The 144179-nt window shown below is 42.0% G+C and overlaps 2 protein-coding genes and 1 long non-coding RNA gene across 6 annotated transcripts; all 3 read left to right on the top strand.

Moving 5' to 3' along the window:
• The first annotated feature begins 61665 nt into the window (after positions 1 to 61665).
• On the top strand, positions 61666 to 116347 carry CPEB4 (cytoplasmic polyadenylation element binding protein 4). 3 transcript variants are annotated; one of them, XM_083593956.1, is made up of 11 exons: positions 61698 to 62191; positions 62549 to 62907; positions 63453 to 64604; positions 77816 to 77897; positions 97570 to 97593; positions 101241 to 101414; positions 103311 to 103400; positions 104763 to 104881; positions 105942 to 106056; positions 106306 to 106487; positions 111812 to 116347. In XM_083593956.1, exons 3-11 carry the CDS (start codon positions 63480 to 63482, stop codon positions 112037 to 112039), a joined length of 2139 nt encoding a protein of 712 aa, XP_083450082.1. In that variant the 5' UTR covers positions 61698 to 62191; positions 62549 to 62907; positions 63453 to 63479; the 3' UTR covers positions 112040 to 116347. The 3 variants fall into 3 exon arrangements, with proteins under 3 accessions (XP_083450084.1, XP_083450082.1, XP_083450083.1); XM_083593958.1 differs by lacking the exon at positions 97570 to 97593 and having other exon boundaries at positions 61666 to 62191; XM_083593957.1 differs by having other exon boundaries at positions 61710 to 61971; positions 62549 to 64604.
• LOC310753288 lies at positions 64615 to 76075 on the top strand. The gene is made up of 2 exons (XR_014543318.1): positions 64615 to 73827; positions 73868 to 76075. It is a non-coding gene; the product is annotated as an uncharacterized lncRNA (long non-coding RNA).
• A 12809-nt stretch (positions 116348 to 129156) lies between the features above and the next one.
• On the top strand, positions 129157 to 141339 carry LOC310752986 (uncharacterized protein C5orf47). Of its 2 annotated transcripts, none has more exons than XM_083594189.1 (5): positions 129157 to 129830; positions 132818 to 132906; positions 135982 to 136084; positions 139463 to 139512; positions 140954 to 141339. In XM_083594189.1, exons 1-5 carry the CDS (start codon positions 129371 to 129373, stop codon positions 140978 to 140980), a joined length of 729 nt encoding a protein of 242 aa, XP_083450315.1. In that variant the 5' UTR covers positions 129157 to 129370; the 3' UTR covers positions 140981 to 141339. The 2 variants fall into 2 exon arrangements, with proteins under 2 accessions (XP_083450315.1, XP_083450316.1); XM_083594190.1 differs by having other exon boundaries at positions 129179 to 129788.
• Positions 141340 to 144179: the final 2840 nt, after the last annotated feature.

Genomic DNA, 144179 nt, shown 5'->3' with positions numbered 1-144179 from the left:
CTGAAATAATGCACATGGCTGCCTTCAATAGCAAGCCGGCTAGCCTGATGTGAGAAGAGGTTCACGCCATAATGCAATATCCTGCTAATGAAAAGCAGAGCGCTAGAATGGACAACCGCAGCTTTTGGTGTTTGCTCCCTACGAAGAGCCGGCTAATGTGCTCAGTAAAATAAGATGTGACATGTTTTCACTCTGCTTCTGTGAAACAGGTTTTCTCCCCCTCACTTCTGCCCACACAACAACGCAGTGCCCAACCAGAGGAGATAAAATAGATCTCTGCATCCTCGTATCGATTGAAACCATAAGCATTAAAAGACAATAAGTTACAAGTTCAGGCTAAAATTGATTGAATAAAAGCAACATTAAGCATGATTAATACATAATCTGTGAATTTGCAAGTTCTACAGGAAGGCGAAATGTTGAGACTGCTTTAATAATTGTACCATTCATACTCAGAGATGGATGGACTGGTCTTAATCTGCTTCATGTCCCTTGCACATAAGTAGACCAGGAAATACTGTTCTGTCAAATGTCCATGTAACATTCTTTAAGGGGATTAATGAAAAATTGGCATCATTTTTAAACAGTTTAAAAATTATAAAGAGGGGGCTTCTCTGGCTGCTTTATTTTTATTTTTATCATTTATTTATTGCATTTATATCCCACCTTTTTCTCCAAGAAGCTCAAGGTGACCTACATGGTTCTCCCCTTCCTCATTTCACAATATCCCTATGAGGTAGCTAAGGCAGAGAGGCAGTGACTTGCCCAAGGCCACCCAGTAAATCTCATGGCCAAATTGAGATTTGCACTGTGCTCTCCCAAATCCTAGTCTGACACTAATGGCCACACCACACTGGCTTGAAAAAAACATTTATAGCCAAGCAGCTAGAAGGTGGGTGTATTTACTGCATTTGTTGAAAACATTTTATTAAAAAGCCCCTGGAAGCAAGAGGTAAATTATAGCATGCCACCCCTTCCTGGGTAATTGTACCGGGGTGGTGGGGGTGGCATGACAGGCAGCAGACAAGAGATCTCTGGGGTTTCAGACAGGAGACTTTCCCTGAAGATGCCAGGGTTTGAAATCGGGGCCTTTTGCATTAAAGAAATGTGATCTGCCACTGAGCTACAGCCCTTCTTTCAAAGGCACTCTTGACCCTATCCTGCTTAGAAAGGAAAGGCACTCTGCATGGGCTAAGATGTCCTTTGCTTTTGCTTTAAAGTATTTTCCATTCTGTACATGCTCAGAGATATACCACCTGTGGTGCCAGATTATGTTTTAAAAGTTGACAGTCCCGCAAGTCGTTGACTGGTGAATTCACGTTTTGTTACACCCTTGACAGAATCTTCCATTACCTCGCACACTGTGATAATTCTTTGTTTGTGTAGCATTCTGCAATGTCTCCTCTCAGCCCAGGCAATTGCTAACCAGTCTTACAGGACAATTGGAATGGGGAGTGACTTAATGCTATAGGCAACCCAATGCATGATTGCGAACTTGATATAGCAATTACCTATCCTTATGGGGAGAGATGGGATGCTCCTGAGGAGAGAGGTCATAATAACAGAGATCAACATCCACATATTGTTTATATATGCTGATTACAGTTTTATTGCTAGTTATTTGAGATATGGGAGCAAAAGACATCATGAGGTTGCCATAATTATAGGTATCTATGCTCTTATTGTAATTGGATTTCCTACAGTAACACAGTAATGTTTGGGAGCATATCTGCTTTTCGCCCAGGTATTACATTTAGGGTAGCATGCTGCCTCTCGTCTAATAAGAAACTCTCTTTGATGGAAATGAGGACTGGGAACCTTTTATTGGCTCAGGAATTTAATTAGACTTCGTTAACAACCTACCTGAAACCTGGAAATAAGAGAACCAAAGGACAAGAATATTTCCGCTCTCTTTTATTTAATTCCACATAAGGTGAAAGATTGATCTGCTGAGATGCTAGCTGCTGTTTCTTCTTCCAGTAGGGTAAGATTAATAACATACTTTAAAGCTTTCTACCCTGGTGAGAAATTAATTGCATCCTATCATTTCATATACACTCAGGTGCCCCTCAGAATAAATGATGGGAGTTGACACTAAACTTCTCCAGAAAGTTTATACAGGGTCAGTTTACAATCAACAATTCATATGGAACCGCATTAGAAAAGCTGTGCCTGGCAAAGGGAAAAGAACCCACACAAATCTTTTCTGGTTTACTGAGAAAGAAGTGACTATTTCAGATTTGTAATTTTCCCCTTGGTTTGAAAGCTTCTCTTTGTCCATATACTAATAATCTGAAAGTGGAAAACAGAAGGCCTCTGGTGATCCACATGCTGCAGGGATAATCCGGCAGTCGTAAGTGCTGTAAAGGTTTGTTTAGGTTCAGTTTCTTATCGCTGATTCACTGCTGCTGGTACAGCCAAGTTAATCAATACAAACAGTTTATTTTTAGAGGCTGTGACCCTGAGTCAACGCAGGGAGATGAAGGCACAGCTTCCTCCAAGTGGTGGGGAGCAAGAGGGAAGGAGAGGAAAGGGAGACTAAGAAGTCATGCCCTTTCCGCCACAGTCTTCAGTCCATGACCACACTTTGTGGTCAGCTGATTTTGGAAAGGGAGCTGTAGGCAAGTGGGAATATGGTTCTATTATCGCAGGCACAGAGGACACTCTGATAACACCACTGCAAACCACCATGCTTTCAAACTGAGTTGAACTGAATGTAACCTGTACTTGGGACTGAATGGTTTGGATTGCTGGGTTGCTCCAAGCTCAGCAGCTGGCAAGCCCTCCAAGTGCCCCTATTTTCTAGGGACAGTACTGGATTTACAGAAGCCATCCCGGTTTCTGATTTGATTCCAGATGGTCCCGCTTTTCCTTAAGGTAAAGGTAAAGGGACCCCTGACCATTAGGTCCAGTCGTTACTGACTCTGGGGTTGCGGCGCTCATCTCGCTTTATTGGCCGAGGGAGCCGGCGTACAGCTTCTGGGTCATGTGGCCAGCATGACTAAGCTGCTTCTGGTGAACCAGAGCAGCACACGGAAACGCCATTTACCTTCCCGCCGGAGCGCTACCTATTTATCTACTTGCACTTTGACGTGCTTTCGAACTGCTAGGTTGGCAGGAGCAGGGACCGAACAACGGGAGCTCACTCCGTTGTGGGGATTTGAACCGCCGACCTTCTGATCAGCAAGTCCTCTGTGGTTTAACCCACAGCGCCACCCGCGTCCCCCGCCTTTCCTTAGGACGTTCCTATTTTCATCGGGGGAAATGTTGGCGGGTATGAGCCTACTGGCTTTGCAAAAAGAAAGCTAGAGCAGGAAGCCCTACACGTAGCTGCTGCGGCCCTCGAGTCTCCCTGAAGGGAACGGGAACTTAGGTCCATCACATGCATATTGGGGTTGTAGCCACATGTATGATGTGTTCAGCAATGTTATGTTATCACTTCATAGCTCCTAAACGTTCTTCTAAGAGGCCTCACCTTTAAGGAAGGCAGCCTGAACATGCTTAGGTTGGTTGGCTGTTTCCCCCCAAGCACATGGTACTGGAATGGGAAGGACTGCTTGCTCAGTTATGTCCCGGCTGTCAAACACTGATTTGAAGTTTTTGTTAATGGTTTTCAGGGCAGAACTAGGAGTGAAAGTGAACCGGCAAAGACAGCAGCCCCACCTTTTATTACCCGCTTCAGTGTAAGGGAAATGTAGTCAGCACTCTTCCAATCCCCTTAACAACCTATATTTGGGAAATACATGTTTTGATGGTGTCGTATTACACATTTCCCTTATTAAACGTTACAGGGAGCAAAGACTGAACTTGACATTAGGTTGCTGCTGGTTCTGATGGCAACTCCCTGATCAGCAGCATGTCTTCTTCTGCTTGAAGAAAAAAATGCTGTTTCTATAACCTTTTGTCAAGTGATGAAGTAGTTTCTCTCATCTCTCTTGAATCTGCCACTGCCCGATCTGATCCCTGCACTCTTCCCAAGTCCTTAGTTCTTCTCCCTTCTCCTACAGTTTTCTCCTGACACGTTTGGTGCTGAGCGTGCATGGGTATGCCGTTATGCCTTGGGATACGGCTTGCCTGGTTGGCCTTGACACCGATGTAGCACAATACACTCGAGTGACCCAATCTCTCTCGGCAGTTAGTAGCTTAAAGGGTTACACATTCTGCTATGTAGCTCCTTTTGCTCTCTGACCCCGTCCACCTGCAGAACTGGGATTTGAACAGACCACGGCTGCCCTGCGCTAATTACAGCTTAATAATTACTCAGCATCAAAACCCAACCTTTCCATTGCCTTTTGCTCTGCTCGTTTGCTTGCAAAATAACTCGAGCTTTCCCCAGCAACAGTCGGTGGGGTTGAGGGTCACTAAGCAAGCCCTGTTGAAATGGATGCACAGGCTCTTCTTAACCTTTACACTGATTAACAGATTTATTCCTCTTCTGTTGCTCAGGATTGATTTCACACAAGCGATTGGCCTAGGGATGGGGAACCTGGTGCTCTCCTGATGTTGTATTGCCTATCATTCCTGATGGTTGGCCTCACAGGGTGGGGCTGATGGGAGTTGGGAGTTCAACAATCATCCAGACCAGGCATAGGCAAATTTGGCCTCCAGGTGTTTTGGGACTACAACTCCCATCACCCCCAGCTAACAGGACCAGTGGTCAGGGATGATGGGAATTGTAGTCCCAAAACATCTGGATGGCTGAGTTTGCCTATGCCTGATCCAGACTTCCTTTTGGCCACATTTCTAGGTGCAGGTCCGGGCTTTAAAATGCCCTGTCTGAGTGAGTTTTATTTATTTTTTGTCCCAGTGTTTTCCCTGGGAAAACCCGCATTTTACTGTTGAAGCACAGCAAACAGCAATTGGGTTTTCTGCGGATTTCTGTTTGCTCCAATTCAACGGTAAAATGTGGCTTTTCCCAGGGAAAGCACCAGGACAAAAATAAAAAATGAAACCCACTCAGACACAGAGCTTTAAAGCATGAACCTAAGTCTGGAAAGTACAACACAAGAGGAAGTCTGGATGAGCCCAGGCTCTTTAAAAGTCAGCAAAATTGCTTTTCTTGGAACCAATTGACCTTTCTCAGTAAGAACAAATGAAATCCCTTACCTGCTTCTTTTCAGGAAACAAGTGTTAGCATACTGGATTTCACCACAATGAAAGTGAACAGACATGTCCTGATAGCTACTGTGACCTTTGACTCCAATGTTGTCACGTAGCAAGTTGTTGAATAAACTGAGTTCATATAATTGGCTTCATCAGGCAGTTTGCTTTGGTGTCATTGTGCAAAACAGATTGAAGAGGGATGTGCTGTTGAGTTATATGGTACTTACTGCAGTTGTGTGGTTTTTTGTACGTCACCCATCTGACTGGGTTGCTTCCAACATATACAGTGGTACCTTGGGTTAAGAACTTAATTTGTTCCAGAGGTCCGTTCTTAACCTGAAATGGTTCTTAACCTGAGGCGTGCTTTCGCTAATGGGGCCTCTTGCTGCTGCTGCGCTGCTGGCGCGCAATTTCCGTTCTTATCCTGGGGCAAAGTTCTTAACCTGGAGCAACCACTTACTGGCTAGCGGAGTCTGTAACACGAAGCGTCTGTAACCTGAAGCGTCTGTAACCCGAGGTACCACTGTATAAGAACATAATAAAACATATTAGATGACTAACATTCCCTCTGAAAAACAAAAACTACCCAACAATAATTGATTAATCTATTTAAAGTTGCAAAGAGTTGCATCCAATAGGATGTGGGCAGACTTCCACATGCACAACAGTTAGCAAGGTTAGCAATTCTGCTAATTTTCAAGTCAGGTGATCAAAGCATCAAAACTTTATACTAAACTCTACAAAAATGAAACACTTGTTGCTATGGTGTCTGGTTGCTATCTTCATGTTACTGGGAAACTCTTTGGTAAAGAAAGGGGGGGGGCTGTGTGGTTTATTTCTATCTCATAATGGGAGGAAAGGAACATCCAGCAGAATCAGGTGGTAACTTTTCCTGGAGTGTGCTACTTCAGGCTATAGACATGTAGTTGCCTGCTGCATGTTTCTTCCATCACCGCAAGCTCCTGCTAATACCTGGGTGTCCAGCCCCCACCCTGTATAGAGAAAGTTGGAATCTCGGGGAGAATGTTCAGTTCAGCCCTTCTCCCTAACATGCTCGTTCTGTATGCATTTTAAGTTTATTTTTAAGTGGAGGAGCATTCAGCTGTGTTATTCCGTCCTCCACGCCCTACAAATCGCTGGAAGATCTGGAACAGGGGTCAGCAAACTTTTTCAGCAGGGGCCCGGTCCACCGTCTCTCAGACCTTGTGAGGGGCTGGACTATATTGGGGGGGGGGGAATGAATGAATTCCTATGCCTCACAAATAACCCAGAGATGCATTTTAAATAAAAGCACACATTCTATTTATGTAAATACACCAGGCAGGTCCCACAAATAACCCAGAGATGCATTTTAAATAAAATGACACATTCTGCTCATGGAAAAACACACTGATTCCCGGACCATCCGTGGGCCAGATTTAGAAGGTGATTGGGCCGGATCTGGCCCCTGGGCCTTAGTTTGCCTACCCATGATCTAGAAGCATTGTGCATATTCTGCATAGGGGCTGACAGTAGTAAAGGAAGTGCACTCTGCACATGCTCAGAACCAATCTTTTATTTATTGCTAGTTCACATATTCCATAGCGGTGCTCATAGACTTACAATCTCTGTGGCTAAACCTGGCTCAAATTAAAGCCATCTCCAATAAAAGTTTTGCACTGTCTAAACTCAGCTATTGAGGGCTTCCATTTCAATCTCTGACTACTGATTAATATCTCCAATTTTCATACATCTTTTATTAAATAAAAGGGGGGGACCCTCCTTGCTTCAAAATTCAGTGAATTTAAAAATGCACCTACTTTATCACACAGAATAGCTATTTTCTTGCTTGCTGATCTCCAGTTCAATTTGCAAAAACTTCTGGGTGCTGCTTTAGTATGGACGTTCTGCAATCGTATTGATTTGTTGACTTGTTTTTATTTTTCCTCTGCTGACCGATTGGCAGGAAAGCGGTCTATAAATGGCAATATAATAACACCTGCTCTCCGGTCTCCTGGCTGGCTTCACAACCTGGTAGCATTGCAGGCCTGGCAAAGGGTGGAAGTGGGGTTCTTGGCACATTTGCAAAAGCAAAATGAACCCTTGCAGTTTGCTTCTTGTCCTGCGGCGGAAGGGAGCTGCTTCTGAAAGCTACAGCACAGATAGGGCTTTGGCACTGTGCAGGGGAGCTGTTGTGACTCAATTAATGTGTCCTCTTCGGGATTCCCAAATGTGGAATCCCAACCCGGCGGCATTTGACAGAAAGATACATGACCTTTCCTTGTGGTGCCAGTGCTCCTTGGAGGAATGCAGCGTTCCTCATGCAGACTTCGCCCATGGGTGGGCAGCGATGGCTGTGGTGTTTCTAAAACATCTTTTCCGTAGCGTTGCTCTTGCAATGGCACCAACAAACAGAGACTGACCTTGCCGGTTGCTTTAAATGCCCTGCTACACTGCAAGCATAGGAATGAGAAAGTCACATGGAAAGCACTCCGGCTCACACGGACCGTTCATATGCAAAGAAGGGAGACTAAAATAAACGCAAAGCTCTCACAAATAACAATAATCTCTGCAGGAATCTATTGCTGTCTCCCATGATGAAACCGAGAGGCTAGGTTTTTGGGGGAGGGTGGGGGGTGCTTGCTTTAAGACAGAATCATATCACAGTTTCAGGCCATTTACAAAACTCCCAAACCAGACTATGCTTTTGCAGCCCAACAGGCACTTTAAAAGCCCTGGTCTTTCACATGAAACTCAGATCCCACCAAGGTGAGATAATCAAGACGTCTGGGAATATCCCAACCTTTGCACTGACAAGTCACCCTAATTTTCCTGCCACATAGTTGCGGTCCAAGGCAGTCTTGCTTTAGAGTAAATCCCACTGAAATCAGTCAGAATCAGATTGGGCTGTGAGGATTAAACTATGTGCATGTTTAATTGATGCACATGCTTTCTTTGGGTGCCTAAATTGCTTTGGGGTTTGGCGGAATGCTGGCTTGCTTTTTTGTTCCATCTTCCACAAAGTACTTATCCCAGTGCTTTAAAAAAACACAAAACAACCTCCCCATGCAGGCCCATTCTTGTGTGCCAGAATGGTTGTGCTCCGTGGCGTTGTCAGGACAGGATTTAGAGGCAGAAGTCCAGAGCACCACTCAGTAGATTGAGTAGGAGAGCTCCCAAATGCAGCAGAGCTGGATCATGAATTTTGAGGTAAGTGAAGTCATGCACATAGGGTGGTGTTCAACTTAGTTCCACTCAGAATAGACTAGGGCCATAATCTAAATGGGTCTACTAAGAGTAAGGGACACAGGTGGCTTTGGTCTAAACCACTGAGCCTAGGGCTTGCCGATCAGAAGGTCGGCAGTTCAATTCCCCGTGACGGGGTGAGCTCCCGTTGTTCAGTCCCTGCTCCTGCCAAAAAAGCAGTTCAAAAGCAAGTCAAAGTGCAAGTAGATAAATAGGTACCGCTCCAGCGGGAAGGTAAACGGCGTTTCTGTGCGCTGCTCCGGTTTCGCCGGAAGCGGCTTAGTCATGCTGGCCAAATGACCCTGAAAAATAGTCTGTGGACAAATGTCAGCTCCCTCAGCCAGTAAAGCGAGATGAGCGCCGTAACCCCAGAGTTGTTCGCGACTGGACTTAACTGTCAGGGGTCCTTTACCTTTTTTTTTTACTAAGAGCAAAACAGAGTCACACTATACATTTAAAGCACATTCAATGGGTATGGCACTCCCCCCCCCAATAACCCTAGAAACTGTAGTTTCCTTCTAACACAGCTACAATTCTCAGCCCACTGAACAAACTACAGTTCCCAGAATTCTTGGGGGAAGCCTTGCCCATTGAATGTGCTTTCATTTAATAGTGTCGTTCTGCAATACCACCCAGTATCATATAGAAACAACCTCCTCTCCTCTGAAAGACCCTTCATTCCAGAACTTAAAATTATTTAATTGCATCACTGGATATACCTATATTTCACATTAGTAAAAACAATTTCTGCCTCACTTTTTTCTCTGGGGGAAGCATAGAGCTGATAACAATACCATAAATATTGACATATGTTAGGATAAAAATAGGAAATCCTACTACTAGTATTGTTACACACATTGGGAAACTATTTTGCATTCATCTGATGGCTTCCAACTACTCAACAATGATCAGTTGATGTCTCATCTGTGAGAAATTGCTGTCAAACATAACTACAGTATGCATAAGAGCTAGTTAGAAGGGGTTAAGACCACAGAGTTCTGTTCCTAGACTTAAACTATGTCGCGCTCCCTCTACCCTGTGAGGGAGGAAGTGAAGCTTATTCCTCTCTCCACCATGTAACAAAGGTTGATATGGCTAAGCTTGCTCCAGCAAGCTACCTTGCTGTATATTCTGCTTGTGTTCTCCTTGCTGCTGCATGGAACAATGCATGTATCAGACATCTCAATCTGTAAGTAAAGAATTTTAAACTTACTTACCAGTGTGTGGTCTGTTCAATGCTAAAAGAGGTAGAAAGGGGCCTGCTGTTTCAGCAAATTAAATGGAAATTTTAAACAGGTTTAACAGCCTATTCCCATGCAGTTCTGCTGCACAAGTTATGACTTGATTTTATACTCTGCTGGGGCTTTCTGTGTGCTAGCCCTGCTAAAATGATAAGATGATATGTTCTCTAGATAACTAATAATATATTTCTAGCTTTTAGACTGTAATATCCACCAGAGTTTGCAAGGTGACATCCTTCAGCTAGTGGAAGGGAGCAGAGAAGCAGATTCAAGCAGTTTGAGTTTGAAGAGACAGAGTTGACGGTGAGTTGACTGAAAGTGAAACACGTCAATTAGGGAGGGTCTCATTGAATTCTGATTCAGGGTGAGCAGGTCTAGTGCCTGCTATAGGAGAGGGTCCATTTGCTTCCACTATGCTCTAGTTATGGGCAAGGTTCAGTTAAGTAATTGTGTGCATGGAATGAGGTCCACTTGTGCAATGGGACTCCATCCACCCAGTGTCCCACCCACCCACCCACCCTAAATGTGCTCTGGAGGGATGGAGGAAAACCAGAACATGTTTAGAATGTGTGCAGGGTGCATGCAGGGGGAGAAGAGGGGAAAGCTCCATTGTGCAAGCAGACCTTATTTCAGGCATGCATAATCCACTTAGTGCTGCAATGAATTCCACCCTACATGTTTATAAACAAAAGAAACACCACAAAGACACCCTGGGCTTGACCACTGAAATGAAGCCAACCCCTGTAGCTTTTCTTCTGGAACTTCTCACCTCTCAAAAACGATGAGCACATGACAATATCGTAAGAGGAAGAGATGGTGGAGGTTATAATAATAAACAAAGCTGCAATTTTTATGCCACGCGCACACAAACAAATAGAACACTTTTTTTAAAAGGGGGTTGCCTGGTCCCAAATTATACATACCTACAGATAGTTATCTAGTCTAACACCATGTTATATATTCCTCTGTTGGGTGACCGGTATATTTATTTACAATCCTAATACGGATGCCAAGTGTAATATAATCATGCAAATGTTATAATGTTAGGAAATGTTAGAAACACCATTCTTTAAAGGGTCATTATACAATCCCTGCTAGTTATCACAATACACGAAACAGCCCTTATAGAAAACAGAGCTTCCTGTTTTCCAAACATCTGATTATTTAAGTGTTTTGGGCTGTTTACTAGGCTGCTCTCATAGCCGAGGCTTTCGCAATGTATGCTTTGCAAATAAAGCTTTAAAGGAGAGGTGATGTTTAAAAAATGTCCCCCTTCAAAGAGCACAGCATATGCAAATCAGTCTGTAAAAAGCAGAGGTGTATCATGTAACTACAAAAAAACACACAAACAAACACATAAAAGAAAAGCAAACAAACACAGGAGGAATGAGTTTAGGCAGGCGCAGGGTAGTCCTCACTAAGGGATGAGCTTGCTGACCAGCCAGCAAATTCCTAAATCAAATGCTCTCTCTGACTCAATGTGGAATCCATCTCCTAGGTTTGCTGTAAAGATACAACGCTTGATAGGAGTTCCATTGAGGAAAAGCAAGGTGTGTACAGAAGCAACCAAGCAATCAGTTCTCACCCTGCTAAGAAGGGTAATGAATAGTTTAGGTAACAGTCCTTACATTAATTGCATATTTTTCACATTTAGAAAGTGATTCGTACCCAGAATGGCAATACACTGAGCGCCTGGCTAGCCCTTTTCAAAAACCGATGTGTCCGAATTAGAGCTCCTCTGTGGTGAACGAGAATGGCTGTGGAGCTGGCTGCTGGCCCTGGCTGTCTGCAAGTGCCCCCCCTTTCCCCACAGGCAGGCTTCCATGGCCAGCCTTGATCCTGTCAGTATCAAGTGAGCATCCCTCCACTCTTCAAAGCGCCAGCCAGTTTATTTATTATTTTGCTCGGAACCATTCAAACTTGCTGCTCTGATTTTGTAACAGGGCAAACTCCAATCCCTAGCAGGATAAACAAGATTGCAGGGCTAATGATTTCTGAGCTTGGCCTGGATGCCATTTTGCAGCAGAAATTCCAGCCCGAGAGACTTTGCAACTTGCTAATAAAGCACTTTTGGAGGAAGCTGTGCAAACAGGATTTCACAGTCCCCAAATCTGGGTTTCTAGTACTGGTGCAACCTGCAGTGACAATGACTCTTTTCAGAGTAGCTTAACCCTCCAATAATAAACCAGTTGTAGTTGTGCCAGTTTGTTTCTCTCCTGCCCGCCAATCTCACCCCCCCCCCCGATTAATTTATGTCTTTTTATAGGTAGCGAGAACCCCTGCACGTTTTACACAAGAGCCTTGATCATGTCTCTGCTGAATTTTCTGACAACAGTAAATAGTTTAAACCCTTCCTAGTTAAAAACCATTTTGTTTGTGAATTAAAATAGCCATATTCATCCTTCCACTGGCAAAAGAAGACAGAGGTGGAGATGGGCTGCGGCAGTTCTGTGCTGGCTGCCTTCGCTATCAATGTGAGATAGACTTCAGTTTTTAATTTAGGATTCTGAATGGGCTTGACCTGGCAATTAATTGAAGAGGAAATTTTTCTAGGTGTTGAAAAGGGATTAGACTTTTGATCAAAAATAGGCAAGGAAAGAGGGTGGGTAAGAGAAAACAGATGACCAGTGAGAGAATGAAGTAAAAGATTCACTGGTCACATCCTGCCTCAGTGATCCAATTTGGACATAATGCTAAGCCAAATCATGGCTTAGCACAAATGTGCTACAGCAAAGGGACGCGGGTGGCGCTGTGGTCTAAACCACTGAGCCTCTTGGGCTTGCCTATTGGAAGGTTGGCGGTTCGAATCCCCACCACAGGGTGAGCTCCCATTGCTCTGTCCCAGCTCCTGCCAACCTAACAGTTTGAAAGCACGCCAGTGCAAGCAGATAAATAGGTACCACTGCGGTGGGAAACGGCATTTCCATATGCTTTGGTTTCCACCATGGTGTCCCATTGTGCCAGAAGCAGTTTAGTCATGCTGGCCACATGACCTGGAAAGCTGTCTGTGGACAAACACCGACTCCCTCTGCCTGAAAGCAAGATGAGCCCCACAACCCCATAGTTGCCTTTGACTGGACTGAACCATCCCGGGGTCCTTTACCTTTACCTTTTACAGCGAAAGTTTCTGCCGCTGTGCCCTTGCCTGGTTCTGTTGCTGCTGCGCAGCCCAGGTTTCGCTTAGCAGCATAGGTGAAGTGGTTCAGGGTTGAAAACCCATTCCTGTTTCTTCTATTACTAGGTCTCTGCCTCTAATGAGCTGCCCAAGTAGCATGATTTTAGCCACTGAGAAGAAGCCTTCACACCCTTTGGGCTGATTGGAGCCAATCAGAGTGAAAGGAAGTGAGTAGGCCACTAAGGATTGGCTCCTGGGGTCACTCTGGAGAAGCCGTGCAAGAAGAACACTGAGTGCTCCATAGCTCAGCACTTAGGAACACTGAAAACACATGGTGCTTTGGTTTCAAGAGAATGGCATGCAGCTTCTCTTTTGTACAATGGAACTTCGAGGAAAACAGAACTTCTCCAAAAGGAGATATTGGAGAACTCCAAATAATTTGCCCATGTACATGCACAGAAAATAGCAGACCTAGCTGAATGGTGACACATGGAGAGCAGCATTGATCATTGCAACCCACAGCAAATTATTATTATTCCATAATTATAAGATTATTGTGTAACCTTAGAATGTTGTATAGCTTTGTGTGGTTGTGACTACAGTGGTACCTCGGGTTACATACGTTTCAGGTTAGAGACTCCGCTAACCCAGAAATAGTACCTCAGGTTAAGAACTTTGCTTTAGGATGAGAACAGAAATGGTGCTCCGGCGGCACGGCGGCAGCGGGAGGCCCCATTAGCTAAAGTGGTGCTTCAGGTTAAGAACAGTTTCAGGTTAAGAATGGACCTCCAGAACGAATTAAGTTCTTAACCCGAGGTACCACTGTGTAAAGAAGGGATTCCTTCTAAATCACTTCTGAATCTGCCACTACACTGCTGCTTAGTGGTACATCCAGACATGGGCTTATGGTTTGTCTCCCCCAGAGTGTCATGAAAGGGCAGCTCACCGTTTGTTACCTAATGTGTTGTTACTGTATTTTTACTGCCAGAGAGACAGAGAAGCACTTGTACAATTTTCTGCCTGAGGTGCCTTAAGTATTATGCACCTTGATTTGGGGAGGGAGGAGGTATCATTTACTGCTTCACTCCAGACAGAGAAGTGTCTTGGCCTACTGGCTCTGCTAACATTTATCTAAATCCCCAGTATACGCTGACAGTTTTCCCCTTAAACAAGAAACCCGCAAAATAAAAAGCATAAAGAAAACAAACTAAAGCTCAGATTCTTAGGACCCAGTGGGGAATAAGTACTTTATTCTGCATTAGAAGCTGACCCCTTGCATTAGATGACACAGAAATTCCAGAGTCTTTCATTTTACACTCCTGCTTGTCTGTCGGATGGGTGTCATGGGGCAACAAGGAGTCTGGCTGCTGGTCCCATGATCCAGCTAGCTAAAATGCAACCTTTCGTATTTGGGAGTCTGACATAGTTCTGGGCTACAATCCAACACAGCACTGAATTCTTTGTATTCAGTAGGTTTTGTATTGGTTTGAGGCCCTGATGTTTAGAACTGGCTCTCCGCCCCCCAATGGAAAATGGCTATTTCATTAGAAGGGGCAGTTTCCTGATAAAGGTCAGGTTTTTAGTTTTCTTTTTTTAAAAAAACAAAAACATAATTCCTCTCAGTTTGAAGATGAATTGTTTTCTTCAATTTTTTATTTTATTTATTAAAAAATTAAATCCAACATTTAAGACTATGGTTGAGTCAATAAAATATATCTGACAATCCTATATCCCCGCGCTCTCCTTCTATTTTCTATGTACACCAATATGTATGTTCAATGTATAACACTTTGCTCTTCTATTTGTAAGAACTGTATAATGTGCTTTTACAGATACCTTTTGGTTTTTCTTGTATTTATTTATTTATTTTTGCTTTATTTATTATTTCTATGTTGCCTGGTTTTAAGCAGATGCTCTTTTATATAGGTAAAGGCGTAGTATTTTCTTATTTACAGTTTAGTTGGCATTCTCTTTTTGCCATTGATGGTCTTTACACTCATCAGCTAGTCAGTGTTATTCTGGCTTTTAGCTCTCCAAAGCACAATCGTGTATGATGGCTGAAAGCCTTAAATAGTCTGATTTCATGGGTTCCTCCAGCTTTTTCTCTGATATTATTGTTGCCATTTGTTTCCTTTTCCTTTTTTCTTTTCCACCTGAAGCTGATTGTTGAAAGACTTGCTGTGCTCTGTTTCCATATGTTTAAAGCAGAAGGTGAACACTATAGCAACTTTACTTTTAGAGAAGTAATACGCCAATTAATACCATATGCTGTGATTATAATAACCAGCATTTACAAAGCCTCCTGGCCACTGTTAGGGCTGCCATGCTCCAGCACATTAGCAGAAGTGGCTGAATAGAGCAGACTGAATCCAGAAAATAAGACAAGGCTGACGAAGCCCGGTTGGGCAAAACAAGGAATTATCCTGGAATCCTTGTCTTATTTTCTGCATGTCCCATTCTTCCAAGTTCTTCGTCTGAAACCTGCATATGAGGAACGCTAGAATTCTTAAAAGCATCTTCACACACATACAAAATGCATCTTCACGTGGAACTCTACAACATATTAGAATTCCACACCGTGGATATTGCTGATGTAAGAACTGAATAGATTGTATTTCCTGGTCAACCTGCTGGACTTTAATTTCTCATAATATGTTTTGTTTATATGATAAGTTGGTCTATAGAACCATACATTTTGATACGATATTTTGAATCGCATTTGAAAAAGAATTTATACTGTTACTTTGTTTGTGTTGTTGTCGAAACTAGTAGTGCACAAGCAGGGCTGAAGCAGTCAGACATATTGAAGAGAAGAGTGAACCAGGCAACTAACAGAATGAAACCACTACACATACTGAATAGTGCTATGAGTTTGTGGGTGCCAAACCCCTTTAATCCCTGGATCTAGCAAGTGTTGGAAGCGAATCAAAAGCCAGGCTACCTTCCTGAACCCCTTGATCTAGCAAGTATTAAAATATAAGCCAGGCTAGCTTCCTGTTGAGATGAGCGCCTAGGAGATGGGCCATTAAGAGAACGAAGGAAAGGAGCCTCTTTGCCAAATAACAAATGGGTGGTGCTCCTCCTTCGACTCTTAGATAGTTTGAAGGACAATTCCTGAGCTGCAAGCAGAGTTTTCCTGTGATGCAAACTATCAGTAAAGTGTCAAGCTGGATAGAGAGTCAGAAAGTTATGTTTGATGCCTTTTTCAATCCAAGGCTGTGGCTATGGGAGAAGCAAGACGTTTTTGGGGGTGTTGATTCAGTGAACGCCTCCATCAGAGGTTCAAATTGTAAATATGTGTAAACAAACCATATATCATAAAGACACCATGGTCTCCGCTGTGTCTCATTCCCAAAAGGAAACATGAACCTTGGGTAAGTGCCTCAAACCCCAGGAATCTCACACCACTCAGAGATTGGGGTAGCGTACAAAAAAATGCCAGTCTCTTTCCAGTACACTGGTGTAGTGGTTGGACTAGGGCCTGGGAGAGCAGGGTTCGAATCCTTGCTCAGCCATGAAGCTCACTAGGTGACCTTGGGCCAGTCACTGTCAGCGTAATCTCTCTCATAGCTTTGTTGTGAGGAGAAAATGGACAAAGGAAGAACCATGTATGTCAGCTTGGATTCCTTGAAGGAAAACTGGGAAATAAATGTACGAAATGGAACTAAATGTATAAAAGCACACTGGCCTCTTTACGTTCAAGAAACCCAGGCTGAGGGCAACTTCTTTGGCTCCACCTGGTTGCTAAGCAACACTCCCGATCCCAATTGTGAGCCCAGTTTGCAGCCAGGGCTCTCTGGACGCAGCGAGAGCTGTTAATCAGCTCCGCACCCTGTGTGACTTTTGCTATTACATGTTTAGCACGTGAAAAACAAATTAACCCTTGCACTTTGGGGTGCGAAATCTTGCCATCTCTGTGCCAGTACCACAAATCTCCCTTTTAAAAATACAGTGGTACCTCGGGTTAAGAACTTAATTCGTTCTGGAAGTCCATTCTTAACCTGAAACTGTTCTTAACCTGAGGTACCACTTTAGCTAATGGGGCCTCCCGCTGCTGCCACGCCGCCGCCACATGATTTCTGTTCTCATCCTGAAGCAAAGTTCTTAACCCGAGGTACTATTTCTGGGTTAGCGGAGTCTGTAACCTGAAGCATCTGTAACCTGAAGCGTCTGTAACCCGAGGTACCACTGTAGGCTGATTCAAGGAGACACTGTTTAAATTTCCCATAATGCTCCTGGCATAGCATCGCTATGAGGCACTGTGGGAGATGTGAATAGCCACCAGGGACAGCATAATGCTACTAGGGCGTTAGAGGAGGGAAAAGTTAAGAAATACTTTCCTTACTGTCAGTGGAAAGCCCCCACCCCCTCCAAAAATCAGCTTCCTATATTCCATTGGACTCCTGCCACTGAATGTGTTGGGCACTGGGTGGAGTTGTGCCTCTTGTGATTTGCCTGAGCACTGCAGGGTAGGGTTACACCATTTCATTTCCCAAAAACATTTACACTCTGCCTTTTGGGTTGTTGTTGTTAGCAGTGGCGTAGCGTGGGGGGTGCAGGGGGGGCCGGCCGCACCGGGCGCAACATCTGGGGGTTAGGGTTAGGGGACGCAAATCCACGGGTTAGGGGGCGCAAATTACTTGTCTTGCCCCGGGTGCTGACAACCCACGCTACGCCACTGGTTGTTAGTAGTAGTAATTGCTCATGGTTATCATAGCATCATTTGGCCCTTGCCATACCCTGATTGGTTCGTTCCAGGTATCAGCATGTAACACTGTGATTGATGGAGTGGTGCTGCTATATTGTGTCATTAAAAGTGAGTGGCATAATTTTGCTTGAAAATTTTGTTGCCTGGCTTACATAGCATCTTAAGTTATGCGAACGTAATGCCATCTTAAGCAGCATCTGTAATATTTATTTAGGGCACAGTTAAGGACTATTTAGCTATCTTGCTGAGTTTTTAAGTCTCACTGCTGATGGGTTGGTTATTTGGGGTTTTTTAATGCTTTATTTATGATAAATTAACATAGTTTTATTGGTTTCATTATTTTATGTATTTTTAAACATTTTTAACGTTGATTCAGGGGCTTCTCTGTAGGGTGTGCAATGAATCCACTTCAAAATAAAATAAAGCCAGCACTGGAACATAAGAGAGAATTGTTGTTGTTTTAACATAGTTCCCACCTTGAGCATCAAGCTCCCAGATTGTCTTGGGTTAACATAAATTCTGTGCTGTGGGCAGAATGTCTGGTTTTGAGAAGCGAAATTTAGAATACTCTTCCCTACCCCCCCCCCAAAAAAAATATTGTCTGCCTCAGCCAGACTGTTAAAAGGACAATTGCCAACTGCCCTGGATGTAGCGTTCCAGTAAGTACCTGCTACTGATTCCAAAGAGCTCCATTAGAAGCAGCTCTCATCAGAGGCAGAGAGAACAATAGATAGAATGGAATAGCACACCATTAAAAATTACTGCATACAAAGGTCCTGTCCTGTATTTTCCATTTTGTTGCTCTTTTATTCTATTCATTTTGTTGTTAACTGGGAAATTGCCCTTCAATCACTTCTTAAGCTCTCGCATGAAAGCAGAAACAAGCATAGCATCTAACTAACTGCTGCCAAATTCCTCTGTGCTTGCTCCTATGAAGCAAGGGCTGTTGCTTCTGCTTTCAGCTGTAAGCTTTTCCTCTGGTCTGTTTCCATGCAGGGAAACTTGCCCCTGAAGATAATCCTCATGACCTTTTCCTTTTGGTAAGACAACCGGCAGGTGGTCCTCTTGATCTACTTCAATGAAACATGGCACTTGGTTCAACTTGTACCATACCCCACAACATTTTGGGAGGGCAATTCGGGGCACCATCACCACCACCCTGCTGACCCCATCCCTTGCCCCCTTCCCTGCCGCCAACGCCTCGCTCGCTCACTTGCGCATCCCCCTCCCTCCTTTCTCCAGTCACCCGGCCTGTGCCACCTCGGAAGAAGCAGCGCAGGCTGGGCAGACCTTCTGGCAGGGCCAGCTTACCACATTTTGAAGGAAGTGATATAAATCACGTTACCATCTAAAAGGGGGTTTTGTTGTCAAACTGTTGAGTCCAGAGTCTAAAACTGCCTAACCCCTTGAAGATGTTTGTGGGTTTTTTTTATTTTCAGTCATGAAGTATATAAATATTTTACATAAAATATTTTACATAAAATATTTTACATAAAGTAAAAAATAAAATAGAATGCACCACCGCGTGCCGTTTTCGAAGAGGAATCTGAAGTACAGTGGTACCTCGGGTTAAGTACTTAATTCGTTCCGGAGGTCCGTACTTAACCTGAAACTGTTCTTAACCTGAAAGCACCACTTTAGCTAATTGGGCCTCCTGCTGCTGCCGCGCCGCTGGAGCACGATTTCTGTTCTCATCCTGAAGCAAAGTTCTGAACCTGAAGCACTATTTCTGGGTTAGCGGAGTCTGTAACCTGAAGCGTATGTAACCTGAAGCATATGTAACCCGAGGTACCACTGTAACAGTGTATTTGGTCTCTATACGTTGGCCATGCCAGCTGAGTCTCATGCGAACTGAAGCCCAACCACATCTGGAGGACTATTCCTGGCTACTCTTGGTCTACACTGACTTGCAACCAACCCCCAGGGTTTCAGGGTTAGAGAGGGTGGAGACTGAAGCTGAGACCCTCTGCATGCAAAGAATGTGCTCTAACTCTAAATTTACAACCATTTTCTTTTCTTTTCTTTTTGTTGAAGATTTTATTGATTTTCCATTTTCAAAACAAATATCCAATGTCAATACTAAACATAAGTTTTTCATTCCCCCCCACCCACCACCCACCCCCGGTTGACTTACCTCGGCTTCCATTTCTGGTTTATTACATCAAATGATAAGTTCTGCTGTTTATATACAATACTATGTTATTTTCTAGCTGTTCTTCACTCTGATAACCTGGAAAATGTTTGCTTATATTCTGGAGAGGAATTTCTGTGTCTATTAATAGACACTTTAGCCCCACTTCTTGCACTGGCAGTGTCGTCGTCGCCTGCTCGCTTTCCTCAACACACAAATCTGCAAATGGCAGCCACGTAAAACACTCTTCTAGGATTTTGCACCAAGTGAATGAGTGTCCTTATTCCCCGGAACCACCTTTGCCCTGGTTCCTCAGCCTCAAGCTTGCTCTGCTAAACTATATACCATCTATGAAATTATTTTAACAAGACCATATACGTAAAAGCAAAGTCTCTGTCTGAGTAATGCTTAGGGAGAGTGTGTGTGTGGGGGGAGAATTAAACTCCTCTCTAAACTAATTAAACTGTACTATGTGTCCTTGTGTAGTTCCGGGTGCTTTTCTGGTTCACTCAGTTTCAATAGCTACATAAAAATTGGAGCCAGGGCTCCTGAATGACTAACTCAGAACAAAAGCAGGTCCCCTGAGTATTCTTGAGCAGCCAGCAAACTGAGAGCAAGTTATTTCGGGTTAATCAATGTACTTCAGTTACAATCACATTTAACCCTAACGGTAAAGAGGTCTGCAAACAAGGAATTACTGTTCCAGGCTTGGAAGTGTCACTAACCAGACAGCTCTGCTCAGATGCTTTTAGGCTTCGCGCACATACGTTGCACGAGTTTTCAAGGCATTTTCAGGACAAGGGGGAACTGGTGGCTCAAGATCTAAGGGGGGAAATGCCATGGATATTTGGAAAACCTTTAGCAGGCAGGTTTCACTTTCATGTCCAGAGATCCTACCTGATCACAATGTTTGGGATAAACGAACGAAGAATCAGAGTGCTCAGGAACACAAAGACAATTTAGAAACTATGTAGTACATGTTGATTCAGTACATGGGGAAGGACAGTGTTGCCCCTGTGATACCAGCTATCCGTGGCTTGCTCTGGCACAATCTGTCAAGTCAGAGAAGTAAAAGACACCTAACTGATGCAATCAATTCCAACTATTCACCAAACTTATTGTTTGATTGCATTATTTGCATTAAATACGCATGGAATGTTTGTTAGAGGGAGTATATGAGATGGTTTGTATTTTTAGAAAGTGAAAAGTAAACTGAAGAAGACAAGGAACAGTTAAGTTATTTACATACTTGCATATAGATAGACATCTTTTCGGTGACACACCAAGACACCCTGAAGCAAAACCTTGGTTGCTACACCCCCGCCCTGCCAAACCCAGCTAGAGCCAACACTTTAAAAATCTTGCTGCACCATTCAAACAGCATTCTTTGCCTTTCTGTATTCTTCCTCCGTGATCTATAGCAGGTTGCTTTTATCCTGCTCCATTGTATTTATGCCATTTATATTTTGCCTTTCCTCCAAGGAGCCAACACTGCATATGTCTCACCCCCCCACCCCTCAAAATAGATTTGACAGACGTTCAAGTTACCCAGTGAGTGTTACAGCTGAGTGGGGATGTGAACTTGGGTCTTCCCATTCCAAGTTGAAAACTCTACCGTTACATCATGCTCACACACCCACACACCCCTTTTTGTGTCTGGCTCCAAGTGGACTAATAAGCAGGTTTGGCAGCTGCCCTGGATGACATAGTTCAAAGGGAGCATGCTCTTCTGGTGCTGCTCCTGGTGTAGCTTTCTCCCTATTCCAGAAACAGAAAACCTGTGGTCCTTCAGATGTTGTTGGACTCCAGCTTCTACCAGGCCCAGCCAGCAAGGCCAATGGTCAAGGAATGATGGAAGTTTGTGGCCTGGCAACTTGGGAGGTTCACAGTTTCCCCATCTCTGTGCTGTGCCATCTGCCCCAGAGTCCTCTGCAATACAGGCTCCCAGTTCACAGGAGAAGCTGCCTACTCCAAGAGCGGCCCATGAGTCTGTGTGCAGCTACTGAAGGCGCCTTCTCTGTGATGATACAGTGCTCCCAGCATGTTTCTGAGCACAATTCAAAGTGTTGGTGCTGACCTTTAAAGCCCTAAACGGCCTTGGCCCAGTATACCTGAAGGAGCATCTCCATCCCCGTTGTTCAGCCCAGACACTGAGGTCCAGCTCCAAGGGTCTTCTGGCGGTTCCCTCCCTGCGAGAAGCGAGGTTACAGGGAACCAGGCAGAGGGCCTTCTTGGTAGTGGTGCCCGCCCTGTGGAACGCCCTTCCAGCAGATGTCAAAGCGATAAACAACTACCTGTAGTATTTAATGTTTGATGTTTTATCATCTTTTTAATATTCTGTTGTGGGCCGCCCAGAGTGGCTGGGGAAACCCAGCCAGATAGGCAGTGTATAAATTATTATTATTATTATTATTATTATTATTATTATTATTATTATTCTGCTTGCAGAGGAAACCTGCTGCACAGAGAGGGGGGGAAAGCAACACTGAGTCACCCCTGAGCCGTGAGCTGATAAGTACTGCTAAGGCATTCTAGGCTTATGCTCAAAGAGGAGGCTAGTCCATCCAAAGCTGTCTCCAAAGCAATGATTAATCTGCTTTAATAGATACTTTCCTCTCAGTCAGTATCAGGAGACTCAGTTGTGACTGCAGCTGCTGCTGTTGCAGTGAACCACACCCAACCAAAGGTGCTGAGTCACGACCCTTGAGTCATCAGCAGCTGAACTCTCCCTCACCAGCCTGGTGTCTGCCTCCACTGCCGCTTCTTGGGAGATGCCCTTCCGCAGACCTGATAACAGCTTTGCTGAATACCAGCTTTGCTGTTGAACTTGTCTCTGCCAAACTAGCAAGCTAGCCCAGTTCCATGCCCCACCCGGCCAGCCCACTGTTGCATAGAGTTTCTATCTAGCCATATATCTATTCATTTCCATTCTTGACCTCCTCTCCTTAAATGTAGCTTGTAACTATGCCTGGGCAGCTCTCACAGCCAGGTTGCAGAAGATCGTGGCAAAACATGTGTGTTGTATCTGATAATAATTAAAAAAAACTACACCAACCTAGCCAGACCTGTGGTATGCTGACATGTGTTTTAATCTCATTTTCTTGCTGCTGATTTTTCATTATCTTTTGGATGTTTTAAATATCTGTCTTTTATTGATAATTTTAATGTGGTTTTTGTGTGTAAACTGCTTGGAGAACTGTATTACAATCAAATGGTATATAAATGTTGCAAAATTAATGAAAATGAATAAACTACAGTCAGTAACACTTTGATTCAAATGTTTGTATGCATGCATGTAGCACACCTCCTCTTTGGGTGGGAATCGATGATGAAAACATATTTTAAAAATGAAATGAAATGCACACATTAGTAGACTGAGTAATATATTACCTGGTCGGGGTGGAGAGAGGAATTATTATTATTATTATTATTATTATTATTTATTTATTTATTTATTTATTTATACCCCGCCCATCTGGCTGGGCTTCTGGGTGGCTTCCAACAAAATATTAAAATACAGTAATGCATCAAACATTAAAAGCTTCCCTAAACAGGAAGAGAGAAGAAAACTTTTGGGAAGGAAACATAAAGAACATCTTTCCCACCTCTGCTGCCCAAGAGTGCAAGGACCAAGTCAAACCAGTGATGGGGCAATTGGAGGTCTTCAAACACAGATTGGACAGGCAGCTGTTGTGTATCTTCTGGCCCCAGATTTCCTGCCCTGAGTGGGAAATTGCACAAGACGGCCAACAAGTTTTTCTCCAGCTCCATCACCCCCTTTAATAGCAAACTCAGGTGGGGAGGATTTGCTGCTGCTTTCACTTCACAATACATTGTGCGTTGCATTTTGGATTCATTGTGGAAATATGAGGAGTTGACAATTGTGTCATTAAGGAACTGGCTTCCATGGCTTTTGATTGCACAGCATGCTCCCAGAGATGCTGCAGACATTGCTACATCGTTGTGAGCTGTGCCAGCTGGAGGCTTTTTTCTGGTTTTCTCATAGTAAGAATCTCCACTGACTGTGCCAGCTGGAGGCTTTTTTCTGGTTTTCTCATAGTAAGAATCTCCACTGATTATGGCCGGTGGGGGTGGCATTTGTCAGTGGGAGGGTTAGTTTAACGTCACAAAAGCCCATATACAAGAACACGGCATCCCAGGAAAATATTGGGAGAGGGAAATCTGTGGTTGCTGGTCAAGCTCATTGTGTACAAAGCAGGCTTTGTTCCTCTCTCAGTGAGAATGTTCCTTGGAGGACAATTCTACACTATAAATGTAACCTAGTTTCAAACTTGATCAGTGCTTATGATCCCTGTCCTATGGGAAGCTAGGAACTGTGTTGATAGTATTACTTGCCAGGAATCCCTACAAAATGTGACAAAAGGCAGAATCCTCAAAGGTGGATGACTGGAAAGAGGCGTAACACATGAAACATCAGCTTGTTGGGGGGGTGCCAAGGTTTGCAAAAGTTCAATAAGTTTTTTGAGGGGGGGGGGGCTTCAGAGGAGACCTGGAAAACTGGAGTGGGGAGAGGGAATGAAATAAAGTATCCTAGATGAATTCCAGATTGGCTGGCTGGCTGGAACACCGAACAGGAGCAGGCCACAGTGCAATGCTTTGTTGGAAGCCCCCCTTGTGAACCATTTTGAGAGAGTACTGAGACCATGAAAATATGCAAGGAGCACATTTTCTGCAACCTCTAACCTCATCTGACCCTGCGTGCCATCTTCCTTCTTTGAAAACCCGTATCAGAACAGACAACTATCCAAGCAATTTTGGCAATTGCTTTTGGGGAAGCAATGGAAGCATGGCTGAGCAAGCTCAAATGAAATTCGACAGTGGCGAGCCCAGCTCTGTCCCGGTCACATTTAAATGGCGGGGTGGAGATCAAGAATCCATTTTTAGAGCAAAAGGGCAAGAGTGCAAAAAAGGAAAAGAAAAGTGCTAGAGCACATGATCTGCATACTAAAGCAACCTGAGTTAGATGGACCAGCAGACAGACTTGGTAGCTTGCTCTATTCCTTCTTATATGTGACTTGGTTTGAAACAAGAGGACCTGCTACTGTCCAATGTCGCTTGAGTCCCGGTTAACATATATGATGAGCATGTATTCACACACATTCTAAAGAGGCCGACAGCATTTTCATATTGTTAGCAGTGCATTTCTTTCTTCTCCTGGGCTCCCATGTAACTGAGCTTGATGGTTGTAAGGCTAAACCAAAAGGTAATGTTTCAATGCAGGGTTCACAAACATAGTAATGGATTAAATTTCTGCTCCAAAGTGCTCTGCATCTCAAGTAGTATCAGTGACCAGACAGACCTGTGCTCCCCTCTCCCTGCCCACACTCACTGTTGGTGTGGTCTCCATCCGAGACAGTAAAGATCAGTGTGGAAAGCTTGAAAAAATATGTGTGTCTATTTGTTTCAGGCTTATGCCTTTAAAGAACACAGAATCATAGAATTGTAGAGTAGGAGGGAACCCTGAGGATCATCTATTCCAACTCCCCACAATGCAGGAATATGCAGCTATCCCACACAACAGTGGTTTTTGACAAGGGTGCCCTGGTCAGGGGTGCAACACTGGCCTCTGTCCCTCTTTCTTTCCCTCCCTCCTCTGATGCCCTCTCGCATCACTGCCTCTCAAAAGCTTGCACAGCTGTTTGTTGCAGCAGCCCTGGCTACAGGCTTCTCAGGCAAATGGTGCCTCTGGGGCTGGCCAGGGTGTGCTTCCAGGGGGGCAGTGTGAGGAGGCACCTCTCTTTGGAGCTCAGAAACCAGAGGTGGCAGCTGCAGCCGCCCAGATGACTCTCATGGAAGAAGAGAGGAGGCTGAAGGAACACTCTCCAAGGGAGGGTGTTCGAAAAGGGGTGAGGGGCCACCAGCTCTGCAGGCAAATGGTGACATAACTGGGCTCCTGAGCCCCACAGGGGTGCCGCAGGAAGAATTTAGTTGGCCAAGGGACCCGTAAACCAATAAAGGTTGAAAACCTCTGCCATCCATACAAGGATCGAACCTGCAACCTTGGCCTTATCAACACCACACACTAACCTGCTGAGCTATCAATGACAATTTCTATCAACAAAGTCATCAAATATAAATAAATCATAGGCCCTTTGAGAGTATGTAAACTCCAGGCGTTGTACATTTGACCACTGGCTATGGTTCCTGGAGCCCGGCTTGTTTCAATGCATTAAGGATGTGCGAGTAATGCACAGTTTGTCCTCAGCAATGATGTTGCTGGTAGCAGTATTCAGCTGCAACCTGGACTGGAGGAGAGGAATAGCTGAGCATTTAATAGAATGGCAAATGTTCATCACAGTGCCATAAAAAGTGGTACGCAGGGTTCAACTAGGTGGTGCAAACTCGAAAGGTCTGAATTTTACTGAATTAAATGAATGCTGAATCATGTTCTTCGTGGAACAGGAAGCATAAATTCTACAAACTCTGTAACTGAGAGGCATTGCGTGTGAAAAACAAGTGTGTGGTATCTGTCAGTGCAAGGATTTTTTCATCCACAATGGGCTTCCCCCCTCTCCCCACGCACACCCAGTGCGCTTCCCAAATCTGCTCCAGAGGTGTTGGGAGAACAGATTTAGGAGCCACATGGTGAGAGGGGAGGAGAGAAGTTCTGCTCTGTAAGTGGAGATTCTTGCGCTGATGGACAGTCTGAGTTGGCTACCATTCTCTGTGTATATTAATTTGGAAAACATTTCACATTTAAACCTAACTGAAGTTGCACCAATGTGTATTTTAGTGGTAATGTAAGCTGAATGGTTAATGTATATAACAACTGACCATTGTGCATGTTCACCAGGCTTCATGGAGAATGAGCATATAATCTGTTTAAGAAGGGGAAATTGTACACATTTCTCAGTTAATACACATAATCTCCAACAGGCCTTGGAGAATTTGCATATTGACAGCATTTAGTACATTCTCCAGGCAATATGAACATTCCCTGGTTACTTTTTGTTTTTATCACTGAAATATATCGCAAAGTGATTTCATGCTCTTTATTCAGCTCATAGTGGTGAGGAGGAATGAATGAAAGTCCCCTCAAAGCATCTGCTTTATATACATTATTTACACAATGGGCTGCACATGATTGGCTAATTCCGGAATTCTACTGTAAGCCAATCAGGTTGTGGATTCACTTCTATCTGGAGCATGATTGGGTGGTTCCTGCCAACCAATCATACTGCTGCATTGTTCTAGGACCAATCAGACTGCTGCCTTCTGGATCCTATTGTTCTAGGACCAATCAGATTGCTGCAGTTTGGATCCTATTCAACTCAGTACATAACAATCACATTTCAAACAGGTCGCTTATGCAATGGTCCGGCAATGGGGATGCCTCTTTTTGCTGAAGATGAAGATACAATACAAGAATGCTATGAGGTTTCTAATTTTTAAAAAATCAAAGTCCACAGCAGTGCTTACTTAAAGAAGCTTCCAGGGCATCACAAAGTGCATAATAATAGAATTATCAGGCAACATTTTGGTAATTCAGATCAGGCTTCCCTCTCTTTTTCTTTCTCCCTCTGATTTTTAAAACAATGAGCACTTTATCCCATAATAAGCTCTAATTAGATTAATCTGTTTCTGTAACTGACAGGTCAGATGTCTTCACTGAAATAGATGTCTGCGTTCTTATTGTGTCTTCATTATTGGATTAAATTTTGATCCAGGCAGGGAAATTCTTCCCTGGCTCATGTGTGTGTGGGGGGGGGGGTCACTGTATGTGAATGTGAATTATAGTGCTGGTCCACATTTGAGCATTGTTTAGCTGTTAATCCGCTTCCTCCACAATTGAATTAGACCATGTTGTACATATCCACAGATATTTGTATCTGTATATGAGGAGCAACTTTGGTCTTTTCCATTGATAGTAGTAGGAATTCCCTTTTGTGTTTGTCCCCACCTTCTAATTTGTTGGTTCTATTATGCCAGTTAAGTACCAGCCGGGCATGTGAACAGATAGCTTCGTGTGCATCTTGGTTTTGTTTGTTTGTTTGTTTAATGAATCCCAGCCCAGGAAGTATGCAAAAGCAAAGAGACAACTATAAATTCCCAACACATACTTTTGCAGTCTCCCAGTGTGGACAAGCCCATGGAGTCACTGGCCACATTTACACAACATGCCAACCCAACCCATGGCTTAGCATGAATGTGTGGACATGCTGGCACCCATGGAGGAGATCACAGCTCCCCCCTGGGCTTTCTAGGGCAGTGCAGCAAGGGGTGGTTTAGTGTGACATCTTAATTTGGGATTGTGGTTGAAGTCTCTTCTCTTTAACCATGATCTGTGGCCAAGGTTTGCCTTATGGTTATTATAGTTCTGTGCTGGGCTTGGGGGTTAACCCGAGCAACGCGGTCCAGGTCCGGTCCCAAATCCAAGGGTTCCGTGAGGAGTCAGTCCGACAGGGCCAAGGCAGAACACGAGGCAGGAAACCAGACAAGGTCTGGCACAGGGTCTCAGTCAGGTTCAAGCAAACAGCAATGTTGCTCCCACAACCTGGGGCGGGGTCCAACAGCCTTTTATCTTTGTCGGGCTAACGGCCAGTCCTGATCCCCCGGTGACTCACTTCCCTGTCTCGCTCGAAGGCGAACACTTCCAAGAGTACTCAGATCTCTCCTTCTCTCAGACCTTAGTCTTTGCAGCTCAGGAGTTGTCGGTGGGTTACTAGACCCAGAGGCCGCCCCAGCCTCTCCTGACCCAACTGGTAGTGGAGCAGCTGTAAGTGATTGCCCAGCTGAAGGCAACGAAGTAATCCCCGCATCTGGAGCCAGGGCAGGCTCAGGCCCCTGACTCGGCTCAGCTGGTGCTTGTTGCAGGGGAACCTGTGCAGACTGGGGCTCTTCAAAATCAGGCCCCAGATGCCGCCTGAGGCAAAGGATGTGGACTGAGACTTCTCTGGTTCCAAGTCTGAGTCCAAGCCCAAGTCCCAGGCCATCACAAGTTCATGGTTTAAGAGGAGAAACCTTAACCTTGATCATGGGTTCAGACAACGTGCTAAGCCAAATCTTGGTTTAGCTGCTATCGTGTGCTGACTTGGGGAGGAAGCAAGCACAAAGTGGGCACAAACTCACCAAGAGCCAGCACATCTGCACAGTCACAGCAAGCTATACTCTGGTTTACCATGATGTGCAAACCAGGCCAGTGTGGAATAATGGATAGAGCATGGACTTGATCAGTGGGAAGATGGGGGAATAAATGCAGAATGAATGCTTATGGTCCTATAACCGCCCCACAAACAAATCCGAATGAATGCTCAGTAAAGATCAGGTGTAATCTAACCTCTGCATAAGCCTTGTTGTGCAAGCAAATCAGAATGAATGATCATTAAACAGGTCAGCTGGAGGCACCCTCAAGAGTGCAGTAATTGCAGGAAAAGGGGAATATAAATAAATAAAGCTTGACTGACTTGTTTAGAGACTGTGATGCGTATTTTTTGTGTGCGTTTGTGTGTGCGCGTCCTAGTGCAATGTAAGGAATGTTAGAATATGACCCATAAACTAACGTATACCTGCAAGCATAATTGTTAGCAAACAACCATAACATCATTGTCTGCCAAAATAAGTGCCAGATAGGGATGATTGCTGATCCATCCCGTACAGCAGTTGGTCTAATGACATGTTATTTCTGATTAGAATCCTTAACAAAAAGCTACACTAACTGAACTTTAGCACAATAGAAGGAGAATGAATCACAGCTATTACTGGAAATAAGAGGTTCTATGACTGCAGTCGCAGGGAGAACGCAAATGTAACTTCTCTGTTCAAAACATGAGCAGGAGGCCGACCAGACAGGAGATGTCACTTTTTCCTGCTCATGATTAGAGTTGCCAATGTGCCAGAAAAAAATTAAAAAATACAACCCACAAAAATTGCCTGTTTTTGTTTTTAAATCAGACTAGTTTCCAGAAATGCAAGAGGCAAGGCTGTTTAATACCACCACCACCTGCCCCTGCCCAAACACTTCCCTTGCCCAGGAATGGCTGTTGCATTCTCCACTGGCTCTAAGCGCTAGCTTGCTGCTGCAAACCTGGAGTAAAGACCTACCAATGAATGCTCTAGACCCAAAATAAGGGCCGGGAGCTCCTTTATAAGTTTCCAGGGACAAGCCTCTCAAGGAGCTCCTGTGAAAGAAAAGGTCTGCTCTGCTTCTTCTCACTCACTGTTGTGGCCCTTTGCTCTCCTCTTTCCTCCATTTGTAGGTTTCCCTCTATTTCTCTGCAGCCTTCTGTTATTTCCTGAATTGGTTTCGGTACGTATGTGTGTAAGTGTGCAGGACAGGTATGAAGAATCTGTGCCCTCCTAGTTGTTGGTGGACTCCAGGTTTTTCAAAGTACATTTTCCTACTGCACAAATTTCCCATTGGACACAACACTGCAGCTGAAAGGACACAAAGTGTGCTCTAGTCCAAGCTTACCCCCTGTATCAGCGACAGTAACCATTAATTATGACTCTGCCTTAGCTCAGTTACTAACAGGGACACAAAAAGGGAGTACTTTACGGTTATTTACAAGGCTGTGGCAAAGTGTTACCAGCCTGAAAATGAAGGTATAGAAGAGGAGGTTCCAGGCAAAAAGAAGTAGGAGTCTACGTACTGGGCAGTCTACGTACAGAAACTAAGCACATTCTATCTTTACATAATTTGGGTGCACACTATCCCTGACATTGTCTGACATTTAAGTGCTTAATAGGGGTCGGCAAACTATAGCTCCCAGGCTGGATCAGGCCCGCCGGGGTTCTAAATCTGGCCCGCCCAGCCATTTAAGAACCAGCCACGAAGCCGAGACTCTCGGCAATGGTGATGGGAGGAAGAGGCCGAGCAGTGGCGGCTTTGCCAATCAAACACCTCGCCTGGTTTACCTCAGCATGGGGGCGTCTCTGCCAATCAAACGCCGTGCATGCTTTACCTCAGCGCAGCACGGGGATGACTCTGCCAATCAAACGCTGTGCCGCACTGAGGTAAACCAGGCACAACATTTGATTGGCAAAGACGTCCCCACGCTGTGCTGAGGTAAACCAGGCACGGCGTTTGATTGGCGGAGCCGCCACTGCTCGGCCTCTTCCTCCCGCCTCCCCCGCCCTAGTGCTCCTGTGGCTGTTGCTGCTCTGCGTCCCCATGAGGAGGGTGGCAGCGGCGTTCCTGGAGGAGGACAGCTGGCCTGGGCTAGGACTCGGCGGGGCTGCCGCCGCCGCATTCCCATTGGCGGCCGACATGACGGTGGAGGATGATGAGGCTGGTGATGAAGTGGCCCAGGTAGCGGCCTTCACCTCCAGGGAGCAGGAAGGTGAAGGGGCGGAAACACCCGTCTGGGGCTGCAGCTGCAAGTGAGGCACCAGCTCGTCCTTGCCTCAGTCTCCGTGCTCCTTGAAGAGGATCATTGGACAGTGCGTGCCGCTCTCAGTCAGCTCCTGCAGGCTCCCAGCTTCCGAGGTGCTCCCACAAGCGCACCGACCCACTCTCCAAAACTTCCCATTGGCCCCCGACAGTGTCTGAGGGACAGTGAACCAGTCCCCTGTTTAAAAAGTTTGAAGACCCCTGTGCTTAATCAACATATGCACCTAATATGTCTAATTCCCTTTTTTTCCAAATTAAACAATATCAGCTTTCCAACTGCACTCTCCACTCATATCCACTTTTTGCGTCCAAGGTTGGTGGATATTGATAGATTCCAGCTCCCATCAGCCCTGCCAGCGTGGCCAAAGGTGAGGGAAAATGAGAGCAGGAGTGCAACAGCATGTGGAGGGCTTGCCCAGCCCTGGCACAGGCAGTTCTGGATGAATCACAACTGCACAGCCCTTCACAAGTGCTAATATATATTAGCTAATATACCTTCATTTCTTTTTAGGTTAAAAGGCTGAGGCTATCTCCAGAAAGCTCTGAAGGCAAAAGGTTTGGTGGGAGGAGTTGCTTCTTCTTTCACTTCCCAATACATTGTGCGTTGCATTTTGGATTCACTGTGGACACAATTGTGTCATTAAAGAACTGGCTTCCATGGATTTTGATTGCACGGCCTGATCCTGGGAATGCTGCAGACGTTGCTACATCTTTGTGTGCTGTGCCAACTGGGGGCGTTTTTGTGTTGTGTCATAATAAGGATCACCACTGATTGTGTGTGTGTGTGTCAGTGGGAGGGTTAGTTTAACATCACAAAAGCCTATATACGAGAACATGGCATCCCAGGAAAATATTGGGAGAGGGAAATCTGTGGTCATGCTCACTGTGTACAAAGCAGGCTTTGTTCCTCTTTCAATGACAATGTTTCTTGAGTTGGAGGACAATCCTACGCTATAAATGTAAGCTGGTTTCAAACCTGATCAATGCTTATCACTGTCTTCTGGAAAACTAGTAACTGTAGTTCGTCAATAGGCTAGGGATTTCTAACAAAGAGCATTTGACAAAACGATGGTCCTCAGAGGTGCTTGATTTGAAGGATGCATAACACTCAAAACCGTTTCTTACTAGTTTTGATTTGTAGTGAAAATGCCATGGTTGTAACTGGATGATGAACTGGTGTAATTTTACATTTTTGGTTGTGAACACAATTGAAAAAAAATTGGGGAAGGGAACTCTAGTGTGTATGTATGTGTGTGCGTGTGTATAAAATTCACTTATTTTGGAAAGTTTATAAACTGCCAAACATTACATAAAAAAACGATAAAGCAACAGAAATGCAACAGATAAAAATAGACAAAACATTTCTCAAAAACGAAATCAGATACTTTCTGTGAGTCAACCCATTCTTCTGGGAAAGCCTGTAAAAATAAGAAATAAAGTGCAGAATAAAGGCTTTAAGCTTCCATTGTGCTCCACAATTTCTGGTCCATGCTGAGCTCTAGAGAGCAAAATGAAGTTCACTACTTCTGCCTACTGGTTTTCTGAACTGGCCCTGGGTGAGGTAATGTGGGATGTTTTGCTTATAGGGAAATGTGAGATGCAAGAAAACATGCCACTCTTTGATACAGGCTCTAACATAGGAAATGATACCCTGGTAAAGTTTGCTTTATCTGTAAATAAAATCAAAGCTACGCTGGTGCTGAAAGGGCCTTCATTACCTCAAACGGCTATTCTAGTTAGTTTGGAGCTAATCAGTGTTTTCCTCAAATGGTGAGCACTGTTGTGACTTTGCATAATGATGTCTGGGTCAGTGCTCTGTAATTTTAGCGGCAGCAAAGCAGGATGAGTTCTACCACACCTCAGTCTTTTCCTTGTGTCAACTTGGATGGTTTAAAGATAACCTGCGTTTGCTTCCATGCCTGTCCTGCCACTTTCATGAGCTGAAAAGCCGTCATAACAGAAACTCAAACACGACGTGCCCCCAGCAACCATTCATGTGCCAGGTCCTCTCTCAATGGTTAGAAACCCCCTCGTGATTGGGGACTCTGCACAATCAGGGCTGCTGATTAAAGGAAGGATAACATCTACCAATGAATGGTTAGAACAAGCATAGGCAAACTCGGGCCAACAGATGTTTTGGGACTACAACTCCCATGATCCCTAGCTAACAGGACCAGTGGTCAGGGATGATGGGAATTGTAGTCCCAAAATATCTGGAGGGCCAAGTTTGCCTATGCCTGGGTTAGAACCTCTCTATGGATCTTTACACTGGAATGCAAAGGTCCAAAGAGGAAGGGGTAGGGCATCATGCACATCTACACTGAGAGTTGGGTGAGGGTGGCATGTATATCTTTGCACCTCTTGCCAAGTTTGAGCCCTCATGGGTCTGTTTGACCACTTGAAGCTTCTTACTGAACAAAGCATGTTTGGATCGAGTCAGCATCTGGGTGAGAGATGACTGCAAACGCCATGTTACCCACCTGAGCTTCTTTCTTTTTTTTAATGAAGTGGAGAGCCACAGATAGTTTGGGAATACTTTTCATTAACAGATGCCAACACTACATTTGGTAGACAGGTGCTTGAAATCCTAGACTACATTTTTTTGGAAGCAACTTCCACTGAAATCAAAAGAAATTATTTCCATCTAAAGGTTTTGGACTGGAATGTTTCTCTGTGGTGCTCCTGTTCCAAAATTATTACTCTCACATCTCAAAAATGTGTGTCATCTGTTTCTTTGACAAGTCTGCATATATGAAATACACAGAACAATAACTTTCAGTTTCTTTTCATGTGTTTCCAGCCATTTGATTAGCACTTTGTCAATCACTTTTGAATGTATCTCTGCAGTGATGGAACTTACTGTTGCCTTTGTGGCTTCCATAACCCATATGTCATCCTTTAGAAGATAAAGTCCAGAACTATGTCAATATATAAGACTAAAGGGGGTAGGGTGTTTGCCTCCCACCCCTTTAATTCTATTTTTTTACTAAATAAATGTTGTGCCATTGGTAGGAGCAGAATAGGCCTTTTGCTATCCAGGAAATGAGTGTCAGTTGTCAGCTTGAGGAGAAACAAAGGATCCATTGAAATACTTTGATGGGTCGAAAGAGGTAAAGTATTAGATATGAGGTGTCTGAAGATTTTTTATTAGTTCATTCTGACCCAGCATTTCAAAAGAACCCCCTGTTTAATTAAATGATTGCCCACCTTGTGACAGTCAAGGTCTTCCTGGGAGGACAATGTTGGCATTGTTGCTGTTGTGCTGATTGTGTAGCTGGATTGGCTGTCGTTACGGAAGCCTCCCTTTCTCTAAGACTGAGCAGGTCTTCAAACTGGCTGTGTGCGTGCGACTTTTTAAAAGAATGAGAAAACATGCCTCCTATCACAAGGGGCTTACAATTTAAAATTCAAGAGACGGGGGACAAAAGAAGGGAAAAGAAGTAAACAGGGGAAGAAGATGCTTTTTTTCATCTTCTTTGACTCAGTAGAATAGTGGGTATGGAGTCTAGAGGTGAGTTACTCCAAAGGCTTCAACGAAAAGATGGCATTTAAAGGAAATAACAGAGGTAGCGTCATGCAGTTGTTCCAGGAGACAGCTCCAAGCATAAGGGAAGCAAGGGAGACAAGAGTAGAGTTTTTTTGAGAAACCTGGAGACCTTCAGATGCTTGAGGGTGACAGTACAGGAGATGTACTGGCTCTCACCAAAGGATGCAGTACTCAAAGACTGCTTTAATGCATAGATTACTATGGTACATCGAGGTCTCCATGGCTCTCAGGACAGAAGGAGGGATGGTCATGGCTAGGAATGTATTGGGATTTAAGAGTGGAGTGATTATTTAGTTGTGATTCCTGTAGGGGGTTGGACTCGATGGCCCTTTGGGTCCTTCCAACTCTACAACTATGACTGGCCTATCCCAAAGTCATCACTCTCTGCCCTTCCAACTTCATGGATATGGGTGGGGGAATTTGGGCACAAGTGTCCTCAGTCCTACTCTGACATTCACCATACCGCCTCACACAAAAGGTGCACAGTCACAAATTATACCGAGAGTTTAGCTTCCTTTACACTTTATACCTAGCTTGGTTGGTTTTAAAAATAGAATTTGCACACATTCACAGAAGAGAAGAGACCTATCGTATGGGCAGCTTGTTGCCAGGAAAACTCAAGGGACCGCCCAGCCACAAATTGGGATAACCAGGCAAGTGGGAACCTTAGCCTTGCAGAGGTAATAAAAGCCTCTGCTATTCTTTTCATTGCTGGAAAGGATGAGGGATAGGGGGAAAGCACTCTATTTAATGTAAATCTGTTACATAACAACAAACCCATTTGTTTGCCTAGCCATTGTCAAGCTCAGTTATACTGGGTGAAGACTTAGAATACTGTGATTTCTATTTTATCAAAAATAGCAAAATGCCCTTCTTCATGACGGCTGGTGAGCTTATACCAAGGAAACACAAACAGAAGGGAAGCTGTGTTGCTGCCCTTGCCTCCTACTGCCTGGCCCCATCCCCTTGACATCCATGCATGGAGAATGAGACAAACCTTTAGATCAGGCATAGGCAAACTCGGCCCTCCAGATGTTTTGGGACTACAACTTCCATCATCCCTGACCACTGGTCCTGTTAGCTAGGAATGATGGGAGTTGTAGTCCCAAAACATCTGGAGGGCTGAGTTTGCCTATGCCTGCTTTAGATCTTAACACTTTGCATCCCATCAGTACCAAATACCGTATTTTTTGCTCTATAAGACTCACTTTTTCCCTCCTAAAAAGTAAGGGGAACTGTGTGTGCGTCTTATGGAGCGTATGCAGGCTGTGCAGCTATCCCAGAAGCCAGAACAGCAAGAGGGATCGCTGCTTTCGCTGCGCAGCGATCCCTCTTGCTGTTCTGGCTTCTGGGATTCAGAATATTTTTTTTTCTTGTTTTCTTCCTCCAAAAACTAGGTGCGTCTTGTGGTCTGGTGCGTCTTATAGAGCAAAAAATACGGTAGCTCTCCCTCCAGTGGCCATGCAGGCAGCATAAATGCCTGAAGGGAGGAATTGCACCCAAAGTGATGATAGTTCCACATCAAGTGAAAGATTATGCACACCCTTCAATCAGGGGCGGAGGAAGTGGGTGCAGTGGGGGCGGACCGCCCTGGGTGTCTTTGCTGAGGGAGTGACATATGGTGCGCTGCCCACCCGCGACTCCCAAGCCTACCTCAAGCCATCGGGGGAAGGGGGGAGCTGTGCTGCTTTGCCAGTGGCATTCCCCCTTTGTTTTGACAGCTGAGGGAGGCTTGGGAGTCATGGGCGGACGGTGCGCCGAATGTCCGCCATTGGTGGAAGGGCTTGCACACCGCTTCATGCACCCGAGCAGCTGTCCCACGCTTGGGAGGGCACCCTCTGCACCCTGCCCCTCTCGGGAGCACACTCCGCCCTGGGTTATATGCCCCATATGCCCTGCCGCTGCCTTCAATACTTGTGCTGTATGGCAGGAGGCCAGGAGAGGAGTTGCTGACCAGGAGCAGAATCATCTGATTGGAGCTAAGGCCTGTCAACTATGTTGGCCTGGCATGGGCTAATGAAGCCTGGGGAAAAAATTGCAGACCTGCCTGTCTGCATTTCTGTTAGCAGGCACTTTTCCTCCTGACCTTTCCTTCTTCCTATTCCCACCCCCCACCCCTTTATTTTTAAAAGCATCCTTTAGTTATCGGACTGCGGCTGCAGAAGTTTGAATTTTGCAATAAAGGAAGGCTGAAAAACAAAATGAAACAAGGAAAGCCAGAACTGGAAAAAGGGGGGTTTATAGTTTCTATCTATTTATACTGTTAATGACAAAAGAAGGGGAGGGAACTATGGCAGGTGTTTTTGTTTCAAAAGGTGCTTGCTATTATTTAACTGTCAGTCAGAGGACATATGTAAAATAAAGCCTTTCTTTTTAACTGAAAGCCTGCTAAACCTCCACTGGCCTGTTTCTCCTGCTCTCCCTCCCTCCCCCATTGCAATTGTGCTGAGTCACATCCTGGTTCTTGTTCCCTTATTTCAGTCTCTGTCTTTTCTCTGTGCCTCTGAGTTAGTCTTCCTGCCTGCTTTCCTGACTCTCATGTTAAGTTCCGCTCCTACAGCTACCTTAATCAAAATTAAATTAAATTAGAAAGAACTGCCTGCTCTGATAACACAAAGAAAATGTTGCTGGCTGGATTGGGCTCTCTCCTCTGCCATTCACGTGGTCTGAAGCAGAGAGGAAAGTCACATCCGTGAGGGCAGAGTGAAGTTCTGGGTTGTGAATTCAACTGGCAAGTCTGAATCACTATTTCTTTTTTCCAGTTTCAGCCCACTAATTGCCCAAGCCGTGAATTCAGGAGCGAAGGAGCCATTTTGTAGAAAAATATGATTCCCTGTTTTAACTATAGCCCAGAGGGCACGCTATAAATATTAACTGCAATACTGCATGTAGATGAGAAACTGAATATAGCCTCTCCTTAATAACCACATTTTGATGGGAGGTCATTACTAGCATCATTATGTTTCACTGTTATGTACCCTGTAGAATAATGTGCATGTATGCTATTAACAGCCAAACTCGGATATGATCGTGGCAAACGCATGTGTTTATATATGGATCTGCCCCAGTCATAGAGGCAGGGGTCCATTTTAAGAAGAAAAGTGGATCCATGGTTTAGGAGTGCTAAACTCTGCATCTTAACAAAGACTTCACAACAAAGACCTTTGGTTTCCCCAAAAAGAATTCTCCTTAGCTGAGCCTGGGCTCCAATGCTGGAAGGATGCTTAGCTGGAAAAAATGCTCTTGAAGAGAGGTGTAAGCTATGAGCAGCAGAAGGGTTCTACACTTCTCATCTACACCCCAATTAAAACCAGTCTCCTTCATTTCCTACATATTTGGGGCAGATACACATTTAAACCTCATATGCTACTATCATGTCTTGCTTGGCTTCTAAGCAATATGCCTTCTGCTCTAAGAGGCTGCCTTATACTGAGTCATATCTAAGGCTGGGCAGCTCAGGACCGCAATATCTCAAGGACCGCTTCTTTCCATGTGAACTTACCTAGACCCCGAGATCATCTTCTGAGGCCCTTCTTCATGTGTCTCCTTGAGAGGTCCGGAGGGTGGCAACACGAGAACGGGCCTTCTCTGCAGTGGCTCCCCATCTGTGGAATGCTCTCCCCAGGGAAGTTCACCTGGCGCCTTCATTATACACCTTTAGGTGCCAGGCAAAAATGTTACTTTTTAACCAGGCCTTTGGTTGATCCAATTTACATCCTATGCCCTTTTAAAATGCGTTTTTTCTGGGGGGGGGGGTATAGAGTGGTATATTATTATTATTATTATTATTAATAATAATAATAATAATAATTGGTTTTCAACATTACGATCTATCACCAGCTAAACATCATGATATACCAGTATTTCACCATGTCTGAAATAAGGATGGAGCTATGCATAGGCATTGACTGGCTTCACAGTTTTTCCTGCATTGTGATTATTGCATAGCACTGTCTCTCATGCACATCATAATTCGTGATGCATTGCCAGGTCAAAACTTATGAAACCGATATCGCAGCATGGACTTCAAACCGGTTTTGGACTATATATCTATATATCGCCCAGCCCTAGTCGCATCATTGGTCCATCTAGCTAGCGCCGCTATTGTCCATGCTGTCTTGCAGAGGCTCTCCAGAATTTTCAGGCCTACCTGGACATGTTGAGGCTTGAAGCTGGGACCTTCTGCATGCAAAACAGGTGCTCCCCCCCCCCAACTACTTTATCTGCCCTTGGTTTCCATTCTTTTTCTCTGTTCACTTCTATTCCTACTTCCATTTGCAGAAGACCATGCAGAGGTGAGACAGTTCCACAGCAGGGATAGAAGTGGCAGATAAACAAAGAAATGGGAAGATGGAGAACTGGTTGATGGAAAGGCCAACCTAAATAAGATGTCTGCAGGTCACCTTGACACATACGGCTACAAGTGGGAAAGTGAGAGCCACGTGGAAGCAGCAGGCGATCTGGGAGAAAGCTTCATGAAGGCAGAAAAGGTAGGAAGGGGATAAAATACCCCTACAAAAGGAGTAGGGAGTAAGCAGAAATGCAAAGCAGGAAACAATAAGCAAGTAGTAAGTAGCAGCATTCTAGGTGTATCAAGGAAGGTATTTTATACAGGAAAGGAGGTTGCTGCAGACTAGAGCCTGTGAGTGCTTGTTGATGCTTTGCTTTGCTGCAATTAGCTAGAAGCAGAATTAAAACCTAGGTTTCACATTGCGCTTGATGTAATGCTATATTATCCAGCAATACCTTCCCCCGTGAGCAAAATCTTTCTGTAATATTTAATGTTTTCTATGAAAAATTAACAGAAAAACAGAGAACGAGTGAGAACAGAAACTGGGACTGGAACAATTGAGCTACCGTACTTTTAATCCCCTGCCCCCCCTCCCGTCGCTGCCGCTTAATCAGCAAGAAACAACCAAAAGGGCAGGGCTTATAAACAGGAAACTTTTAATTAAAAGCACAGAAACCCTGAAAAGCCTCAATAATATTTTGTCCATCCATGCTGGATGGACTCGTGTAATTGGATTCTATTGCCGTTTTTAAAAAATTGAAAAACTGTGAGTGGACAACACAGAAAACACAGATTGTAGTACTTTCACAACAGTGCCATCTGATTTCTCCATACACAGTGGGTCATCAAAGGATGGAACGTCAAGGGAAAAGGGCCTGCGTGGCAGCTTCCTTGGTTTGGGATGTACCCAAGCAAAGTCAATTTCCCTTCTCATAGGCAGTAAATAGCTGAAAACAGAAGCTTGGTTTCAAAATCTTATTAATGCCTATGTAAAGCTTATCCATAATAGAATCAATCTTGTAAATGGGTACTTATACTGAAATATAATGGTGACTAATTAAATATTAACTCGGTCAATGTGGTTAGGCTTTGATACTTCCTACAAGTTGGCACATACTTGTGGCCTAATTATAACTTGACACACACAAAAAGAATAAGCACAAACTACAGGATATTTTTTCTTATGGATCCTTTGTAAGCCACAGAGCAACAAAATAAAACAGTTTGCTAAGGACAGAGTGATTTGGATATACAAAAGCTGAGAGGATTGAAATTGCCACCAGGCCTGAAACAAAAAAATGTAGGGTATAAAGGCAGCCCGGAGAGGATATTGTGAAAAAGCACGAGACATTACAATTGTCAGGCACTCCTAGCAAGACTGAAACAACCTTGCCCCTCTTTCTGGATCACAGGCAGCAGGAGGACATCAGTATGTGTTCTGGATCTCAGATCCAGATGTGGTTCCTGCCTCAGATCAGCCACTCCTTTAGGAATGAAAACACCAATATGGCTTCCATATAACCTCTCTTCTCTTGGCTTCATCACTACACAAGCCTCTGTCTGTTTTTGTATTGGCTGCAGAATTTAGGCCACGGCTGCTTTCATGTGTGGCAGCACGGAGGCAGGATGCTCTGCAGCAGATGCAGCAGAATCACAGCCTTTGGGCACATGACGCCTGCAGCATAGAGTAATGGCTCCACAAAACCTTGTGGAACAGCAGCCTTTCCTGGAACAGCATCATATCAGTTCAGTGCCGCTGCTTGGCTCGGGCTGCAGTGTCTCCTTTCCTGGAAAAGCTGTTCCATTATTAATCAGGGTCCTACCGCTGTCACCAGTGGACAATGGAAGATTTTGCTTCCTTTTCTTTACTCCTCTTATTCAGCAGTTCTCCCTCTCTCTCCCCTCTCTTTTTTTACAGCTCAGCAGATTCATCAATGCAGAGGCATCAGCTGATAACACAACACACATGCCACAGAGAGATAAAAGGGAAACATGGCCTCGCCGCTGTGTGCTGAAATACTGAAGTGAAAATGAGTGCACATTTTACTGCTTTCTTTCCGTTCATTCCATCACATCAAGGTTTCCTCTGCTGCTAAAAACAGATTGGGGATTGGCAAGTGGAGCTGCTGCAAAATGCTGTTCCTCAGCTTGCCACCGTATTTGCAGGAGGGGAATTGGGAGCGGGATTTGCATCAGTTTTCTGGGGTGGCCAATTGTGTGTGTTTTTTTCTCTCTCTGTGTGTGTTTACATTAGGTGTATACGGTGTGGCAAGCAGTGGCAGGTGGCAGCTTTCTACTTCCCCAGTGTGGTCCAACGTTACAGAGGGCAGTCCTCTTTTATAGGGCTGTCCAGTCCAAGTCTGAGTTAACGACAAAGAACCCTAAGTAGCAAGACCAGGGGCCTTGGAGTTCTCTGTCAGCAGTTAGCACCTGGGCAGCAGACTGAGAAGGCACACGTTATGTAGTGCCTTCCCCACGATGGTCGGATGTACTGTATTTCTGTTAGTATTATAGTAAGCACATTTTATGCAAATTGGTGTCCTCTTTTATCCTCTTTGGTAATGCAAATCCTTGCTTTAGGCAATCCATGACTCATCACCCAAATCTGCCACCCCGGTTCCTTGTCTTGGCAGAGCGTGGGGAGGTGGCAAAGTGATGTATCTTAGCCAGACAGGAAGAGGAGCAAGAGCTCTTTTGGCTGCCAGCCACCATTTCCCATGCCCAGAAAGCCACTCAACATCAGGCTTAATAGCTGGGACATGGAAACCTCACTCCCTTGCATCTCCTCAGGTGGCATCCTTGTATCCAAGCAGAACAGAAGCAAATGGCTGAATCGGAAGTGATATCAGAAGAACAGCCTTCTGCCACAGAGGCCTATGAAGAAGTCAGAGACTTGGGTCAAAAGTGGATGCTTGTATCCTGAAGCTGTGCATTGTACAGGAGGAGACGAGTGCCATCCTGTAGTGGCTGGTGCCCATTGGTAGGGAGAAAGGCGGGAAGGCCACCAGTAGGTGGCACTGAAGCAAATGGCAGGTGGAACCAACTGCAGTATTCTAGTTTTGTCACCATTGCCCTCCCTGTTGAGTTCTAAAAAGGCAACATTGAGACTGAGGAGGAAGTTGAGAGCTAGGGCCACCCTGTGAACTGGTTGTAAGCAAGAAGGAAGGCAGACATAGGATGGAGGCAGTGCCCAATTCACCCTAACAGACCAGCTTTTGCTGCTGCCACCTCCCAATGTCCTCTGTGACCAGCATTCTCTCATCTATTATATTTATATCCTGCCTTCTCTCCAAGGAACTCAAGCTAGTGCACATGATCCTTGGAATAGTGGAATAGGAACGACTGGATTCCTTGGAAGAAAGCAAATGCTTCCCTAGAACAGTGGCAGATCCTTTGGCACGTAGCTGTCACCAGCCAGCTGATTCCCAGCCCTAGCAAACACGGTTTCTCCTGCCTTGGACAAATCTACTGTAGCCTGAACCAGCCAGATAAAAGTCTTCAGGTGGCTCTTGCTGACAGCCTTCAATGGCTGGCCTCCTGAGCCAAGCCCCACGTGACCAAGGCGCCTAGGCTAGAGCCACACAAGTGGAAGAATGTGTGTCTTTAAGGGATTTGTTTACTATTCAAATAGTAAAGAGAAACACTTTCCCCTTAAGCTGTTGCACCACTTGTAAAGTTGGAGGTAAATAGAAGGTTGCCATTACTACTGGGGTCACGGATGCATAGGCTGTTGCAGGACATTAATGGCACTCGCATTGTGTCCTGGAAGCGGCAACCCCAGAGTGCTGTCACTTTGCCTTTTTGCAATTAGCAACAAGCAAGTGCAAACGCAACCAGGGCCAATTACACGCCAAGTGGTTTCGGAGGTTTGTAGGTAGCAACACCTTTGTTCTGCTTAACGTACTGGCTGTCAAGAAAGAGGAGCAGAAATCCTTCTAGGTTTATGACACGAACTTGGCAAAATCGCCTTCTTCTACGACCCTCAATGAAACTGCAGATTTCATAACAAGCAAGCCTGGTTTTCTTTGTCCTGTGATTTCACTCCTTGGTGGCTTGCACATTCTTAATTTGGCTACTACAAAAATCCATTAAAAGCACATCCCTACCCCACCCCAAAAAAGAAATATATAGTAGAGTAGGACACTCTTGGTCCCAGCATGCTCTTATCAATTGCAATTATATCCTGCCTTCTCTCCAAGGATATCAAGATACTGCACATGGTCCTTCACTGTGATGTATGTTAGATGGAGAGATACTGATCGGTCCATGGTTGCCCCCAGGGAACTACATGGTCAAGTGGGGATCGAAACGTGGGTACCTTCCATCATAGTTTACCATTCTACCACCTGCCCATTAGCTTACTTCATGACTGAGCTGAATTTCCACCCTTCCAGGTATTTGACACCTCACCCTTCAGTATTACCCAACACCACAGAACTCCATATTTTCCCACAAACATTTAGGCTACAATCCTTTGTACACTCATTTGGGAGCTGAAGTCAGTGGGACTTGCTTTTCGGTAAACATGCAATGATCACATAGGTTAACCCCTTAGTTCATTCCTCTTTTCCACAGTGATTTCCACATCTTCTTGATTCTTCTCTTTAGTTCTACCTTTTATTCACAGCCTCAGCTATCTCGAGCTGCATTCCTTCTTGACAGTTCTGGATCCCTGATAACTCCCTCCTGCCTGCCATATCTTTGGTACACAGTTGCTCTATTTCTGGACTTGATGCTCCTGCTGCCTGCTTGCCCTTCTCTGCATGATGACTCCCAGCTATTGTGCCTCTCTGCCCCTGCACCACTCTCCTCACAAATACACACTCCTCCTCATACCACTTTGTTCCTTCCCCCAGGTTTCCCCCCTTAGCTGCCACACCCAGACATGACTCAGATGTTTTGCCCATTCTCACACAATCTGTAAAGTCCTTGACGAGTTACCTGCCCCATGAAGAAGGTTAGGCTGAGACCTATTGGCTTAATTCAGATGCCATAGCCAAGGCTGTCAGAAATTTGCTCTCAGGTCCTCCTCCACCCCTCAGATGTGCCAGTTCCATCCTCTGCTTCTTGGCTACCAAAGTGTGCCTCCATCATAAAATCCAAAGCCATGGTTTTTGAAGTGGATTTCCAATTTGGGCAATTTTTGTTATGAGTTGGGAGGGGGTGTCAGTTTGGATGATGCCCAGAGTCCCTTCCAATTCTTGGCATCCTGTGTCTGTGGTATTAGCAAGCTTGCCAAACCAGTTCCTTAATTAAGAAAATGGCTTTGGCTGGCTCATTAAGTGCCATGATTAGGATAACCCAAAAAGTTGTCCTGTGCCATGGAACAAATGGGTGGGCCTTCAACCCTGTTCACCTGCTAGTTAGGAGAATAACAGCAGAGATGTGTGCATGTGAATTGGAAGCTGAGGACACAGAGACATGTTTAATCTAAAGCTGTGACTATTGGAGGAGCAAGATATGTTGGGCTGTTAATGCTGTGAGCCCCTCCATCCTATGTTCAGGTTGTATTTATGTGTAAATAAAAACTATATATCCTAAAGACACCAAAACCTCCACTCACCTTCATTCTGAGGAAACCAATCTCTGGGTAAGTGCTTGGAACCCCTGGAATCTCTCACTGCTCAGAGATTGGGGTGGCATGTAACAGTATGGTTAGCAATAACCATAGTTTGTGTTTGGATGCCACAGCAAACTATGGTTACAGCAAGCCAGGAAGGGGAGGAGAAATGTAGAGTGGGGAGTCGTGAGTCCATAACACATCCCAAACAACCAAACAACGATTGTCCCCATAACCATCCAGTGTACTTTCATCTGGCTGGTTCAGCCCACAGAGGATTTGTCAGTGACGGCAAGAGCTTCTTTAGAGGACAGGTATAAATGTCATAATATGTAAAGTAAAAAACAGGGCCATGGATACATTTACACCTAAAAGCTTTATGCATTCACCTGGCACTGTAGCTCTAAAGAGGCATAAGCCAGTACCAACCCCTTTCCCTTGAACTCTGATCTCTCCAGATGTATTGACAGAATCCTTTCTTTTAAAGACCATAAGAATGGCATGCAGCATAGGCATAATTCTGATGAAAGCAATTCCCACCAATAATCATCTACAGATAGATGAAGTATGCGTGAAGTCATTTAAAAATGGAAAACCTAGCGTGATATGCTCCAAAGTACGCAGTAATGGCTGCAGGAGAAGACATCAGATTTAGAGCTCTGCTAAAATAGCCACTTCTGGCATTAGTGGAGGTGGTGCTGCAGATAATTGCATATGGCATTCATTACAGATGTGCGTTATTGTTTGCCTGTGCTGCTATGTGTGAGAATATAAAACTGAAGGAAGGGCAAACTTGTGTTTTTTGTGCAAATACAATCACTCTAACAGATAATTTGTTTTTGCTTTTAAATCAGCAGGTTTGGTATTATTGCCCAATAATGCCAAGGAAACTAGATTAATAAACCCAAGGGCTTCCAGGAGTCTGTTAGCCTTTTACGCCGGAAGGTGGCAATTCCCTCATCCTATGTTAAAGCTGTGTAACATGATACTTCCTTGCAAGTAACTCCTGTTGTCAAAATTCTCGTTTTTTATCATTTTAGTTACCATTACATTTATACCCCACTTTTCCTCCAAAGCATACATGGGTCTCCCCCTCTCCCTTTTCACCCCCACAAGAACTCTGTAAAATGTACTTCGGCAAAGGAGAGGTGTAAGGTGTCTTCCTGAAATGGATACACAGTCAAAAGGCTGTGTAGGTTGCATTTGCACAATGGGAGGGTGGAGCTGATACAGTGTGCATGTACCACCACCCCCTTCTGCCATCCTTCTCATTTCCCCCTTAGATCGGGGTGGGGTACCTGGGACCCTCAAAATGTTGCTGGGTGGGTAGGCAGGGGCTGGTGCGAGCTGGAATCCTACAACCAGTTTGTGGGAGGCTGCCCTTTAACAACCGGACAAATTTTCCTTATCTGGAATGGTCAAGACAAGACTGAAGGCTGAGATCTGACAAATCTAGAGGGAAGACACTGAAGAGGAACAACCACCATAGGACTTGTGACATTCTTTGTTGACACATCATGACAGTCACCAGAAACCTTCCTAGTGTTCCTCCTACTCAGTGGCGTAGCGTGGGTTGTCAGCACCCGGGGCAAGGCAAGTAATTTGCGCCCCCTAACCCGTGGATTTGCACCCCCTAACCCGTGGATTTGCGCCCCCTAACCCATGGATTTGCCCTAACCCCAGATGTTGCGCCCGGTGCGGCCCGCCCCCCCTGCACCCCCCACGCTACGCCACTGCTCCTACTCCCCTCTTTTCTTCATAATGTTTTACAGTAAACCAAGTGTAGAGAATATTTGTTTTGTCATTTGAGGAAATGCAGAGCCGAGCTGGATGGAAATGGGCAGTTCTAACTCACCTAATGTAATCTGCTCCATCAGAGATTGGGAAGGCAATGTGTAGGCAGAGTCTGAAAGACATAAGGTTGTGGCAAACCAGCAGGGCAAGCTGATATATTCAACAGGGAAGCTAACACCTACCGGTACTTGCTGCTGTTGCTGCTGTTGTTGTTTCTCCTCACATTGTTTGTAGACTCACACCCATAGATATGCACATTATCTTAATCATTGCAGAAGGGCAAGTAAAGCTGCATTCTGATCGAGTGTAGCAGCTAAGCAACCTCACTGAGTTTGATGTTCAAAACAAGCCTTTTCACACCCGGCCCTTTTCATATGTGTGTAGGAAAATACATCTATGAACATGGCCACCATCATGGAAAAATCATGAATGCTGTCATTACGTGTCTGGTCCCTGTCTTGTGTGGCTTCAGAATAAATGTAACAACTACAGCACAATTACCATTTGCACACCCTTTTCATATTCCCATGGTTCTTTCCCCCTCGGTGAGAGGTGCGTTGCCTCGTTTTTTGTATGGTTAATTTCAAAGGTGGGGTGAGAGATGTGGGAGGAACATTATGGGAATTATATAAAACATCTATTGTTTGCCTCACTAATAAAACAGGATCCAAACCAGTTTCCAGCCTCTGGCAACAGTGCTGTTGGTGTAACAAATAATGTTGCTTTTCAAGTACATCTGGTCTGGTGATTTCAGCAACACTTTGCTTCCCACATCTGACCTGTATACTATTTGCACTTTAAACTGATTTGTTTCTTATACTCATTGAGCATCCGACAGTAGCCTTTTGATCCTTTGACCTCCCAAGACACACAGACTCCCTCAGATTTACTCGACTTCAATTTACTTAAGTATTTTATCACTTTTTCTCTCCCGCCCCCGCTTTTTAAAGAACTTTGTGTTCAAGATAATCAAGGGATGGAAGTAAGGTCTGATTTTAATACATACTAGGCTTGTCTCATTTAAAACTTTTTTTGCCATCCTCAATGCTTTAGCAATAGAGCAGTAAAAAATGTAATTGTTATCACTGACATTTTTGAAAAATATTTCCAAAGGTGGTGTAGCTTATTACTACTTTTGAAAAAGAAAAGCAAGATAGAAATGTTAAAGTAAATGAGGGACCATAGCTCCAGGGCCAGATTAATACCTTTAGAGGCCCTAAGCACTGAAAAAATTATGGTGTCCACCATATATAATTCAAAATAAAAACAATACTAAATGGTAAAATAAATTTATATTTTTCAAAGGACACAAAACTTACACGTATGCTGAAATCTACATGCATGTATCTCATGTGCAACACATTGCAGTACAGGATCTGATTTTCTCAGATTATATTAATCTATGTTAGTAGGATCTTTCCTGGTTTAGGTGAGGATAAGTAACAATAAAAGAACAGAAAAATGGGGGGAATTGTGTAATGGAGTGTAAGGAAGTCTAAGAAAGTTCAGGTCCCCCCCCTAATGTTTGCTTTGATGCTTCAGTGCTTTCTCTGAAATATCAAATGTCAAATTCTTTCCAAAAATTATCTCTTTGTGTGTGTGTGTGTGTGTGTGTGTGTGTGTGTGTGTGTGTGTACCACTGCTTTGCTGGTGCCTAAGCACGTCCTTCATTTGCCTCTTGGGTAATCCAGCACTGCATAACTCAATGGTAAAGAGAGCATTTTTCAAGAAAAAGAAACGCCTCTCTCTAAAACCCTGGACAGCTGCTGCCAAGTTCAGTGTAGAGCAGTGGTCTTTAATTGGTGGGTTGGGACCAACTAGTAGGCTGTGGCATGATCCAAGTTGGGTCACAACAGGATCACGACCACTTTGCAAATATATGGTAAAAGAAGAAAGGGGTCCCCAAATGCTTGGGGGTAAAAGTAGGTCCTGAGTATGAAAAGGTTGAAGATATCTGGTGTAGACAATACTGAGCTAAATTATCTAGCCCAGTGGAAGGCAGCTTCCTGTGTTCCTAAATAAAGGAATGAAACAATGGAGGTGAATGAACGACTTATCATTAAATCCAAAGGCATTGCACCCATGTTACAGGCAAAAGTATCTAAAACCAAGGTGGTGTGCAGGCACACAACCAGGAACTGAGTAGATCCATACCTGCTTAGCTTCATCAAGGAAGGGGCCTCATGTGTCTCTTCACACCATTCCCTGGAATTTTTATATTCCTTATCTGCCTTTCATGATTTGAACAATAATTTCCTTACTCGTCTTTTGGACACTGGAAGAAAACTGGAGAGGGCAGTTAGGATAGTTAAAGAACTAAGAAAATGGTGGTGCAGTGGGAAGAATATTAAAACTCTCTTTCACATGCAAGGACTGTAGTTTGCTTCAAAAATGTCTGTATCTAATAATAAGTAGAAAACACAAGTGTTTTGTTTACTTCAGAAATTATGCATACAGCCCCTGGAAACTGAGCATGGTGTTCAGGCAAGTATTTGCCGTAGTTATTATTAGATGCAGACATTTCTGAAACAAACCAGATTATAAACAGCTTGTATCCTTCCCACCTTCTCCTGTGGGGGAAGACTGGAACTAAGCATCTTGATCTGACTCTATAGGTCCCAAGAAGGGGGTGGAAAATATCATCTAAGGAGTCGAAGATCTGGCCACATCCTCTAATATCCTGAGAGTTCTCCAGTGATGATGCAGTTATTTCTGATACTGAATCAAAGGTTCTCTTAGGACCACGCTTCACCACCCAATGAATCAACAGTATCTCCAGAACTGATCCCAGCCCTTAAGGGCTGCTGAGAACAGGGACCAAATCCTGATTCCTAAAATGATACTTCATAACTCATGTCACTGTTCCACCACATCTGTACGGTCCCTTTAGACAGCTTTGGATGCCCCCTGAAGCCAAAGTGTCTGCTTGGTTGCACTTACGTGTCATGGGTTAGGAGTCAGCCTCACCTGTTGAACAGCAGTCTGAAGGCGGAGAAGGCAGATTGACTCCACCTTCAGCTGTTCAGCCTTCAAGGACTCAGAGGAGAAGGCACTGATGAGAACCAACTGGCTTCATCCTTCTTAAGCAGAGCTTCCAGAAGCAATCAGATGCTGGAAACAGAGCATGTAGTTCCTGGTCCGACCTTCCTGTTTGTCCATTGCTCATTGGATTCCCTGACCCCTGAACCATTTGACCATGTGGATTGCTGTTTGCCTGACCCTAGGACTGGATCTGACTTTGGGTGCTGACTCTGCCTCCAGACACTTCTGGTTGGCTGGCCACCCACTCCACTGAACTCTGCAGGTTGTGGCTCAGCATCGAGACCACAACATTACGCTACTGTTTAAAAAGACTCTGTTACTGAAAATTCTGTGTGTGCCTGCTTTTCTGTGTCCAAGGCAGAGTCCTAGCTTGGGGGGGGGGGCTAGCAAGGTTTTCTGCCCCAGGTGAAGTCTCCAGAGGGGCCTCACTGAGGCTCCCAGCCTCTCTCTCTCTCTCTCTCTCTCTCTCTCTCTCTCTGTGTGTGTGTGTGTGTGTGTGTGTGTGTGTGTGTATGCAAATGTGCATGGGGGTTACCAAGCTGGGTCTTTGACCTGGATGAAATAAAGCCTAGTTTTGCCGCTGTCCAAGGAAGCCTAGTCATGTCTCCAAACATTTAAGAGCTCAAAAGGGTCTGTCCTTCATTGACACAACTACATTGCTGGCCACCCTCTGCCCTAAGTTGCTTCTGTTACCCCGGTGGAGCTTCCTTGAGACTGTCAGTCTTAGATAGGATGCCTCTGCTGTCTTCGTCCTGTGATGCAAGACAGTAACCAAGCCTGATCTAGAAGGACATTGTCCCACTCCTCCAATCCTTTGCTTCTCACATCTTGTGCCCTATCAGGCAACATATATCATTCTAGATACCAAGAACCTCCATCTACCAGTTGGCACACAGGATCTACAACCCCTGTAGACTTGTGATCAGTCAGCAGCTTCAGAGGACATGGACAAGACAGAATTGCACTCATTTCCAAGTTTATTTTCTTATCACAGAGACTGCAGCGGTCTTCCAGTTTGACCAACTTACCTGTTGTCAATAATGTAACTATTATCAGCAATTTTTGTCTGTTTACCAGGCCTAGAATTACTATTTTAATGCCTGGTTTCACGTTTAGCCAGGCACAACTTTCACTCTGGGGGAAAACACACAGAGACATATTTGAACAACCAATTAATGCTGAGTTCCTATGCATGTTTACTTGGGTGTAAGCTCCACTGTAAGCAATGGAGCCTACTCTTCCATAAGCATGTTCAGGATTGCAGCCTAAGGCCCACTGAACTTTGTGATGAAGTAAACCTGAATAGGATCATACTGCAAGAAAATATAACTTTAAGGCCATTATTTCATACATTTAGATAACAATTCTAACCATGGTTCTCTAGGAGTAAGCCCCTTTGGATTCAGTAGGCCTTACTTCTGAATAGATATGGCTAGGATTGCTCTGTTTCTGAAGTTTAAGCACATGCTTAGTTCCCAGTGTTTTGCTGTGAGTTAAGCAAATGTCCTAAATCCATTCATTTATTATGAAAGGCCCTGAAAAAAATGCAGTGTCAGATGAAGGGGTGGCCATCTGCATTACACCTATAGTAAGCAGACTCAGAAGATGATCTCACATATATGCAACCACATGCCACTGACCATTACAAGAGGTCAAGGAAACACTTCCAGTGTTGTTAATGTCCTCCCTTCCCCCCTCCACTAGGTAAGTATGCTGCCTTTACTTCTTTGAATTACTACTGATGTTGTTTTGCAACTGGTACTTAAGGGTTTTTGAGGTGGTTGCATTAAATCTGCCATCCAGCAGAGCTGAAATCCTAGTGGTTAAATAGGTACTTCAAGAGGTACAACTGAGTGTAAGGTTTCTTGCAGCAATCAAACTGGGGGTTGATTATGTAGGTATGAAAGAGTTTACTCATATCTAGAAAAGCTGCTGAAGCTATGATTTCTTCCTTTCTTCTGAAACCTGTGCTATGTGCTGGCACATCTACACAAATGGCTTACACAACATTCTTGCAATAGTTATGTGCCGTGGTGCTACAACTAGACACGCCCAATTCTAAATGTGCATAAACTGGCATAGCAGGTCCTGGGACCAGGCCACAAACCTGATGGTTTATTTGCTAAATAAGGAGGAAGCAGTAATAGAAAGATCTATTGTCAACCAGCTACCAGTACTGTATTCAATGGGCACATTCCTTTCTCTTTGCTACATTGATATTACATTTGCTTCGTGTCTTATTCTGTTTCCAAGCACACTGCTGTTAGTGTATTTCTGCTATGTTTATATTACCGTATAAAAGGAAGAGGATCTGCTTCATTTTACCAGGTTCTAAAAGTAACATTGAATTTAAGCTCAAACAGTAAAGAGGCGTGTGGGGAAGGGGAATCCCATGACACTCTCACTTGTCTCTCTAGATCATTTTGATGCTGGTGTGTTCCATTTAAAAGAATAATCGGCAAATGGCTTATTATCAAGAAAAAGTTATTTGTTTGCACTAATCAAGCCTTAAACTTGGAAGCGTAATGCAGAACTAATTCCTTTTAACTAACTAATCAACATGTTTCATTCATAAGTTGGGATTTATCAATATAGCACATGAAAGGAGAGAACATATTATTATTTCAATTTAGATAATATGCAAAAAGCACTGTGTTTGTAATGACCTGCTTTCACTGAATATAATCAAGCTGCAAAGCTCTATTACAGGCTGGAAATAGCAGCAGCTTACTTTAATGAGATTGCTGGCTCTGGGCCCCAGCTGTTCTGTGCAGGGCTGTCCCCTTGCTCTATGACCTACCAATATGTGCTGTCACCAGTAATGAGACAGACCTGGTTCCCTAACATGGAGGGAGAAAACTACTAAGCATGTGCTCTTTCTACCATCCCAGCAGACACCCCAGATTCTTTTTCTCCCCAATGAAGGGAAAAGTGGAATATTAAACATGCAACCACTCTCTTCCACAAGCCGGCCTTTGTTGCCTGAAATAAACCCTGCAAGCCAGAAGATTCAGAATCTTAAGCCTAAGATTTTCATTTTGCTGCTCCAAAGTGCATTTAAGAATTGCTACTTACTGGGTATTATGTGCCGTTATATGCCAATAGGGCACAGTTCAATATGGCTTTGTCCCCAAAGGCTCCTGAACCCTCTGGCATTTTGCAATGTATGGCAAAACGTGTGATTATACACATTTTAGAGTGGGGTGTGAATTCTATGGATTTTGTGGGTTTATGATAGATCAAAAGCTGCAATGGAAATGTGCCAGGAGTTGAAAAATCTGCACCTGATCTGCATAAAACACAGCAGATTGCAGATGCTCTGGTTGTTAATACAGAGAATACAGCCGAGAGACTACCAGTCCCATCAAACAATTATCCATCTTCATCAGAGAAGCCGCCTCAGTATGATCAAGAGAGAATCTAGGATTTTCAGGCATGTAGCCTCTGAATGCTCCAGCGTTGAAATCTGACATTAGAGACTCTTTAAAGGCTTTGTTGTAAAACACCGAGATAAACAGGCCGTAATGTATATGCAATTCACAAAACCTTCATGCCTATGTTACATTGGGGTGCATTCTGAAAAAAACCTAATGCAACACTATTTTAGTTTGCTGTTTCATTTGCTTTGTATCTGCAGAAAGTTATACCCTCCCACCACACACTTAGCTGCAAGCTTATATCCGCTTACTTGGGAGTAAGTGCCATTCAACTCAACACAGCTTACCTCTGTGAGTAGACATACAGTGCTGGACATCACTGGTTCATAAGATCAAAACAGTATTCTGTAGTTTTATCCCAGATATATTTGCTAAGGCTGATTGAGATGGGAGGCTTCCATGGAATTAATTGCCAGACTTTTATGTACATCGATGTGAGTACCACCACTCTTAAAATGCTACCTATTTCTGGGTCTAAATTATTTATGCATTTGTTATATATTACATGAGCTGTTAAACCTGGGGCATTTTTGCCGCGTCAGGCCATTCTCAAGAAGCACATTACATACAATGAATCTCTTCCACTACATTAAAGAATGGGCAAATACAACTGCATGTGATACCATTCATTAATATTACATAATTACTACATCTGAAATAGTTCTTTGGGCACTGATGTCTTTAAAAGAGAGAAGGGGGAGGGAGGGAGGAAGGGAGAGAAAGAGACTGAAGGCTGCAAGGCAGTGAATTCTATTAAACGCTTGTTTAACATATGAGGGTATATAAATACATAGTACCTTAATGCAATCATAGAAAAATAGCAAAGATGGCTTTATTAAATGATGCTATTAGCACATATAATGTGCCCTATGCAGAATTTAAATGGTTTACTGAGCTTATAGAACAAGTCTTTGCTGTTGCAGTGGATGATCAGGGACACAACATAATGCAGGAATCCAGATCTGCAATTCCAGTTTGCCTCAGACAAAAGGCTGTGAGTGTTTAAGAGAGATCACTTATAGCGTTGCTGTGGTCTAAGGCGGCAATCCTACACACCCATTCATAAACACCCACAGACACTTAGCTAGGAGGTAGATCACCATGAACAAAATGGGATGGCCCCCACTGACCAGCAAGTAAAACATGCATAGGACTGCACTGGAAAATATGCAATTTGGAAACAAAAGATTTTCCTTACATTTGGTCTATTCTATATTAGCTACTGCTTGGTTGCCTGGAGATAACTCAATCAGAGATAGCTGAGGGAGGAGAAAGTGAATGATGCTGAGTCTTTTCTTCTGTCAGATGTCCTTTCTACCATTGTACACAAAGACTACTTGTCATACGTGGCATATTAGAGATGTCACTCAGAAATATGAATGATGAACATAGTGGCCTCCCAGCCCAAGCTGCACTTGACCACCCAAAAAAATGGCTACAGAGTTCCAGCCACCAAATAATGACTACTTCAAGCATTGGAAACTTCAAATATAGAAAACTGATTTGGTCTACAAAAGAAATTGATGCTTAGTTTATACAAACAGTTGCCCCCACTCCAATATGGCACTCCCTTATTTCTAGGCTAAGAAGATTGGATCCTTTCATATTTGTAGAATAGGAGGCTGTATTTTAAAACAAATAAAATGATAAAATCAGCAAAACAAAACACAGTTAAAGAAGCATATGTGGCCACTATCAGCAATTGAGAAGTCATGTGGTTGTTTTATCTGCACTATGCTGACTGACAAGGCCAAGGGCTCGGCTTTCCTCAAGCCAGATGATACTCTGACAGTTGTAATCCACAAAGGTAACTCAAGTCGCCTTCCCCCTGGCTTGAAAGGAAAGGCGCCTTTTGAGAGACCATCTTTATTCAAAGAGTCTCCATCTTGAAGGGAGATGATATTAGAAGTTTATGATGGAAGTGGTATGGCTGTTAACAGAACACTAGCAGACATGGATATTGTAACAGAGGTCTGAGAAAGGCCTAGGTAGCAAATATATCTGCAAGGTAGATTTTTGAGGACATGCTTTATAAATTATTTTGTTTTCAGCCTTCTGAAGCAACATAATCATGGCTGTGTTTGCAAAGAAAAAACCCTTGTCTTGCATTGACACCAGGTGGCTCCTGGCTGTAGCCATGTGTCCTAGTTCCTGAGCCCAAGTCTAGTTCGTCAGGTCAGGGGGTTAAGGTGCTTGGCATTTTTCTGGGGAAATACATTTAATGGCGTGTGCTATGTGACTTCAGTTGTCTTTGTCCATGGAGTTTTCTTGGCAGGGATACTGGAGTGGCTTGCCGGTTCCTGCTCCAGGTGCATCACGTTTGGTCAAAACTTTCCACTATGACCTGTCCATCATGGGTGGCCCTGCACGGCATAGCTCATAGCTTCTCTGAGTTATTCAAGAGTCCCTGGAAAAGACCCTGATGTTGGGAAAGATGGAGGGCACAAGAAGAAGGGGACGACAGAGGACGAGATGGTTGGACAGTGTTCTCAAAGCTACAAACATGAGTTTGACCAAACTGCGGGAGGCAGTGGAAGACAGGAGTGCCTGGCGTGCTCTGGTCCATGGGGTCACGAAGAGTCGGACACGACTAAACGACTAAACAACAACAACATGTGACTTCAGTAAGGAAGGTAGTTGGTGCAGCATAAAATAGGATTCTTACAAAACCTGCTGTTGTGCAACATTCCAAAGAGAACTAAAAAATGATTTTACTCTAAGAAAACCTGCCTGATAGCATGTTAGGCCCAGTTGTGAGGCAACTTCACTGGGCATTGTTGCACTGCAAACAGGTAAGTGTATACACAGTCCTGAAGTGTCTTCCTGTGAAGATATCCTGATATGTGGGAGGTTATCACAGCATGTACACACAGTGAACTATGCACATTTGTTAACGGCAAGGGATGGTTATAGCATTTCCTACATAGAAGTGAATCCCATATAAGAATTTAGTTATATATTATATGAACCTGAGAGTTCTAAGGCAATATTCTGGCAGGAAAGAGGAACTCGGGTGGCTGAAACCAGTCCCAAACTTAACCCAGGAGCATAGGGAGCAGCCTTATACTAAGACAGAAAATTGCTCCATCTAACCTAGTTTCACTATGTTAACAAGTCATGGCTCTTCATGGTCTTAGATGGAGGTATTTCATATTTCCTGCTACCTGGTCAGGTTTTGCAACAATCTCAACCATAGAGATTTCAGCAGAAATTGATAAATGGACCCTTATTGGCATTCTTCCCAACCCTGAAGTGGAGAACAAGGTGGAAAACTGTAAAGATCTATCTCAACTCCAAAGTTCTCTTTAGTCCTTTCTCTCTGTTACTGCCTTGTGTCCACCCACAACTTCATTGGACAGGTGTGGATACATCCACTCCCCATTCTTAATAACACCTATGTCTGTTTTCAAACAGAGACATGTGGAGCAATGCAGAATCAATCGGCAATGAACTTTTATTTTTGGAATGAAACCACTTGGTCAAGAAGTGATTTTCAGGGGAGAAAGATACATCTAGTGAACATTGGATGAACACGGCTGCAACAGTGAACATGGAGCATGTGCACAATTTCCTACAAAAAACTGATAGCTATGTATGAAATTTGTCATGTATAAAAACGGCACTCAAAGTTTTGCTTGGAGGTTTGCATCAGAGGGGAGAAAATACAAATACAGAAAAGATGTTAACACTGTTAAATGAATATTGAATTACTGAATATTCATAGCGGACACTGCATTTCCCCAGGTACATGATCCATCTTTTTCACTGCTGTGCTTTAAAAAACATGGAATGTCTGGTTTGAATAAACATTCAAGAATTGGCTCTAGCATTCCTGGCAAGAAAATGGGGTGTGTGTGCAAGGAATGCATGAACATCTACACGCACACTTTATTTGTGTGATTTTTCTAACAGAATTTTTACAGAATATTTGTGGAATAGCTTGAGGGATTTTGTGATATGTATGTGATATGTGATATGTTGGTGGGAACAGAGAATAAAAGAAGGGAAGTTGAAGTGGGCTGGAGCAGATAGGAATGACGAGAAGTGGAACAGGGTAGTACGTCATGGGGGATAAAGATGCATCTGGCGCAGTGTCAAGGTACAAAGGTTTGCTCCAGCTTTGCAAAGTCACTTTGCATAATAGAACTCTGGTTTACTAATCTTCCTGGCATATTGCAATATGCATCTACACTTGCAAGCTCTTTGGGATGGGCTGAGAAAAGGCTTTAAGGATTATTGGTTGTGGTTGTGGATTTTTTTTCTTTTGCAGTTGTCATGCAAACAGCTTCTCCTCCTCGTCTTCCTCTCAGTAGTATTCAAGGGCTACTGATTTCTGCACTAAGCACATGAACAACCGAATCTGAAAGCAGAAAATCCAAATGCCCGTGTTTTGTGTTACTAAATTTAGTCTAGTTATAATATCTGGGGATTTGCACAGTACTGCTGCTATATTCTTCCCCAAATGATGAGTGGTTCCAGGGGCAATGCTACAAGGTTTAGCTTCCATTGGAAGTTTCCACTGGAAACTTATGGCACAATTGTAATATCTGCCTTGTTTATACAATAGATGTACAAGCACAGTATAAGTGGAGGTGAGCAGGCATTCCAACCGCAGGCAGCAAATGCAGTACCCCATGCATCAGATTTCCAGAGAGCAGTTGTTGTATCTTTTTCTCTAAGAGTTTACCACAGTTTAATCAATTTTAGCAAAAGGTTCAGTGATCTCTCTTCACCAAATCTGCAGTTCAATCCTACAAGTCCCTAGAAGTAAGGGCCACTGAGTTCAGCCTCAGACACTTTAGCCATAGTGATAGATCAGTCAAAGTAATCAAAATAACAAAAATGCATAAGAATGCAGGGTGTTGTTGTTTTTTTTTTAAGCAGTGGCTAAGATGGTGTAACGGAAGTTATGAAATGAGCAAAGGAGTTGTGAACTTTCCATTTGGATTGGCATGTGAAGGAGGATGGAGAATTGTAAGAGATACAGGTGGCCTTAGGGAGACTAAACACACACTGAGATTCACACCCATCCAATACTGCACTTCCCTGCTGTCACTTGTGACTTATCTTCTGAAAATATGGTGAAAAAGAGACGTAAAAGCCAAATCAAAATATGATTTACTACTTATGCGGTGGTATTTAGTAAGGGCACTTCCAGTTTGTCAATTATTTTTGGGTGGGATTCAATCACATACCAGCAAATTCAGGTTGCACTAATATAGCAGTGTGCAGTAAATCCTCTTCCTCAAAAGACTGGACTTTTTGCAATAAGGAAAGTGATGGGAAAATGCACTGGATGTGGGATTACATCTGCTTTGACATCACTGCGAGCAAATCAGAATGAATGCTCATCAAATAGCCAATGTCACCTAATCTTTCCACAAACAAATCAAGCTGAATGCTCAACAAACGGGTCATCTGGAAGAACCCTAACTGTACCAAGTCAGGTAAGAACCTTTGAAAATTGAACAGTAATAAATTGCATATTTTTGGTGAAGCAGGGGGTGGTGGTGCAGGAGCAGGTCAAGGATTTTAGGGTAAGCAAGTGCTACTGCTAGTGCAAAATGGCTGCTTGTAAAACCTGCTATAGATGTGGAATGCTATGAGTGATCGGTATGATGCCTTATATTTACTTTTATCTGATGCTTTTAAAAAACCTTTAGAGTTGCTTTTGCTGGACCACAGCGGGCGGGTCCTGCCATTGATGGCAACAATGTACAGCCTAAGCCAGCAAATGTTTTATTGAAAGTAAATCTTGATGAGGTCAATGGGATTTACTCTCAAGTAATTGTGCAAAGGATAGCAGTGCAAGGATCCTTTTTGTAGGAAAAGCAAGAGTGTGCTGCAGTCTGGTTTTACCATTTTTAGAAACCAGAACATATGAGAATTACTTTCTTACACAAAACTCCTACACAACATACTGCTTGGAACTCTGCTTTCATGCTGCAACAAGAGGATGAAAACTCCACTGTATATTTGTTAATTTTTGTGTGCAAGTCTTGCTCCTATATGTAAGAACTGTTATTTAAATAAATCTGGATGTATTGCCACTTTTTGAATATGGGAATTATTTCTGGGTGAAAAATACCAGGTCATAAAATGCAGCGGCTGAATTGTTATCCAGTAAATGTGATGTCTTCCAACATTTGGATGAATAAATTTGGTACCAGAATGTTCGGTTTTTTATCTCCAAAAATGGAAGACTTTTTCAGAATTGCTTGAAGATCATGTGTTTAATTTTATCTTTTGCACATACACGTTTAAATTTGCAATTTATATGGGGGGGGCTGGGGGAATCCACTGCTCTACTGTATTCAATGCAGCTTACATCCAAATAACAGCATAGGAAGCTGTAGGTCAGACTATTTGGCTCAGTATTGACAAGTATTAGCTTTGTAGGTACGATTGCAGGCAGAACTCTGGACCATCATCGGAGATAAGAGATTGAACTTGGAACCTACAGCATGCAAAACATAAATTATACCACTTAAAGTCCCTGCTGCCCTTAGAACTGCAACCTTAAATGCTCCACTTTGTTTATGCAGTGCAAAGGGGAGATCCCTGCTCTCAACGTTTTTATTTTTGTCATTATAATCAGGGTGACAGCACTGGCATGGCATAGCCAGGATTTATGGGGGGAGGGAGGATCAATGTTTTGGGGGGCAGAACTGAGCTATCTTTGATGTGTTTGGTCAGTTAGTTAAGCATTTTTATTTATTTACTTTATGGGGGGGGGGCTGCCCACCTTGCCCACCCTTCACTATGCCCAGGGGTGACAGCTTCCTTGTGGCCTACTAAATGCTCATCATTGAAGACGTTTCTAATTTCTCTTAAGGCTAGGATTACTGTCCATGCAGTCAGAGGTAGCGTGTAAAGTCACATTTCTTTGCACTCAACCTCCCTTGAGTGACAACGACATACTTCGTCCTTGTGATCGGGTCAGGGGGATCCATCCATGCACCTCACTCAACAGAAGCACTGGCTAGCGATGCCTTAGTCAAATGTGTTTTTGCCCCCTTTACATTCCTCCGATGGCTTCCCTTGGTGAGCCACCCCCCCCTCCCGCACCTTAGCTGTCTGCACTAGGAGGGGTCCCTACTCTCTTCTTCCGAGCAGATGGTGCCTTGGCTGAGATCGGTCCCTCACTCCCTGCCCCGAGGGCTGCCAGGAGCCGGCTCCTCCTCTCTCTGGGCTAGCAGGTGTGTCTCTCGGCAACCCTCGGAGGGGCTTGCCACGGAGGCCATGCTCCCCCGCCACCTCCTCGGTCCCACTGGTCTCTTTCGCAAGAGCCAGTAGGTAAGGCACGAACTGCCCTTTCAAGGGTCTCTTCCCTCCCCCTTCCCCCGTCCTTTCCGTTCCTGCTTCCTCCTTTCTTTCGGGTCAGAAGGAGAGTTTCTCCCGCTAGCTCTCCTAACGACAAGGTAGCATTGCCCTCCAGCTCCTCCGAGGGGTTTGGAGCAGAGGCAAGGCTTGTACCCCCAAACAGACGGCCCTCGTCTCCTCTTCCTGCCACCTTCAGGCTGCCTCTCGCCCTCCCCATCTTGCAACCCCAGCCTAGTGGTGGGCGCTCTCTCCCGGCTCCCTTTTGCGGATCCCAGCCCCGCCGCCTTCCTGCTTGCATCCGGGGTTGCCGGCGCTGCAGATGCGCTCAGGGGCAGAAGCAGCCTGGGTTTTCTGCCAGATCCGGCGAGGAGGGCGCAGCCCGGCCTTGCGGTTGGCAAGAGCCTCGAATAAGTTTGAAAGTCATGCCGCCCGTCGCCATGGCTAATCTTTGATCACCCTAACGCACCGACAAAGGCGTGCTGGCATTTAAAGGAACCCTGGCCCTCGCAAGTTTCAAGCCGTCTGTTCAGCGACAGCACAGAGAGGCGTTAACCCTGGATAGGATTCATAAGTAAATTGTTAAGCTGCCAACGGCGATTTCCGTCTTTGGTATGTATGTGTAAACGTGCCTTTTCGTGTTGCGGAGACATGCGGGGGGCATGAGAGGTCGGTCCATAAGGGAATGTTTGATTAGCTGAAAAGTACGGTTATCACCAAGTGGGACCAAACACACCCACACACTAAAGGAGGTGCCCTTTGGTTTTCTGTTGATGCAACATCCATAAGGACGTAGTTGGGTCTGGCCTGTTCTGTGGGTTCACAGAGCGCTCGCTGGTGCTTAGCCAAATCCTTTCTGTCTCATTTGGTTTGCACCTTCTTGCAGTAAAATTTGGCACCTGGAAGAGATCGACAGTCTCTCCCCCCAACGAGTCTTTTCTTCTTCACCCTTTCTGCACTCTCCCCAAAGTCCCCGCAGGAGAGGAAGCTTAGTATTTCCAGCAAAATGGTTTTTATCGAGGTATTCTCAAGATCCTTGCAGTTTAAACTTCCTCATTGCCTCGAGCAAAGGCCGAAGGAGGAGAAACATGAACTGTCATGGAAGGCGAAACGTACAACATGCTCCTGTGGGGTGACCTGAAATGAAAACTGTTCTTTAAAAAAGCCTTAAAAAAGGCATTTTCTACCTGTCTCACGACTTAAACTAGGGTCAACCTCTCTCTTAACTTCGATGCAGAATTCTTCTTCGAATACGTGGTCGCCTATATATATTTAAGCGACCTATTCGAATAAACACTCTGCATCTATATGTGCTGGAAATTAAACCTGCACCTGTCTCTTTCTCTCTCACACACATACTTAATACATATATAAAGATATATAAATGCATATATGTGTGTGTGATGCAGCTTTAATTTCCAGCACATAAAACAAGCCAATCTTCAGTGAGCCCTTTAACCAATGATCAAACCTTAACATCTGCCATATTCAAAAATGGCTGTTTAAGCGAGGCCAACTATAATTTCACCTGTCACGGGAGTTTCCCCGACCTAAACCAACATGTCCGCCTTGGTTCGCTCTGAGGAAAAGAAAACTGCCCAAAGCAAAGATGGCCGCCGCGCCGAACAATTTCTGCCCTCATCCAACAGGGCTGCCGACTCCCGCAGTCCCTCTTCTGGCTTAGGGAGAGGCGGCCTAGCGGCTGAGGAGGAGAGGGAGGGGCGTGGCCTCTGCCAGAGAAGGGAGAGAGAGGGAGAGACGGGGGGGGGGAAGAGGCGTGGCTTCTCCGAACCGGAAGTGCCGCGCTGCCTGTCTCCAGCTGGTTGTCATTTCGATCGGAGGCTCGGTCCTGTGGAGACGACGACGACGACGGTGGCGGCGGCGGCGGCTGAGGCGGCCGGGCCGGAGTGGCGAACCGGCGGATCGACAGAGTAGCCCAGCGCCTCGTGATTAAACAGGAGCCCCCCCCCCGGTCCTCCCGCCCGAGAAACAGTTGTGTTACATGAGGGGAAAAGAACGACGCCGGGAGGAGCCGAGGCGGAGGAGAAGCAGCCGCAGCCTCAGCAGCAGCCGCCGCAGCCCCGGAGCATCAGCAGCGGGAGGAAAGGCAGGACCCCTGGGAGCCGCCACCGCCACCGCCGCCTCCCTCGCCGCCTCCTCCTCCACCCTCCGGAGCCAGGCTTGATATCGCCCCTCCCTGCTCTTTCGCCACCCAGCGATCCTCGTGACCCTCCCTCCCTTGAGAAACCGGCTCCCATGGGGGAGAGAGGAGCCCGGCCCCCCGCCAGCGCCATCCCCTCCCCGCCGGAGACTGCGCCCCTCCTGAGGTAAAAGTCCTTCTGCGGGGGTGGGGGTGAAATCCCTGCTCTCTTTCATTCTCCCCCCCCCCTTCTGAGGGAGCAAGGGCGGCATCAGTCCTATATTTTCCTCCTCACCTTCCCCCACCTTCGAAAGAGGTTCGTCTCTCTTCTCTCCAACCCTCCCCCCCCCCGCTTTCTAAATATTCTCAGTCCAAGGATCTGAGCCCGATCTCTCTCCCCCCCCCCGCTGTCGCACAATAAATTATTCTGCTGATGGCTTTAAAATGCCTAAACTCTGCTTGCCAGATATACTTATTTCAACCCCCGTCCCCCCTCCAAACACTTGACTGCTGATTTTTCTGAGGTGAAAATTTTCCTCTGCAGGCAGCCAGGATTCATCTGAAGGACACACAAATATCGGATCATAATAGGAAGCGAGCTCGGAAAAGCAGCAACCAGGAACCCACCCAACCAGCGGCAGCAACAACAAGAATCCACCCTCCTCCTGCACAACTCAGTCCGTACACATACACACAACACGCAGTGAATGCAGATATCTAGAGATTAAAACAGGAACAAATCCTCGCACCCTCCCCTGCTTTATATGGAAAGGACTTGTCAGAAGGGCATCCGCATAGAGCATATTATACATATAGTCCTACAAGGCAAAGGCAGTAGCAGCACAGGTTGGGGGGGTGGGGAAAGCTCTCCTGTACAACTTGCTCCACCATTGAAATCTTGAGGTAAAAATTTCAGATTTTTAGCAGCAAAGACTGTTAGAATAGAACACAGATATATATTAGATTATATAGAATTTATTAAATTATTCCAGATTTAAATATATTTTTGGAGCTGTGAAGGAGTGAGGAGCACCAGATGTCATGGTATTGTTTCCATTAATGTGTACATGGGCAGGTTGAAGCGGCTGTTAAGGCAAAAAAGTTTTTTAAAAATCTTTTTAAAAAAGAATTCCCAGGAGCTTTCTTTCATCCCCACTTCATTCTTGTGCATTTCCTTTTAGGAAAAAAAGGAAACCTCTTATTTTGTTAACCAAAGATTTACTTTCTATTCCTTCTGGATATTTGAAGGAAGTGAACACAAGTCTATCCATGTCAATATTTTAAGTGATCTCATTAATAAGATTCCAGGAATAATATCCAAATCAGATATCTCAAGTGGGTAGGTGGGAAAGAAGGGGGAGGTGAAAGATCTGTAGTAATTTTCAAATATCTTGCTTTAGTAGAAGAACAAAAACATTTTAAAGTTTTGTTTTGTTTTTTCTTTCCAGGCGGAATTAAAATCCTAAATAAAATAAATGGGGGATTACGGGTTTGGCGTGTTAGTGCAAAACAACACCGGGAATAAGTCAGCTTTTCCAGTCAGATTTCATCCACATCTGCAGCCTCCGCACCACCATCAAAATGCAACCCCCAGCCCCGCTGCTTTTATAAATAACACAGCTGCCAATGGCAGTAGTGCTGGGTCAGCTTGGCTCTTTCCTGCTCCAGCTGCCCATAACATTCAGGATGAGATTCTGGGGTCTGAAAAATCTAAAACTCAGCAACAGGAAAAGCAAGACTCCCTAGAAAAACAGCAGCTTTCCCCTAGTCAAAGTCAGGAAGCAGGCATGCTGCCTGAATCAGAGAAATCTAAATCTGAAGAAAACCAGGGGGATAATTCTTCCGAGAACGGCAATGGGAAGGAGAAAATAAGAATAGAATCGCCAGTGTTAACAGGATTTGATTATCAAGAGGCTACAGGGCTGGGTACTTCAAGCCAGCCCTTGACATCTACAGCATCTTCTCTGACTGGTTTCAGTAACTGGTCAGCAGCTATAGCTCCTTCTTCTTCAACAATAATCAATGAAGATGCGAGTTTCTTCCATCAGGGAGGGGTTCCTCCCGCTTCAGCTAATAATGGTGCTCTGCTGTTTCAGAATTTTCCACATCATGTCAGTCCTGGCTTTGGGGGTAGTTTTTCCCCTCAGATTGGACCCCTCTCTCAACACCACCCTCATCACCCCCATTTTCAGCATCATCACAATCAGCATCAACAACAGAGAAGGTCTCCTGCAAGCCCTCATCCACCTCCATTTACGCATAGAAATGCTGCTTTTAATCAACTGCCTCATCTTGCTAATAATCTTAACAAACCACCTTCTCCATGGAGCAGCTACCAAAGCCCATCACCTACACCGTCTTCTTCATGGAGTCCCGGTGGCGGTGGTGGATATGGTGGGTGGGGAGGGTCCCAAGGGCGAGACCACCGCAGGGGACTGAATGGAGGAATCACACCCCTGAACTCCATCTCACCCCTGAAGAAGAATTTCCCAAGTAATCATATCCAGTTGCAGAAGTATGCACGGCCCAGCTCCGCTTTTGCTCCAAAATCTTGGATGGAAGACAGTTTGAACAGAGCTGACAATATCTTTCCCTTTCAGGTGAGATTATTCTACTAATACTAAATAGATTATTCATAAATGTGTTAAATGGTTGCAGAAATAGCAGGACACTGTTGTTTTTGCATGGTTTCTATTATTAGAGCTGAGGACTTAATTTTAAAAATACACCTCTTGTATATAGTTTATCCTTTGACATTTCAGGCTTCACGATTGCTCATTCTGAATCATGAATGTTCCGTATAGTGTTTGTCAGAGAAGTAACTATAGCCTAAGAGTGCATCTGTTATATAGGTAGTTTGTTGTCAAGTTAATGCACCTGATCAATAAAACAGTTGCAAGAGTGATTATTGAAATAATTCTTTTGTGGGGTGGATAAGTCCTAAAAAAACTGAGCAGCTGAAATGTAACCCCCCCCCCTTTTTTACCATATGGCAATAGCATTATGTTTTCAGTACACAAGTACTGGATCCTAAAACTGGACTATCGGAAAATATGCCTATGGCTTTGTGAAATTTCTCCGTTCAATAGGAATGCATCTGTTAAAAAAAAAAATAGTCCACTGGGATTTACAGTTTTCTTACAAAATGTTGAGCTGATCTCCTCCAGCAAGGGCAATAGATTTTGGTAGATTATAAGTCATTACTAAAAATAGATATAGACTCGCTTCAGACATTGGCCTATGCTGTTCAAATGAGGCCATATGTTATCAGGAAAGAGGCTGTGTGCTTAAAATGTATTGGGAATTTGTCTCCAGTTTCTGAAGGTTAATTACTATTAAAAACAGCCAGCTATGTAATCAGTGAAAATCTGGACAATGGCAATTTTATTTTTTATTTTGGAATTTGTGATTAAGCTTGGTGGGTTTAATTTTTTTTATAAAGAGGATTTTGAAACCTAAGGATTCATGGGCAGTATGTGAAAAAGCAAAGATTGCAAAATTTTTGTTGCATTTCTAGGCATGGTATAAGCAAAAAACATGGTGTGACCTAGTTTTGTTGTAATTTGGGATAGGAAAACCAGTAGATCAGAAGAAACCTATACTTGACTTAAATACAGTCTTAAAGATCTAAATATATTTTATAATCTAGTTATACTGCACAGAGAAGTGGAAGTTCTTGTATTCTCTTGCATGCAGTTCTCTGGTAAAAGTACTATCATTAATGAGACTTTTTAGTTCATGCTGTATAGCCAGAAGTCTTGAAATAATTTTTCAGACTGGAAGTGTATAAAAGGCTCGTGTAGAAGACCAAATTTAACCTTGGAAACCATTAGCACTAGCACTGTCACTGCAGCAAGCTCTGGCTTCCTGTTTAATTCATTCTGTACTGTGACAACGTAGCTACACTGTGACAGAATAAGACCGTGTCCTTACTCCTGTAGTTAAGGCCTCAAATCTATGAATGTCAGAGGTGGAAATTTTCTGTTGGTGTACTGGCACACCATTTTTGGGTTGCTGCTCTTGGGGCTATGGTCTGTATCTTGACACATGCTTTTCTTATATTGTATTGTGGTCAAAAATAATTTGTGGCAGTAGGTTGTTGTCTGTTTACTTAAGCAGTAAACAGAAGGCCATGGCAAGATCAAGTCTGATGTTTTCTTGTGCCTAGCAAAAGAAAGGTATTTTAATGAAATGGCTTCCAGTTTGTCACTGCTTGAGTTCTGTGATGAGCAAGACAAGAGCAGGACTTCAAAAGAAGAACCTAGCACTCAAGCAAATCCTCTTATGAATTTTAATATAATCTTGGACATTTACCTTTTCTAGTATAAAATCCATAATGCTTTTTTTCTTTGCACAAATAACTAAAAAATAAATGAGTTGACCCTCCTTGTTCAAGTAAGCATGCAAGGTATACGCAATTCAAAACAAAATGTGCAATATAAAGTGTGTTTGCAAAGCTTTACATAAATGAAAGTTCCTAAATACATCAAATCAGGGCTGTCTCTGGACCTATAATTGCCAGAATCTTCTTGGGCCCATGTTTAGTATCACTACACACAAACTATCTTGGCAGCTATAACAAAATGGCTTAAATAGATGGCAGTGTTACTTGATCGTGACTAACCCATTCACTGGGTGACCTCTTGCTATTTTAACATATCCATACACAAGTAGCTTCCTAATATAAGTCGGCTCTTCTATAAAGAGGGGTTTTGCAATGTTTATATAAATATAATAAGTGCAGAATCTCTTTTTAGTCTCATCTGAATGCCTTTTGAAATACAAAATCCATATCCTTGAGGGATTTTCTCTTATAGCGAAAGAGCCTCTGTTAGAAGTACAGAGCTGGCTTTCTTTCTGAAGGATGTTGGCTTTAATGTTTATGTAGATATTTTACAGGAACGTAGTTTAATTATATATATTCACCTATGCTGCAGTTCATCATGACATTATGTATAAATCTAGGGTACTGTAAGCAGGAGGATGGTAACTGGCTGTTAACATGCACTCTGGATAATAGTCCAGTGGTCAGAGTGTTAGACTCGGGTCTCTTAATTATAAGCACATAGGCCTAAATTCTTCTGTCACAAATTAGGAATAAGGATTTGATGCTTTAAGGGCACTTGAGAACAAATCAAATTCTACCCACCTTGAACAGTATAGCAGTACATAAGGACCAAGTGCTTGACTGTTGATATTAATGTGATGCCAAAATGTATGTCCGGTGACATAATCCAGTCCTGCCCCTAGTAACAGCTGTTGGCACTGCTGCATCACTGTTTTCCTGGATGGGATGCTGCATTGCTGTATGAGAGTTCCCGTACTGTGCTGCTGGGGAGGAGATCGGAACACAACCAGTTCCACAATGCAGCATTTTTGAACTTAGGAGGGATTCCTGGATGTGTGAAAGTTCATACAATGTATGCAACTAATTATGATTCTTGGGGATATCCCTGGTTGGATATCAAGGATATCCCTAGTGCCATCTTATTAGGGTAGGACGCCATTATGTCTGCAGCAGTGTAAAGCAACGTTTGGTCTGCTTCAACTGAAGCAGACCTATAGACCCGGGTTGCAAATAAATGTGCCCAGACACTTTAAAGCAGGTTATTTCTCAGCTGTAGCCAGTACCAATTCTGCCCTAATGAATAGATATGCAGGCCGGGGGGGGGGGGGCGGGCGGGTAGCAGCTGGACGTGGATGGGCTGGCTTTCCTGCTTGTCTGTCTGCCCACATGGTGGTGGTTAAAGGTCTGTAAAATAGTGTGAATTGTCCTTCTGTGGTTTCTCAACCAAAAAATACAACACAGAGCAATATGAGCTGTGCTTGTGGCTCACTGTTATCTTAGTTCTGGTCTCTAAAGACACAAAGGGAGAAGAAAGCTGCACACAGAGCCAGTGTAACCTGCAGTGCAGTTTGAATCCAGAAATGCAGCAGGGAGCAATAGAGTGAGTGCATGTGGCTCACTCTCCCTTTTGCCAGTAGTCTTTTAAACTATAAAGGGTATGCATGCATTTGACATGCCAGTGCATAGTATTTCTGGCCTGGTAGAATGGGAGATTACTTGTGGCAATGGGAGATTAATTACGTTGTTAGGCCTGCTTCAAATGCTGGAGCCTGGTCTTGCAAAAACACAGTGGTGGATAATAGACAGAAAGGTAAGTGATCGCTCCGTATTTGTTTGTAAGCATGCTGTAAAAACAAAAACATCATTATGGTTGTAGAAATAATGTCCTGGCTAGAATAATGTTGACTAGATTCTGTAATATGACCTGCTTGTAATTCTCAAAATACAACGCAGCTGTCAATGCAATATACTTTTACTGAGAAAATGTATGCAAAGCACTTTGAACATTTGAAAATGCTAGATAAACTATGTGAGAAAGCAGGATATTATGAATAATATAATACTACATGCCATCTCTTTGCGATATTTCCTTTTTAAAGAAAGGCACACAAGATCATACCATTTAGCAGAAAATGGAGGCTGAGTGATTCAACTAAAGATTAATTTAATTTTCACATTGATTTAAAAACTTTTAAAAATCCTGTGAGTGTAGTGTTAGCTTATTATTCATTGAAGAATAATAAGTTATTTTTAAATAGAACTTTATCTTGCACAATAAGGCAACTATTTGGACATCTGAGGAGAAAGTTGGCAATGATGCATTATTTTTGTGGATGTTCCACTGAACTAAGTGGAGCTTATTTCTGAGTATAAGATTGCACTCCTGGTGTCTTATTGTCTTTTAAAGACCTCATTGTCTTATTTTCCATTGTGTCACTGTTTGAAGTCAGCAGTATAATAGACTTGGTCATAGCAACTGCTTTTTGCTGTTGCTCTACCCTCATGTTTACAAAGATTTTCTTCTGTGTACTTCTTCATAAAAGTGGGACACCTTGCCTGTTTAGCAATAAAGAAAGTTAAGGCTGAGATAGGAAGATATATTATTGATGATAAAAAGAATGCAATTCTATATACTTAGCTTACATTAGAGCAGATTATTGAAATATCTTGAATCTATTAACTGAAAATACATCTGTTAAACATACTCACAGACTTCTTGCTGTTAAGACATTTCAAACAAAAGTTCAGATTCTGATCTTTTCCCTGGGTAACTCCACTAAAATCTGTAGGGCTGCTTTCACACAAGTGGTTTCTCAACAGCTAGCAAAGTGTTGATGGTTTTCTCCTGCTGTGGCTATATGATAAAATCTCATAATTTGAATCAAGAGTTGTGAAAACAGATTTAGAATTTTTATCTCATTTGTTCTTAATTTTCCTATCCTTGAATCACTTCCTGGCATCAGGGTTTTCAAGTGGCCTTTATAAGGAAGTTTTGGAATGATTCTCATATTCATGTAAATAAACCAGTTACTCTGATGGACAGCAAGGAGCTAGGAGGACAACAGGGGACAGCATTTGTTTTCTGCACTTCCCAAATAGGCCCAAATTGGATTCAGTGCATTAAAAAAAGAAAAAAAAAGAAACCACAACTGGCTATACATGTGCAAGATTTACCTAGAACCAGTCTGGGAGAACATGTACAAGTCACTCCAACTCATAAAACTCAAAAGTTGTTCAGCAAGAGTTAGACGGTTTTTGCTTAAGCAATAAAGGCTTTTGCAATATTTTCCCTCCCTCTTCTTTAATATAGCCAAAACTTCAGTGCATTTAAGAACCTCTATTTAAAATCATGTCATTGAAAGAGCTGTAGAAGGAAGGTAGAACATAATGGTAAAGACAATGTACCAATCATGGCGAGAGGGGCTGAAGCAGTCTTTCTGCTCTGTAAAACGAAATATTTATATTCCTTTTGCTCCTCTCCTTTTCCTGCATTTTTCAGAGTGGTAGACATGAGTGAGGAAGAACCACTTATCTAGGATACCTCTTAGGTGATAAGGATTATTTAAATAATAGTTTTTAGATAAGTTTCAGAAACCCAAGACTTGTTTTTAAATTCAGGTGTGTTTATATGTACAGGAGCAGTGCATAAAATATGATGAGTTAACATATGCTTATTCTTTAAACAATGCTTCAATTAAATTGCTTACATCATCAGCAAACATTGTTACTGAAGCCTTAATCTTCAAAGAACTCTCACTTTAAAAGACACACCACAGCCTTTGCTACAAGCAAGTTTGTCACACCCAGACAGGCTTTTGATTCTACAGTGTTTGGCATTCATGTTGGCAATTTATGGATTAGATTGCCTCACCCTGGGAAACACAATATAGAAACATTCAGCAGTAACTATCAGGTGATATGGGTGCAAACTGTGACACATCGTGACCCTTAGTCTGTGTGTATGCATGTTCTACCTAGTAAGAGTAGAATGAAATCGTACAAGCATAGGGACGCCATATGGTGCAAGGGGTTACACAAAAAGTAGATGTCATAATTTTATGTTCTTCTTGCACCACTGAATTTTTATACAACTGCAGAACCTAGTGCCACTGCTTGAATTACAGGGGTCCAGAATCCTTACCATATGTGACATCTTAATAGTGACTATTTTTGAAAACTTTTGGAGATGTTATTTGTCTATTTGGCTAAAAGTGGAGAGATTCAGAGAGTAGAGCCTGTGGATTTCATTAAGGGCCGCCCAACCCTCCCATCAAATGAGCACTGGAAGGGATCTCCCATTTTAAGTATTGCTGTGCTTGTGGAACACAGATGATGACAGGTTTAGTTTTGAAAGTGCAAGCACTCTGCCTGAATCCAGAACAAGATTTCACTGCCTGCTGCAGGAAAAATTGCTGAAGTTCTAAAGTTGTGTTTGCACCAAAGCTTCTTGAAAGCAGAGATGTGCCATAATTATTTGTGACTCTTATTTCTAATATGTTCAAGAGTATCACAATGCATGCTCTGTATGCGGCAAACCTCAGGAGTATGCAGTCTTTAATAGTGCTTTCAGGTTTTTTCTCTTTTAAAGAGAGCCTTTCTGTCATCTGAAGTATGATTCAAGCTGGTGTGTGTGTGTGTGTGTGTGCACATGCGTGCGCACATCCACAGAATTTTAAAATGGAAATTATGGATTGGTACCAGTGTGTGGAGCAAGAACTCCTGCAAATTTGGCTCAGTTGTGCAATCTCTGCATTAAAATATGTCTCCTTGTCCTTTTGGAGGCTGATAAGCAATGGCACATGTTTCAAAATGATTTCAACCTTGAGGAAAGACACCAACCATTTTTTTCTCTTTCAAATGAAGTTATAGCACAGTGCAGAATATTAACTGACATCCTTTAGTGTATATTAAGCAAATATCTACCATCTACTACCATCAGTGTTTAGTTTTACAAAAATCTTTTTTAAACCGTGAGGTTTAATTAATTACTTAGAAGTGTCTTGCATCTTGACTAAATGTACAAAATGCATGATGATACTGGTATGTCTCTGAGAAACAGCTGCTATTTCCTTATCGGTTGACAGCCTTCTATTCTTTAGTGGTAGAAAGCAGTTATTTAGTAATGTAATCTTTATTAGTCAGGCTCTTATTAGCACAATTACTTGCTTGTTCTTTGTAGACTTTCCAATTCAGTATCCTTTGAACCACCTGTTAAAGTAAAACTACAGATACATTATAGCAAACTGCGGTAAATAAACACAAGTGCTCATGCTTTATTGTGCTGCTGGTCATCTGTTTACTTATTTATTATGCCCATATAGTCATCAGACTTGATTAATTCATTCATATAGGTATTTTGAGGTTAGCACAGTGACTTGATGTGGTGTCCGATGGGATATTGGCGGAGGGCAATGGCCATTGTTTTCATTCCCCCCAATAGAGCCAATTTGTGTTTATTTTAAAGGGAAGCTATGCAACCACTCCTCATATTTGACAAACATTGCATCTGTTTTTGTACTTCCCCATCCACACCAGAATACAAACAACCCCAGAAGAAATTGTCCTTTGGCTGGAGAAAAGTGGCTCAATTTCCAGGGGACCTGGGCAAGAGCACACTGTTCCTATTATATAGAAAAAGAAGTAAGAGCCATGTTGTATGGTAGTCCTCTTGTACTGTACCACTTCAGAATGAACACGCAAAGCTCTGCATTGGCATATTAAGCCCTATCTACTCCAGCTAGCAGCAGCTCTCCTAGGGTTAAAAAAATTGGTGCCCTACCCCTGAGCACCCCTCCCGCAATGAAGCAAACATTTGCTTCACAGAGATAAATGGATTTTGTTTTTGAGTGTTAAAACGTGAGACAGAAAGTAGAATTGCAACTGACTTGCACATCTCCTTTTAACTGTATGTTGCAGTGGGGGAAACCACTCCCAAAATGAAAACCTACTTCTGTTTAAGAGTTGGGGTTGATTCTTGGTTTCTTCTTTGTACCCTTAGTGGTTGATTTTATTATTATTATTATTATTATTATTCCTTACTTGTACCTCTAGTGAAACTGCTTGATAGCCTGTTAACATGATTAAGCATGGTTTTGCCAAAGCACAAATCATTTTCTGAGCTAGGCATGGGACAAGTGGAAGTGTGGACAAGGCTTTAGGCTCCTAGTTGCATGCCTATCAGATGTCTTCAGACACACTCCTCCTTAACTAGCAGAAAGCATGACCACCCACTCTGCATATGGATGGACCCATCCTTTGCAAGTGTGAAGCAACTTTTCTTGAATTGGGTAGCAGGGACATACTGTATTCTATTTCTTCTTGGCCATAATGCATGTTTTATTTCAGAACTGTGCATATAGCAGCTTAATTGATTAAATATGAAGAATTGATTAAATATGAAGAATCCTCCTGGAAAGATGTGAAGTGATCTGTCTATACAGAATGTTAAGAAATTGTTATGGAAGAATACCAGTAACTATAGACATGTCAGCCTCCCTTTGACAAGAAAAGAAAATAGGTTGAGATCTTCTTAGAGGTGGGAGGTGGCAGAATAGTTCAGAATATGATGAGATTATGTGCTTTAAATTAAATAAGAAGGAGCAGTGTGAAGTCAAAAGTCTGCAAAAATAGACATTAGTTCCTGTAAGTCATGTAGAGTGAACCTGCACAGCACCTATCTTCTTACCCAGTCATTGTATCCATATGTAAGTTAGGTTTGGTGAAAGGCTGCTGAGTTCATCTCATAGGAATTTCTTGTATCTCCTAAGAATGGTCAGACCCTCATTGGTTTTTAAGTATATGTCTGCTGAAACAGGATGTAAGAAATGCTCACTTGTCAAAGCTATGCTTTCCTGGATCTCCCTGTGTTTTTACACAGTGACTTGAATGTCTTCATAACTTTTCTTGATACATGAATGCAGATACTGTTGCAAGATGTGGCAGGTCTAAAACTGGCATCACACCTACTTGATGCTCACAACTCATTAATTATGACAACTGGATGACTAATTCCAAAGAGCTCCAAACCTTTCCTTAATGTTCTGTTCTAATGTTTGATGTTCAAAATTAAATAGGTATTTTTTTGCTCAATCGCGTGAGTTTTGGCTGGTGCAGAAACTTGCAAGTGCTGTCAGTTTGAATAGTATTGTCAGTACCCTGCTTATATTAAATGGGAGGATAATGTCTGTCTCAGCCATGAGCTCTGCTGACCCACAGCAGAACCCATGAGTGCTCCACTGTACTTAGCATATATGATAAGAGTAAGTAGCGTTCTAACTAAAATGGAAAATGAGCATTTTAAAAATGTTCTTAAAAATTATGCATTGCCTTGGAATGTGGACCATGCTTTTATAGTCTCTCTTTGTTGTTTTGTGAGATAACTTGTTGCATATTTTTTTTTTACCATGGGTGACCTAAGGTTTTATTTCCTGGTTGAGAAGATGGAACCTGTGTAGGCTCCTCCATTTGAGTGACAGGTATTAGGGACCAATAGAGCTCTCCTCTATTTTTCACAAGTTTTTGGCTTCCTTCTGTTCCTTCTTTCTGACTTTAGAACATGCTGATCACAATCTAGTCAAAGTCCAAAATTGTACACTAAGCCACATTACCTTCTCTAATGGGAATATAAGCGTTGATGTTCCATTGGCTTGCTTTCCAGCTATGAATTTACTTTTACGTATGAACATATCTAAAGGGAATGACCTCCTTCTAGGTCTGTTAGGATCCTGTAATGCTAAAAATATGTTTACCTCTATTCACCATTGGACTTTCCCAAAACTTTCCTTATACGCAATTGCAGTATATTGTCCTGTGTGCATGTTTCTTCTATAGCTTTAAAAAAAAACTTTGGCATCATTGAACTTGCCCATAAAGGGCCCAGTGATTAACTTGCAAAACACAAGTTAATCTCTCTAGATAACCTGAAATATTGTATTACTTCTGAAAGTTGTTTCTATGAGATGAGAGCAAAAGAATGTGTGTATAAAATAAGATAAATTCTTATTACTTTAAGGTAAGCTATTTCAATCTGAGGTTTCAGCCTGCTTTGGGACTGGAAACAGCCTTTATCACTTTTGTGGATTATTTACATCAGAAGATGGAAGGTGGACTGTGTTCCTGTCTGGACTTTTCAGTCACAATCAGTACCATTGACCAAGGGGGTAGGGCTTGGGTGCACTGTTAAGTAGGCTCTGCTTATTCCTTCTGAGACAGGGCTCAGAAAATGATGCTGGGGCAGCTACTGTTCCTCCCTGTGGCGAGTCGCCTGCAGGGTTATTTCCTTGTTCTGCTTAAGCATCTACATAAAAACTCTGGGTGAATGGACACAGTTGAAGCTGAAAATCTCCAGTTTTGAGATCTGGGCTATATAGTCATCAGTGTGCAGATACATAGACCTTTCTCATTTTCACCTGATCCTAGGGAGACAGTAAGGAAATAAGGTGGTAAGAAATTGAGAAGGATATGCATTTTAAACTCGAAAACTGTGTATACTAGCAAAGCTCAGCATCAACAAGGTCTGTTGCTTCAAGCATTGACTTAACAATTTACTTTTCATCTTTTCCCTTGTTGGGGAGTAAAGCAAGTTTTGATGGAGAATTATATTTTAAAAATATAATTCTACTGTTGGATTGCCATGCTTTTATTACTTACCTGGCCTCTTGAAAATGGGTGTAAGAGATGAGCTGGTATTTAACTTGGCGTGTCTCTACTGACTTTGGGAAATTACAGCTTGACATCAAGGTTAGGGAGCAAAGAACTGCAAGCAGGGCTCGTGTGCATAGTTAAACAAAGCCTTGTTGCTAATCCCATGTCCAGAGTAAGTTCACAATAGTTTCCTTTAGGGCAGAAACATTTTTTATTTTAATTTTTTAGGTAGGTGAGTTTAAGTAGACTACCTGGAACTAATGTTATACCCATTAAAACAACAATGAGAAATTTGAAATATAAAACAGTGGGCACGTCTTAGCAGACATGCCAACTTGGGGGGGGAGGTGTCTTCACCCCTCTGAATATTTGTTGGATATTGTTGAGGGGGCCCGGTTTCATGTCGCATGCATGTGATGTACGTCATGCATGCTGCACTTTGCAGCATCAGCGGCTGGCTCCTCCAGAGTGCTCTACCTCCTCCAGATGACACAACGTTGAACTTTCTGTTTAGTTGGGTATTTGTTGTTTCGCTCAAGAGTGAAATATGAAAGTACGTGCTAAGTGATGGTTTTGGCTATTGTATGTGAGAAATACTTGGGAAGTGTGTTACAGATGACAACATGGTAATGTCTACACTGCAAGTCGTTGTGCCTCAGTTAAATTTCTATGTTAATTCCAATGTTGGTCTCACGACACTGAATGGAATTTCAACATATGCAGTGTACTCTTGTTATCTGGAACACTAGGTAATGTGGAATACCAATATTTGAAGTAAGTAGAATTCCATGACTTGCAGTTTTTATTGAACTGCATCTGACCAGAAACTACTGATAACTGTATAGCACAGAGCAAATGACATTATGTACTGCACTGCTGCATTTCAAGTAAATCGACGAGCTCTTTGGGTTTTAAATGCTAAGAGGATGGTTTTGAGATTATGGTCATAAAAAGTTGTTTGTAATATTTAAAAATGCTTCAGATTTAAAAAGAATTATTTATACCTTTGTATAACATGTGGGGGGGGGGGATACAAGCATCAATATATCCTATCAGTAGAGTAAAAAAATAAAAGAAAAAGATAAGAAATGTAGGAGACTAAAAATTTAGCTCAATGAGAATGTTTCCCACTTGGACTATTTCACCACTTCATTTATATCAATATGAGTGTTTGGAAATGCATAACTAGTTATGTTTTACTCTAATTGCATAAAGAACTAAATATAATTGTTTTATGAAACTACTTTTACTGAGGCTTGAAGTCTGTGGTTTTAAATCGGCATTTGACGTGTCAAGCTGATGAAATTTGGCAAACATGGCCTTGCATCAGATAGGGTTATATTTTTATTATTTTGTTTATTATTCGCATATTGTGATTCTACTTTCCAAACAGGACTGGTGGTAGCTCTTGACTGTCTTAAATTTGCTTCAATATATTTTGGATATTTAAACCCCATTTCCATCCTGAATGTGCTTAAGGTAGTTTACAACAACCTAACAAAACACACAGCAAAAATTCAATGCAAAATATCAATATAATTACATACAGTGACAGCAAAACTATCCATGTTGAGACTTGAGAACTAAAATGTATTCTAAAATAAGTAAGTGTTCAGTTGACAGCTAACACCATATGATGTAGCCTTGGAGGCCTCCCAAAAAAAGTATTCCAGAGCTGCCATACTACATTGGAAAATCCACATTTTGGGTACACGTATCTAATTATCCATGGAAAGGTAGCCTATTGGAGATCCCTAAAAGTAGTGGGATTTTATATGAGAGAAAGTGTTGTCTAAAACACACAACATATTTAAGGTCATCATTTAGTGACAGTGAATTCTGAAATGCTTTTCACTAGGTCTTGATTTGCCTTAAATACTGAAAAAAAATATTTTTGGATTTTTTTTAAAATATGAGGTTGTTTTGAACTGCATTATTTGTAGAACTGATTTTGCCTTACTTACAGTGGTGCCCCGCAAGACGAATGCCTCGCAAGACGGAAAACCCGCTAGACGAAAGGGTTTTCCGTTTTGGAGGTGCTTCGCAAAACGAATTTCCTATGGGCTTGCTTCGCAAGACGAAAATGTCTTGCGAGTTCCTGCAGGGTTTTTTTCCTCCCCCCCCTTTTCCCCAAGCCGCTAAGCCGCTTATCAGCTGATTCGCTAAGCCCGCTAAGCCGCTAATAGCGCTAATCCGCTAAGCCGCTAATGGGCTTGCTTCGCAAGACGAAAAAACCGCAAGACGAAGAGACTCGCGGAACGGATTCTTTTCGTCTTGCGAGGCACTACTGTATTGTGTCTTTGATATGATTGTATTGATCAAAATGCTGTTCACTTGTTTTTAATGCTTTGTTATTGTGAGTCATTTTGAGCTCAACTTCGTTGCAAAGGTGGCATGCAAATATTAAATCAAACTAAATTGCCTTAAAGCAATTTTTATGCCACATATGAAAAATATTTACTCAAATGATGCAGACATTATATATTCTGTACAGTATCTTGTTTCTTGGTAGGAGTACCTCTTCATTAGGTTCAGATAACCTTGACTTCCTAACTTGAAGTAACAGTACTTTTGTTTCAAAATTATTGTGCTCCAAGGGACTGATCCGGTGTATACCCACTTAACATCAGTAAATGCTGCAGCCTCCAGTGCTTACAAACTGTTCTCCAAATCATTAATAGTTTGCTTTACTCTAATCAATATAAGCTGATTTGGAGTATTTTATTAAATTGCTGCTTTAAAAAAAATCTGATTTGAAAAGGTTTCTGGGTAGTTCTTAGTAGCATTCTCTTTAAACTGGTATTTGTGTTTTACTTGCAGGATCGCACGAGAACTTTTGACATGCATTCACTGGAGAACTCGCTAATTGACATAATGAGAGCTGAAAGTGATTCACTGAAAGGTAAACTTGGATTACTCTTTTCCTGCAATAAATAATTAGGCTGACATACTTGCACAAAGTATGAAGTTCAAGTATTTATAGAATAGCTAAAGCAGTTACTTCCCCCTCCTATTTGTTAGTTTGTCCAGACTCTGGACCTCCTTTTTCTTTTGCTTCAAGTGGAAGCCGTCAGTAAAACATTTGTGTGTCCTTAATGGCCTCCTTGGCATCATACCTCTTAAAAACACAGGCCATGTTTTCCAACATTGCTTTCTGAAGTGGCTTCAGATTAGTAACACTTTTAAAATGTCATTTAAAATTGAAGCCTTATCTGAAGATATGTAAAATGCACCTACCCTGTTTGCCTATTTTCCTCAGTATTTTACAGTCTTGGGCAATCCTGTTATACCATAGATATAATGTACAAGAGTCCTTTGAATATTAGGGGTTTTGTTGGAGTACAAGGTAACCAACTGACCTAGCCCTAGAGCTGTGTATGTACTGTCTGTCCGGTAAGCTGGTGGAAAAAGTGAGCTAAGCATATAAGTTACAGAAGTGATGAATTTTGGTTTGGATGAAGATACCACTCAGTGTTGTTTCATTGTGGTTCCTCTATATTGTGATACACCTACAGAACAAGATGGTGCAGAATTTGCCCCTGAATTGAAGTTTAAGGACCATTTAACTTGGGACAGGCCAAATGCACTGGTTCCACTCCATAATTAACTTATTTTCAACGACTCTTGGAATTATGGGAGAGGTAGTTCCCTTGTTCCATCTCTGCTCCTAGGCCTGGTGATATGGTAGCCTCTTTGACCGTGGTAGCTATATTTCCCATTACATGGATTGGCTCAAGCGTTCCTAGGAACAACCAGGCCCAAGAGCAGGCTGAGGCCTCAACAGTGGGGAACTATACTACTCATAATTAGGGATATAGAAGTGGCCTGAGTCCCCATTGTTCAGACTTGGAGCTGATTCGAAATCTTTTAAACTCTGGCATATGTGATGACAAAATTATCTGTTGTCATTGAGCATTTTGTGTTCCTGCAGACTCCAGTTAATCTGTGCATTATGCAGAATGGATGATACTCCTAGTCCAAATTCACTGCTGAAATCTTGTAAATTCTGACAATGACACTTTGACATTGAAAACTTTGTCAGAAACATCTTAGTGGGTACACATACTGCCTACTCTGGATGTAGAGAATAAATTAATAAATGTCTGCTGTCTGACAAAATGAACAATGCTTTTATCAGCTGAAAATGGTACAGCTTGAGGAATTGCTGAAGTCACATAAATAACCATTCTTCTGTTCTGAAAATGGTTTGAATCAAAACATACCTAAAATATATTAATGTACAGCCTCCTAGAAGCAGTATGTTAAGCAATACATTTGTCTTGTTTAGGGTCAGTGCTTAAGCAATAATCTTAACTTACATGTCTCGGGGTTTTATGTGTCAGACTCCCTTATTTATCTACTTTGTCCAAGGCTTTTGCTCTAGTTCATCACTGGCCTTGGCATGGCTAGAGCAGATTTACGGCCTTCCTGGAAAGTAAATTTCTTCTATTGTCTAGGTTCCTGGTAGTAATGGAATTAACTTACCCTTTAATAGTTCATTTTGTCACAAAGAATCCCAAAATGCTTGACACAGTGGCTACCCAGAGTTGCTTCTACCTACTTCTGGGGTGAAAGCAGTAGCTACCACTGTCACCAAACCCAAATAGCTATTCAGGGTGGAGAATAAATTATCCAGGTGAAACATATGGGGGACCTGAGCAGCAGGTATGGTCTTTCCTCAAAGAGAAGAGAGCCAAATCCAGTTTCAGTTAGCTTCCTGCGCCATGGCCTTAAACTATGTGAAATGGAATCTTAATATATAACCATGTTGCCTCATGTGCAAGTACAAAAATGTCCTATCTTTGTAATTAATTACCTTGCAGGCTTATACTGATATCAAGTATACAACTTACATTATGCTGGGTGGAACCAGCTTATAGAAAACACAATTTAGCAAGTGGTATGGTGTAACTAGGCAACTCCCATGCCTTGAACAGTAGCAACGAACATACATTATTGTTTGATTTCAGTTACATAATACTGTTGTTGGGTTTCAGAGCCTTTCCAAGGACTGTATCTTCTGTACCTTGCTTCTTGGGAGGAGTACCTCTGAATTTGGTTCAGATAGCTTTCACTTCCTCATTTGAGTATCCACAACTGGCTAATGGCCTGGTTTGCAAATAACACTAAGCCAAACCATGGCTAAACATGAATGTGTGAGCCTGTGACTACTTGTAGCAAAAATTGCAGCTGCTTCATACCTCCCCTGGTCCTCCTGCTTCCAGGGGCAGCCCAAAGCATTTTGGTGATTGAGACTAAATGCCCTGCTGCCGCCCCCTTGGTGGGATGTAGGAAGGGATTTCCCCCCTTGCTGAGACTCCCTGCCCTGCAGTGAACTTTTCTGCGGGCCTCCTTCTGCCCCCAGCGGCAGAGCGAGACCAGCAGCAAAGCAGAGTGGTGGAACTCCCCACTCTCGCCGAAACTAGGTGAGAGTGGGGCGTTCCAGTGGTGGCAGAAGCAGTGGGGCAGGCTGGGTGCTGCCTCTTGCATTTCTGCCACCTGAGGCAGCTGCTTCACCCTGCCTCATTTGTGTGCCTGCTTTGCCTGCTGCCACACTGCCTGGAGCTTAACCATGGTTTGGCTTAGCATTACATCTGAACCTGGGCTTGTGATTTGTCTTGCTCCAGACAAACCATAAGCTGTAGCTAATGGTTTGTTTGGGTGCGGGGGGGGATGGGACTTACAGCTCATGGTTTGTCTGGGGAACGCAAACCACCATGAGCCTTGATTTGGATGTGATGCCATGCCAGACCATGGCTTTGCTCCAGGAAGCATGGCAGTAGGATGACCAGAGGAGTGAAGTTGCTGCCATGTTTGCTGTGAATACATATATGCTTACACATTCGTCTTTAGCCATGGGTTGGCTTAGCATTACATGCAAACTGTGTCAGTGTATTACTTAACTGAGTCTGTAGTCACCTTGTCATAGCGATCAGAACTGCTTGGTCTGGGAAATATTCTGTGTACTTTTAGGTGCTTCATCCTGATAAGAACTGCAGAAAAGGGACATGGTTTCCTTTCATAAATAAGTAATCTAGGTTAATTGGCTTCCAAACAGACATAATCTAAAATAGAATTGCTGTCAAGGTTCTTAACTTTCCATGTATGCATTTTAGCTATTTAATGTGAAATATTTATTATAGTTCAGTTGTGCTATTTTGTCATTGCACGCTTTTAAGAGGCTATTTACTGTAACTCTTCATAGGTTGTTTTTTTCAATAAGCATCCCAAAAAGATGTAAGATGTGACTCTGTAAAGCTATTCATCAACTCATTACTGGGTAAATGGGGATATAAATATTTCTGTATACTACAAGTTATTTTTCAAGGTGGTATTTCCTTTCAAATGTGAGATAATTGGCAGAAGCCTTTGTTGCTTGTGAAGTTTTAAAAATAGGCTCACACTATAACTCTAGAAAACATTCTGAATCCCATGAAATTGGATTGGCACACCGGATAATGGTAGCACAGATAGCTCAATTAATATCTGACTGAGTGCTTGGCTGCATGTTACATTCATCACATAAGAAGTAATCATGCATAATGTCAGACTTTGACCACTGAAAAATTTGAAGTACTCCTTGAAACAAGCAAAGAAAGCTAGAGTTGATTGTAGGCAGGCTGGAGACACGATAATCATTCTTTTCCTCAGTGGCTATTGCCTTAAGGTCAGGGATAGAGAATCCCAGGCCCTAATAGTGGACTGTGGGACTCTCCCAAGCCACAGCCCCTCTTTGGGTGATTCTGGTTAGCAGGAATATGTCATTGAACTGTGATCATGCCTCTTCCTGGCTAACTGGAATGTAGAAGCCTCTGACTTTTGTGTGGCTGGAATGCAGCCCACCATACTCAGGTCACATCCATTGTTCTTCCCACCATTGCCTCTGGATCCAAGCACCACTGACTTGCAGGAGCTGAAAGCCTGTAAACATTGAGAGGGAAATGGTTACTAACGAACTAGCAACTAAAGAAGAACTTTTTTAAAAAAATCTTTAATGTATTTTTGTCACATATACTACCCAATTAATCATGTCCCTTAGGCAGTTCACAGATTTCAGATAAATAAAATATGAATACAGTCAACCAAATCAATTAATATAAAAGTTGCACCAGGAGAAAAATTAGCATAAAACCATATAATAACATGGAATAAATGGTTGGTGGATGAATTAAGTTGGCCAGTAGTTCCTGGGAATGGGCCACAGACTTGTGAGCTGCCTTCTCTCTCGTGAGAATTCTCTTTTCCTGCCTCTATCATTATGGTTAATAACTACATCGGCACTGACCTTAACACTGTTTCATGTTAACCAAGGTTCCCATTGTGCCTATGGTTTGCAGAACTGCTTCAAAATGTTGATTGTGGTAGAAACACTGGTTAGGTTGATGCAATTTAATACCTAACCATGATAATGGGTTATGAGAAAGGGTTGGAGAAATTACTGTATGACAGGGATGGGGAACTGCTAACGCTCCAGATGTCAGCCCCACCCATGGTTGGGATGATGGGAGTTGTAATCCAACAACCACTTGGAGGCTGCCGAATTCTCATCCCTGCTGTATGAAATGTAGATCTTGGAAAAGAGTGTGTGATTCTGTGACCTGTTCAAATCTCTTGGCTAAGATTAGAAATCAGGATTGTTACCCAAAGTTCTCGTGAGCTCTCATACATACACTCCTGTTCTCTCAAATGTGTTTGCCTAGCAAGAAGAGACAGTAGCCTACGTTCAGCTTTTAAAATGTATACCCAATTGAATAATTAAAAGCTGAAGAAAACAAAACATGTGTGTAGGAAGCTGTGGTGTTGGTTCACCTTGGGGTAAGTCACTATTAAGTGATAGCTGCAAAAGGGTATGTTTTTCTGGTTATTGTAGGTGAATTTTGAAGAGCAATGAGACTGCTTCCCTCTTATTTTTTTTGAGACATTGTAAGCACAATAACCCCAGAAGACTGCAGACTTTTTTTGTCTGTATAGGGAAGGACCATAGCTTTGAGGTTGAGAATGTTTTGTGTGTAGAAGGTCCAGATTCAATTCATAGCAGGTAGGGAGTACTCCCTGTCTCTTAAACCCTGGAGAGGTGCTGCCAGTTGGTGTAGACAGCACTGAGTTAGATGGATCAATAGTATGTTTTGGTATAGGGCACCTTCCTGTATATAGAGGGGATTTTTGTTTGGGGGTAAATGTGTATCAATAGCCTCCTAAAGAAGCATATTTGCTTGGTTTTTCTTCCTGGAATGTTTTTTTTTGTTTTGTTTTTTAAGTACTGCACTTTTGTATTTTAGCAGAGACAGTGAGTTATACTACCCAAACAATTGTCCTCTAAACTATTGTCAAATGTTAGGGAACTTTGTTTTTGTTGACCACCTTCCTGAATCCTCCATTATTTGCCTGCCTTGAGCAGCTGTCATTTTCAGTATGATATTTATATCCACAAGAGTGTCTGCAGAAGTCTTTCTCTAGCGACTTAATTGCATTTCCTTTATGAGAGATTTGACTTTCATGGACTGAACTTGACACAGAGAGACATGCTTCTCCTCCTCCTCACTACAGTTATTTGAGATGGCAATAATAATGAATCAGACTATACTTTCTTCCCTATAATAAAATATACTGCGTAGTCTCAAATGGTCATCAGTTGCCTGGAAGTAGGGCAGGAAGAAGTTGATTAACTGAAGGAGGATAGTGGTATAATAAAAACATAAGAAGAGCCCTGCTGGATCAGATCAAGCCTTCATTTAGTTTAGCATCCTGTTTTCCAGAGTGATCAACCAGATGCCTCCAGCAAGTCATCAAACAAGGCGTGGATGCAATAGGCCTCCCATGTGTCCATCCCTCTTAATGGGTATTCAGTGGAATATTGTTTACGAAAATGAATCTTCCACTTAGCCACCCTGGCTGATAGCTACTGATAGATCTATCCTGAATGATTTTACAAAATCCTCATTTAAAGTAATCTAAAGCTAGTGTTGGTAACCACATCTTGTGGTAGTGAATCCATCAATTATGCATTGTGTAAAGATGTGCTTTATCTTGTCTGTCCTGAATCTACTGCCAGTTTCATTGGGTGACTCCCAATTTCTAGCATTATGAAAGTGGGAGGACACGTTTTCTCTATACACCTTCTTCATGCCATACACTCATTGAATTGTAGAGTAGGGAAGGAACCACAAGTGTCATCTAGTGCAACACACTGCAATGAAGGAATCTTTTACCAAACATGGGGCTTGATTCCATGACCCTGAGATTAAAGGTCTAATGTTTATAAGCCTGTTTCAAAAACCCCCCAAAAACCTTTAGATGTTACTAAACTGAAAAGTCCCAAGTGTGTTAGTCATTCCTTGTAGGGAAAGTGCCCTAACCCACTTCATCACTTTGGTTGCCCATTTTGCATTGAATCCATTTCTGTACTATGGGGTACTATGGATTTCAAATCCAGCCACACCAGAGATTTTATAGAATGACATTATGATACTGATAGTCTTCTTGTCAATGCTTTGCCTGGAATTTTCCTCTTTTTTAACACTACACACTGAGTTAATGTTTTTGTCGAGCTATCCATAATAATCTATTTTTTATCTACCATAACCCTATTTTTTTGATTAAACTCTTTTAAATATTGTACTGTATTTTATATTGTTGTACCCTGCCCTGAGACCTTAGGGTGATGTATGAGTAATAAATCAAACTGTTATTAACATTAATAATGAATAATAATAACCCCACAATCTTTCCAAGTTACTAACAGTCAGTTGATTAATATACCTGTGAATTTGGGATTAAGTATTCAGCTCTGCTAAGCTTTCACACTGTTGTGTGAGGTTAGTTAAAAGAAACCAAAGCAAAGTCATGAAGTGCTCTTAAAATGGCGAAATACTTAGGTTAATGATGTTGAGGAAGAATAAAAAATTATCTCGCTTTTAGAAAGTCTATATATATATATATATATATATATATATATATATATATGTTATTGGTTTTCCTGTTCCATTCTTAAAATCTATGAAGATAAAGTGGTGACAGTATTAATGAGAGCAGATTAGGTTATTGTAGGAGGTACATTAAATGTATCAAGCCCAGCTGGTTGCATCATATTAAACTGCTAAGACAACTACTGTACAGTGTTTTTATGTACTTTGATCATTGAGGATAAGATTTCTATAACACCTCACTTTTCTCTTCCAGTATTAAAATAAAATGGTGCCACTTACAACTAGAATGGTAAAGTAATGGCAAACTATGGGAAGGCCCCAGTATAATATGTTAAATAATAGTGGAAGCTTTCTTGAAGCAGCAAGCAAAATCTATAAATAGGAGGATGCAGAAACATTCTGCTTGTGTTTTCTTAGTCCACCTCTTATATGCAAGAAAAAGAAATTTTGGTGACAAAAAGGCTGTGTCACAAAGAAGTTCAGAGCTTCAGCGTGCCTTATGTCTTCTTAGTCTGTGTTTTTCAAGTTGCAAAATGCTGACTCAAAAGCTAGTTGGGTGACATTAAGTGCTGTGTGCAGCAAGCTACAGCACATTACTTTCTGCATTAATTAGAGAGGCTGTTGCATGTGTTGCAACACAGCTGCCATGTAATAATTTTGTAATATGAAGAAATTCTAGATTTTTATGCAAACCCCTTGGTTTTCTAATGTAGGGAACATTGCTTTATCTGAATGTTGATAGAGTGTAGTCTGTGGCAAAACCAAATTGAACAGTTTTGATGCAGCCTAGTCTCCATTTTTATATTATCTAAATTGGGAGCACTGTATAAGTACCCCTCCCATGACTCACTCCTTGATGTGGTTGGTTGATATAGACTCAGCTTAAAGATTTGGTTATATGTAACTGCACCTCTGTTTTTATACTGAATCTGCTCCATGTATGGTTTCATTATTGCTTGTATGGTTATGTGTTAGTTTGCCCATATGTTTTTGATAAATCAATACAAATTTTCAAAAGGAAAAAAACACCCCTATTTAGATAGAGTATGAGGAGTGAAGTAAAGGAATGATTTAAACTCTCCCTTCATTTATTTCTATGATGGGCCCATTATTTTTTCTGTAGATTTGCTGATTTTTCTGAAGTGCCTATTATGCTTGGAACACTTTCTGTGTGAAGGTTTTGTGGTTTGAGGACTTCTCTTGAGGTTGGAGTCACATGTGTCCATTTGCAGTAAAACGGCAACCACTGACTTGTTGAACATCCTTTGACGGAGCTTTCAGAAAGCCACAGCCACTAGTGTGCAAGATCAAAGGCAAATGAGTGACTTATTCAGTATTTTGGACAACTAATAAACAGCTCACTGAAACTATGCGTAAAATAAAGCCTTATTCAAGGAAGTTATTCTAAAGTAATGCTAACTAATCACTATTTGAGCTTGTTTTTAGAGAGATGAGTAGGGCCAAGTGACCCCTTGGCTTGAAGAGGCTGTAAACCTCCCAGTGGCTTACTTAAGGTGGTAATGCCTAATAAGAAGCCAAGTTTTTAAAGTTCAAAACATAACCAGACTGGTTACCAGCTTTGTACATTCTCAGGAGATAGGGGAGTGTATATTGGTATTTTCTCCCCCTTCATTGATGATACTTGAAGGATCTGTATGGAACTCGAGCCCTCTTAAGGCATATTTTATACAAGTTAAGTAAACATGCTGGGGGGGGGGCATGGAAGCAGGCATACTAGCTCCACCACCACCAAACCTGCCATTCTTCTGATTTCCCTCCACAAATTGGAAAATCAGGTTTATAAAATGTGTGGGAGCCTCAGTGAGGGCAGGAGATTTCCAGCTTCAGAAGACTGCCTCCAACCCAGAAGAACTGGTGGGGATGGGGACATGTGCTTGTCCCCATGGCCCCCTCTTGTATGTTTACTTAACATGTATAGAGAACACCTGAAGAAGGCTTTTGTGTCCTCTGTCATTGTTGTTCATTTTCATCCGTTTCAGTAGTAGGTGGTTCTCTTGGAAAGCAAAGAGAAAGTGGGGCACTTGTGTAAAAATGCATGTAGGAGGTGCTTGTGTGGTATGGTATAAGATGAGTGCTGGACTTTCAGCAGAACAAGCTTCTGCAAAGTATGAGTAGAGAAACAAGAAAATGACTTTGGCAATAACAGAACTGTAAATATGTTAAGTGTAGAAGGTGGGGTGGGGTGGACTGGGAAGGGAGGGGAACCTAGAACATGTGTTTGATGGGGTTAACTTTCAAAAGATTTAGGAGAATGAAGAAGTCGTCTGATTGGGAAGTTGATACTTTTGATCAGGCATAGGCAAACTCAGCCCTCCAGATGTTTAGGGACTACAACTCCCATCATCCCTGACCACTGGTCCTGTTAGCTAGGGATGATGGGAGTTGTAGTCCCAAAACATCTGGAGGGCTGAGTTTGCCTATGCCTGCTTTTGATTCTAGCTGAAAGTAGAGGTGTAACATTTCTGGAATTTTTGAAGCCATTTAGCCTGCCTTCTAGGTGAAAAGTGAAATATATGCAATATGTTCTTCTCATACCTAAACTTAGATTGCCACCTTGAGATCGTGACATGTATTGTGCGTAATTTAGCAAATAATCCTACATTGTTTGCTATGAATGTCTTTAAAGTTTTATTCAAACAACAATTATATACTGCAGTCAGTGCTTAAGAGGGACCTGCAAGTTGCTGGACCTAAAAGTGAAAAAAATGTATTTTGGATTTTGCTAGTTGGCAAAATAATAATAAAATAAAAATTGACAATGGGACTGCTTGACACTGTAGTAAACAAAAGGTAGGCTTTATTATCTGGACTTAGTGAGGGTGGCTTGTATCCAGAGAACTGTGCGATTAGCTTTGCATACCAAGGAAGCTTTGGAATTGTTTTTCTCAAATAGCAGTTCCCCTTTCTCATTTATGGCAAACCTCTTTTGAACCAGAAGAATTGTATAAGCCGTTTGTGCTATGGAGTGCAGTTTCCAAATTTAAAGGAAAAGGGCCTAAGATCCCCCACCCTTGAGGTTTCAGAAGGCTGGTTTGAGGCAAAGTGCTCATTCAGCCCTTTCAATGAATCCTGTGTCTTCTAGGTGAGGCATCACTTTTAACTCTTAAGGTAGCATTTATGAAATGGCAATTGGCTTTTATAATGCATTTTCTACCTGACAGTAGCATACCCCTCAGTATTTTGGACAACTTCTTAATGAATGTTGCTATTGAATTGTCATTTGGCTCCAATCTACTTTGCCGGAGTTCAGTTAAATGTGTCTTACTTAGAGACCTCTGCATGAGAGGACATTGGAGGTGCTCTCCTTCACTTCAGTGAAACCAACAAATGTAAGCCTCGTTTTTGAAAAATGACACATCAAAAGAATGAATAGACCCAAAATAGCAGCAAGAATCCGCCAAGGTCATTGAGCAATAACCACGGTACAATAGCTTGTGGAGAAAGAAACTGCTTCTATGATGAAACCTACTTTTCCCTTCTGGTGTCTGAAGAATTTCAAAGTCTGTGCCAGAGGATGCCACTGTCACAAAGAAGAGAATTGACTGTGTAACAAACTTCATTTTGAGGTCATTAGAAATGACATAGTTAATAGATCCTTTTTTCTTAGTGTCTCTTTTTCAAAATTGATTTCTTTTATGTTTTCATGCTGGTCTGATTTACCTTTTTGGATCGTATGAAAACTAACTGAAATAAATGCACTGATTGTGTTTCTGGTGCTGGTTTCCTTATTTGGCTTGATGTCCATGTGGTGGTTGCAAGCTCCAGACTGCTCCTTTCTTGTAAAACAACTCACAAAGAAACATAGGAGGCCAACTTGTACTGAGTCAAACAACTGATCTACCTAGCTCAGTATTGCCTAGACTGACTGGCAGAAGCTTTCCATGGTTTCAGGCATAGGGCATTCATAGCTGTACCTGGAGATGCTGAGGATAAAGCCTGAGACCTTTTGCATGCAAGGCAGATACTTTACCAGTTAGCCATTTCACTTCCCAAAGGTCTGCTGAAAAGTTCCAGAAAAGGGGCAAGGGAGTTCTAAGTTGAAACTGAGTGAATTAGACAAAGTCATCTCAATGAGAAATACAATTTACAGAGAGCTCACAAAGCTCCCTTTATCTCAAGCTAAGTCTTTCTTCCCCAGTGCTGGTTATAGGCAGAAACAGGACTCTTGAGGGCCTTCCTTCACATGAAGTTATTAGAGCCATGATTGTGCAGTTCTTATCTATTTGTTGCTCAGTAGCTGCAATACTTTCTTCGTGGAAAGACTTCTGTTTCAGAAGTTGTTTCCTTTTCTCGGAACGTACTCTCAATGTGATATATCATCCTTCATCAATCACACCACAGAACTGCAATTGCAATGGCCAAATGTTGCTATTGCAATGGCTGTTGCTAGTGACATCATGAGTGACAAAGCAATAAAGGCCTACTTACATGCCAATGCCATTTTGCGGGCATTTATTTGTACAGTTTCTTATGGCTGCCGGCTGCACTGCTGTGCAACATCAGTGCTTGATTGCTTATACAGCAGTATTTGAAGCCATTTGGCGGTTCCGTCTTTCCACAGAGTCATTTGAGGAACTATTAAAGTTTCTATCTCACCTAACCTGGTACAGTATTTAGTTAGCATTCAGCTGGACAGGGCAAATTTCAGCTGCTGTATTTAATTCTGTGATCACACACTTCTGTCTTTGGGGTCTGCCCTCCTGGGAGCATTTGTAGATCTGTTCTAATTAACTTGATAACTTGTAGATAAAGACACAATCTCTCTCATTTTCTTACAATGGAATTATCAGTGTCACTTCATTTTACAGCAAACCAAGTTCAAACTTGGAAACTCAAGAATTTTTATTTCTGAAATGTAAGCTTACCTCCCCACCCTCCTTTAAGCCAAGTGTTGGATGACTATTGACATTCAAAGCTTTAAATAAATTTCAATTCCTGCTACAAAGTTGTCTGGGTTTTTTTAATTAAATAGGTATTAAGTAAAATAAAAATATTAAATAAGCATTAGTTTATTGCACAATCATAGTATAAGCTGATTACTTGTAAAGCTGTATATTGAACATTCCATCTGAAGTTTAGTTTTGCATATAGTGAGGCTTGTTATTTAAATAAGCAAAGGATGAAGTGATTCTGGAGAGACTTGTTTGGAATATGTTCTGGGATGTTCAGACATACAGGTACATTCAGAACAGACCCATGATGAGTGCTCTACCTGTAGCTGTGACAGTGTTGTGTGAGCACAGGGCCAGTAGTGGCAACTGCACCAGAGTGAGCAAAAAGATGGAGATGACAGGTAGGGAACTGCCAAAGTTATGAAGCAGAGAACTTGTGAGATAAGAGCCTCCCATCCCCTTAGCCTACTGTGGTTGTCCTTTGGATTTGCTGCCACTCACCTTGTGACTCCACCTTGGTTCTCACCTGCCACATTATGCCCAGGAATTAGTGTAGGTTTGGTTGTGTACGGTGGTGACAGCGGGAACTGAAGTAGGAACAGGGAGAACTTACCTGAGGAGGGGATGAGAGCACCAACCTCTTTCATGGCCAGTGCCTTGGCCTCCTTTGTGAGGAAAAGACAAAGTGTTCAACATGTTTTTAAAGTGCTTTTTTAAGAGTTCACGTTACTATACACCCTTGCATCATTTTGTCTCTTTTATCACTATACAATACACCACATGATGCAGTATTTCAGACAGTAGGAGTTTACAGGAACACTGCCTAAAGTGTTGGAACTTAGTGCTGAAGTACTGGATTATCCTGCAAACACCTACCAAAGAAACAGTATATGCAACAAAGCCCACTGGGAGCTCTGTCCATCTTTTTATTATGGCAACACTATTGCTGGACAGTCATGTTGACTATTCTACCATATCTAGTGCTATAGTATATCCTCTTCCATGATTCCCCTGCAGTGGTCTTTTAGGTTGTGGTGGGGTGGGGATGAGCAAAGAAAACTAAATGAAACATTAATTAATATATATTTCAGTTCTTCTAGATGCTCTATTTCTGGCCAGTGTTTCAATATTCACAGCTCCTAAGTCAGAAATAACATTTTAAAGAGTTTGGGGGTGTCTCTTCTGCTTAGGCAGTGGACAAATGAACTCCCCCCCTTTTGTTAAGCAGCCCTTAAACATGTTGCTCACTGCATCACTGTAATGTGCAGTTAACCTTTGTTTCACCTTAAGCTCAGTTTCCAACCCGTGTTTATATATACCTCAGCTCTTCAAAACTTAGCTCATCTTTTTTGGAATAGGACAGCCTTCCCCAGTGTGGTACCCTCCAAATATTTTTGAGTACAAACCACATTATCACAGGTCACTGGTTGGAGCTGATGGGAATTGGAATCCAAACTGGAGTTGTTTCCTTCGAAAGGAGGTACTCTCTTAATTTGAGAGCCATAAGAAAAGGGTTGACCAATTTGCAGCTACTGATTACATTGAGTTATTGTATCATGATGGGAAACCATATTTTAAAAAAGAGCATGCACCTGTCTAATTCAAAGACAAAGAACTAAAATTTCTAGATACCTTAAATGACAGTGCTGTAGAATAGTTGGTTATGGCAGCAACTCTAGACCTGTTATTGAGTGGCTCCCAGGACCTGGTACAAGATTAAATTTAAAATATCCTACATGTTTTTATTTATAATTTTAATGATAATTACACTTATAATCTGCCCTATCCTGTTGGTTTAGTGTTCCATATATACACATTTAATCTGGTTGTTAAATGTCAGCACAAAGAGGAGAATTCTACAATTGTTTTGCAAGTATTTTATCTTGCCATTCAACAACATTTCTTGGCTCATTTAATTTTTTTTAAAGAAAAGTAACTTTTTTATTTTTATTTCCTGAGAATCGGCCATCTTAGAAATAAACCATTCCATAATGTCTGTCTGATATTGTGAAAGCCTATGTAAGTTTGTATTGTGCATATGCATGTAAGATTTAATATTTTTGGTAATCTGAACAGTGTGTTTACAGCCACCCTGAATAAAGTTACTGATTTTATAAGTAAAGTTCTCTAATCAGACTGCTACCCAGAGAAATTACAAACAGGATGTTACTGAAAGGTTGTAACTGTGGCTAGATTTATTGTTTTTTCTTTTATAAATAATTTGGGTTCTGTTTTGTAGTATACCTCAAACTTCAGGTATTTTACAATCTTGCCCTTCCAACCGCTTTGTCATTGCTATTTCTTACATTAACTTCATGTGAGCTAATCTCATTCACATTAGCTGCACATGAGCCACTTTCTCACATTAGTGTCCCATGCATGAATTGATCTTTCTCTTCTGATGTTGTAAATGTAAGAAGGGTTTTGGACAATTTGTCATGAATGAATTTGAGGGATCAGAACTTTATTTGCTGTTCTTAAATGCTGGACCAGGTTAAGCAAAATTTGTGTTGGATATTTTATGTTGTAGCATGTAGGTTTCTTTCACTTGGATCAGAGCAATACAGTGATGCTAGCAAATTCCTTACTGCTTGAGTTATTCTTTGTTCTCTCTAATTGTAGCTGCCCCAGGAACATTTTTGCCTACAATTGACTACAAAGTGCAGAAGCTAATTCAATACCATCAAGATTCTCAGTATTTATGGTTGATAGTGGGCTTAATTTGTAACTGGGTGATTTTCGAGTACTGTACTCAAAATTTAGAGTATAGAAGCACATTGAAAATCTTAGGTCAATATGCAACATCAGCCACCAGGAACACACACCAATTTGAACCACCTGTTGGATCCCAGTAGTTTCCTGAGCTTTAGTAAAGTGCTAATGACCTTTAGAGGCTTGGCTTTTGATACCTCTCTGCACCTGGCCTGGGGCGGGGCCTGACAGGCCTCATAAGGACTGCTCCCATGACTGCTGCTCAGCAAGCACTGGGGTATTCCAGCTGAAGTTTGGAAGAAAAAGTTTGCTGGTAGGTTCAGAGAAACTGTTTCTTAGCACACATTTCAGCTTAGAGCATTCATTGTTTCAATACGTGATGAAGGCTCCTAGCTTAGATGGTTCTCTTGCTCTCTCTCTCTTTTAAAGGTCTAGACAAGTTAATGGAGATTAGATACATCAATGACTATTGGCAGTAGTAACTAATGAAAAATGGGTATTCTATCTGCTTAACAAATACGGGGTAGTTGTGATCTTCATGATCTGCTTGTGAACTTTCCTATGGCATCTGACCAGTTACAAAGTGCTGGATTAGATGGATCATTGTTGCTGTGATCCGCTTAGGCCATTCTTTTCTTGCATTCTAGTAGATCAGGCTAAGCATTTTAGCTTATGTTCCCTAGTTTACAAAATTTATGAAAGTAATTACAGAATAAACTGTACAGGAATTTTTGGTTTAACAACAAATGTGTTGCCACTTTGGTATGTAAATAGTGTTGAAAAATGGAAACTTAATGGGAATCGGTAAACTTAGCAGGTAAATATGAGATCCTATAGATTTTTGCTTGATTTAATGGTTCTTGGTGGTTTTATAGTTTCTTTTGTCAGTTTAATCATCATTCCCTTGACCTCAAAAACTTCATATCACAAGCAGCTCCACACTTTACAGAGTAATCATCTTTTCTTGGAATACACTAGGGTTTCCCATAGGCATCTGGTTGGCCACCTTGAGAATAGAATGCCAGAGTACATAAGCTTTTGTTCTGACCTGGCAAGGCTCTTCTTTTGTTCTTACAGTGTGACCAGCACACATCCTTAACAGTTTGTGAACAAATGAAGCTGCCTTACGGAAGCAGACCATTGGTCAACCTCATTTGTATTTGTCACTCCAGCAGCACTGGCTTACTGATGTCTGAGGCAGACAGTTTCCCCACCTCTTGATATCTGGAATTCTTTTGAATTGTGTATGGTAGGGATCAAACTTGGGGACTTATGCAAGCAAAACACTTCCTCCAAATATATTGGGGAGATGTGGCCCAGTTGGGGCTCCCTGGCATGTTTAGGCAGGTGTTGTATGCCACACGTCTTTCCTTTTACACTTTGTTTGCAGCAGGAAATATTGGTGTAACAGCATTGATGGGTGTAGTATTACATAATGTTTCAGGTAACGTTTTGGGGAAGTGAGCTCCAACTGCCTATGACAGTCATCCTTGATTTCTATCAAAGTTCTCCTTTCCGCAGAACCTGCTTCTCCTGCAAAGCAGGACCATCCTACCCTCATGTTTTCCTGTACTGTACTGTCTGCTGCCACAGCTTTATCTCCCCCCACCCCCTCCATGTGTCGGTCAAACTGTAATCTTCTTTCATCTTTTGCCTGTCTGTTGTATCCAGAGCCCTACACACAGGGATCGTGTCAGTTCTTCCTTCCATACAGGCCTTTAATTGTTGGTCCTAGATAAATGAAGAGTAGAGGCTGGAATGGGAGTTATCACCACTTTTGGAATGGTTAGCAGAAACATCAGTTTCTCAAATTCTATTCTAGAACTCTGTACCCATTACAGTTAATACCTGGACGCAGCGATGATGACTTTCTTTTGGAAAGGCAGCTACCTTCAGATATTAACAAATATATGTCTATAAATATTCTTATAATGGTTCTGCTTTCACAGTGGGCAGATAATAAAGTGTTCTTCATTACAGAGATTCAGAGAAGTAAATTAATTTTTTAGCAATGAGTATAACAGGATTGCAGTTTCCTGGCACAGTGAATGGGGATGAAGTTACAGACTATTTCCCCAGCTGTGAGCCATTTGTGTAGTTTCGAATTAGGATTGAGGGAAATCTAGCAATGAAAGTTAGGTTTGTCAACAAAGGAAGCTGTGTAAATTGGCACTAAAACCACTTGATTTTCATCCAGACAAAATTTTTTCTATAAAGGTTTTAGAAGCAATCTTTCTCTGCTTTTCGGCTCTTTTGATGAAAGGCATATTTTATGTGAAGTGAACTGGGGCACTTATAAAGTAGTAGACTTCTCTCAAGTATGTAACAAAAATACTGGAAAATGCTTCAGAAAATAGGGTGGCTATAGAATCATAGAATTGTAGAGTTGGAAGGGACCACAAGGATCATCCAGCGCAACAGTGCGGGAATCTTTTGCTAGGCTAGATCCAGAAGTGGCCCACCCACTGCTTATTACTTTTGACAGGTAGGTGGGACCACCCGTGACACTTAGATGACATTGGGTGATATCAGGTGTGTGATATCAGTTTCAAAGGAAGAATTTGGCAAATACTTTTAAGTGCCCTCTTAATTCTTCCTTTGGAGCCACAGCTTGAATTTCAAGGCACAGTTTAGTTTAAATTCAGTGCTGAATACAAGTCCCACTTTCAGCAGGGATCTGTTCTGCTCAGGGACTCTGATATGGAGCTCCTGAGTGGAGCTGATTAAAGCAGGGCTTGTTTTCAGTGCTGAGTTTAAATTCAGTGCTCAATGCAAGCCCCAATTTCAGCAGGGATGGCTCCACTCAGGAGCTTCCAAATGGAACTAATCCCGTTAGGGCCTTCCTTTGGCATCAAATTTAAAGGCACTGAATGCAAACCCCTTTTACAGAAGAACAATCGGGAGCACATTATGCGCCACAGCCCATTCAAATGGGTCTTGTGGGCTGAATTAGGACCACAGCAGGCCTAATTTGCCCTGCAGCCTGAGCTTTCCCACCCCGTCTTAATCTGTCAAACATAAGCACCCTGTGAAGATTACCACTGGGGCGATGCACTTGTGCTCTGCCTCTAGCTGAAACTTCAGTCTGTGCTTGAGTCAGAAACATCTAAAACTTTTTGAAATATATGAAACAGGGATAACATCATCTTCATCTCAGGAATGTTTTGAGAATCACTATAGCATTGTCTAGATAATATCAATGTGGATGACACAAATGTCACTGTATTTCAATACATACATGAATAGGTCTACATATATTTAAATGAGTTTTTAAAGTTGTAGTGTTTGGCTGTGGTTTCTGTGAGAAATCTGTGTTAGAGACAGCTTGGAAATCTGCAGCAGGAAAAACGACTGCAAGTCTGTATTATTTTCTTGGTACCATTTATGTCAAAACCAGACTCTTTGTGACACATAAGTGACAGAACAGGGAGTCTGCCAATTCAGCATCACTCTCATGGGCCTCACTAGGAATTGCAGCTATGTTGACCAGCTCGTCAGTGTACCAAACAAGGAAAGTTGTGTTGTATATTTGGTTTTGTTAGCCAGTTATAGACCACAAGCAGAATTTTATAGCTTTTTAGGCAGGGAATGCTCTGAAAACACTTGAGGCTCTGTCAGGCAAACACAAGGCAGAGTAGTGTAGTAGATTTTTTACTTCAGTAATTACAGAAACACCCTAGGCCTTTCTGGTTTTATAAACAATGAAATACTTGATGTTTAGCAGGAATTATTGTCAAGACCTTCCTTTCCAGTATGTTGATACTGAGTGTTGAATTCTCCTGTCCACTGTACAGTTATCACCCCTTTCTAGCTCCAGCCCCTCTGAACATGCTGCCAGTTTTGCCTCATCAGACCCTGTGTGACTGAGGGGTATTTTAATTTGTTTGAAAGGAGTGAAGAGAGGATATAGGCGAGAAGAGCCACTGGCAAAAGCTCTGTTCTGTGGAGAGAGTTGGTCAAGTAAACGTGTTGGGAGTGGAGATATCGGGAACAAAAGTAACAAATCTTTTAGGAAAACAAAAACAAATGTTTTGCAGGGTTCATATTTTCTATTTTTTGTTGATGAAATGCCTGAACCCTCAGAGTCAATACAAGTGGTTCTTAAATAGTGGGTTGTAAGCTTTGCTGTATGTTCCTAATACTAAGTGTTGAATACGATATAATGTGACATATGATGCTCTCTGCCTAATGGACTATCCCTTGTTCTGGAAATTAGGGGGATGTAATCTTGTTTCTGGGTTTAATAGGTAAAAAAGAACGTTGCTGGTTGCTGCTCTGTGCATGAGATGTTTGTTGATGTGTGAAGCTTTTTAACTCGAAAAGCTATAGCATAGCTGTATTTTTCTTCTTCACTGGCAGCATTGAGAAGCTAGAGTATTGGAGCAATTTATTCTCGATGGCCAAAGCTGACAAATAACAGAGGGAGTGCAATAGATGTGGGTAGAAAGCAACCAGTTTTGATGCCTCATACCTAATCTACAGAGTCCTGCACTGGTTTATCCCAATTGATCATGAGCTTACAAGTGACTTGCTAGATGTGGGGCTAAACTGGGAGTTGTAGGCCCTTAGACATTGACCTTCCTGTCTTTGATGTCATGGTGTTTGTATGGTCCTGTCAGTTTTTCCTGTGTAAATTTTTCACTGGGGAGGGTGGTACCTTGTAACCAAATGTCATGGTATTGAGGAAACACGCAGAATGCTAGAACTGAAGTCGAAAGATGCAGTGTCCTAGCAACATGAGAGAAACAGTCACTACTAATAAAGTTGCAGATCTGCAGGGTGCACTAGTGAGCACAAAGCAGCTAAAGAGTGAGTTTCCAAAATGAGATCTCTTTGCTAGCTTCTGTCATGTTGTTGCGTACCCAGTGACAAAAGATGTGGGTATGGGTGGAAGGTTTCTTATGTGGTCTGCAGTGCATTAAAGCCTAAGAACCACTGAGCAATCATAAGGGAGGTGAAACAATATATATATATATATTTAACAATGTTTGAAAGGCTGTTTTTCTTCTCATTTGACATGCAGCAAGGACATATGGGAGAAGGCGAGGTAACAACATTCCTCTTTAATTTTCTGATGTTTAAAATGTCTCATGGCACAGCTAATGCACAATCTGCTTCTGTAAGGAGGACTGGAAGCAGTTTTTTTAAAAAAAGCCAGGCTTCCTCAATTTGCATGCTGTGGTAACCTTTAGTAACTTAATGTAGTGGCTCCCAAAATTAAGACTACCTAGGCAGAATTAGGATAGTTATACTGAGGCATGGGGATGAGGAGGCGTCAATCAGTGTTACTACAGTGTAGACTATATAATATATATATAGGTCTGACCTTATGTGTGGGTGTGGGTGGTTGTTGCTTAGAAAAGCACCTAAGTGACTTGGGCTCAAGGTCTATTTTTCAAAGGTGACTTTGGCCATGATGCACTGTAATAGGAAAAAGACAATGGTTATCATATGTACTCTGACATGGGTGATTTAATACTGCTTTTTAAATAGTGTGCCCTTGTGGAATCAGATTGCTTTTCTGGTTCTCTCCTGAGAACAAGCTAAAAATCTCTGTGTCAGAGATGCCTGGAACCTTGGATCTGTAATTGTGTGTTTTGAAGAGCTCCTCAGCTGCTGCTTCATAATAATAATAATAATTAATAATAATAATATTTATATGCCATCCATCTGACTGGATTGCCCCAGCCACTCTGGGCAGCTCCCAACAAAAAATAGTAAAAGCACAATACATCACACACTAAAAACTTCCCTAGCTTGGGTTGGGGGCACTAGCAATCATAATTTGAAGTTGGAGGGAGTTTCATGTCATTTGTGAAAATGGATCCTGGCAATTAAGTCACTTAGGTGCTTTGTGGAATGAGGGAACTGCATTGCTCGGACTTCATCCTCTGAACTTGCATGTTGAGTAAATAACCATGAATACATGCCACTTTGCTTAGCTTCTTCAACACTTTCTTGCTTGAGGTGAGGGAAGCATTTCTGCAATAAGAATAGAGTAGTAAGGAGAGTTAATGCTAAAGAAAAGGAAGAGTGGCTATATGTAGTCCAGGAAAAGGGTCTGCAAATTTAGTTTTCAAAGAGAATTCATCCCTTTCAGTGGGTTTCAGATCATTACATTAGAAAGCAAATGTTCTAGAATGCTGGTAATGATAATGGGATTAATATTGTTGTGCTCATCTTCTAAACAGGAGTCGTATTTTTTTGATAGGTTGTGGTAAACTGGTTCACTGTTTATTAGTGACTCAGATTTTATTGACATGTTTGACTTCTGGGGGCACCCCTTGATTAGAGAGGTGAGGCGTTTGAGAGGAGGAGACAGATCTTCTTACACTGATCTGCCCTTTAGCCCTTCAGCCAAGAACCTTAGAGTTGCCACTTCCCATGTCAAAAGGAACCTATGACATTCCTGTTGCTGCCCTTGTTGAATGATCACAGAGAGGAAAGCATGACAGTGCCATTGACAATATGTGTAGCTTGCCATATTCAGTATATAAGGAACAATGTTTTCAACCATCTTGGTGTACTCTAAATAAAACTGCACTGTGATGTTTCATCAAAAAGGGATTGTAACACATTTTTTCCTTCCGTGTGAATGTTAATTTAAAAGAAACTGGAACACTAGCCAGAAACACAAGTTTCCAGCCTGTCTTGACATGATACAGGAAGTCAGGTGCTAAAGTGATCAGTTTTGTCTATATGAATGTTAAGCGGTATGAAACAAAGTACCACTTTCACAGTAACATATACAGTAAGTACCATAGCAAGGAGACCCCTACATAATTAATAGCAGAATGATTCTTGAAACATGGCTTTCCTAGATAATCCATTAATCTTGTATAACATCAAGGTACTGGTTACTATTAGGAAACAAAACCACCTAGAGTCTACATCTGTCTGTGGTGATACATCTGTACCTGGACTATATCACTTCAGTCTGAAAGAGTGAAGAGTCACAGAACCAAATGCTTCCTCTGCAAAAACATCATTGTACATTGAAAGCTGGCATATTAGGGGTAAGGCTAGGCTATAACCTTTCCCCCTGACATGCTAATCTTATATGTGTGGGGACTTTTCTTATATGGAAAAACACACAATTGCATAAGTTCTTACTTCTCGTATGTAGTGGCACAGCCAAGACTGATGAATGAGCCTCAACTTGTTTCATGTTGGCTACGAAATAAGCTGAGAAGTAACCAGTTTATTTCTAAGCCAACTACCCTTTGTTTACTGGATTTTACTCATCTACTAGTGGTGCTCTGGCTCAGGCAGTAGTGGTAGCAAGCTGCAGGGAAAAGCAAAGGAGGGGCGTCTCCCTCTTCCTTTCCCTCCTTCTCATAACAAAATCAGGGAAATGTAGTTTTCCCAACAACAATGTTGGTAAGTGATTTTCCAGGGGTTAATTGTGGCGCAGGTACCTACGAAGGTAGAAGAAGGAAACCTTCTTTCCTTGCTGATACCACCATTGGGGATGAAGGGAAGGACTTCAATAATGTTTGAGGTCAATATTCATTTTGGTGGTATATTTCTATACTTTTGTGATGACCAGTGATTTTTGCAAATAAGTTTGGCTGGCTGCTCACAGGAGGAAGTTTGGAAATAGGCTAGTGGGTAAGAAGGGAGTGTGTAGAAGTTTGAGAGTCTGATTGGATGGAAGAGGAATTATTCTATAGATAACAATAAAACCTGATCTGAAGAAGAGTTCAGGGGTGACAGTAATACTTGGTTCAAGGTTGAGGGGCAAGTATTAAGTTTTTATTCTGCCTTTCCTCCTGAAGTTCAATGAGGCATGCATTGTTATTCCTTCCCCATTTTATCCTCAAAGCAGCCTTGTGAGGTAGGTTAGGCTAAGAGAGAGAGACTGCTCCAAGGTCTTCCCAGCACTAGTCTAATAACCTAACAATTATGTGATGCTGTATGCCAAGCATTATGAGACCTATGAAACTCATACTTCCAGGAAGAGTTACAGCATTAGTTGGTTTACTGTGTCAGTAAAAACTAGGGCTAAAGAATTTCAGATTTGGGGAGGGGAGTATTTGTTTGGTAGGATATTTTACTACTACTGTCACATTGTGACTGTTCATGATTACAAGTCTCTGAGATTAAAGTGTAAATTAGATGTGGGATATTTCACTTCATCTGAACTATGCAGTTATATGGGGGTAGCTGAAATCTTGCAACTTGCAATTCCACAGCATTCTTCATACGATATTGGGGAAAGGCACCAAAATTATTCTTAATATATTTGATAAAGCATTTATTTGCAGCATATGTTTGAAAAATATTCAATTTGGTGTGTATTGAGAAGAGAATTGGGGGATATATTGACGGTAGAGGTTAGCCATTTAATGATGTTGATTGTGCTTGTATTATATTATGGTACATTACCTTGAGCTGCCTGCATAACAGTTGACAGAAAAAAAAATATTGAATTAATAAATAATATTAAAATGAAGTTTTCCTATTTTTTTTCATAGATAGTATTAACAGGGCATCTTCATATACCCAAGAGGTCAGGCTGTAGGAGTAAGAAAGACATGTAGTTAATGTTACTGTTAATTATGTACGCAGGGAAGGGAAAATGCTCTGACATGTCTGATGTAGCAGTTAATATTAATGAAATAATTGTATCTATCCAAATAGAATTTTCTTCTGTTAGTATGTTTTGCATTTCCCCCCTCTTTTCCATTGTAGGTCAGTCTTCACTGTTCCCAATGGAAGATGGGTTTTTGGATGATGGACGTGGGGATCAGACGCTCCATAGTGGCTTGGGTTCACCACACTGCTTTTCCCACCAGAATGGCGAGCGAGTGGAACGGTACTCCCGCAAGGTGTTTGTAGGTGGTTTGCCACCTGATATTGATGAAGGTATACTTGGACATCAGTATAGCCAAGAATACCCACATTAACCATAAGGGCCAAGGCTTAATTGTGACACGTGGGAGGGGTGGACCCTCGTGTCTTGGCTATGTGCAATTTTTTGGGGGGCTGTGAAAATAATTACCTAAACTATGAGCTGCCAAATATGCAAGCTGCTGGGTTATGAACTGTGAGGATAAGGAGTTATGAGCTGGACAGCTAATGCGATAGGTTTTCTTTCCATCTAGTTCCGTTAGTTGCATATTATGCTGAATGACATCATAAAACTCTTTATGAAGGTCTTTTATTTTGGAGATGGCTGTGCTTAAGACTTTATGTTAAAGCCATTAATACAGGCACAAATTTAGATCAGTGTCTGACTTAGAAGTGGAGTGCAGTTCTTCAATTGTTTTAGGGAGCAATACACAAGGCACTGCCTTTTTGTAACCCCTGTATATTTCACAGGGGGAATGAATTATTCCTACACCTCAAATCTGTTTTAAGCATAATGAACACTGTTGGGGGTGTGCCTAATAGGGTGAGAGTTATTGCAGTATAGGCTTTCATTTTAAAACAGGGTTTAAGTAGATGGACAACCATGGATGAGTTTCTTTAGCTGAATGGGTCTCTGCCATGGGTATCTATTTTGTATTGTTCATGGTTTGTTTGGGTTTTTAAAATATATATGTTGTTTTTAAATGCTTTTTGCTATTTTTATTGTGCATTGCCTTGAAACATTTTTGTAGAAGGCAGTTAGTTGATAATAAATAAATAATAGATCCCTCTAGGTAATTAGTTATAAGAACAAAATAATGCCTCATTTTTAACAATAATTTACATTACTTTCTTTGGGATATCTAACCCTAAAATACTATTTTCAAATTCTGTTAATTTGGAAAAACAGTTCTTAGTAAGCTGCAAGCAATGTCCCAATATCTCTTTAGCACCTCTGTTGCTTGCATGCACATGAAAGTATCTGGGAGGCTTGTGACTGGGTCAGAGATCATTTGCTTTTGGGAAAAGAAATCCTGACACATGTTGAAATCCAGAGGATAGTTTGAGAGGGATTTAAGGAAAATAGTAAATGAATGGAAGTGGGTAGATCACATATATTTTATTTATTCAGATACTTTGTTATAGAGAAACACTAAATTTTCTTCCTTTAAATAGCTTTAATTATGAGTTTGTTTTAAAATTAGACTGACTTTAAGAATTCTCTATCTGCTGTTGTTAGCATGAGCTGTACAGTAGTTAGATTTGTGTAATATTAGCCAGTATGTAAGTCACCTGATCTGAATTTTGAAATGGAAGGAGGCTTTGAAATGGCTGCAGCAATTGCTTTCTGTTAATGTGTTTTGTGCATACTGTCTGCATCTTCGTCTCTATGGCTATTACATAACTGCTTTCTAGAAGCCCTGCCGAAGTTAGTCGGAGGTCAAGCTCAGATAATGTGCACAGATGTGGCATAAGCATGTGATGTGAGCAGGCATGACTAGACCGTTTGATATTCTTTTCTCTTTCTCCCAGCGTTTTGCAAAGCAGCTTGCAGAGCAGACTGCTCAACACTCTGATTCAGACTCTGCACGCTAGCTGTGGGAGAATGCCTGAAGCTAGGATCTGGTAGCTGTTTAGGTTCAGTGATTTCGCTCCTTTGAGTGGCTTGCTGCAAATCTTTATTTGTAATCTAAAACACACAGCTTCAGTATCTGAACTGTTTTCTTCATTATTAGACATATGTTTTGACTTGTCAAACCTTCCCTTTAAACAATAAAAATATCATCAGCTCTCTGTCAGTTAGCATTACAGAAAATACTTGTAGGCTAGACCAAAGTGTTATTACCAACTTAACCTGAAATCACTGTATGATGTGGTGTTTTAATACTTGCTTTTCCCTCTGACCTGCAGATGAGATCACTGCTAGCTTTCGCCGCTTTGGCCCTTTGATTGTGGATTGGCCTCACAAGGCTGAAAGCAAGTCCTATTTTCCTCCTAAAGGTAACACTTAGTATTTCATATGTTACATTTTGTGTCCTGTCCTTCCTCAGAAGAGCGCAAGTTAACTGTGATCTGGTGACATCTTTTTTTCACCTATTGAACTTCACAACTGAGCTGGGATTTGAACCTGGCTCTTTTGGTTCAAGCCCAACACAATCCACTAACATACACAATATTTTCCTATTATGTGGGCACAGTAAAGTTGCAGATTATGGATTTTTTTTTTATTTTTAGTATTCTTCTCTGTACCTTTTGTTTGTTTGAAATTGTTCTTCATTGCTGCTATTGCTCTAAGACCCTGTTGTACTTTGAATACTTTAGTTGGGCTGTAGATTTGTTGTTGTTTAGTCGTTTAGTCGTGTCCGACTCTTCGTGACCCCATGGACCAGAGCACGCCAGGCACTCCTGTCTTCCACTGCCTCCCGCAGTTTGGTCAGACTCATGTTTGTAGCTTTGAGAACACTGTCCAACCATCTCGTTCTCTGTCGTCCCCTTCTCCTTGTGCCCTCAATCTTTCCCAACATCAGGGTCTTCTCCAGGGAGTCTTCTCTTCTCATGAGGTGGCCAAAGTATTGGAGCCTCAGCTTCACGATCTGTCCTTCCAGTGAACACTCAGCGCTAATTTCCTTAAGAATGGATGCATTTGATCTTCTTGCATGGGCTGTAGATAAGACTGCTCTATTTAGTCATAGTTTAAGATTATTTTTATTTCTGCTCCCATTCAGTAAATTACTTGGTTTATTTAATCCAGAAACAGGGAATCTGTGGCCCTCCAAATGTTACTGGACTCCAACTGTCATTAGCCCCCTGTTAGCATAGCCACTGGTCAGGGATAATAGGAGCTGTAGCCCAACATCTTGGGGGGGGGGTGTTCAGCTACATTTTACTCAGAGTAGATTCACTGAAATTAATCAACTTGACTAAGTTATGCCCATTTATTTTAACAAGCCCAGTTTGAATTAAACTTAGTTGAATACCATTCCTAGAGAGCCATAGGTTCTCCATCTTTGCTTTAACTTCTCTCCCCTCACGTCCTGTTCCTTGTTCCACTTAAATCTTTCACTTTGAATGACAAAAGCTTATGTGTTACAACATACAACTGTATAGGGAGTTTGCCATTGAAGTTGTGGCCAAGAAATGTAGGAAGCTTTGGCTCTTGAAGCCTGCTCCCACTCTTATTAATAAAAGCAATTTGTTTAGATCAGAGCTTTTCCAACTGCTTCTCCAAAAAATCTTCATATTCCCCAAATATGGGCTAAGGATTCGTTCATCTTGGTTATGTGGAGCCTAAGTAGATAACTTCAACGCTCAGAATCTCACAGAATTTTTGCAACGCTTGCCTCTGTTTCTTTATCTACATAGGATATGCATTTTTGCTGTTCCAAGATGAAAGCTCTGTGCAGGCTTTGATTGATGCATGCATTGAAGAGGATGGAAAACTCTATCTGTGTGTTTCCAGTCCCACAATTAAAGACAAACCGGTAAGTGGAATTGTCAGGTATGTGTAATTTGGAAGAAGATGTACACAGAAATTGGGTGCATAAGTGCTACATTTTCACAAGGCATAGGTTGGCAATACATGCTTTCTTTCTATGTGAGCACATACTACCATTATTTTTCAATAAATGTGCACTTTTCTTTGGGTTGGTGTCGAGATAATTATTCCAGAATATAGAATAGCAGGCATTAGGCCAAACTTGGCTAGTCTTTACTAACCTGATTTGGGGCCAAATCCCACATGTTTCATATCTGATCTCCAGCATAGCCCCATCCCCAAAGAGACCCTCCTATACTATGACCCACTTAATCTATTTTCTCACAAGCGGAGATCTAACTCCCACTTCAGTATGAATCCAAACATGTCTGCAAATAGACTTCAATGGGCCTTGCTATAACTATCAACCAGCTGACTGGAGGTTACAGCAAGATGCTTTACAGTTGCCATACTATGTCAGGTGATTGATGGGTGGGCACCCCCACCCACCTATAATCGTTGGTCTGCATTGCAGGAGTAGGGGCCACTGGCTGGATGTGGCTCTTTATCTGTTCTAGGGAAATGCTGAGGACTAGCCCATTTGTCACAAGTAATGCACTCGTGTGTGTGTGCGCGCGCACGCACACGCACACACACTGTGCATCTCCCTCCCCTCAGTCCTTAACATCTGAATAATTTAATGTGTGGACAGAGGTTTGTTGTGATGACTGAGCCATATCTGAGTAAAGGACATGGTTGTTCATCTTTCTTAGACAGATGTGTGGACTGTGCAAGCTGCTTCCTTGAGGAGTGCCCTCTCTCCACCCTGGTAGCCTATTGCGCTCCTGCTTCAGAAATTCCATATGTGAAACCTGGCTTTGTTATTGCTTGACTAGATAAGAATGATTGCTAGGAAAGTAGCCTCTAAAATCCCATGGATGTGACATGCAGGAAACACTGTTGTTGTAGCATCTTAATGATGTGCATGCTGCAGGGCAGGGTGGTGGTGGGATAATTCGACTGTCAACTTGAATTGTGAGTGGTAAAGTCTCATCTTCTGCTTGTAGGTTCAAATCCGGCCTTGGAATCTTAGTGATAGTGACTTTGTGATGGATGGCTCACAGCCTCTAGACCCGCGGAAAACCATTTTTGTAGGAGGAGTTCCACGACCCTTACGGGCAGGTATGGTATGCAAAAACAAGTGCAGTGGCTCGTTGATTCTATCCAAGCTGCCTTACTGCTGTGAGAGAACATTGTGTCCTTATTTCTATTGTAGAAGTATGCCAGTGCTTGCTAAATTTAACTTTTGCTGACACTCCAATTATTTCCAGATAGAAGAGTACAAATAAACATGCTTTTGCCTAGGGTCTAGAAAGAGAAGTTATGTATATAAAATATCTGGGTAAATCGTTTGTTACTACTTTATTTTAGTGGAGCTTGCAATGATAATGGACCGGCTGTATGGAGGAGTTTGCTATGCTGGAATTGACACAGATCCTGAGCTGAAGTACCCAAAAGGAGCTGGGCGTGTTGCATTTTCTAATCAACAGAGTTACATAGCTGCTATCAGTGCCCGCTTTGTTCAGCTGCAACATGGAGAGATAGATAAACGGGTAAGGGCTAGAGCACATTCTGTGTATTACTCAGCATTATTTCATGGGTTTATTTCCATATAAGTGCCCGTGTGTGGCAGGAGAAAATATGGCATTAAATGGAAAATATTATCTTCCCTGTATTCCTAGCATACATGCATAAAAAAGCCATACCACACACAAAAAAGCTATACCACAAAGCCCCTCCATCATCCCAGAGATCCGGAGGTGGGGGGATCTAGTTTAACATTGGCTTTTTAATGCCTTCTGGCACCTTCTAAAACTGTTGTTCCCTTCAGAGAAATTTCCTGTAGCACAGCATAAGCCTGTGTTCCTAATGTTATCCTGTTACCTCTGCATGACTTGCTTTGCTGTTGGCCTCTTTTTCACCCCTGCCTATGTGCTGGAAGTAGAATGGTCAATTGGTTTATGACAGTAGAATGCAAACTGCTGCACTATTTGCATTCATTTCTACAGAATTTGTGTGAGTCTCTCCGAGTCCTGTTTTAATTCAGTGCAGGTTACACAGCAACAATATGCAATCATCATTTTATGTTGATGTTAGTGCTGGCTTCTTAATAACATATGTTCACAGCACATGCCAACAAAAGCAAAAATAGCTTTGCCACAAATGTCCATATTTCCCTGTATGTAGCTCATTGTCATCCTTCCTTCATTCGCCAAACCTTTATTAGGCATTACAAATATAGGCCATCATAAAACACCCACATATAAAATTTTAAAATATATACAAATAAACAGCCATGTAAAAATATGTAATAATGAGAATTTTCGTTGGAGTTTCTTCCTGCTAAATAGTGCTATTCACCACCCTGAGAGATACTATTTATAAAAACTCAGGCACCCTTGCAGTTACTTCCGGGTTAATGTCGGACAGATATTTTCTGATATTTTCATTGTGCTGTGTCATTCACATGGTGAGGAAGAAAGAGTTAGGAATAAGGAACAGGCAGTATTTTGTTGTGGTGTAAGATCTTGTGAGCCAGCTCTGTCACTGTTGTATTGTTTTACTGTTTCTTAGCCATTTTACATGTTTTCTTCCGGGGTTTTGTGACTCAGCAATTTGAAAACCATGATTTACTTGATTGGATTTTTAGGGAGAAAAAGCAAATTGTGCATATTGTGCATATTGATTTGTGGTGCCTGGTCCTTCTCCGAGTTTAGAAGAGCTGTCATGTTTCAATTTCTCATACACAGTAATGGCATACAGGTTAGATTTACTGTTGCTAGCAAAAGGTATCTGAAATCTGAGCAGGAAATGAAAACATTCCTGTCCATGTCCTCCAGCAGATCTAGGCATATGCAGATCCTTTCTAGACTGAGTCCCCTTTGCAGAAAAGCCGTTCCCCTTGCTGGATTTCCATGTCCAGAATCTGCATCTGTGTGTGCACTTCCCCCTTGGGGAATGGAGCCACAGATGCAAGTCAAACTCGCCACTTTTGCACAATCAGATCCCAGTTTAATAAACTAGGATATGTCCTTTGCTGTCACTTTGTTCTACTCTTCACATGAGTGGCAAAAACAGACCATGGTTTCCTGTTACATGTGAAGCAGGGACTATGACTAATGACTTCCAAACAAGCCAGATTTGCAAGACAGCTTCCGATGCAGCCACTGTCAGTTTTAACAGCACCAGTCATCTAAGAGGAGTCCCCCCCCCCGAGGGAGGAAATCTAAATTTAGACCCCTTCAGTAGGGCATTCAGTGGGGGCTACCACAGTTGGTGATAGCAGTGACACCCATTTGTTTGGCAAATCCAGACAATCAGTGTGTACTGTAGTCAGTGAAGATATCTGGATCATGTTGTGCCTCTCTTTTTGTGTGAAAATCTAGACTTTGACATTTGTAAGCATTTAATGCTCTCTCAACCTCACACACACACACACACACACATGTTTTTATAAAACTCAATTTAAAGCAAATATCACTACAGCCTCTGAAATATATTTCTGTCTAAAACATATTCAATGAAATAAGGAGTTGTTTATTCACACTTCTTAACATTGTTTAGGAAACAGTGCTGTTCAACATTCAAATATTTTTAAAATCCTTGAAACGGTGCAAAAAGACAAGATGACACAAGATCCATGATTGGACTGACTCCCTTTTTAACAGTAAATTTAGTTGGTGGAAGGAACTGAATCAGGCAGTGGAGGGAACATTTTTTTTTTTAAGCATCTCTTCCCCTCCCTATTTGCACGAGTGGACTGGCGGACATTCGTTAACTAGAGGAATTATCCTGTTAACCGAATGTCTGCCAGTCCACTCTTCAAACAGAAATTCAAGGTAAGACCAATTTCCTTCCTTTTCCCACTTCAGATTGTCCCCCTAATACTACCATCAGCCTGACATATGGTTACTGTATGTTTTGCTCTGCATGGCAAATAATCCAAATTGCTCCCCCCCACTCCACCCCATAGCTATTAAGAAAATGGGGGTGGGGGTGGGGGGAGAATTAAAGCCTTTTTTCCCTGTGCTGTATTTCAGATCCAAATCAGGCCTTTTAAAATAAAACCAACAATCCTGAAGAGATCCAATCACAGATATCCCTCCCTGTGTTGTTTCAATGGTCTCTTCCCAGTAGTGAGGCTTAAGCAAATATTAAATGGTTTTATTTCAGCAAAACTCCTCAATCACTTGTTCTTATGGGGCACCTCAGTAACTTTAATTAAAAAATACCGTAATTTTCGCTCCAAAACACGCACTTTTTTGCTCCTAGAAAGTAAGGGAAAATCCCTGTGCGTGTTATGGAGCGAATGCACTCGACCGGAGCCATGGCTGCCGTCAGTCAAGCAAAGCGGGAGCCGCTTGCAGGGCTTTGCACGGCTCTAGCTTTGCTTGCTTTACAGCCAGGAGGAGGGGGAGGAGCCGAGGAGGAGGGAGGGAAGGAGAGCCATGGCAGCAAAGTGGGCAGCAGCCGCTTACACACGAGGAGGGACAAACGGGAGCCATAGCGAGCCGGAAAAGCGCCGTGTAGCCAGCAACAGCTGCTGCAGCCTCAGCTAGCAAAGGTCCGTGCGCTCTCTAAACGGAGCAATGAGGCTGCAGAGGGACGGCAGGGCACAGGAGGGCTCTGAGCCACGAGCGCAGTGAAAACCAGTAAAAAAGTTTTTTAAAAGGCTGCTGGGGACAGGAGGGCACGGGATGAGGGAGAGGGGGAAATTACGATTCTCCCAGCGTCTCAGCTGATCCGCTGAGCAGGACTTGGGTTGCAGGGGATTCACCATTAGCTGCGTAAAGCAGCAAAGAGGGAGAGAAGGAGCAAAGCGGGAGAGGAAAGGAGCTGCTTACACTGCTGTAAGTGGCTGCTGTCTGGTTGGCTCCTTTAAAGCAACAGTGCTCTTTCCCTCCCCCCTCCCCGCTCAGCTCACCGAAAAGCTCCTTTTCAACACACCCCACGCGAGCTCCTTCTCCCCTTAAACCCCTCTCCTGCATCATTAGCAGCATCCTTCTCTACACACCCCACGCGTGTTCCTTCTCCCCATAAACCCCTCTCCTGCATCATTAGCAGCATCCTTCTCCACACACCCCACATGAGCTCCTTCTCCCCTTAAACCCCTCTCCTGCATCATTAGCAGCATCCTTCTCTACACACCCCACGCGTGTTCCTTCTCCCCATAAACCCCTCTCCTGCATCATTAGCAGCATCCTTCTCCACACACCCCACATGAGCTCCTTCTCCCCTTAAACCCATCTCCTGCATCATTAGCAGCATCCTTCTCTACACACCCCACGCGTGTTCCTTCTCCCCATAAACCCCTCTCCTGCATCATTAGCAGCATCCTTCTCCACACACCCCACATGAGCTCCTTCTCCCCTTAAACCCATCTCCTGCATCATTAACAGCATCCTTCTCCACACACCCCACGCGTGTTCCTTCTCCCCTTAAACCCCTCTTCTGCATTATTAGCAGCATCCTTCTCCACACACCCCACGCGTGTTCCTTGTCCCTTGAATGCTTTTCCTTCCCTCCCCACTTAAAACGTGGTTACAAAGCACGGATCCACATGGATCCTCAGGATTTTTGCACTGGGTCACCCCAAGTTCACCATCAGATCACATAGCATATCCATGGCTACAGCCTGCACCAAAAAACACACACGCACCCACTGTTTCATGGGGCTGCAATGGCGCAAAAACGTGGTTACAAAGCATGGCTCCACGTGGATCCTCAGGATTTTTGCATTGGGCTACCCCAAACTCACCGTCGGATCACGTCTGTGGCCACAGCATGAACCACAAAAATCATACATCCACTGTTTCGTTTAGAATATTTTTTTTCTTGTTTTCCTCCTCTAAAAACTACGTGCGTGTTATGGTCAGGTGCGTGTTATAGAGCGAAAAATACGGTACTTTCACATGTTCAAAATTGACTTGACATGCTGCCAGTTAGGAACAAATACTTTTTTAACCAGCAACACAGAACTCCCCCAATATGATACTTCGATCAAACATTTCAGCACAATCAAAATCCCCTTTCCTTTCTCCCTTGCCAAATTATTGCCTTACACATCACTTACATAATGGTGTGTCTTGTATAAAACGAAACAAATTCTTAACATGTGCAAGCATCCTAAGAATTACTGGGGGGGGGGGGACTTCTGTAGGTTTGCATGGTGTCTCTTAGCATGCTGCCAAAGATATGGTGATGACCACTAGCCTGGATTGCTTTAAAAGAGGGTTCGGCAAATTGATAGATAACTTTAAGCATCAATTAGTAAAATATTTTTTATTAATAATAATAATAGCAGTAGCAGTTGTATTTTCATCCTGCTCTTCCTCCAAGGATCTCAGGGCAGCATATATGCTTCCTCTCTCACACCCTCAATTTTATCCTCACAGCATCCCTGTGAGCTAGGTTAGAGTCAAAGAAGATGACTTGTGCACAATTACTCAGTAAGCTTTATGCCTCAGTGGAAATTTGAAACCATCTCTCTGAGGATCTAGTCTAGAACTCTGACCACTGTGTCACACTCCACATTCAGAGACCTACAGGAATAGGACAGTATACAAATTTTAATAATAGTAATAAAATAACCTTCATAGTTAATAAACAACTTATGAAAACCAAATTACTGGTGGACATATAACAAGGGAAAGCTATAGCTTTCCTGTCCTGTTTGTAGGTTTCTTGGAGGTATCTGGTTATCCATTGCTGGCAACAGGATGCCTGGCTAGTTGGATCCTTGCTCTGCTCCAATTGAGGCTTTCTTAAGGCACAGTGGAATATTCATTGAGGCATCTTTATTAACAGTTAGATTGCAGTAATCTACACAGAAGACACTCTAGCAGTGTAAACTTTCTCTCTCCTTCTTTTAACACAGGTGGAAGTTAAGCCATATGTCTTGGATGATCAGCTGTGTGATGAATGTCAGGGGGCCCGTTGTGGTGGAAAATTCGCTCCATTTTTCTGTGCTAACGTTACCTGTCTGCAGTATTACTGTGAATATTGCTGGGCTGCTATCCATTCACGCGCTGGCAGGGAATTCCACAAGCCCCTGGTGAAAGAGGGAGGAGATCGCCCGAGACATATTTCATTCCGCTGGAATTAAGTGATTCCTGCAGCGTGTTCATATGCAGGCCTCAAAATAAGTGCACTCTTCTGTTATCCTGATTCCCATGCCCTCCCTTCCTCTTCTCTCTTATTCAAGATAGCATGTCCTACTGTTGTAGTCTGTAACTTAACAATAGTGTAACAAAAGAATGACCTATAATCATATAGGTATTTTGTAGAATCTTGTCATTAAACTGTATTGGGAACTGCTATTCATATGGATAACACAGTGCATGGAAACCAGGTTCTCTTACCTTTAGTTACCCAGGGGGACTCTGCTTTCCTGCTATCTTTTCTTGAAGGAAGAGAGAACAATATTAAGAGAAGAGAAATGAAACAATAGAGTATTTTGTTTTTTAATTAAATTATTGCTAATAACAAAATCAATAGAATACTTTTATGAAAAGTAATCATGAGATAGGAACACTATGAATCTATTCTGACACTTTGTCCAACCCACCCTTCCTTCTCCCCTTCCCTGCCCAAACCTCTGGGAAGCCTGTTTTCTTGCCGCCTATGATTTTATAGCAATGGAAACAGTTAGCCGTTAACCTAGTAACAGGAAAGAGCATGTTTAAAGCAACAAAAATGCATGAGCAAGGTTTAAAGCAGCATTAAGTTAAATGTTTTATTTAAGGGTTCCGAAGCTATTTTTTTAGCACAGTACGTGTTTCTCACCGTGCCTCCGACTTCCCACCACATTCAAACTTTTACTAATTGAGTAGGCAGAGCTTAGATCTGTGTTCTTCATCCAAGCAATCACATTTTAAAAGTTCCTGAATGTAAATCCTGGGTCAATTTACTACTGGGGGTGGGTGGGGAGTGCACTTATTCTTTGTTGTTGTTGATGTTGTTGTTATATTATTATTATTATTATTATTTTTAAAGAAGAAACTTCATTATCAGAATACAGCCCTAGAAATCCTACCAAAGCTAAAGTAATGACAACTAGTGAACTGGCATGTCCTCTCCTGAAGAACAAATGTATAGATTTTATTTTTGATGGTTATATAGAACTCTATATCCTAATTTACTAATGTTAATCAGGGGCCAGCCTTTGCTCTCCATTTTGACGTGAAATACAAGAACCTAAAGATATACCTCAAGATTATGATTTTGATTCCCACCTCCCCCGCCCACCTCTAAGACACTAGTAATTCATTCTAACCACACAAATCAAAATTTGGCTACTTACTGGGCTTACTCTGGGACGTAAATGTGTTTTAATCTCCGAATGAAATTGGATCATCAAAAGCATAAGAGGGACAAAGTGAAGTTTGTTTCCAGGAATGTTATGCACTGTTGGTTGAATGAATATGCATTGCATATTGGCAAAGAATAATATGCTTGTCTTTCAGCAGAGAGCAAGTAAGAAAATCTCAATAAATAATTCTTTTTGGAACTTAGCAAAGAAAATAAAGAATTTCAGGGCTCTAATGTACCAACTTGCTGAGAAATGCATGGGTTGTTTGAACCATATAAGTGAGAACACAGTAGATGTTAAAGCTAAAGCACAGGGTGGTGTTGGTTAGTTTGATATAGTCACTTGAGCTCTGTAAAGCTGAGAAAATTGATAGGAGTGAATGAGTTCAGTTCTTAAGAAATGATTTTGTAGCAGTGTGCAAAACAACCCAGTCCATTGGCAATCTGAACTGGCATGGTACCACCATAGACTCTTAAACCAAAGACTTGCCTTAGCACAGCTACAGACAAAAAAAAGCAAATCTCTTCTGTAAGCCCTCTCCCTCCCCTTTCCTTCCCCCTCACCAATTATCTTTGAGAAGCAGTTTTGATTTTCAACACATAAAATATACCTTGTTATTTTCCAAAGGTCAAAATGGAGACATTTGCTGTCTACTCGTCAAGTAGAGAAAGGGAGCTGCTTTTAATGAAATCCCTGCAAATATTGACAACAGTAAATGCAAATGGAGAGTGCTCTTTTGTAGACTGTCAGGGACCTTTTTCTCTGAAGTACATAATTATAGTTGGAATATTCGTTTTAATTTTTTTAAATGCTTGTAGGTGGCTTGGGGTGTCTTATTGTGCCGATCCTACCCAGTGAACAGGTGAGATGGGTTACCATTACAAGAAATAACACTGTTTGAGAAGTAGCTTTGAATAATAATTTTTTCCCTTTGTACATGACCTGCTGAATTTCGGTACAGTGTTTTTGTAGCTAACTTATTTTGTCATGCACATAATGTATATTTGTTATGCACTACTTTTGTATATCTTGTTTTTCCAACAGTGAGCATTTTTAGGCACACTTTTCACTGACGGGATATCTCTTTATGCAATACCTCAATTTTTCATATTGCAAAGAGTAGCTTTTTGTACTTTTATTACTGAGAGATCTTCATATACTTCATTTTTTAATATAAATAATTTTAATAAATTTTATTTTCTTATATTCTGCTTTTTATACATTTCAGTGCTCTGCATACATTTTGAATTATGGATGTTGTGCACTGGCAATGCTATTTTAGAATTTGCAGAGAAAAGAAAGCATGTTGCTTAAACATCTTTAGCCCAGCACCAGGTATTTGGTGTACATATAATTTAAAGAAAAAATACTTATATGTAAAGTTGAGACTTAAAAAGAAATTTTTAAAAAGCATGAAAGTGACAAATGAGAGAGTTTGTCTTTAGACCCTTGAAATTTAATGCATAAGCATAGAGTAGAAGTTTAAAAGTAACATCCCAAATTGTCTACCGCTTCTTAATAGGTTTTTAAAAGTAATACACAAATGCAGATGTTTTTTGGTGAATGTTTAGCCATTTTTAATCTTAACAAATTGATGTTAGGTGTTTGCAGAGATGTGTCTGCTCTTTTAAATCATATGTAAGGAAATAAACCCAGCCTGCCCAGTGGTGGGCATGTAATGTTAGTATGCATGACTAATATTAAAAGAAAAATGTTATTCTACTAATATTCACTTGTGGTGATTGTGTGAAAAGCGTGTTTACAGATTATTTGGTTACACTTCAATTTACAGGGCATAAATGATTATCTATATTACTCTGTACTCTAGATAGTGCTAATATAATATGTCCTTCTGATTACATGGGAGGGTGGAGTTGCCATGTCACTCCAAGCATAACTAACATGTAATTAGTTTTAAAATCTTAGGGTATCACTTTATTTAAAGGGGTGTAAACAAGCATGTCATTTTCTCTCACAAGCATGGCACTGGCCATGTACTTACAATGTAGTTACAGAGTAATTACATGGTTATTTTTGCAATGTAAAATAAAGTGTTTCTGATTATTTTATATGTAAAGGAACCCCCACTGCCCCGTGCTTTTTTGGTATATAGTATCTACTTCTCCATACACAGACCTCTGCAGAAAGCAAATCTAAAACTTGCAGTGAATGACTTTAGTGTTTTATAAGGATGCTGTTGGAAAGACTTGATAATTCACCCCTTTTTTGTTTCTTGAAGAGTTAAAGCCTTCTGTTTTAAAAGGTGATTTAAAACTTGAATGTGATGAATTGTGGCAAGTTAACTTCAAGTTATGTGCAATACTTATTTCAGACTTCTGGAAGATCTTTGCAGTGTAATTCTTTGTTTTTAATTGCAGACATTTAAAAATGTCATTTTCTACTGTTCTAGTAAATCCTCTTTCTTGCTGGTGTTTCTAAAGAAAAGAATCAGAAATCAATCTTTCTACTAATGTAAATTTGAGATTATTTTTTAAAAAAAGGAATAAAAGAGGTTTTGGTCATTTGCTTTATTTTATTATCTTATTTTAAAGCTACTGTGATTGATAGCATTGTAAGAATTGGGACAATATTGTATTCAACTGTTTTATTTTTTATATTTTTAAAATTTAAAGTATAATTAGTTTTTATAATTTTCATCAGATTCTTTTGTTATATTTTTTGGAAGTGAAACTTTTAGCAAGTGGGTGTCTAGTTTTTACTAATCCCTAATATGTTTCCCCCCGATGTAATGCTCATATTATCAGAAGGAAAAGTTATTTAAGTATGTCAGTTACTTGTACTACTTGGCTGAATTTCCATATAGTTTTTACTGTGTATGGGGAGGTTGTAGTATTTATTATAGCATTTTAAATAAGGGTAATTCATTTTTTATTAAAGTCATTTTCACATTAAGTTCATATTTTTGTATGTTCTACTCTAAGTTATAACACAAGTTTCTTTTTTAAGAGAGTTCATTTGTTGAAGTGCTAGTGGAAAATTAATGTTATTAAATAGTTTGCAAATGACTATTTATACCAGTATGCATATAATTTTTAAATATTTGTAATGTGAGATGTTGAATGAATAAAACTTTTAACTCAATGACTACTCAAGCTGTTATTTTGAGCTCTTCAGCATTGTGACATAACCACTATTCCTTTTTGACTTCATTATTTTATGAAGGAACAGTGTGGCAGAGTGGAAATCATTTTGCTACACGTGTCTCTAATTCAAATCATTGGCCAGCCATGAAGTGCAGTTGTTGTCCTGAAGGACAGCCATATCCCAATATTGCTCAGATTTATGTGATTGCTGTTAGTGATAACAGTTGTAAACCACTTTGTTCTAGAAACAACTAACATCTGACCTGCAGTAGTATTTTATTCTCTGCTTCAAAAGAAGTACTAAAAATTAGACAATGATTCTTTTATTCAGCCCAATGAGTTTCACATCTTATGACTCCTGTAATGTTCTCCGTATAATCATAAGTCAGGAAATAGTTTTAGTAAAGAACTATCTACAACAGATCTTCTCTCCTTTTGCTACTTTCTCTCTGGCATCTAGCCCTGCTTCTTGCTTGGGTCAAACCTGCTAAATAAGAAATAAGCTAAAATGCTCACATTTATCCTTATAGCTCCTGAAGGAGCCCTAGTTAACCAGAACAGTCTTCTGTACTACCTTAGATTAACATGCTTAACATGTGATTATTATTATTATTATTATTATTATTATTATTAGTGAATTTTCTGAGTCATTCTTGAATTCCATAATACAATTGGCCATTTTCCTTGGATACTTGAGATGCAGCTTCCATGGCGTTGATATTGATATATTTAATAAGCAAATCTGCCATCTTCAGTCAGATCAGAACCCTTCTAGTATTTTGTCATGTTGTCCTGAGATGGTTTTGAGAGTTTGGCCTCCCAGTGGTGTCAGCTTCGATGTCTCAGTCCTAGGCATAATCAAGCCCAACAATAGGGGATAGTCCTAAAGAACTTTGTTTTCAGACATCACTAATCACAGAGAGTGTGCTGTTAGGATAAGCCTTCAGCTGCTGCTCAAATGTCACCCTGGGGGTAGAGCCAAATACTGACTATTTATATTTTGTAAATTTGGTACTTGGGGAAGATCTGCTGTCTCTGGCAGGAGTCTCATGTGACTTTGGCATGAATCTTCAGCAAACTCAGCATCTTAGCATCTATTTTTAAACAGCCAGCCTTCGGTATGTCAGCTAGGCCAAAAACAAACAGCCAAGTGTTCAGTCACCTGCTTCCACTTACTGGTCTTCTGCTACTTAATCATCAGGACAAAGGGAAGCCCAGTGTGTGATGCCGAAATAATGGAATGTTGGATGAGCGGTGAGACAATTGGGGTGGCAACGTGTCGGAGGAGAAGAATGCAAAGCATCAGAAACTGGAGTGACTTGGCAGGCGGGGCAGAAAAAAGCTCGGCCAGCTTTGCCAAGTCTGGGTGAGGCCGGCCTGGGTTCTTGTGGTTTTCTCCTTCATCCCCCAAGCACACTTGGAAGCTGCTCTAGGGAGAAAGTGGAAAGCTTTTATGGAATGTTCACAGCTGAGGCTTTGAGCTACGTGGTATTCTATATTACAATGCCAAGCCATCTGTGTTTTTATAGCCAGTGCCCCTTTACAATCTAAATCCCATACGTGATACATGTAAACAAAGCTACCCAAAATTTCAAAATTCAGATCACTAAAGCTAATGTTGCAAATGTCACTTGTTTGCCAAGGCGTTGAAAACAAAATCAATCACTGTTTTGAATTAGAAAGATGGCTCCCAATTTTATTGCTTCTTCTTAATAGAGCTACCCTTACAGGTAATCAGCATGTTTACAGCAACATATTTAGTTCTAAAATAATCTGATTTACCTTCTAGGAAACTAAAAAGGAAAACAAAAACCCTATCCCTATGTTTTGTTATGTGAGTTACAGAAATAGCAATACAAAATACAGTGATATCGTCAACCTGGTGTGCATACACAAAGATTATTCTTCGCCTGTTTTTTTTTTTTTAAAGGCCAGTCAGATATTATTTGGCCATTGTTTGAAATGTGAAGTGAGTACATCCCCCCCCCTGCAATTTCTTTTCATTTATGAAACATCCCAAAGCAAAATATAAAAACCATTTCAAATCCAGTATGAATACAGACTAAGATAATAATCTCCCCTTAAAAGACTTGTTTAAAAAGGAAAGCCTTGAATGTATTCCAGAAAGACAACCGAGATGGTGCTTGCCTAATACAGAAAGTTGCAAAGGGTAGGTGTCATTACAGTAAGTGCCTGACTTTTACATCATGTGGAAGATGCCTCCTGATGGTATCTGCAAGAGGCATATGAAACTGCAGACTTTGAATGCTTCATGTATTCACAATCTATTTGGGCATCTTCTTCATAGATCTTGTGAGCAGACACATCCTGAGATTATTTTACAAGAGAATTTAAATAGCATCAAACAGTTCCCAAATTATGCCCAGCCTTCTTAATGCTGCAGATCTAAAAATTGTATTTTTAAAATAGGCATTGACATGATACTACTGGAAGTCCCCCCCCCCACCTAGTTTAGGCTGAATTATTTATGTGTCCTTTTACAGAAGGAAGAGCTGCTTCTAGGTAATGCACCAAGTAGACTATATGAGACCGCAAGATACACAAAACCAATGGGAATTGTATCAAATTTATCTGCCCAGCAAATTTTGCTGCCCAGATGAGATACCATTTTATCAGCAAAAACATGATTGTAGCAAACAAAAAGCCCCCAATGAATGGGCAGATGAAACTTTTATTTGTGTCTAAATGGGTATGCTGTATTTTTTCCCCAAAAAGCCCTAAAATTTTAATTTACTGATGTTCGATTAAATGACCAAGAAACATTTATGCTGCTTATGCCTTTTGGCAAACTGTGCATCACTTTGGCCTTACTATAATTGATTAAAGTTTCCAAATTTGGAAAGTAGCCTTGCCATACTTGAGATAATGAGCTGTATCAGCTGCAAAAAGAAGCACTGGGATTTTTTGATCACCAATGGAGGGGAGGGAGAGAGAGAAGAAAGCTCCTGAACTGCATCATTTGTGCAAAGTTTAAACAACAGGTGTTAAAATACAGCCTTGCTTTACTCTCTTGATAGAAACATTGGCAGATAGCCCATAAACCAGTTCAAGTTTTCCCATCATTATTAGAATAGAGTTGCTGTATAAGAAACAATCTAGCAAGGTCTTTCATTTTTGCAACCTCCATTTCCCGAAGTTTTGGAAGATATTACTGAGACACAGCATTTTGGATTCTGAAGTTGAAATAATGTAAACTGGTTGACATGAGACCAGCCTTTCGTTTTCTGCAATAAAAAATGTTTCCCCAAATAGCTGAATTAAGTATAATAAACATGTTAGTGTGGGTGGGTGTCAAATCCACACTTTACATATTTCACCATACATTTAAAAGAATCGTAGGTGTACACATTTGAAACATAATGGTGAAATGGCCTTTATCCTGTCACAGCAGGAAGCAGTCATTTGCTATTTTAAATGCATCTATTTTCTGCATACCTACTTCTAGTGTATAGTGAATATATCTCTTCTGAGCTGTCCGCAACCCTGTCCCTTCACAATGAGGATGAGGACCAGTCCTGGAAAGGGCCACACCCTTTTAGTAGGTTATTGCGGGTTTTGCAACTTTATTGGCAACAGAAATTGCTCGGACATTTACTGAAACACATGGAATTGCTGATTTGCAACATACTAGCCATCTCCCAACGGGGTTCTCACCTCACAACCTGTTATAAATATGCACCATATCCACATCCCAGATTTAATTCCGAAGATACGGTTGCCATCTCTCATCTTGGCCACAGTCCCCCTGATGTAGCAGGCAACGCTATGAGCCTGGCCCACTCCTGGTTGTGGGGAGCAGGGTTCTGGATGTACAGCACGGCTAGTGAGGGAGGGGGCAGGATGACAGGATGAGGGAGGGAAGGAATAGGGTGGGCCACTGTTTTCATCTGCATCAGGGGAGTTTAGAGCTACATGCCCTGGTTGAGAGATGGGAAAGACTCTCCTCCCTGCAAGAGAGGGGAGTGGTTGTGGGCGGGAGCCGAGCACCGCCCCTAGCAGGGGGCATTAGCCCCCTGCCTCCACCTCACCTGGCTGGCGCCCACGCCCCCTCGGCAGGCATCCAACCAGGTGCCTGGGAGGGGGCGTGTTTAGCAGCCTTTTGCTGCGGTGCCAGCCTCTCCCCGGCCTCATTCTTCGTCGTCTCACCGTGAGTCACCCACCCTCCACTCCCTTGAGTTAGGGCTTAGGTCATCGGCCTTGCTATGGACCTTAGGTTGGTCGCCCTGGTTGTCTAGGGGGCCTGGTAGGGGTTTTTCCAGTTGGCATTAGGCTTTTTGGTTTTTTCACCTACCTCGTAGCAATCGTCACAACTTTTGTGGTATTGGTGAGTAGGTTAGGCATTGGAATAATGTGTTGTGGTGTGTCAAAGAGCTAGGTGTGGCCATCGCCTATGCCTTCAATTTAGGGGTATTCCGTTAAAGGAAACTGGCGTCGTGTATTTCTGTCCGATGCCTGCTTGGCGGGAGGCCATGGCACGACCCCCGGTGACATCAGGGGAGAGCCTATAGTTGGATTAGCATCAACAGGCTCCACCTACTGGTGAATATTAACCTTATAAACGTGTCCTTGTGTATTTCTTTCCACACTGCGGGGTCGGGTCCTCGAACCACAACTGTCTCCCAAGTTAAATGTGAGGTATGAATCTACTTGCTTTCTGAAGTCATCTGATGAATCCCCTTTTTTTGTACTACAGTGGTACCTCGGTGTTACATACGCTTCAGGTTACATAAGCTTCAGGTTACATATGCTTCAAGTTACAGACTCCACTAACCCAGAAATAGTACCTCGGGTTAAGAACTTTGCTTCAGGATGAGAACAGAAATTGTGCTCCGGCGGCGCAGTGGCAGCAGGAGGACCCATTAGCTAAAGTGGTGCTTCAGGTTAAGAACAGTTTCAGGTTAAGAACGGACCTCTGGAATGAATTAAGTACTTAACCCGAGGTACCACTGTATTTCTATGTGTACTGTTAAGTAGCCTGGTGGCTCCTTGGTGACGCCTGGAAACAAGGATGCTGGAAGTGGTCAAATGTGGCATGGCTCCAGAGTACGATCCAAAGGCACATGATGCAGCAACTTTGCTGAAGCTAAGCAAATCTGGGTATGGTCAATACTTTGAGGGGAGACTGTTCGCAAACTCGGGGAATATAATTAACGATAATAAGAATGGTGGTTCCTACTTTTATTTTTGTGCTAATACTGCATTTGCTTTTATTTGGTCTCCAAAGCTGATTACCAGGTGGGGTGGAGCCCCTGTTGGTGTGTTTGGACTGCTCTAACATCCCTGCCCCTTTCCCTCTTGGTAAGCAACAGAAACTCACTAGCCAGGAACCTAGCCCAGTCGCTCTGCCCTAGCCAGCCAATTAATTCTGTATCCCCTCCTAAGGTAACTTTGGGGGTGTTATGTACTGAGTTGAATAGGATCCAAAAAGCAGCAGTCTGATTGGTCCTAGAACAATGCAGCAGTATGATTGGTCCGCAGGAGCCACCCAATCCAGCTCCAGGTGGAAGTGAATCCGCAACCTGATTGGCCTACAGGAGAATCCCAGAATTAGCCAATCACGTGCGCCCATTGTGTAAATAATGTATATAAAGCAGATATTTTGGGGAAACTTTCCTTCCTCACTGCTATGAGCTGAATAAAGAGCATGAAATCCACACTCGACTCTGAGTATATTTCAGGGGGGAAAGGAAAGTATGTCAGAAAGAGAGTGCATCAGATGGCTCTTGTTACCCTGTGAAGTATCAGGACTGGGTTGAATATGTGCAAATGCTTTCAGCAGGAGCTGTTTTTCCTGCAGGTTAAAGCTTGTCCTTTTCGTCAGCTTTGGAATGGAAGCTGAAAACTGAATTTGTTTAGACTGCCTTCCTAAAGCTAGAATTTAGATAGTGAGGAGGCATGTGCAGCATAATGGGTTAGAACACTGCACATTTCTCTGCATAGCACATCCCATGCCGAAAATTTTCCATCCCTTACAAACTGTTATAACGCAAGAAAACCATCCTCCTCTTGTGATTTTTAGGTGACAAAATGTCCATTTTATTCCTGATTGTGTGTGCCTGCTCTCGTTTTGGGAATGGAAGCAGAATAGATCTCCCCATTGCTTCAAAACGGATTGGTTGATAGAAAATTGGCTGCCCAGCAAATGCCTATGAGGCGATTCCTCAGCTGTTCTTTATTCAGTGTCATGAAAGCCAGCTCAGACAACAGTCCAAAAGGCCCATTGCCTGCCTACAGGAAATTGGGAGACAAATAATGGCCTCAGAAGGGAGAGCAGAGCAGAAAACATTGACATCTCTTCTTCTCAGTAAAATAAGCCAATTCAGTCCGTCAGTATGAAAAACGTCTGCAATGAAGCTCTGTATGCAGCTGCCTTTTGCAGGATATATATATATATATATATATATATATATATATATATATATATCACATTCAAGTGGCTTAGTTGTAAATACCTTTCATCTTATACCACTGCAATATGATAGAATTATTATCTGTGGGTAACCAAGGTAGTATTAACATTTATTTCATGTTAAGCAGGTTGTGGAAGTGGCCGTTTTTTGCCCATCACGTAAGTGTGTTGTGTTCTCTGGCTTTTAGTACTCAAAGGAAACCACCCACCATCTCTCTGCACATGAAATTAACAGTGTTGCACTCCCTCTGCTGGGCCTTCTGAATAATTCTATTACTGCTTTTTCCAGTGGTACGTGCAGCTGCCGTACACCAGGTGACTCTTGTACATAGAATAGAATAATAGAATAATAGAATCATAGAATCATAGAATCATAGAGTTGGAAGAGACCACAAGGGCCATCGAGTCCAACCCCCTGCCAAGCAGGAAACACCATCAGAGCACTCCTGACATATGGTTGTCAAGCCTCTGCTTAAAGACCTCCAAAGAAGGAGACTCCACCACACTCCTTGGCAGCAAATTCCACTGTCGAACAGCTCTTACTGTCAGGAAGTTCTTCCTAATGTTTAGGTGGAATCTTCTTTCTTGTAGTTTGGATCCATTGCTCCGTGTCCGCTTCTCTGGAGCAGCAGAAAACAACCTTTCTCCCTCCTCTATGTGACATCCTTTTATATATTTGAACATGGCTATCATATCACCCCTAACCTCCTCTTCTCCAGGCTAAACATGCCCAGCTCCCTTAGCCGTTCCTCATAAGGCATCGTTTCCAGGCCTTTGACCATTTTGGTTGCCCTCCTCTGGACACGTTCCAGTTTGTCAGTGTCCTTCTTGAACTCTGGTGCCCAGAACTGGACACAGTACTCCAGGTGAGGTCTGACCAGAGCAGAATACAGTGGCACTATTACTTCCCTTGATCTAGATGCTATACTCCTATTGATGCAGCCCAGAATTGCCTTGGCTTTTTTAGCTGCCGCGTCACACTGTTGGCTCATGTCAAGTTTGTGGTCAACCAAGACTCCTAGATCCTTTTCACATGTAGTGCTCTCAAGCCAGGTGTCACCCATCTTGTATTTGTGCCTCTCATTTTTTTTGCCCAAGTGCAATACTTTACATTTCTCCCTGTTAAAATAAATCTTGTTTGTTTTGGCCCAGTTCTCTAATCTGTCAAGGTCGTTTTAGCAGATAATTGTCTACTCTGAGTTGCAGTGCTTTTCTCATCACTTTTGCTCAATCCTTTTTAACTGGAGCTCCCAGGTGATGAATGGACTGTGCCTTGTAGGGCTCTCTGCTGTTCATAGGCAATGTCTGCATAGCAAGCTTTCAGAAAGATTTAGTGGCCATAGAAGCTTCTTAATAACCAATGCATTTTAGTTCTGGACATTCCCATGCTCTTTTGAAATCTATCACCTTTTGGGGGAAAAGGTCTGCAATTTCAAAAAGCAAAAAGCAGGCAAAGGGCAGGACTGCCCCATCATCCATGTTATCCATGTGGGTCCCAGTGGGTCATTTGGTTCACAGGACTGTTGTACAATGAAGTTTCACAAGCTATTTGTGTCCTGATGATCAGGTCCATATTATATATGAGAGCTATAAGCAAGCAAGCAGCAGACATGGGGGCATAACCAGGGAAGAGAAACAATTCTGTGGAGGGCAAGTTTACACATCAAATTCTTCCGCATGACTACATGTGTCGGTGCAAGACCACAAAACGTCAGTGTGAACTCGGCTGTACATGCTGATAATTGTGTTTGCATTTCCTCCAAAATCTGTGATCGCAGAAACAGTTGCCCAGAACCTTGCATGCACATTCTGATAAGTTCACACTCATCCTTTTTTAATCAAGTACTTGTGAACTGGCCCTTAGTCCCAAGCCCTAATTACAAATGCTTCTGGAACAGCATATGCTGGATAAATTCCAGTTGCAGATGTAAGCATTATGTCCCTTCTGGACTCATTGTGAATCTTGCTTTGCAAGGATATATATTCTCTTTGAGAGTGACACACATAACCTTTGCTGGAAATAAAATATACCTTGCTGACATGCCTGGGGCATATCCAGATGGCCCTTAAATGGGAAGTTAGTCTTTCACAAGCTGGAGAATCACCTTCTCCAAAAGTCCTCTGGAGTCTGGATCCAAGGAGCCTTTTGGGATGACTGCTCACGTGTTCATGTGTGCATGAGTGCAATCTTGATTTCCTGCTCTGGTTCCAGCATCTCACACCACATTAAAGGCTACTCCCATATATACCCTACATTTTGGGAACAGCTTGTTGAACAGGGTGGGGGCCACAGTGAGAGCAACAGGGGCTCTGACAGTTTCCTGGAGAAGTAGGCACTCCTGTTGTGGCACTTTATTCTTGATCAGCACCTCTCAAAGATGTGCGAGAGTTTTGTCACTGCAAAGGGTAGCCTCAGTTGCCATCAAGGTGTCTCCAGATACTAGCTCTAAAGGTGGATAATCTGTTCTGCCTTTGTATTATAGCTGACTGAAGTAATTCTGCTATGACTCAACAGCAGATTTTCCTTCCTACACGTCACAAATATCATAAACTTGAGAGCTTCGCTTGTAACTGGGTTTGAGCCATGCTTAAAAACAACAGCCCAATAACCTTCACTAAGGGAATATAAAAGTTCCATGGTGGTTATGCAGGCTGAAATCACAACTTGGCTCCTGCATGCTTATTAAATACTGGATGTTGCCAGAATTCTATCAAAGCAGACAAGGCAAGTGTGCTTGTTCCAAGGCTGTTGGATTCTTAGGAGAATCTCATAGGACAATAGCATCACTTGAGGGCTTGCAAATTAATCAGTAAATTTGCAAGTGATAGTATTTCCATACTGTTTGGTACCTATATAACAGTACTTGCATCTTTTGGTAGCAAGCTGGTGTTTGAGGTGAGTTGCTTTGGGCACAGCACATAAATTAAAACACACATTTCATTGTTCCCTCCCATTGCTATGAATGTATCACTCATCTCCTTGAAAACCTGCACTGGCTTCTTGCCACAGTCTGCATCAACCTTAAGCTTTAGTCTTTATTCTAAAGCAGGGATGGGGAAATTGTGGCCCTCCAGATGTTTCTGGACTACAGCTCCCATCATCCCTGATCATTGGCTGTGCTGGTTGAGGGAGGGGGTGGGGCTGATGGGAATATCTGAAGTGTCACGCATCCTTGTTTTAAAGCAGGCATGTCCAACAAGTAGATCACTGGTAGATCATTGGCTCCCTCCAAAGAAGCTGAACAACTGTGGCTCCCCTAAAAAAAGCTCAACATTTTACCTGAAAAAAACTCAACAACAACTTTGACCTGAACCCCCAAAAAGGGGTAGATCACTGCTAGTTTTTAACTCTGTGAGTAGATCGCAGTCTCTTGGGAGTTGGCCACCCGTTTTAAAGCATTTCTTCGTTCTGCAAGCAGATGCTAACATTTGCAGTGCTTTTCACATTCTACACTAACTCATCTGATATCACCCCCTTTTCTCATTCTATTGGTTCCAGTTGTAGGGAGCAGCTTGACAGAAACCTTCTTTCTGCCATTAATTGTCAAGGCACAATCTCTCTGTAAATCATTTCCAAGCTCTTTAAGAAATGCTTTACAAAGTCTGCTGCTGACTTGACCCCACACCAGGCCAATGCTCATTTTCCAGCTGATTTGTTTCTTGTCCCACACATTTTGCCTACCTAACGTACACTCTGAACCCTCCAGGATGCTGTTGTCAGCACAGTTCTTAGGGCATACCGTATGCTTGGCATTAAGCACTGTAGTGGCCAAGCAGTATCAGTCTTGTAAAATGTTAGGTAAATCTCTTTTCCTCTGAGAGGGCTAAAAGGGTGTGGCTAATGTGAAATTTGATTCAGTGCCCAGTTACTGGAGGCAAGAGCACCTGGAATGCAGAAGTCAACCAGGACTATAGTTTCTAGGATTGTGATACCTTTTCCATTCATTCAGTATAATAGTCAATAAAAGAACATCCTGTAATCAGACTCACTGGCGTCTTCTCATCAGAGTGCTAAGTTTGTATTGCATAAGAAAAAATATGGGCAACTGGTTTCTTCTCTCACTTGAACTGAATTTTCATTTTGTTAATGTGCAGGCCAGTTTGCACGTCCTACCTGTTTTGCATCACATACATTTTCCTTGGAATGGCTGTTTTGAACAGACTTAAAAATACTGAGAAGTAATTTTATTCTCATTCATTCATTGGTCATTATTTTCTTTTTATGGGCTCTCATTTTTGTTTAATAGATATCTTGAGATTGTGATAGGCCTTTCTTGCTCTGTGGGGAAGCAAATTATCTATCACTCATGGCAAACCATTTTGCTTTGTGTCTGCAAGTTGTGCTTATGCCAGCATGACATTTTACCTGCAACATAAAAATACACTACTGTTCTGGAATACCTAAGGGATGGGCTTGTTACAATAATCCCCACCGTTTCACCAGATTCTCTCTCTCTCTCTCTCTCTCTCTATCTCTCTCTCTCTCTCTCTCTCTCCCTTTTCACCTCTATCTTTGTGTATATGTGTTTTGATAGCTAAGCCTGCCATCTTATGGTTTGTCTCTGAACAACAGTTTGCATCCTTTAATGGAGTTGCATTTTGTTATAGTGAAAACTCCACTGTATTTAAAGGAGGTATTTAACCTGAAAAAAACCTCACACAAATATATGCAGATGCTGTGATTTTAAAAACAGTTAAATAAATAAGACATACCCCTAGTTCCAGGAAATGTTGTGATAGAGCCCATTATCACCTTGTGAAATGCTCCATGTGAAAAGCAATAAATATGGCTTTACAAATAGTCAAAATTGCTTAGCTGAATTCACTGCTGTAAAACGCTACCTTTTACCCAACTGGCACATTTCCCCACCTTGCTCCTTTTTAACTGTCTTTCTTGGAGTACCTTTCTGTAGCCAGTGCAAGACTGAGACAAAATCCAGATGAAATACTGCATAGTATTTCATTTTATTTCTTGCATAGTGAGTATTAAGGAGATGTCTGATGACTTGTGCGTTACAAGCGCACAATTTGTAGAAGGCAGCAAACTGCAATGTGCTCAAGCAAGAATCTTTTCCGTGTGATTATTACCCGGCCTCCTCCCGCCAGTCTTTTGTGGCAATTTAATAGTCATGTTGTGATTCCTCTGTGGCTCAGTGCAATGATCATTCCATTCCTGGTAATCCTCAATCATCATGTGCTTGAAGGGCAAACTAGACAGTTATAGAGAACTGCATGTAACCCTCTGCAGTTCAGGGCCCTTCACAAATCATATGGTCTCAGCACCCTGGCTGATTCTAAAGCTCACAGGCAGCAGCTTCATTAGAGTAGGAAAACTAACGTGGCAGCGCAAGCCTGTTAGTTGGTAGAGTGGGTGTGAATGAGAAGACTGCAGTTATGTTTCTGCAAGGAAGATGTGGGTTAAAAAAAAAATAGTGGGATGTTCTATACAGAAAGTTTGTTTGAAGCAGTGTATGTGAAGCCCCTGTCTGACTTGTGGATTTGGTGAATTATGTAATCTCTGGAGAATGAGATCCTATTTGTGTCAGGCCCCTCCTGCCTCTGCAGCAGCCATTACAGGTCCATTACTGAGGTCCAGCTCCAAGGGCCTTCTGGTGGTTCCCTCACTGTGAGATGTGAGGTTACAGGGAACCAGGCAGAGGACCTTCTCGGTGGTGGAGCCTGCCCTGTTGAACGCCCTCCCATCAGATGTCAAGGAAATGAACTTTTGTCATTTTCATTTCCAGATGTGAAGGAAATCTGAATTTTAGAAGACACCTGAAGGCAGCCCTGATTCCCAGTGCCAACCTGTCTCCCCTTTCCTGTAATAAATCTCAGCCCCCTGAGTACCTACAGAGGTGCTAAGGTGATTCTTACGCTGTTGTTTGCTTATCATACTGGACTGGTTAGAAAAGCAAAAGAGAAACACATTTACTGCAGTCTGGATGCTTCTACTCTAATGGACTTGGTGCAGAGCCTCTATGTTGCTCGCTCAGATAGCTTCTTCTTGACACCCTGAATGTCAGATGATGATGAGCTAAATATAAATACGCGCTTTCTTCACTGCAAGAAGCTGGAATATTTGGACGTTCAATCCCCTCCGTGGAAACAAGTTGCTTACTCACTGCTGCTGCTGCAGTATGAGTCACCCAGGAATATTCTTAGCACAGCCAGATGACAATGGGCTCCCAACAGCCAACCATCCCTGCCAGCTAGCCTGCCCAGTGGCAAGGCATGATGGGAGTTGTAGTCCAAAAATCTTTGGAGGCCAGCTTGGGAAAAGCTGTCTTTAATATGAGTATGTGTGTTCTCATTTTGTGCCCCTCGACCCCAACGCTTAAGGCTGTGCAGTTTTCAGGACCCCCCCCCCCATTCCAGACACATTCCCCCAACCCTCAAAGAATTCTGGGCAATGTAGTTTTCCCTTCACAGAGTTACTCTTCCCAACAACCCTGCACAAACCACAGGGCCCAGGATTCTCTGAGGGGACAGTGCGGGCGCCCCGCTTCTCCTCATTGGCTCACAGCACAACTCCTCCCCGTTTGTATTCCTGACGGGAGAAAGCCCCTTGTCCGAGGCTCCGCTTCCCTCGGGATGAAGGCCAGCTCTGGCCTGGGAAGGGGCAGGTCGCGGCGGGTGGTTTATGTGAACAGTTTCGGCAGCCACCGCTGCGGCAACGTGATTCGTTATGGCGGCGGCCACCTGAGGGACCCGGAGGCCTCCTGCCTCTCGGGCGCGTCTCCCGCTGCCGCGCTCTCGGGCAGAAGAGGCTCTCGGGGTGCAGCCGATCCCTCCGGGGAACGAGGGAGCCCCTGCTTGGGGCTGAAAGCCCCTGGCGAGGCGAGAGCGAAGGGGGTCGGGAGAGGCTGGGAGGAAGGAGGCGAGGCGAAGAGGCCTAGAGCCGAGAGGCTGGTTGGGGTCAAGCCACCGCCGTCGCCACGCGAAGGGCGGAGCAGCAAGGCGGAGGCGGCGGCTGCCAACTCCACAGACTCCGACGGCCAGGAAGAAGCGGGTACGAGCAGAGCGCAGGGCAGGAGGCCGCGTGTCCTCGCCGGTATTGCCTCGTGGTGTTAATGGCGAGGGTTGGCAATCAGTGCCGGATTTACGTATAAGCTAAACAAGCTATAGCTTACAGTCACACTCTTGGCCCTCCCCCTAATTTCACTATTAAAATACTTCTTAATTGCATTTAAGTTCAACAATTACTTTGATAAATTACATATTTTGTTATGCGCAAATGGCTTTAGATACCTAGTAAAGGTAAAGGGACCCCTGACCATTAGGTCCAGTCGTGACTGACTGGGGTTGCGGCACTCATCTCGCTTTATTGGCCGAGGGAGCCGGCATACAGCTTCCGGGTCATGTGGCCAGCATGACTAAGCCGCTTCTGGCGAAGCAGAGCAGTGCACGGAAACACTGTTTACCTTCCCACCGCAGTGGTACCTATTTATCTACTTGCACTTTGAGGTGCTTTCAAACTGCTAGGTTGGCAGGAGCAGGGACCAAGCAACGGGAGCTCATCCCGTTGCAGGGATTCGAACCGCCGACCTTCTGATCGGCAAGTCCTAGGCTCTGTGGTTTAACCCACAGCGCCACCCGCGTCCCTAGATACCTATTAGGTGCATAAATTACCATATAGCATATATTCAACACAAAAAACAGCGGCAATTTGTAGTTAACAAAGGACAGCTGGACATATAAAGGACCGCATTACCTTCAGTAGCTTAGGGCCTCATCAAACCTAAATCTGGCCCTGTTTGCAATACTTGCATATCCCCTTCCATGGTAGTTCTACCTTGGGGTGGTGAGGGTCTCACAATAATCCGGATGAAGGAACTGGTGGGCGGAATCATTTCTTGTCCATTTTGAATGTGGGATTTCCCCTTGCATAGGATTGTGCTCCCTTGAGGAGTGGGAAGTAGTTCTGCTGACTAAGAAGCTGGGCTTGCCTTTTCATTTTATTTCTAACAGCTTGCAATACCAAGCCTTGCCCCGTTAAAATAAATAGAGAGACAGCAACCTCCTGGCCCTCAGGTTTTTGTTTTTTTTAAAGTTTCTTCATGTGTCAATGCAAGACTGGTTGCCAGTTTGTTGTCAGGCCCGTTTCAAGATGCATTTAAACACATTAGTGTCTAAATGACTTAGGCCCCAAATATCCAAAAGAACGCTCTATTCCTGCCAACCTGAGTTGTTAAGATCTGCAGAGGGGGCTCCTTTGGTAGTTTTACTAACCTGTGGATAATGAGCTTTCTCTGTGACAGTCCCTAACTTGTGGAACTCACTGCAGAGGTTTTTCTCCAACATCTTCATTTTACAGCTATGAAGCCTTCTCTGTATGTTGAAGATCCATCCCCTACTCTGACCTTTGACAGGTTGTTGGTTTTTTTGGTGGGGGGGGGGCGGATCTGGCTCTGGTTGATTTTATAGATTTCCATTTGGAATGGCTTTACATCTTTACATAAATGTAATTTTAATGGTTTTGTCTGTTTTTATAACTATATTATATTATTATAGCCTGCCTTTGGACCTTAAGGTGAAAGAAGGGGGGAAAGCTTTTATAAATAAATAAATAGACAAACAAACAAACAAACAAACAAACAAACACAAGGGCCAGAAACTAGTATGACTTTCCTTGTTTACACAATTTTTTTCAACAGGACTTTTGTCTCCATCTGGTGCATTTAATATGTTCCTCTTGTCACCGTAACACTAGCAGGAGAACCTGCACCTGCTGAAATTCTCCCTGAGAAATACATGTATTCTATCTTACTGACTCTACACACTCTAATTCAATTTGGTTTAAATTTATTTCTAAAATAATGGATGGCATTCAGCATCAAGCTATGACGTCACTGCAAGCATATCTGCTTGCCAGATGGAACAGTCTCCCATCTTTTTCCCCGTGCATTGTTCTGAGGGTTTTCCCCGACCCTCTAGAACAGATTTGGGGAAGACGTGATGTACTAGGCTAGTAGTCTTAGTCAATCATTTCACTATTAAGGAGTATATCGTGATTTAAATTAATTATTTTTCAGAACGTAATACAATGTCTACAAATGCTGGAAAATCATTCACTTATAAAAATTTAATTGTTTGATATATATATATCCCCTCAGAAATAGTTTCCATTAAGTTCATTGGGGCTTGCTCCCAGGTAAGCAGATATAGGATTGCAGCAACTTTATTTGCATACAGGGGCATCTTGCCCATAGAGGCAAGTGGTGAGGGGTGCCAGGGTGCCAAGTTCTGGAGGGCGTCAGGGAAGAGGCAGGCTGGACGCAGCACCTCCCGGCATCAGCTCGCCGCCCTTGCCTGCCTTGCTGAAGCAGTGCCACGCCCAGAGCCTCCGCCTCTTCCCCGCCGGAGGAACCACCCTCCAGCCTGCCTCCTCCAGCCCCGCAAAGCTGCCGGCAGCGCAGTAAAAAGGTTGGCAACTCTGGGAAACCGGGGGGGGGGGGGGCGGCGCTGGAGGGATCTTTGCAGCACCGCGCTGGATATACTTAAGATGGCCCTGTTTGCATAGTCCTGCAGGTAGGAGGGCAAACCCATCCAAAGATTCCCTCTAGCCCCTGAAGAACAAGAACCTTAACGGTAGTTCTAATGATATTTTTCGGCACATCTAAAGACATTAGAAACCCTCCCCCCATTTGTACTGCAGTAAAAAGCCTTTCTCACAGCAGCAGCAGGAAACATATTGAATTCTTCCCCCTGCCCCCACTTCTGATTGCCATCTTGCCTTCGTTTCCAGCTACTATCTGAAGAACAAGATGAGCTTCGTAATGCAGCATTATGCTGTACCCTCTGCAAGGCTGACATTCATGCTTTGAAGTGATATGAAATATTGATCTTTCAAAGTGGTTTGTGAGAGATTGGCTCCTATACTTGCACCATGATTGCAAGGGAAGGTGGGGGAAAATAAGATTTTAATTAGAGCTACATGATCTGATTTAAATCTGTGATGTCTCACAGCCACATGTTAGCAGTTTGATATTAGTAGCTGAAACAAACACAGTGGCAAATAAAATCCAACTCTTTTAATAGGTGGCTGCAAGGAAACTCAAGGAGATGCATTTGAATTTCCTCCTTCCCGGGAAGTTGATAACAGTGAGATCAGGCATCAAAAGAAAGAGGTAGAACATCAGCACCATGGCACTAGAAATAAAAAATGAAGATGCTTTGCAGTCCGTTCCAGAACTGGTTAGCCATTACAGCATTCTTTGAAGCTGTCCCCTACCCAATTGGGCCCTGCTAAGGTGTAATATGAGAGTGGTTCTCTATGGAGGATGAGGCTTTATTGTTCTATACACTGAGTGTTGCTTCAGAAGAGGATAATATGTTAAGAAAGCAGATTATGTTCTCAGTTGTGGGTGAATTTAAAATACTGAAGAGAGTGATAAGATGAAGAAGAGAGTGATAAGATGTCAGGGTTTAAGATTGCCTAGAAATTATTTTGGTGAATTGGAAGTGCCTTTCTCTAATCCCAGATGTGATTAATTAGCAGTGAAGGGAAAGTACTCTGCCCATGCTCAACAGCACTCACATCCCATTTCTCATGTTGCAGAATTACGCCCAGGCACTAAAAACAGTTGGGTGGGTGGGACTAAGATCAGGCTCAAATTAAGCACATGTTTCTCTTGTCTTATTGTAGCATATTTCTTTGATTGTGGGGTGAAATGAAGGGGTGGGGTTGGGGAGAAACACTCATGATTTTATATGCCTGTTTGACTTGTTTTTCCCGGTCCACCACTACCATGTGGCCCCTTGAAGGTTGGTCTTGTGGGAATGTGACTCGGGTTGAAAAATGTTCCTCACCTCTGGAATAAAGGGGGGTGGAATGTGAAAGTTGGATTAAATGACAATTAAATGCAAAATGTACAGTCTGACATTTTGGTTGAGTCTAACTGTATACCAAATAAGCACAGCGACTATTCACAGCAGCTGTAATGGCTGATTACACAATCAGTTTTATATCCATTCACCCTGACCCACAGATTCTCACATGTAGCAGTGGGATGCCTGTCATCATGCATGATAATCTCCATATGATCATCTGATACGGTGATAGTTGGTGCAGTTTTGCTGAGGAGGGCAAGATTCTAGAAGGGCAAGTATGTTTAGAAAAGAAGGATCAGCTTTAAAAGTTTGGAAAATACAATGGTCATCCAATTTTTTAATTATAAATTTATATCCCACCTTTCCTCCCAAAGGATGGGAAGCAATATATAAGGATATATTGATTGGAAAAGAGACTAGAGTCTATATTAGTAGAAAGCCACATTTCATTCTGTATCATAAATGCGATTCTGTGCTCTCTGAAAAGTTCACCTAGTGCCTGAGGATAAAACCAGACATGTTTGTTAAATTGACAACTGATTAATAGTTTTATTATGTGTAAAGTAATCAACTCAGATTTAATTTATTCAAATGTCACTGATCCATGATTTAAAATAATGAGGAAAACTACTTCCTTTAAAGGAATATTTTAACATCTTGTTATATGGTTTACCTATTCAATATTTTGCAAGAAGGACAAGGAATTTACCTTATAATTCAGCATTAGAAGTAAGGCTAACTCGTAGTCTCTCTTATTATCATTAGGCTTCTGCCACTTTCATTGATGTGATTCAAATTGTGTAATTGAATGTATCACAGAGTAGTAATTTTAACTGTGTTAGCATGTTTTTGAATGTACATGAATTACATTTTCAGCTTGATGTCAGTGCCAGTTTCTACTTTAGTTGCATTGGTTATAAGAAGTGTTTTGTTTTACCACTATGAGCTGATTTATGATCTGTATTCTTAACATGTACACACAATGCACATGTTAAACTGTGAAGGAGGCGAACACATTTCATTTGGAACATATACCCATGTGCCTAGAGGCACCAGGGGCTCTTTGTGAAATATACACATATGTGTGAAATAATGTGTGTGACTGTGAGACTATATATGTATATCTGTCTATGGCTGTGGCTGCTTGTTAAACAATCTGCTGCTTCATGTGAGAAGGTGCTGCACAGTCCACACCACCTTCTGTGATCTGTATGCATAAACTTTTTTCATGCAAAATCTTCCATCTCATTAAATTCCAAAAAACCCCCACTGTTAAATAAATACAAGTTCTGGCATGATTTGTCTACATACAATATTTTTGTTGACTGCTTCCCACTGGTATGGCATATACCATTGATTATGGATCCTTTCTCTCTTATTCCATTGCTGCTCTGCAACTTGACACAGATAATTTTGTGTGACATTTTAGTAGAAGCCAAACTATGCTATGTCGTTCGGTCTGTGTATTTGCTGCCTCCAGAGAGTTCAAGGTGGTGTAAATGGGATTCTCTCTTTGTCCTTGCTACAACCTGGTAGGCTTGGTTAGTGAGAGAGTGACTAGCCCAAGTTTCTTTCCTCAATAGGGAGCTGAACTTGAATCTCATCCTCCTAGTCAAAACTTACAGCCCAATATTACACTCTCTTTTTACAGTCCTGGAGCCCTGCTATTCAAGAATTCTGTTTTGTGGTTCCCTTTCCTCTTTTTTTTTTTTTTGCAAACAGCATCACATGTACATGCATGCAAGGGATGCAATTGAACAACCCCAACATTTACTAAGGGGAAAAACCTTTCTGTTGAAATTCTGAAAGAGGAAGCAAATATAAATAGGAAATATGCAAAGATTGGTACTGAAACAAAAAGCAAGTGGGAGTGAAATGCAAGCAGGAATACTGACCTGGAAGGTTAGCAGACAACACAGATACAGTCAATATTGAAATGTCTATACTGTCTGTGTTATTGCTAATCCATGATGTAAAAGCTGGTTCTAAATAGCTCTGGAAAATACTGTTAGGAAAGAGGTTTGCTTCATGGAGGGACAAAGATGAGTCTTTTATCACTCATATACTAGACTTATAACAACACCACACCAGAAGATACAATTCTTAGTGATCAGCATCTAGCTTTGACTATACCTACTGGGGGGTGGGGAACCAGATTTGGAGGTGCTAGCTCATAAGTAACACCAAAAAGTGAAATAATGCATTTTTAGGGTTAGACCTTTTAAAATAAAAGACAATAATGTTTAAGGCCAGTCATTTAACAATGTATATAAACAGGCACTTGTGTTATCTCTTCTCACATTTTAAAAACTCTTATCAATAGGTAAGGCAATGTGGTTCTGTTGACATACCTCACATATCTCTATTTCCAGTCCACAGTCTGGCTTGGAGTGTGTAAAGTAATTTCTAAAATGATAGAAGAAAATGGACACTTTAGAAGCAGATTGCTGTCCTGTAGCGAACTTCCAAGTGAAGGTAGGTAAGAAGTAAGCTTCTTGTGGTACTCTTGACTTCATTACTATGCCCAGAGTGGAAAGTTCTGGTGATATCCAGGCATACATTTCATGAGTATCATCTGGTAAGATGGACTTTACATTCTGTCATGCTAAATAAGATCCACTCCTTTGTTTCCTTGGGATCTGAAAACTGTGGCCCTAATCTAACTAAAGTTAGTTGGGCTTAATGCCCCTGATATAAAAAGGAGAAGGTGGTCATGAATGATTGAGTTTCCACTGATTTGACTGAGACTTGAAGCAGAGATAAGTTTAGTTGGATAGTGTTCTAATTTGAATTGTTTCATGAGGGGCTCCCTATGAAAACTGCTGTGATGCTGCAGTGAGCTGATACAGGACACAATGGATTTCTTCTAAGAAGGAGAGCTCACAATGAAGTACTTTGGGAGCAGATTGCACACATGCCTCAGAATATTTCCAGGCTTCCTCTAATCTTGCAGGCAGAACTCAAACCAACAGTTTGGACAGAGAAAGCCCTAACTGCCCCAGGCTTGCATAGGCACTAGTGCCCCAATACCATCCATAAATTATATTTGAATATAAGAGATAGATACCACTTATTCTTAGTACCTGTTCCACATTTATAAAACACTTCTGGATATTTATCAGAATAATTGTCTGGAAGTAGTATTTTACATGTGTTCTGACATGTGGTGACTGAGGTTTACCTTCTGTATTCATTTTATATTGCTTTAAATAACAATGTCACTCCTTTTCTCTGGAGCCTCTGGGATGGTGTTGAGGGCAGAATTTACAGTTAAACTTCCCTAGCAAAAGAGATACTTGCTACTTTTCCAGGCTTAAACAAGCTATCACAGCTGACACCATCTACCTCTCCTTTCCATACTTTCATTTTACAATGCTATGAATGAGAGATGCACAAACTTCAAGAAGGAATGGGAAAATTTTATTTAAGAAACCACTGTAAGCAGATGAAAACATTAGCAGGATTTTAACACTTGTAATGTAACAAATACTATGGACAATATGGAGAGATGCAAAATATGGATGATGAAATATGCAGTTGAAAATGTTGACAATAGGACCCGTGGAGGGGAGGATGGGAAGTCTGGAGATTCAAAGAAATCTCTATATATGGTTATGTATTTGGCATTGTTATAACCTTTCACTTGTAAAATCAAATAAAAATATTTTTTTTAAAAGAGAGATGCACATAGATGCTGCCATACTCGTTTGATACAAAATCTATCATGAAAATGAGTTTCTTCTGTAAAATTAGAAGATGACTGCCTATAATATATGAGTATTACATAAATAAGTGAGCTTCCAATGAATGCTGGCTATGACTTACACTAATATAATATTAGAATATTTGCGGCCTAATTGAGGCCTGGATGCAAATGAATGATGAATGGATGGATGGAAATGAAGCATGAATTAAAACTGACATTCTATTGATGCAGTTTCCATTAGAGCTTTGTAGCTGCTGCACAATTCAAAGTAACACAATATTATGCTTACAATCATAATTGGAATTTCTGGCTTCACAGTTTAATTAGTTTTAGGAAACAGATTTACCAATCCATTAAGTGTTATGTGTTAAATTTAAAGTGACATATTCTCAGTTTGTCTGCTGAGCTTACATTAATGTCAATAGAGGTCTGCAAATTATGTGAGTATAGAATATGCATTGGTATTTGGAAATAACCATTGGTAGTTTCTGTTAGCAATGTTTTGTATTTCCTTTTGTTGTTCACATTCCATATAACTCCAAATAGCCAAACTTAAATTAGCTAGAATTTCTAATTATCTATTAGGAAAGTCCAATATTGTAGACTGGTTTCAGCTATAGTAGCATCGTTTCAATTACAGTAGCATAAACATTGACAGTACCATGACAGTGATTTTGTGCCAGTGCAGATACTTACTTCCAAATAAAAATACATAAGATTTTACTGTAAGTCACTCTGTGTTCAATGGGGCTTTCTCCAGATAAGTGTGTATAGGATTGCTGCTTCACTATGGGATTAGGGTATTAAAGCAGTATCTAATTTCCTCCGATGAGCTCAGGTAAGTAGTCAAAATTCAACAAGCCATTTAGAATATTAGTAATAGGTCCTTGTGCCCCACTCCTAGACTGAAAGCAAATCCCATGGTTTTGGGTGGCACTTCCAATTCCTATGTGTGTTTACCACTCACTGAACTCCACAGAGTTCACTTCTAAGTAATTGACCAATTTTACTCAGAGTAGCCCTGTTGAAATGAATGGATCCAACTTAATCATGTTCATTAATTACAGTGGGTCTATTCAAAGTAAAACTTAGTTGAATACCACCCAGTGGAATTTACTCCAGGTAAGTGTGTATCAAATTAAACTATGTCCAGTGGGGTTTTTTGGTGGATTTCACTCTCTGAATGTCGTATTATTTATATGTCCCTTCTCTGTTCCTGTATTCCCAAACCACTGCAATACCTGTATGCAAGCAGAGGAACTAATTGGTGGTCTTCGTGACTGAGGGTTCTGTTTGCCCGGTTTACAGCTGCTGCAGCTGTGATTCATAATACTTGAGGTTCCCCTACAGCCTTTTTCTGCCTTGCTTTCTCACTAAATTACAAAAAAGAGTTATAGGGTTTTCCAGAGCATTTGTGTTTTATTTAAAAACAAAAGAAATCCCAAAGCTAACATTCTGTCTTGACAGATATGATCACTTAAAAATGCATCCCTCTTCCACTGGCTTTGACAATAGTAAGCGTGGCCTAGTTGAGAGCTTTGATTGTACGCCAGGAGGAAGGAATGGACATTGGTATTTTTTTCCCTTACTTGTGTTTTCTGATGCCCATTGTTGTTATCATCCATTAGAAATTACATATTGGCAATAATCTTTGGCTATAATTTGCTTCTTTTTGAAAGGCACCATTATGTTACCCTCAGTGCTAATTGTAGTTCATTTTTGCAGAGCTTTAATAGTGGCTCACTTATTAAACTCTATTTAGCTGAAAGCACTTGATTCGAATGCCTTCTTTCTAATTAGCAGATTTTGCACAATATTGCACTAAGGAGATAAGTCTCCTATTGATCTGAATTCTTTATCAGATAAGTAGTAAAAATACATTGGAGTAATCACAGTAGGACTGCAAATGCAAAACAACATGTCTGAATCAAGAAGCCTCTGTTTTGCACCAAACAGTTATTGTTTTGCACTTTTGTTTATATAGTAAAAACAAGATTATTAATGCCACATTTTGCTATTTCTGTAAATTGTTTTCTTTAAAAGTGATTATTGCAATTTTAATACCATAGATTGCTTCAGATGAAATGTAATGAGAGTTCCAATACAAATGAAAGCGATATATTTGTTCTCATGAAATTCTTCCACAGGCAGAGATGTAAATGGGAATGTACAAAATGAGACTTCCTGCATTGACACTGTAAGTAAAACTCTGCTTCAATTACATAATGGTGATAGAAAATTATTTAATAAGGGCTACACTTTCACAGAGAGGTAAGCAAAAGTTGTAGAATCAGGGATGACAATGGACCGTATACTTCATATATTTAGCATTGCAAATGTTGATGCTCTTTTTGGAATGCTTCAGTTAACTGTGGTAAAATTCTGTGAGAGTTAATTTATCATTCCAAGTGACATGCATATCATCAACTTATCTCAGGTATATATATGAGAGGCATTTTGATGATGAATTGTCTAGAGGTGGCCCATGAGAAGCTTTGCTTATTGGTAGGAAGGGCATATTTATGTTTTGTAAACTATATTTGCTCTTAGCAGCAACCTTATCTATACACATGATCTCTCTCTAACACTCAGTCTCTCTCTCTCTCTTTGATGTGAGGCTGGAGCGGAATAAGTAGACAGCAGAAACCGCCCCCTCCTCTCCTGAGAATCAGCAGAGAACATCAGCAGATTCTTGGATATGGGAGGGGTGAAATCTCCTCACTTAGTCATGGATATATCTTACTGTGCAATGGCAAAAGCCATACAGAATTTACATTGTTTACTATATTTCTTTGGTCTGCTGCCAAGACAAATATTTTTTTCACCTAGATACTTTGCAGGTTTTGGAGCTAAATATTTTCAAATGTTTGTAAACTGTGGTATCAACGTGATTCAAAAACAATTGAATTAAGTCTAAGGGCAGTATTCAGCTATGTTTTACTCAGAGTAGACCCATGTAAACTAATGAGCATGAATAAGTTAGATCCTAGTTGATTACCACCCCAAGAAATATTGGGTGGAATTCAACATATTGCTAAGGTGATTGTTCTTTCAGAACAAGGATTTGTACTTGCCTGGAGGAATGCTCTTCTGGGGAATCTTGTAACCCTCAGCAGCAGGTGTGGGGAGGAGACGGGGGAAACCTTGTGTTGGCTTCTGCTAATGGAATGAGGTATTTGAATCTAGTCCAAATTTTTGGGTTGATATGGGATCCAAACCAGGAGAATAGTCCCTGCTCATAGAATTCTGTGGAAGGAAAATGTTTCTGGTAGGATCCAACTCTTAACATGTAGGAAATATTGGATATGATATTTCCCACACTTCACCTATGCATGCACTATGGTTTGACTATGCTGCAGTTCTTCCTTAATTTGCTCTATATTGTAATTTCATCAGGAACCATCCTAAGAGCTGATGGTTGACAGAACAAAGGAGCCTTCTGTCTATTTGCCCATCTCATCTGGTCAAACTTAACTAGAAACGGCAGTACAGAAACTCCTGAAGTTGTCTAGGCATTGAGCAATTAAGCGGCTGCTTTGCAAAGCAGACTTCTTCCAAAGATAACTATTCCATAAGCCTGTTTATTGTAAACAAGAGATTCATAACCAAAGGTTTTTTTAATCTCCCTTTTCCATTAGGATGAAACCATTTTTGGATGGGTGTAGGAAACAAAGCAACAAGGAAATGAAGATTTACTTCAGGTTTTGCATTTTAGCTGTTTTCCAGTAATCCTTTAACTATACAGGAGAAACAGATTCTTAGCATCAGAGGTACTGGAATACAAATACTATACATGTTATGTGGAACAATTTATGTGTTTTTCATGTAATAGGTTAATTGTAATGTAAGTTTGATTTTGTTTAAATGTGATTAAGCAAATCAGCTTTGCACTTGGGTTTAGGTATTCATAAAGGAATACAATGCAGTATGATTACAATACAATATAATATTTTTAATGTTGATTTTATGTGTATGTACTGTACTAATCAGCTTCTCAGAATAAAGTATGGATCTATGAAGTAAATGTACAGGTCTGGGAGTTTGTATCTCAAAACTGAGTTTAATTCCTGCTTCCATTACACTGTAATGGTGCACCTGAATATTACCTGAATCTCATAATGTATTTCAAAAATATACAGGGTAGTCATCCTCAAGGACAGTGGACTGTGGGTAATACTACAGGGTCATAAGAACAACACATTATGAATTGATGGTGTAGAAGTTGGGATGCAGTGTCAGTGTCTCATTAGCGCAAGCAGGAGTCCAAGAACTATTCAGCTTAATGAAGTCTACTGGGAGTTAGAGGAAGGTTTCACTTCCTTCCAGCTTTCATTCTCCTGGTACATACCAACTCATTTCCTTCTATGTGGAATTGCCTGGAAGTCCCAAGACTCATAGCAGAGGATCATAGTTCAAGAGTCATACAGTTTCTGAGGCCATAATAATAATAATAATAGTAATAATAATAAATAAAAATAAATAAATAAATTTTGGTCTGATCCAGCAGGGCTCTTCTTTTATATTGCCAACTCATTAATTATCTCCAAGACCTCTCATTCTCCCCTGTCAGACTTTGATACATTTCTCAGCTCCTTACAGTCTGTCCTCTGCAAGGGTATGGGGAGAGACAGGGTGTCATCTTTAAAAATTTAAATGACAATTTAAAAAGAAATGGAAGGAGGGATTCATTGTAGCTCTCTGGAGATCATTCCATAGGCAGAAGCATCTCAGCTTGCTGGATGAAGAGTTTGGATTTGGATTTGATATCCCACTTTATCACTACCCGAAGGAGTCTCAAAGTGGCTAACATTCCCGTTTCCCTTCCTCCCCCACAACAAGCACTCTGTGAGGTGAGTGGGGCTGAGAGACTTCAAAGAAGTGTGACCGGCCCAAGGTCACCCAGCAGCTGCACGTGGAGGAGCGGAGACGCGAACCTGGTTCCCCAGATTACGAGTCTACCGCTCTTAACCACTACACCACACTGGCTCCCCCAGTGGATGAACGATTCCCTGTCTTCTCCCCCCATGTGCTTTATCGGGGTGTGTGTGTGTGTTTCTCCCTAAGTGACTTGACGCCTGATTACTTCATTGACCATCTTCCACCAAATGTTCCCACCAAGTCTTAATATTCGCATAGGAAGCTTCAAATTTCCCCACCTATTTTGAGTGGTTACTAGGAATTTGGCCTTTTTGTTGGTGATATCCTGTCTACAGAATGCCCTTCCCAGAGGGGCTCACCTGGTGCCTATGTTATTCTCTTGGGTGCTAGGTTAAGTCTCACAGGCCTTTTAATACGCTTTTAACTGTACCCCCCCCCAAAGACTTTGGATCTTGAATTAGAATTGTCCTTGTACGTGGGCTTATGCTGGTGCAAAACTTCCAGCTGCTGTTTTCATACTGTTTTAAATGTTTTGTATGGTTGGTTTTTCATGATGGGGATTTATTGTTTTTAACATGCTCTGAACTGCCTAGGGAACACAGCTGAATAGGTGGAATGAACAAATAAATAAATAATCAATGTTCCTGCAGGGATAATTACCAACAATTCCTTAGAAAAGATAAATATATTGTAGAAACTGGGTTAGTAAGTCAGTTATGTGAAATTTTGATTTAAAATGTTGACTGGTGTATAAACAGTACTAAAGTACAAACGAATAGAATCCGAGGGTCATACTTCAGTGTACTCAAATGAGCAAAACAACCTTTGAGATTAATACAGAAAGCAACGACATAGGAAGTATAGATGTATTTATTTAAAATGGTAACAGTGAATGGTGTTTTAAAATCTCAGGTTTATTTTGCCTTTTGAAAATTTTCTGGCTCAGTTCCTTGAGCTCTCTCTCTTTGTACATTCCCTCATGTGGAACCTTCCAGAGACCACATGCCTAAGGTGAATGGGGCCAGAGCCAGAAGCCAGTAAAGCAAAAGGTATGACTCTTACTTTTATACAATAGGCTGCATTCCACCCCTGCAAAACTCAGAGGTTTCTGCTTCCCCCCATCTCTCCATTCTCCAGCCAAGAAAGAAGCATTGTCTCGTTGCAAAGGCACATTCCAGACTGACAAAAGCCCTTGAGGAGGTCATGGAGTGTGGCCAGTGTGGCCTGGGGAGGCTAGGGGGACAGAAGCAGTCCCAAGGGTCAGATAGGGAAACCTCGAGAGCTGTATTCAACCCCCAGGCACTTGGGTGTAGACAATATTGATTAAGATGGACCGATGGTTTGACTAGTACTAGTTGATACAGTGAATATAGGTCTGTGGGTAGACACTGTGTGCATGCCAAAGCCTGTGGTGAGTATAACCACCTAGCTTATGGCTTTGGTGACTACATGCATCTCCAGCCTGTTATGGAGAGTTACCTTCCAGTATCACATGCCTTTCTGAAGCAGTAGTGCTGGCATGGGAACTCATTATAGCCACAGCAAGACTGAGCCGTCTTGTAGAACAAGGATGTGGAATCACCAGCTTGTAGGCCAAAGTGTCCCTATCCTCATAGTCCTAGAATAGTGGTGTAGCAGAAAAAAATACTGTAGTCGTGAATGCAATAATTAGTAGTTCCAGAGAGGACAGAGAGCCGCAGAATTCTGTCAAGATGCACAGCTGACCTGCTACTGATTTTGCTGGCATATGTACATGTGTAGCCATTGTAGATATACAATGTGCAATTTAAATAATGGTTTATTTTCTGTGATGTGCGCGATAAGGAAAAGAGTTATTTAGAGTCAAAGACGAGACTGAATATGCTTGCTTATTCATGTTTCAAACATGGCTGGGAAAGTTAAGGAAATAAATATTAGCAAGGTAATATATGTGTCACCAGTGCTATTTGCAGACTTTAAAAAGCAGGCAGAAGAGATGACTTTGTT

This window comes from Podarcis filfolensis (genome assembly GCF_964270895.1).
Source record: "Podarcis filfolensis genome assembly, chromosome: 2".
Lineage (NCBI taxonomy): Eukaryota > Metazoa > Chordata > Lepidosauria > Squamata > Lacertidae > Podarcis > Podarcis filfolensis.
This window is presented reverse-complemented; position numbering and strand designations above follow the sequence as displayed.

Bases quoted from the DNA above. Each gene is read 5' to 3' on its own strand.
- CPEB4 (XM_083593956.1), top strand. From the start codon at position 63,480: ATGGGGGATTACGGGTTTGGCGTGTTAGTGCAAAACAACACCGGGAAT. The intron at 104,882-105,941 runs GTAAGTGGAATT...TTCTGCTTGTAG, and splicing joins CCACAATTAAAGACAAACCG to GTTCAAATCCGGCCTTGGAA. The intron at 106,488-111,811 runs GTAAGGGCTAGA...CTTTTAACACAG, and splicing joins ATGGAGAGATAGATAAACGG to GTGGAAGTTAAGCCATATGT.
- LOC310752986 (XM_083594189.1), top strand. From the start codon at position 129,371: ATGAAGGCCAGCTCTGGCCTGGGAAGGGGCAGGTCGCGGCGGGTGGTT. The intron at 129,831-132,817 runs GTATTGCCTCGT...CTCTTTTAATAG, and splicing joins GAGGCCGCGTGTCCTCGCCG to GTGGCTGCAAGGAAACTCAA. The intron at 139,513-140,953 runs GTAAGTAAAACT...CTTTTCCATTAG, and splicing joins AGACTTCCTGCATTGACACT to GATGAAACCATTTTTGGATG.